At 44.3% G+C, this 138,377-nt stretch overlaps 2 protein-coding genes and 1 long non-coding RNA gene across 3 annotated transcripts; 2 read left to right on the top strand and 1 right to left on the bottom strand.

Moving 5' to 3' along the window:
* The first annotated feature begins 56,679 nt into the window (after positions 1-56,679).
* On the top strand, positions 56,680-71,676 carry MRPS22 (mitochondrial ribosomal protein S22). The gene is made up of 8 exons (XM_007518851.3): positions 56,680-56,890; positions 61,741-61,904; positions 63,210-63,374; positions 65,317-65,460; positions 66,279-66,362; positions 67,980-68,125; positions 70,361-70,469; positions 71,482-71,676. Exons 1-8 carry the CDS (start codon positions 56,719-56,721, stop codon positions 71,575-71,577), a joined length of 1,080 nt encoding a protein of 359 aa, XP_007518913.1. The 5' UTR covers positions 56,680-56,718; the 3' UTR covers positions 71,578-71,676.
* A 339-nt stretch (positions 71,677-72,015) lies between these two features.
* On the bottom strand, positions 72,016-101,920 carry COPB2 (COPI coat complex subunit beta 2). Its single transcript, XM_016186310.2, has 22 exons — positions 101,776-101,920; positions 97,550-97,687; positions 93,175-93,261; positions 92,879-93,005; positions 91,956-92,104; positions 90,960-91,106; positions 89,873-89,972; positions 88,753-88,895; positions 88,310-88,509; positions 86,155-86,265; positions 83,819-83,907; positions 83,600-83,706; positions 82,498-82,641; positions 80,447-80,577; positions 79,583-79,790; positions 76,543-76,653; positions 75,460-75,674; positions 73,615-73,707; positions 73,335-73,515; positions 73,125-73,193; positions 72,686-72,754; positions 72,016-72,520 (listed from the first exon to the last, which is right to left on the bottom strand). Exons 1-22 carry the CDS (start codon positions 101,776-101,778, stop codon positions 72,425-72,427), a joined length of 2,718 nt encoding a protein of 905 aa, XP_016041796.1. The 5' UTR covers positions 101,779-101,920; the 3' UTR covers positions 72,016-72,424.
* Positions 101,921-101,999: 79 nt separating this feature from the next.
* LOC132542020 (uncharacterized) lies at positions 102,000-102,830 on the top strand. Its single transcript, XR_009553151.1, has 2 exons — positions 102,000-102,403; positions 102,489-102,830. It is a non-coding gene; the product is annotated as an uncharacterized LOC132542020 (long non-coding RNA).
* Positions 102,831-138,377: the final 35,547 nt, after the last annotated feature.

The following is a 138,377-nucleotide window of genomic DNA, read 5'->3' on the forward strand; positions in this document are numbered from 1 at the left end:
TCTGGATAGAACCTCCTGTACCTGTTAGAACATGAAGAAATCCAGAGGTCCATTTCTCTCTGAGCTTAGAAAGTGGTTTGGGCATCCTGAATGCCTGTAACCCCACAGAGACTGCTGAGGGTGCTTATACCCCCTGTCCCCTTGAAGCCTCTCTATCTGACAGTCAGTGCTACTAGGACCATGTCACTGCATCACTCCCCAGCTGGGTGACTGATATACTGGATAAAAGCCCTGGTATATGAAGAGTGCTTAACTGAGTGCTCCCTGTCATCTGAAGTAGCAGCACCTCGTGCAGAGAGCTCTCTCCTCAAAACCCAGACTTTATGGGCATGGCCTGATGAGGATGCCCACAAAATGGAGAGGGCCACCCAGGATAGACAGGATGGACCCGGAGCCTTGACTCACCTCTGCTAACTGAACCAGTTTGAATTTGGGGGGGTTGAGGGATTCACTGCTTCTTTGGCTTTTTCTCAGTCTGCACAAATGAGACCATTGGTCCTTTCCCACATCTACTCTCCCCTTCCTCTTAGAGGAAAGACAATTCACCCTTGGAAGGAGAGTTGCATTTCACAATTTCTGTGTGGCAACATAAAGCCATGTTACCTCCTTTGGTCACTGAAATCCAAGACAGCCAAACAAGATAATTTCATAGGCTGCATACAGGTTGGATTTCCCCCGCCCTTGGAATAGAACCTCAGATCCTCAGTGATGCTTCTGCCTTTATCTTCTAGAATACACCTTTTGCCACATAAGGGAGCCTGGACTACAGCATCAGGAGCAATCACATGGACAGCTAGATGATTGCCAGTGGGGGACACCGACCTCTAGACACTTCAGGAAAATTTTCATGGGTCATCTAATTCCAGTAGCCCATCCCAACTGAGTTTGGCCCTTATCCCCTGACTAAAGAAACAGAGAAAGGGCCAAGCAAATATTTCACCCTGTTGGAATATCAGTGTGCAGGGCTAATGGCCCCAAAGCTACAGATTCATCAGTGACCCTCACCCCCTCACCTCCAGAGGTGGGAGCCAGAGGCTAGTAGAGCTGGTGAGAACTGGCGGTGAGGGGAGAGCATGCAGTGTGGTCTTCCAAAGAACTATCTGGAACCACCCCCACAAGCTCTGTGCTGGCAGGCTTGGTCACAACTAATATACTGACATGCAAGGTCCCATGGGGGTTTCTGGGTGGAGATGTTCAATATGACCCCCCCACCAGGAACAACACACAGCTTAGTAACTCTGGCCCATCTTAAATCCTTTGGGTACTAGGGTACATAAACTACACAGCTGGTGTTCCCAAGAGAGCCATCACTTTGCAGTCTACCCTGGGAGCAATGGAATGGGAAGAAATTCTTGACTGATGGCACTCTGGAAATGAAAACCAGTGTTACCCATGCAGTGCAACTCTATACCTCCCAGGAGCCTTTCAAATGTCAATGTTTAGGGAGATTTTAAGATGCATCCTGATGGAAGACATAGTAGGTATGACATTGTGGGAGAAGGAGGAGTATGGGAGATAGAGGAGTGTGGGAGATAGAGGAGTGTGGGGCATAGGGAGTGTGGGAGATGGGGAGTGTGTGACTTCTAGGGACATGTACAAGGTAAGAAGTAGTATGAAAGATGAAGGGAATTGGGAGATTTGAGGGGTGGGGTGAGATACAAGGAGATACCAGAACAAACTCTTATTGTGGCAGCTTGGCAGTGAGCAACCCTAGTGCTTATGAGGGAATTGACTTCTCCCAAGAGCCTCCAGCTATTTCCATATTCTGAGATTTGGGGCTGGCCCCACCCATCCTGCTGTCTGCTCTGCCATGGAGTGACCCTGTTGCTGGAGAGAGTCAAGGGGTTCTGATGGGGGAGGCTGAGAAGCCACATCCTCTAGGGAAGGAGTCCTTCATTCTTGACCTTGTTTGTGGGACAAAGAGGTCTGTAATAGTTAGAGTGATTACTCTGCACAGAGTACTATGCAGAGTCCTTTGAGGGAGGTGTGGTTATCATTCTGAACAAGTGAGAATCCAAATGCCAGTGAGGATCTCTTATCCAGATCCATACCTAACAGAATGATTTATTTTATGTTTGCACTAAGACCTTGTGATGTGTGATTCTCTGCCCCATCAGAGAGTTATTATAATTATTATTATTATTGCTATTGTTATTATTATTATACAGGGAGATAAAAAGAGAGGCCACAGCACTGCTCTACCATTCGTGGAATTCATGGAGCTCCCTGGTGCTGTGCACGATGCTGCCATGTGATGCTGGGGTTCAAACCAAGCAATCTTGCTACAGTGTGTGTTCTATGAGGTGAGCCATCTCCCAGTTCTTAAAATCTGTCTTTGTTTTGTTTTTGCTACCAGGAATATTGCAGGGGCTCAGTGCCTACACAATGAATATGCCACTCCTCTTTCGATAACCACTTCCTCTTTTATTTCCATTCTTTATTTTTATTTAATAGGACAAAGAGAAACTAAGAGAGGAGAGTGAAATAGAGAGAAAAAGGGAAAGAGAGACACGTGCAGCATCACTTCACCATTCATGAAGCAGGTGGGGAGCCAGGGCTTGAACATGTACACTCAACCAGGAATATTACTTACTGCCCAGCCCTCTAAAATCTATCTTTTCATCACTCCATAGTCTTACCTTTCTGGCCAGGAAGTCAGAAAATAACTGTTCTTCCCAGATCATTCTACATAAGAACAACCAGAAAGCCTTTTTTTTTTTTTTTTTTTTTTTTTTTTTTTTTTTTTTTTTTGCCAGAGCACTACTCAGGTCTGGCTTATCGTGGTGTGGGGGATTGAACCTGGAACTTGAGAGGCTCAGGCATGAAAGTTTCTTTGCATAACCATTATGCTATACCCCCACCTATCAGAAAGCCTTTTTTAATGCAGTTCTTGGAATAAGTTCATGTACTCACGTATGCTAGGAACTGCTAAACACAGTGACACTTTCCTTAACTAAGAAACAGATATATCTGTGTGGCTGGATAAACCTCAGAGGACCCCAGAGGGGTTGTAGGTATGCAGAAGTAACTGATAGTAGGGCAGGCAAATGGGAAGACATTCTGCCTCAGGGACTTCGGCTGACACAGGCACTTGGGGATGAGAAGCCCACTGTGGACAGAGGCAGGTAGACTAAGACTAGAACCAGGGGCACCCAGGTCAAATAATAGGGCTGGAAAGGGGCTGCCAGGGAGAGAGGCAGGGGACTTGCCATCCAACATTAGTAAGTTCCATCTCCCCTGAGGACAAAGGATGGAAAGGGGAGGGACAAGTGTCAGGTGAACTGGGCTGATCTGTGGTGACTCTCTGCAGCCTTGAACAAATGCAGGAGTTCAGTGAGCTTGGGACAGGTGGATTTGGATTTGTGTCCTGATGGTTCAGGTCCCCTTCTGCTGTGGGCCTGGCTCCTGTCCCTCAAGCAGGTCTCCTCACCTGCTGCAGAGGGAATCTGAGGTATGGGGTGGGTTAGCAGGGCAGAGGGGAGAATCAGCTCGCCCAAGGCCACAGCGGGTGCATCCCAGCCAGGTCTAGAACTGCAACCCCAGAAGACAGATCTCAGAGCCCAGAGATGAACCTGCTCCCTAGCTGCTCAGCACCACAACCTGTGGACAGAGCCAGCAAGAGTTGGCAAGGCAGGGGACATCCCTGGACTCCCAGGGCATGTATGCAGTGAGACCTACAAAGCACTGAACCTTCTAGCTAATTTTGGAGTCTGCTCAGGGGCCTGTGGCAGAACCCTCAGCCCAGGCTGTGATCCCAAGACCTGGAGACAGGGTGGAGGGACCATGATGAGCCCATTAGGGAAGATGATGCATATCCTCCAGTCTTTGGCACAGATGCCCCCCTGGCCCACGGAGCCCACCTCCAGATGTGGCACCCTCTAAAAATAGCAGGTGGAGTCATCCCACCCAACTAAATCATTCTGAGTCGTCCTCCTGTGCCATCTGGAAGTGAGTCTCTTCAATGTACCAGGACGTTGCCACAATTATCTCCACCACCACAGCTCTTCAACACCAGGCCCACAACAGAGAGGCGGCAGCTGTCTCTCCAGAAGCTCCTGGCTCCATGGAGCATCCTGTACCCTGCTCCCTATGGGCACTGCAGGGGAGGCCCCACCCCACCCCAGGAAAAGGGCCTGGGAGCCTCTGGGAGGCGAGGTTCCGGCAGAGCCAGGCAATTTCCCTCTCCTGGTTCACAGGAAGGAATTAGCGTGGGTGAGGACTGGGGTGGCTTTCTCTCTCTTTCTTCACTGAGGGGGGGGGTGGATGTGGCCAGGTCACGTTACCCACAGCTGCTGTGCTCTAAGAGCCACGTCAGCTCCAGATGCACTGCATGCCCCGCCCCCCCAGCACCTCTGGCAGCCAGGATGGGAGATGTATGTGAAGTCCAGCAATCCTCTGCTTGGGGGTGTTTTCAGAGGGTCCCTGTGGCAGGCAGGTCAGGGAAAAACATCTGTGCCCCCAAACATATGTTCACCTGCCAGGGTAAACTTAATTTGAATTGAGATGCTGCCTCCTCTTGCCATCCCAGGCTCCCAGCAAAGGTAGCATGAGGCTGGAGAGAGTCAAGGCAGCTCCAGGGTCCTGGGAGACTGGGCTGGGACCAGGGAACTGGAGACAGGCAGGAAGAAGTCTTCTGGTTGGTTCACACTGTCATTTTATATGGCCCAGGGATAAGCCTGTGAAGAAGCTGACCCAGCACTTCCTTTCCTGCCCAACCTGCCCAACCTCCAAAGATTCAGTGGACAGTGTCTATGCTGATGCTAAATTCTTTCCAAAAAGTGCTAAGAGCAGAGAAAAAGCAGTAGGAAAACACTGCATGGTATGAAATGTTTCTGGTTTTTTTGTTTGTTTGTTTTTGTTTTAGTTTTGCCTCCAGGGTTATTGCTGGGGCTCCATGCCTGCACTACAAATCCACTGCTCCTGGTGGCCATCTTTTCCATTTTATTTGATATTACAGAGATAAACTGAGAGGGAGGGGGAGATAGAAAGAAAGACACCTGCAGGCCTGCTTCAATACTTGTGAAGTGACCCCTCTGCAGGTAGGGATCCAAGGGCTCAAACTGGGATCCTTGTACGGGTCCTTGTGCTTCATACTATGTGTGCTTAACCAGGTGCACCACCAACCAACCCCCTGAAATGTTTTTGTTCATTCATTTCTTTTTTAAAAAAAATTCTTTATTGGGGGATTAATGTTTACATTTGACAGTAAACACAATAGTTTGTACATGCATAACATTTCCCAGTTTTCCACATAACAATACAACCCCCACTAGGTCTTCTGTCATCCTTTTTGGACCTGTACTCTCCCACCCACCCCCCATTCATTTCTTTTTATTCCCACCAGGGCTATTGCTGGGGCCCAGTGCCTGCATGATTCCACCACTCCCAGCAGTGATTTTTCACTATTTACCCCCAGGATAATGGGTTAAAGAGAGAGGGGGAGGGAGAGGGGGAGGGAGAGGGGGAAGGAGAGGGGGAGGGAGAGGGAGAGGGGAAGGGAGAGGGAGAGGGGAAAAGAAAGGGAGAGGGGAAGGGAGAGGGGGAGGGAGAGGGGGGAAGAGGAGGGAGAGGTGGAGGGGAAGGGAGAAGGGGAGGGGGAGGGAGAAGGGTAGAAGGAGGGAGAGGGGGAGAAGGAGGGAGAGGAGGAGGGAGAGGGGGAGGGAGAGGGGGAAGGAGAGGGGGAGAGAGACATGACAGCACAGTTCCACCACTTATGAAGTTTGCCTTCTGCATATGCTCCCATGTGGTGGCCCAGGACTCAAACCCAGGTCCTTGTGCATAGTGCTGTGTTCAGTCTAATGGGTGAGTCACCCACTGGATGACATAACAACCTGTCCTCACTGACTCCTCTTGCACGTGATGGTCACACTGGGTGATCTAGCACCCAGGGCTTCTGAGTGTTATCAAGGACAGTGTGGGCACACCAAGGATTCAGGCAGAGTAGACTTCCTGCCACTAAACCAGACCACAGCAGAGGCTATGGGGGCACAAAGGCCTTGGGGGCTTTCATTCCCAACACTGCCCCCACTTTTTTATTTTGCCACCAGGATTGTCATTCAGGCTTGATGCACACATGGCTCTACTGCTCCTGGTGACTTTTTTTTTTTTCCTGTTTGGTAGAGGGTAACAGAAAGAGGGAAAGAGAAAGGGAAGGGGGGAGGGGAGACACCTGCTGCACTGATCCACCATTTGTGAAACTTCCCTTGCAGGTGGAGACCAGGGGCTTGAACTTGTGTCCTCGTACATGGCGATCTGTGAACTCTACTGGATGGGCCACTACCCAGGCCCTTTGCCCACTTTTTGGACATGGATCCACTTAGCCTCTTGCCTCTTGGAGCAAGATGCAAAGCTATAGCTACCTTAAAGGAAGACTGAGAGTGGACAAGATAATAGATGTGAACATGCTTGCTGCACAGTGACCTCAGTGCCTTCCTATGCTCCAGCTCTGTCCCTCTGAGATGACACCAGCACAACCTTATCCCTCTTGGGGGCCCCTCAGTCCCAGAGTCCAAGACAAGATCACCAGCACTGCCATGTAGGCTGGCTTTAGGAGTCAGTCTTTGCACACTGTTCTCCCATGCCACATATATAGTTCCCCTGCCCTAGTGGAGAATGAACACTCAGCCCTTCACCCCACTCATGTACTCCTGAGGGGCACTCCTGTGCCACAAAGGGGAATGGCGCTCAGGAGGACAGTGCACCGGACCTTGGGGTGCTCAGGAAAGGTGTGTGCAGACTGTGCGTGAGCCCAGGAGGGCAGGGACAGTGCAGGCAGCTCGGTGCCCTGGAGATGGACAGCAGCCCTTGCATCAGCCAGACACCTGGGGCCCACCTGGGCTCTGTGCTGCTCTCTCCTGACTAGGGGTATCCCCTGGCTCTGACCCTATGTTTCCACTGAGAGATAACGCAGAGGGTCAGGATTGAACACAGTTGTCCACACTCATGAGGGAAGGGAGGAACCAGCAGAGACCAGGGCTCCCCTCACCCACCCCTTTCCCCAGCTCAACTACAGGCTGCCTGTGGATAAAGCACTGGACACTTAGGCTCCTCCAGAAACACTTGTGGGACAAACCCCAACCCCCTTGTCCTCCCAGAGCTCTGAGCAGCCTCCCCCCACACATGCTTTCTGGCCAGATTGTTCTGGGTTTATCTCTGACCTCCACTGCAGACCAGGCTTACTCTGACAAGGCTTTGAAGTCAAGCGCCTGAGTCTCCCCCTCTGGGCCTGGGCCCAAGCCCAGCCCAGCTGGACACAGGCTGAGCACAGGCAGGGGTCAGGGTGCATGTGGCTGGAGGCCTCTACAGGCAGGCTGAGGAGGTGGGTGGGGAAGGGCAGGAGTTGGCGCAGGCAGATGAGTACAGGGGTGGTAGCCAGGGGGGCCACCTCCCTGGGGGTTGTGAACACCAGCCTGACTCCCTGCTCAGCTCAAAGTCTGTCTACTGGGGATTTCTAGACAGCAGCCATGAAAGTGGAGCACCAGGTGTGGGATCGCTGGCCAGTGAAACAGCTCACCTGGATAGCGTGCTGCTTAGCCATGTGTGTGACCTACATTTAAGCCCAGCTCCCATTGTATTGCAGGAAGCTTTGATGCTGCAGTATTCACTTTCTCTCTCTTTGAAAAAAAAGTGTGGGGTCTTGTGGGGTCTTCTGCCTAAGTGGGGTGTACTGCCTTCCAGGGGTTCTCACAATTGGTTATAAAACACCTGGTGGGTTTGTTCACATACACATTGCGCCCCACACGGAGAATCAGATTGAGAGTATCTAAGTGGGGTGGGCCCTGGAATTCACTGCTCTGCTCAGTTCTCAGATGTTGCTGTTGGTGATCTGGGGAGCACTGTCCAGAGCCTCTTCCTGAAGCCTCCTTCACTCTCTGGAAGGAGGGGGCAGAGAGAGTCAAGCTGTATCATTGGAAGAAGCAAAGGGGGCCTGGAAATTCACCTAATGGGGCTGCTCTTCTGTGGAGCTTCTATTACTCCCTCCATACCTAGTCACTTCACCTACCTTGGCCAAGGCCAGAGCAAATGGATTCGGCACTTCCGTTTTAAAGATAGGAACAGAGCTGGTTGAGTACACACATTACTGTACACAAGGACCCAGGTTCAAATCCCTGGTGCCCACCTGCAATGAAGCAGCTTTAGAAGCAGTGCTGCAGATATCTCTCTGTCTCCCACTCTCTCTCCCCTCTCCCTCTCAGTTTCACTCTGTCTCTATCTAAAATACATAAATATAGAAATAAAATTAAAAGAAATAAAAATAAAGTTGGATACACAGCAGCCTGGGAGGTAGCACAGTAGCTCTCAAGCATGCCATTCCATTCCAAGTTCAACTCCCAGCACTGCATGTACCAGAGTGCTACTCTGGTTCATAAATAAACCAACCTTTAAAAAATTAATTGAAAAAAAAATAAGGATAGATGCACAGGGCCAGCAAAATAGCTCACCTGGATAGTGCACCAGCTCCATCATGTGTTGGAAGAAAACTTCAGTGCTGTGCTCTGTCTATCTGTCTGTCTATCTGTCTATAAAAGTCCTCTTTTTTAATATTTATTTATTTCCTTTTGTTGCCCTTGTTATTTTATTGTTGTAGTGATTGTTGTTGTTATTGATGTCATTGTTGCTGGATAGGACAGAGAGAAATGGAGAGAGGAGGGGAAGACCGAGAGGGGGAGAAAGATAGACACCTGCAAAACTGCTTCACCGCTTGTGAAGCGACTCCCCTGCAGGTGGGGAGCCGGGGGCTCGAACAGGATCCTTACACCGGTCCTTGCGCTTTGTACCATGTACGTTTTTCCCACTGCGCTGCTGCCCGACTCCCAAAAGTCTTCTTTTATAAAAGGGTGAATCCTCAGTGAGGACACTACCAACAACAAAAGGTAGACAAACAGACTCCCAAATTTGCACACACACACACACCCCCCCCAACTAGCCAGCAAAAGAAGCAGGATGGAAAGGCATCATTCTGGCTCAGGGTCCTCATGCCCTACAATACTCTGGCTCCTCAGCACAGACAGGTGCTGAGTGTCCTGCCCCAAGAGGAGGACAGAGCCTGGGGTGGGGGGTGCCCTGCAAGGAGAGGGCTGGAGACTGTAGGTGACGTCTACCTCTCTGCTGCTGGCCCAGGCCAGGGCTCCCCAAGGCAGTTGAACTGGGGTGAATGATGGGGAAGAAGAGCAGAGAGAATGAGAACATTGGAGCCTGGGTTACCTTCCTCACCTACCTCAGCACATGTGAAAGAAAGGCCTGGAGGGGAAGCATAGCACCCTGAATCAGGGAAAGGTTCAGGTCCCCCATAGGCCTCCTGCAAAATCTGGGGGGCTAGGGTGTCCCATGCCTCCCTGGGAAGACCACTGTCCTCTCACAGTGTGCCCTCTGCACCCCTGGGGGGGGCTGCCAGGCCAGAGAGCCATTTATGCCCAGAGTACCCACACACACAACCCCCTCCCCCAGCCTCAGGAGCATGGCTGAGCCCTGATGCTAGCTCAGCCTTGGTCAATAGCAGCAGAGCTCAGAGATGCTGGCTTGGGGCCGAGACCTTCCCCCTCCCCCCCCCCAAAGCTGGCTTTGGACCTCCTTCACCTATATTTTATCCCCCAGCTGGAAGCCCTCCTCCTGTCTCCCCCATCTGTTTGGCTGCCTGAGTTCCAGACTGAGCATGTTAATAGCTCAGTGCTGTGGGTGCCCATCTGTGGATGTCTGAGTATTTGGGGGTGGGGGTTGCAAAATAGCTCACATGGACTTTTCCAGGAGCACCACTCAGATTCTAATTCATCCCCCACAACACTGAAGGAAGCTTCCATGTTCTGATGTCTTTCTCCTTCTCCCTCTCCCTCTCCTTCTGCCTCTCTGTTTCTTACAGAAAGAGGAAATAGCTCACTTGAATAGTGTACTGCTTTGCCATGTGCATGATGATCCAGGTCTGAGCACTATTCCCATTGCACAGAAGGATGCTTTGATCCTGTGCTCTCTTTCACTCTATCTCTGTCTCTGTTTCTATCCAAAAAAAGTATGTGCAGGGAACTGGGCAGGGCTGTGTCTGCAGATGTGTGTGCATAGGTGTGTGTGTGAGAGAGAGCATGTGTGTGCATGGGTGTGTGTGTGTGTGTGTGTGTGTGTGTGTGTGTGTGTGTGTGTGTGTGTGTGTGTGAAAGCATTTGTGTGCATGGGTGTGTGTGTGAGCACACAAGCCCATCTGTGCACACACACAAAAACACACTCGGGGGTGGGCACTGAGCCCTCATTGTGAACACATGTGCTCAAAGGCCCAGGCTTGGAACTGGGGGCTCCAGAACAGCCTGGAGCACTTTGCCCCAGCAGAGGAGCACCTCGGCCTTGCCACTGTTCTCCCAGCCTGTGGGGGAGACAAGGCCACCAAGGCAGGATGTTTATCAGGCCCTTTGAAATGGTTTGGGAGCTGCAAGCCAGGCCATGAGGGGAGTGGCATTGCTGAGTTTGCTTCTGTGCTCCTCCCCTGAGGTCTGGGGCATCCTGACAGTGGATGGGCCTAAGAAGGCTCTCTCCTCCTCCTCCTCTTCCTCCTCTTCCTCCTCTTTGCATTGTTTCCCAAACCTGGCGGGGGGCGGGGTGCAGAGAAAGAAGGAAAAGACAAGGAAAAGCCCAAGAGACAAGTGAGTCTTACAAGAAGAGAGAAGGGGAGAGAGAGAAAAAAAGAGAGAGAGAGAGCACAGCAGGTGCTGGTGTGAAGAGGGGGAGCTGCACCCCAAGCCTCCCAGCTCCTAGCTCCCCCACTGGCAGTCACCCCACCCCCATGGCCAACAGGCCTGATCTCTGCTTTCCCTCCCGATGGGAGCCACTTGGTTGTCCAGGGGGAGGGATTCTTTTATGGAGGGAAGAGGCTCCGATGCAACTTTAGGGTAGAGTGGAGTGTGGAGTGGAGCACCAGGGACCGAGTGATGCCTGATGCCAGAGTACAGGGGTCAGGCAGGAGGGCTCCCTGGAGGTGGTGGATTCTGCTGGTAGAGTCAGCCATCTTGGGCTGCCACGGCTGCCAACTCACATTAGACTCCCCGGGGGCGGGGGGCATTGTGTGGAGCAGGGAAATTAGCAGCAATCAGTGCAATTTCAAGGCAGCACTCCTTCCCAGCAGCCTGTAGCCACGCCTATTAGCCAGCCCGCAGCCCCACTGGCCCCACACCGCAGCGAATGGCCCCTAATGGGGACCAGACCACCTCCACCAGCCTGCCCACCCACCCTCCAGGCCTAGTGCCTGTGTACTGAGCTGGGAATGCCCTTGGGCCCTGGAGAGCCTGCAACCCCAAGGCTCCCTTGTCCATGCCAGGTTGGGAGGGGGTGACAAGGACAGACTGGGGACCCTATAGGTAGCCCTTGCTCTGTAGGGGTGCTCTGGCATGGGATGGGCTTCACCCCAGGTTTCTGCAGGTAGATCTTCCGGTCAACCCAAACTCCCACATTTTCCTCCCACTTCCAAGACGAGAGTTCTTGATTTGCGCTGGTTGCTACAGGAGAGAATCCATAGTGTGTGTTTGTTGCTCCTCCTCTGAAGCTGTTTCTCTAACCTGGGTTTGAGGCTCTACTGCACCCTACCTGGGACTCTTGGACTAGTCCTAGGGCTCTTCCAGCTCCCAGACCCTCCCCTTGGCCTCCGTCCAGAGCTTTGAGATCATGTGCAGTGGTGCCACTTCTCTGTTCTTCATCCTTGGTGGCTCCCTCTGTCTTTAGGGTGAATAGCAACATTCTGAGCTGAGGGAGTCACCCCTGGGGCCCTGTGCAGCCATGTCCCAGCCTCCCCTCTTAAATGAGCCTGACCCAGGGCAGGCAGGGTGAAGCTTGCAACTAGAACACAAAATTTAAGGGGGTAGCCAAAATCTCAGTCATCGGGACCAAGAATGGGTTTGTTTTGGGCTTCTTTTGTATGAATGGGAAAGAGACCAAAGCCAAGTTCTGCCATTCATTCTGTTTGAAGCATCTGCATCCTTTATAGTTGCTGTGTTGCTGGGGATTGAACCTGGGGTCTTGTGTATACGAGGCATATACTCAAGTGTAATGACGAGATCCTGAATTTGATTCATTGATCCCCAGCATCCTATGTGCCAGAGTGATGCTCTGGTTCTATCAACTCTTGTTAATAGATACATAAGTCTTAAAAAAAGGAAAGGAAGTGGAAAAAGAAAAGAATGCCCCGAAATTGTGGTAAATAAAATACCAGACAATGTACTGAAGACCTGTACCTATAAGGCCAGCGTTTGCATATGGAAGAGGGGTGAGCCTTGAAAGTATTGAGTCAGACTCCCCTCGCCAGTCTCCCCTTTGTATCAGCTACTCCCCACCACCCAGATAAACCCCAGAAACTGCTGAAACTCCTCCTAGAGCCCCAGATCTTGGCAGAGTTACTGTCCTGCCTCCTGCTCTGCTCTTCACTTGGGTCCTTACAAACATCTCTAAATTTCGGCTCTGGCAGCCGCAGCCCTCCTCCTAGGCCAGAATAGTAGCTCCCTTTGTGCCACACCAGCAGCTGCACTCTGACCCTGAACTCTGTGTTGTTTAAGCCCATTGAGGAGCAGCTGGGGCTTGAAGCAAAGACAAACGAAATCGTGGCAAGGTCATTGCACTAAAACTCTATTTATTTATTATTTAATTTATTAATTTATTCATTTATTTATTTTTAAATAGAGAATAAAAGAGATCACAGCACTGAAGTTTCCTTCAACGTGGTGGTGGCCAGACTCAAAATCTGGGTCATCTACAGAGCAAAGCAGCATGCTGCCCAGGTGAGCTGTTTCTCTAGCCCTGCATTAGAACTGGAGCTCTGATTCCCCAGAGCCCCACCCCACTAGGGAAAGAGAGAGGCAGCCTGGGTGTATGGACAACCTGTCAATGCCCATGTTCAACGAGGAAGCAATTACAGAAGCCAGACCTTCCACCTTCTGCATCCCACAATGACCTTAGGTCCATACTCCCAGGGGGTTGAAGAAGAGGAAAGCTCTATAGTGGAAATGTGAGGTTCCTGCTGTCTTAGGGTTCAAGAAGACAATAGATAGTTATTATTATAATCACATTGTTTGGTAATTGGGTTAACTTTGAAAAATACCTTTGTTAGGATTTGCTGTATAATACCCCAAATCACCCTAATTTATGTCCTTTGACATTATTTTTATATAGCTGTGCCACTGGTTGCTTCTGTTCTCCCTGGTCTAAGCTTTTGAGAGAGTCAACATATCAAAACTCAGCCTATGTATTAAAAAGACTCAGTCTGTGCTTTAAAAAGTTTGAGACATACAATCAATTTTTCCCCTCTCATATGAATTAAACAGAGATTTATATGACTAAAACTTAATAGGAGTGTACATAAACACCATTCCCACCACCAAAAGACTAGATCCCATCCCATCCCCCCATCACCCCCCCACATCCCCCACCACCCTGGGAAGCCGAATATCCACCCTCATCCTCACCCCAGGATTTTTACTTTGGTGCCCTACTCCAGATTTAGTAAAATCCTGCTTTTAGTTTCCCTTTCTGTTCTTCTTAAAAAAAAAATAGGAAAGCTATCAAGGGAGGGGATGGGATACAGAGTTCTGGTGGTGGTAATTGTGTGGAGTTGTACCCCTCTTATCCTACAGTTCTGTCAGTATTTCCTTTTCATAGATAAATTAATTAATTAACTAATTAATTAATTTTTAAAAAGAACTTGCATCACCAATGCAAAGTAATCTCCCTCCGCCAAGATGGACCTGCGGAACCCCCAGCCCCACAGGATGAACATGCAGCATCCCAGCTAGACAAAGAGAGGCCACGGTGTCTGCAGGCTGGGCGGCCCAACCTGAACTGAGCTTTTCAATAAACACTCTCTCCTCTTCCATAATTCGAACTCTTCGACATTTCCAGAAAGATAATGCAGAGTGAGCTAATGTGGACAAACCAGGCTTCTCCAAATAAGGACAAACCCCTCTTTGCTTTCTGTTGATCGCCAAGCTCCCTGCCTTGAAGGACTGGTTTCATGCACCAGCCATGCAGCCACCACCAGCTTCCAGAAAAATTTCAACAACTCATAAAGAGCTTCGTGTGCGTGAAAGAATCAGTGACCACATGGCGGGGAGAGGCTCCCCAAGACAGAGTCTGAAACCGGAGTTGGGGATCCAGTTGCTCTGACAGCTTCCCATGTGTCCCCCTCCCCAGGCAAGCCCCATTTTTGCCAGGCTGGCACAGCCTACCTTCTCAACCTTCTGGAAGCTTCCATTTCACTTTTTTGTTTGATGGACATGGCATGGGCTCATCCTTGAAAAGTCACATTTCCTGGAAAATCTGACTGAAGACTTAAAAAAAAAAAAAAGCAGCTGGCAGTTATATCCTGGAGACCCATGGTGGGCCACACCAGGACCAGAGCTCTGGGGGGCACAGCATGGAACATGCCATCCCAGTCTGCAAAAGTGCACTACAGCCCCGAGCCACCTATAATAAAGCGCTTCCTTGGTCTAGCCAGGGGCTCTTGGGGTCTGCTGAATCATCTGGAAAACAGGGCCAAAGTCAGAGTGAGCCCAGCCCTGCAGAGCTGGGGGCTGGCTGCCTTGCCATCTCTGTCTCCCCTGAAGATTTTAGGATATCCTCTTGTCCTTCCTGCGACAGCCTGGTCTCTGTCCTCAGCTCCCTTCACATTCAGCTAAGAGCAGTCTGGCTTGTTTTTTGTTGCTTTCTCTCCTGCCTTTGTCAGGTTGCTCATGTCTGTCCTTTGCAAGGATACTCAGACCACCCCTGGCCTGTCTTTCGTCACTCTGCCTCTGCATGGGAGGGTACACTTTACACAGGAGCAGAAGCCTGGTTCTTGGCGGATGAAGACTTTGTCCACCTGGGTTGGGGTGGAAGCGAAGCGGACAAGTAGGCCTGGGTGTCCCTAATGACCTGCAGACAGAGCAGGCCTCAGCAGGGCTGGGCAGATGTGCACAGCTGTTAACGGAGAAGCCCCTCTGGGCACTGGGAGCAGCCCAGACAAATGGATACCCCCGAATGCTTCCTTGGTTCGGGTGAAGGCATTTTTTTGTTGTGGAGCGTGCCTTTGAACTCAGGTCATTTAAGTATACAACAGATGTTCCTTGGAGAGAAACAGACTTATAAAGTCGGGAACACAGAAGAGACCTAGTGCTATCCTTGTGGGGGGAGGGGGCACACCATTCCTCGCTCACTGTCTAACTCCTTCCAGCCTTAGGCCAAACAATGACGCAAGGCTGTGCACAATAAAAGCCTGTCAAAACACTCACCCCAGGCAGTGGAGGTCCTCTCCATCATTCTCCTTCCAAAGTGACACCAAGGCCACAAGTGACAGGCACTGCCGCCGGCCCCATGGGCTGGAAGTCATCAGTGGGGCAGCCTCAGCCACTCAAGCCTGAGTCACTGGGATGGGGGAAGAAACAGGGGAGTGGGCATAAGAGGAAAAGACCAAAAAATGCATGCTCCAGGCCAGAGACATCACAGGCCTAGATGGTGCACTGCTGTGCCATGAGGACAACCCAGGTTCGAGCCTGGCCCCCAGAACACTGGAGCAAGCTTTGATGCTGTAATCTCTTTTGCTCTTTCTCTCTCTGCCTTCCTTAAAAAAAAAAAAAAGAGACAACATGAGAGAAAGAAAAAAGAAAAGAGAGGGATGGAGAGATAGAAGAGAGAGAGCACGCACTCTGTCTGGCTGACTGGCCGGCCGGGCTTGCCTCTCACAGGGGACCCAGGAGGAGAGACGAGTGAGGAGCTGAGCAACCCCATGACCCCTTTATCCCCTCCACCACTTGCCTTCAGGCCAGAAGTAACTCTGAGCATGTCCTCATGTCAGGTGCACCCACTGGGGTGCAGCCTGGCATCCTTTGGGGCCCTGTGTGGAAATGTGACTCTCCCTGGAGCAAGGTGGAAGAGGACTAGGGCCGAGTCCAGGCAGAGTGGAGTCTGATTAAGCCCTGGCTTTTACTAGCGCGTTGTGTATAGACAAGCCACTTCACCCCTCAGAACCTTCATTTCCCCATTTCTAAATGGAAGTGGTGGCACTCATAATTATCATGTCTGAGTGGAGAGTAAAAGGTTAAGTCCTAACATGGCTTCTGGAATAAATATGTGTTCTTTCTCCTTTCCTTTTCAGGCAAGATGGTCACAGCTGCAGCCCAGTCTCTGGGGAGCTTACAGCCTAGCTGGGCAGAGTGGCTAACTCCCTGTGCACGAAAGACATGTGATTTCCCTGCGTATGTTAACGTGATTACTAGCTGAGGCCAGGTAGACCACATAGTTACCATGTGTGAGAATCTGAGTTCAAGCCCCCAGTCCTTACCAGCAGGGGAGAAGCTTCACATGTGGTGCAGCAGTGCTATAAGTGTCTCTCCTCTCTGCTTCTCTCTCTCTCTCTCTCTCTCTCTATGAGAGAGAGGCAGTTGGAAATGGTGGAACCATGCAGGCACTGAGCCCTAGCAATGATCCTGGCAGCAAAAAGAAAAAGAAAGAAAAAGAAAAGAAGGCAGGGGAGGGGAGGCTAAAAGACTAAAATAAATAAATAAGTAAATAAATAAATAAAAGGAGTAACTAACGCAAAACACAAACTATAGGAGCAATGAGAGCAGGTTACAAGACTAAGTTGACAAACTCACCCCCTGGGGTGAGTCCTAAGAACTAGTAGCCAAGTTCTCCTAGACAGCTGATCATCCTTGGGGTAGGGAGGTAACCCAATCATTCAGGCAGAACCCAAGGTATAAAGCTGGGACTACTGATGACACTTTGTGGCCCATACATAGTGAGGTGTAAGGCTCGTTTAAGTGTAGGCTTCAGGAGGTGACTGGTGTGAAGTAAGTGGATGGAGAATGAGGGGCAGGTGTGTAAAGGGTCTTAAACATCAGGCTTAGCTTTTTTCTTGGGGCAGTGGAAACCACCTTAGCTCCTTAAATATTGAACGGTGACAATATCTTTTTGTTTTGTTTTGTTATCACTGTGCCTTAGTGCCTGTACAATGACTCCACTGCTCCCAAGAGCTATTTTGTTTTCCTTTTTCTCTGATACAGGGTGTGAAACAGCAGAGATAGTGAAGGAAAGGTGGGCAGGAGAGGGAGAAAGGGACACATGCTGTACTGCTCCACCACTCATGAAGCTTCCCCTCTGCAGGTTAACACCAAGGGTTGAACCCAGGTCCTCACACAGTAAGGAAGGGGAAGAGACTGGAACCCCTCCCCATACCCACAGCAGATATTGCCAAGCTTGGAAGCTTGCTCATGGTAGAATAGTCTATGCAGGAGGGCACAAGGTGCTCTGTGTGAGTCTGTTCAATTCCTCAAGAGTATGTATCTCTCTATTTTTAAATATATATATATATATATATATATTGTTTATTTATTGAGAAAAATAAGAGGAGAGAGAGAAAGAACCAGACATCTCTCTGGTACATGTGCTGCTGGGGACTGAACTCAGGACCTCATGCTTGAGAGTCCGATGCTTTTTTTTTTAAGTTTTTTTATATCTTTTAAAATATGTATTTATTCATTTATTCCCTTTTGTTGCCCTGTTGTCTTATTGTTGTTGTTGTTACTGATGTCATTGTTGTTGGATAGCGTAGAGAGAAATGGAGAGAGGAAGGGAAGACAGAGAGGGAGGAGAAAAAGAGACACCTGCAGACCTGCTTCACCACTTGTGAAGACACTCCCCTGCAGGTGGGGAGCCAGGGGTTGGAACCGGGACCTTCCGCCGGTCCTTACGCTTTGCGTCATATGCACTTAACCTGCTGCGCTACTGCCCAACTCCCCGATGCTTTTTTTTTTTTAAAGACAGGTGGAGAGAAATAAAACAGTTCTGTATGCTGTTTCTGGGACCAGCTTCTAGGTCTAGAACAGTTTTCTGCTTCTGAGACTCTGAGCTTGCTGTCCCAAGCAGTCTCTGCTGCCCTCTATTGGAGTCCAGATGCACATCTGACAGCTGCAGCTAGAGTCCAGCCCCCAGGCCAGTAGGCCATGGGGAGAGGCAACTGGCCCCCTGGTCCTGGGTCCCAGTGAAGCAGTGATTTCTCACCCTCCAACCCTCTTAGGCAGCAATGTACAACTGAAATGCCTGGGTAGGAGGACTTCTTTGCGTCTTCCTAGAGAAAAATAATTCATTAGTACTAATTTAGCATTGCTTTACAAAATCATTGAGCTCTCAGTGTGTGTGTGTGTGTGTGTGTGTGTGTGTGTGTGTGTACTCACTGCACCCCCCACCAAAGTTCTGTACCTCATCTACCTTCTGAAAACACCATAATTCTCACAGAGCTCAAGAAACTGTTCAGTTGCTTTTTTTTCTCAAGTTCCTTCACCCTAGTTAGTGATATTCAGCATATGAGCGAAACCATCCAGTGGTCTTCTTTCACCTCTTCACTTATTTCACTCAGCATAACCACCTCCAGTTCCATCCAGTTTGTCACAGAGGATACAATATCACCTTCTTTTTCATTGCAGAGTATTATTCTATTGAATATATATCCCACCATGGTTATCACTGGGGCTCAGCGTCTACACAAATTCTCCATTCCTGGCAGACATATTTCTTTCTTTCCTCTGGCTAGAGGGTGAGAGACAGAGAGAAGGAGAGACAACACACCCTGCAGAGGCTCTCATGTGGTAGCCTGGGGCTTGGGCCCCATATGCATTCTCCCAGATGAGCCACCTGTGGCCCCCTGAACCTGGTTTTAGATGGCTGTCACCCCCGTCCCTGGCTGAGATCTGTATGCTGCTTAAGGTCACTTCCTCATGTTGTCCTTGAACTGGAGGTCTTATGAGTATGGTGAGAAGGACTTCCCACTAACTGAAACCATATCCCCCTTCCTCATGACAGCTTGGGAAGCCCTAGGACCAGCCACCTCTCAATGCTGGGGGGGGGGTGTGTGTGTTCCTGACTAAGCCCTAAAATGAGCCCCTGGGCTAGGGATTAGCCTCTGACCTTGGAATCCATTTCTGACGGTGACCCCTTTCTCTCCATACTCAGTCCAAGGAGCAGATTCTTCCCTGACTTTCCCAACCCACCCCCAGCACCCCAAGCTCTGCATCTGGCTCCCCAGGTACAGGCCTTCTCGATGGCTGCATCTGCTTATCAGAGAGAGCCGTCCTTGCTCCCCAGCCAGCAAGTTCAGACAATCTCCCCGCAGATTAGTTTCCCAAGCCTTTCTGGCTGCCCCAGCTTTGATAACCACCTGCTGGAGTAGCCTTCACCCCTTTCCCCAGGGAGCAACCTGCTTGCCTGCCAAGAGGGGGACTGCCCCCACCACCGAGCTGTACCATGGGGATCTAGTCACTGTCCTGCCAGGAAGAGGTGGAGGCAGCTGCTAGAGAAGCCAAGACATGGTTCCCTGAGCAGGTCCTTCCTCTACCCAGCATTTGTGTCCACCTGCTAGAACCCTTGAGGGGGTGCTGACACTGCCACACCTGTGACCCAGCACACACCTGTGACAGCATTCCACTGTGGCGCAACCACTCAGCGCCAGGCATGGTGCCAACATGCATCAACAGGGGCTGGGTGGTGGCACCTAGTGGAGTTCACAAGGACCAGAGTTCAAGTCCCCCAGTCCCTATCTATAGGGGGAAACTTCATGAGCAGTGGAGCTGTGTTTTAGCTGTCTCTCTTTCTCTCTGTCCCTCTCTTTATCACTCTGTCTCTTGCCCTCTGTCAAAAAGGAAGTAATAAAGGCCACCAAAAATAGTGAAATTATGCAGGCACTGAGTCACAGCCATAACCCTGGTGGTGCAATAGGTGGTAGGTATTGGACTCTCAAGATGAGGTCCCTGGCACTGTATGTACAGAGTGATCCTCTGGCGTGCTCTCTCTCTCTCTTCATTAAATAAATCGATGTTTTAAAAATAAAATTCATCAAGAGATAATCCCAAGATTATTAACAGAGGGGTTGGAGGAGGTGAAGAGATCCTTGAAACCCTGGTGCCTGATGGTGGAAAGGGCCTTTAGCCTAAAAGGACGTAAGTTGGGGGAGAGAGTGTTTTGTAGACATCTTCCACAGGAAGATGAGAAATTGTACCCATGTGTCAACAACTGTAAAACAAACCCCCGCCTCAATAAAGTGGAAAGAAAAAAAATACAGAGAATATCATTCATCACAACTCAACAGGAAACCAAATATCCTTCATTCCCATGTAACCAATTATAAGGATGAGTCTTAGGCCTGTAACTTGCTCAAGATCTTGCTTCTGGAAGAAGCAAAGCAGAGATATGAGCTGAGAAAACTGGACATGCCAGTCTGGATCCCCCACTCCTGGTCTACAAGAAGCACCACAGGCTAGGAATCTGGGGCAGGGGATATCCAGTCTAAGCACCCCACTTCTCTTCAGCAGTGAAATTCCCCAGGGCTGTGTTTATCCTGCTCGTCAGAGCAGTTCTGGAACCTGCCCTCTCATCCCCTGTGCCCAGAGCTCATTCCAAAGATGTTGGGAGTGTTTACTCTTGTGTGGAAGGCAGCCTTTGAGGACAAGGGAGCAGACTGTCTGGCACTGGGCAACCTCAGAACTGATAGTGGTGGTAGAGATCTGGGCCAGAGCAGCAAGGTCTGTGGTCAGGGTGCTTCCGTCACTAGCAGGGAGCAGCATGTAGAGTCTCCAGTTCTCCATGGGCAACTAGGCAACAGAGACCCACAGCCCCCAGACTCATATCACTCCCAGCCACCTGTCCCAGAGAATATTCTGGAATGCAAGTCAGGCTTTCCATGCCATTACTTCTTCAAGACCACACAACACAGGAGCCACACTGAAGAAGACTCTGTACCATCTGCTTCAGTCCCACTAGGGAGGCCTAGCAGCCTCGAAAAATGGTGTTTGCAGAGTTTGACTAAGAGGAGAAATCCTGCTCACTGGATGGCTGAACCCAAAGGAGCAGGGGCTGGATAGAGAATGGCAGACTCAGAAAAACTTCAGAATCACAGTTATATTTATTTTGTTTTGTTATGTTTTATTTTTTTACAAATGGAGGTGGGGGGGGGGGGACCGGGCAGTGACATACCCAGTAGAGCACACTTCACTGTGCACTAGGATCCAGCTTCAAATTCCCAGTTCCTACCCAGAAGCTTCATGAGTTGTGAAGCAGTGCTGCAGGTATCTCTCCTTTCTCTCTCAACCTCTTTCTATCTTTTGCTCTCTTTTAAAATGTTTTATTTAGGGAGTGGGGCAGTAGCGCAGCTGGTTAAGCGCACGTGGCATGAAGCGCAGGGACCAGCATAAGGATGCCGGTTCGAGCCCCCAGCTCCCCACCTGCAGGGGAGTTACTTCACAGGAGATGAAGCAGGTCTGCAAGTGTCTATCCTTCTCTCCCCCTCTCTGTCTTCCCCTCATCTCTCCATTTCTCTCTGTCCTATTTAACAACAACGACAATAATAACTACAACAATAATAAAAACAACAACAAGGGCAACAAAAGGGAAAATAAATAAATAATATTTTTAAATATTTTATTTATTTATTTATTGGATAAAGACAAAGAGAAAGGGGTTGGATAGTGACATATTGAGTTGAGTGTACATGTTACAATGTTCAGGGACTCAGGTTCGAGCCCTCAGTCCCCATCTGTACAGGGAAATCTTTGTGAGTGGCGAAGCAGTGTTGCAGGTGTCTCTCTGTCTCTGTCTCTCTATCAATGCTTCCCCTCTTGATTTCTGGCTATCTCTATCCAATAAATAAATAGAGATAATAATTTTAAGTCAGATAGAAAAAGAGAAACATCTGCAGCACTGCTTCACCACTTGTGAAACTTTCCCGCTGCAGGTAGGGACCAAGGGCTTGAACCTCGGTCCTTGTGCACTATAACATGTATGTTGTACCAGGAGCACTACCACCCAGACCCACTGTTTTTCACTCTCTATCAAAAAATAATAACAAATTGGTACTAGGAATGATGGAGTTGTGCAAGCACTAGGGTCAGATCTAAATGGTAAGCAGTTAATTGTATTTACTTATTTTCTTCAAAATATATTCTCTGCCCTGATCCAGCTTTCTAGTCCTATTCGCAATTCTGACACCATCTTCTCAGACAGTATTTTTAGAAAACTTCCATGTTAGCTATCAAGCTGAACCAAAGATTACCAAAGTCATGTACCCCTAGGAACATACCTAAAATAAACTTCCTAGGGTCGCCAAGCAGTAGCTCAGCTGGTTAAGCACACATGGCAAGCTGCCAGGCTAGCGCCACCCGAGAGAGAGAGACTCTGGAACATGTGGCTGAGTGGGAACACAATGCAATTCTCCCTTTTTTTTTTTAAATTTCTTTATTGGGGAATTAATGTTTTGCATTCAATAGTAAATACAATAGTTTGTACATGCATAACATTCCCCAGTTTCCCATATAACAATACAACCCCCACTAGGTCCTCTGTCCTCCTTCTTGGACCTGTATTCTCCCCACCCACCCACCCCAGAGTTTTTTACTTTGGTGCGATATGCCAATTCCATTTCAGGTTCTACTTGTGTTTTCTTTTCTGATTTTGTTTTTCAACTTCTGCCTGAGAGTAAGATCATCCCATATTCATCCTTCTGTTTCTGACTTATTTCACTTAACATAAAATTTTCAAGGACCATCCAAGATTGGCTGAAAATGGTGAAGTCACCATTTTTTTTACAGCTGAGTAGTATTCCATTATTCAATTCTCCCTTTATTGATCAGAAAAGAACTGCCTTTATACCTTCTGGAGCACAAGTGGCAGGCTGGGAAAGGAAATGGGTAGGATAGGGGGTGGAGAGGAAAAAAAGAGCACGAAAGTAGCAAGTTTCCATCTAACCTGTGGGGAATAAACCAATGCCCTGCAGGCAGGGCAGGTCTCAGACAAAACAATGATTATTTAAATAGACCACAGTGTTAAGCAATGCAGGGGAACCTGGCATGATGACCAACACAGATAGAAACAGAAGGGGTCTTTAGAAGCAGAATTAGCCAAAGGAGAAATGATAACAAACAGCAAGCAACACAAGAACCTACGTAAGGATCTTGGTTCAAGCCTCCCCACCTGCAGGGGATTCACTTCACAAGTGGTGAAGCAGGTCTGCAGGTGTCTGTCTTTCCCCCTCTCTGTCTTCTCCTCCTCTCTACATTTTTCTTTGTCCTATGCAGCAGCAACAACAGCAATGGCAACATTAAAAATAACAACAACAAGGGCCACAAAAATGGGGCAACATAGGACCTTGCCCTCAACTTGGATCAACAACGGCAGAGAATGTTCCATCCTCCGAAGGGAGGATGGACAACTTACTCTATGCTACACCTGAGGAAGATGGGTAGATACTGGGGCAGCTTGGAATGTTCCTACTCATGACCACAGAATGTGAGCTCAGATCTACAGGGTTGCAGAGGTCACATAGGCTCCTAAGCTGAATATGGGCCCCAAACCAAATCAAATTGATGGGGCTTATAGTCAACAATATTTATACCCCTTTCCCGTATTAGGGAACTACTCTCTTCCCTAATCCAGCTTTCTGTCCCTTTTCCAGCCATGACATCATCTCCCCAGACAATAACTTGGATCCACCTGCATATCAGATTTCAGGCTCAGGGAAAAAAAAAACTAGTATAGCCACAGGCCCTTTGGAATATAACTAAAACATGCTTACTAGCTATCTACAAAATGGAGGACCCCCCCCCCACACTCTTTATCTGCACTATTCCAGCCTTTAGGTACATGATTGTTCAACAATTTGTTTGGCTTTGTATGTTAACTCTCTTTTCAGCCACCAGGTTCCAGATGCCGGCATGATGCCAACCAGACTTCCCTGGACAGACAACCCCACCAATGTGTCCTGGAGCTCCGCTTCCTCAAAGCCCACTCCACTAGGGAAAGAGAGAGGCAGGCTGGGAGTATGGATTGACCAATTAACGCCCATGTTCATCGAGGAAGTAATTACAGAAGCCAGATCTTCCACCTTCTGCATCCCACAATGACCGTGGGTCCATACTCCCAGAGGGATAAAGAACAGGAATGCTATCAGGGGAAGGGATGGGATATGGAGAGCTGGTGGTGGGAATTGTGTGGTGTTGTACCTCTCTTATCCTATCATTTTGTCAATGTCTCCTTTTTATAAATAAAAAAAAATGGGGAAAATAGCCTCCAGGAGCAGTAGATTCGTAGTGCAGGCACCAAGCCCCAACAACAACACTTGAGGCAATGAAATAAAATAAAATAGACTTCCTAGCTAACTTTTCACCATAAAATCCCTATTCTCATTGGCTCTATTCCTATTTTTGGTTCCTGTTTATTAAACATTTTGTCCTGCTTATATCGTACCACCTTTCAGCAACAAAGTTGCAGATACTATTATGACTTCATGCTGAACTCCCTGAACAGACCACCTCACCAATGTGTTCCAGAACCTCGCCTCTCCAGAGCCCTACCCCACTAGGGAAACATAGAAACAGGCTGGGGCTGTGGAGGGAACTGGCAATGCCCATGTCCAGCAGAGAAGCAATTACACAAGCCAGACTTTCCAACTTCTGCACCCCTAAAAGAATTCTTGTCCATACTCCTATAGGGGGAGAAATGATAGGGGAAGATGACCAGAGGGTTCTAAACTCTAACTCCATCAGAACCCAGAGAGAGAAGAGGAAAAAGGGAAGGATATTCAAAAGTCATAATAAATATAGGTGCAACTTAGAGAGGAAGTGAATAGTCCCGAACTCCTGCTGGGGTCACCACACAGTGTCAGGAGTCTCTCATTTTCTTCTCTCCTCACTCCTCTCTCTCTCTTAAAAATGAATAAACAAATGTCTGCTGCTATTTTTTTTTTTAATCAAAGCACTAATTATCTCTGGTTTATAGTGGATTTACCACACTTGCCTGTTCAGTGGGGAGCTCCCATTGAGCTCAGGACAGGAGGGCATGGAGTGTGGGCTGTGCGGTAGCCTCTAGTCTATAAGTACATTTTGGTTTGGGTCCCTGTACTGCATGGCTGTGTGTGCTGCTGGGGGGTCTGTGGCTGAGGTCGATGTGTGTCCCCTCCCACCTCCATACCCACTTGTGCTGTGTGAAGATGCCGCCACTGGGCCAAGAGCCAGGCTGGAGCTGAGTACCATGGGCTCTGCCGTGCGAGTCCTCCTGGGAGTCTTCCCAGTCCCTAGGGAGCCTCTTAAACCCCTGTTCTGTGGTTTGCTGCAGCTTCCACCAGGGTTGGGTCCTGTGCCTGCAGGAGGCCCCGCCCCTCTGGGCTCCAAACTGCTGGTAAGGAACAGATTAGAATTCCTGGGCAGGCTGCATCTGCAACCAACTTGAGCAAGATGACTATGGAGTGAGTTGAAAGAGAGAAAAAAACTCAGCGAGGAGTTTCGATCTTGCCAGCCAGCCGTGTCATTTGATTAGCCTAATCTAAATCCTCAGAGCCCAATTCAGTCACCTCCCAAGCCAAGCCACCGGAGGCCTCCCCCACCACCCGTGGGGCTCCCTGACTCCCCCCTGTAAAGGACCCCCTCAGAGATGACCCAAAGCCTAAGGACACTGTGTGGGGTTCCAGCTGCCCGAGGGGCCTGGCTTTGTTTTGTTTTGTTATTTTGTTTTTATTTATTTTGGGGCTCAGTGCCAGCACTACAAATTTACTGCTCCTGGCAGTCTTTTTTTTTTTTTTTTCATTTTGTTAGGTAAGACAGAGAGAAATTTAGAGAGAAGGGGGAGAGAGAGGGAGAGAGAGAGACACCTGCAGACCTGCTTGGCTGCTTGTAAAACACTCTCACTGCAAGTGGGGAGCATGGGCTCAAACCTGGATCCTTATGCAGTTCCTTGCACTTAGTACTGTGTGTGCTTAACTGGGTGCACCACCACTAGGACCTGGCTTTGCTGGAGGAAGCCTGGTTCTCCTTGCCTGGCCCAGCAACCCCCCCCCCCCCCCAGAGCTGTCACAAACATCATCCAGGAGGGTCCGGGTGTCAAGTAATACTAGAATTCCTCCCCAGTTGCCTCCTTGGGGCTGTACCCTATTGACACTGAGCAGTGGATGAACGGGAGAAAGTGTAAAAGAGGAGGAACTTGAGAGTTAGCTCACCTATTAGGGCATCTGCCTTGTAGGGCCCCTGGCACACACTGCATGGCAGTGCCACAGCCCCAGAGGAAGTTTTGGTGCTCTGGTGGCCCTGTCTCTATCTCTGTATGAAAAGAAGTTGACCTAGGGCAGTGAAATCACACATTCACAAGGCATTGGCAATGCATGAAAATAGGAAAGGAAACAAGAAAAAAAGGGAGGAAAAAAGGAGTGGGGAGGGACGGAGGGAGGGAGAGAAGGAGGGAGGGAGGGAGGGAGGGAGGGAGGGAGGGAGGGAGGGAGGGAGGGAGGGAGGGAAAGAAGAAACAGAATGAAATGAGAGCCTGGTAGAAAACATGTTTCCATGTGCAAGGACCAGTTTCACGTGAGCCTCAGGACAGCACAGGGGAGGAAGCTTCATGAGCGGTGGAGCAGGGCTGAGGTGCCTCTCCTTCTCTCCCTCTTTCTGGGGGGGGGGGGGAGTTAATCCCTGCTGCAGAATCCAGCTCCATAAAACTGCTGTGACTCATTCATTCCTTTACCTAGACAGACACTTCACAATCTTTTATTCCTTTTAGCTTACCTTTTTTTTTTTTTTTTTTTTTAGCACTGCTCAGTTCTGCCATATAATGGTGTCAGGGATTGAACCTGAGACTTCTAAGGCCTCAGGTATGAAAATAATTTGCAGAACCTCTGTGCTGTCTCCCTGGCCCCTTCATTTTATTTTCTTGGACCCCTACTCCTCCATTCTCTCTGATACATCCATTCATTCACTAACCCTTCCTCCCCTCCTCTAGGGCAAGACCCTTAGGGTCCCTGCTTCCCTCTCTTAGTTTCCCCCACCCATACTTTTGGGAAATATCTGGTAGATTCTCAACTAGCTGCTGCCCTAGCCTATGATCAGTGGCCAGGTCAGCCTGTGCAGCCTCTCTCTCTCTCTCTCTCTCTCTCTCTCTCCTCTTGCTCTGGCTCCCATTGTCCCCTGGCCAAAGCACGCCCCCCCCCCCCCTGCTCCTTTCCCTGGGAGGGTGTCTGGGAGCTGAAGGTGGGCTGGGTGTACCAGGGGAGGGAAGGTGCTGAACTGACCTGATAAATGAACCAGCAGGGCTGTGTGGCAGAGACCCCCTCTGCTTTGATCAAAAGCCTCTGAACCCGCGATGACATCCCATGGCGCACTCCTCTATTAATCAGAAAAGTCTTGACAGATGTAAGCAATTTGTCTCCCGAGGAGACGGAGGGGGTGCAGGGAGGGAGCCCCAGCCCCAGAGCAGAGGCTGAGGCTGAGACTGGAGATGAGGGCTGAATTCATGCATACTAAGGAAGCTGAAGCTGGGGCACATCAGAAAGAGAAGCGGGTTCATTTCAAAGCATATTTCTTCCTTGATTGAATCCCAGTCCCCACTACCACCAACAAACCAGGGGTGCTGGCATAAGGCTGGGAGCCAGGGGTTAATCTCACCCAGGCCCCGCAGGGCTTAGATGCTGGAAGCACAGCATTAGAAAGTTCAGGTTCAAATGCTCAGACAAAGCAGCCGTCAACACACTCAGAGCCCCAAGGAGGCTGAGGCTTCTGCTTAAGAACCCCAAACATGGTGCTGGGAGGTGGCTCAGCCAGTAGCACCCACACCTTTCCTTGAGCAAGGACCTGGGTTCAAGCCCCAGACCACCACATGAAAGAATCCTGCAAAGAGGGAACTCTCTGAGCTATAGAGCAGTGATGCAGTGTCTCTCTTAGTCTCTGTCTCTCCCTCTGTTTCTTACTATGTGTCTAGAAGAAAAAGAAAAATGGCCACCAGGAGCAGTGGAGTCATGCTGGCACTGAGCCCCATCGATAGCTCTAGTGGCAAAAATAGATAAAAATGAAAACCACCAAGCACCTCACAGACATGCTATGCTGTAACAGACAAATACCTGAGAAACCGAGAGGAAATAACAGCTACTCTCCAGACCCCCAGCCTAGATCACCTTGACTTGGGAAGGGGGTGGGGGCAGCTCCTCATCTCAGATGAAGTGATGTGAACTAAGTCTTCAGGGAGCAAGTAGCTGAGCTCTCGTGAGAATTTTTCAGCAGCTTGGAGAACTCCTACTCAGCCCTTAACACCCAGCTTGGGCTCCCTGCTCTGTCACTCTCTTCTCTAAATTCCAGAGGTCAGAAATGGGTTCTGCTCAGTGCACTCTGCTAGTGCTAGCCCAGAGCCTGGCACTGAGTGACAACAGATGCTCACTAAAGTGAATGGAACAGAGTTGGAGCCAGAGGGACCAACAGGAACGGAGGCCTGGAAGCAGGCATGAGCCATCCTGTGTGTGCTTACGTGTTGGTATGCTTCTAAATCCTGCTTATAAGACCTTCTGTTTTGATCATCACATTAAGTTCGCTTGTGTTACTTACGATGATGTGTTCTGTTTACATAGCCACTGTTGACTGAAAACTCCCCTGCCTCTGGGACACTGGTTTAATCCTCACTGGCTTGCGCTTTTCCCTTCTCCCCTCCCCCTATCCTACATACTTCCTTGCCCCTGACTCTTACACCTCAGGAGAGAGGCAGGACAGAATTGTGTTGTGATTAGAAGAGATTAGATTGTTGAACCGCATCCCCACTCGTCAATAAAGAGATACTGCTTCCCAGCTCAGCCATGAGTCCCTGGTTGTCTCTCTCTCCCGCCCGCGAGGCTATTCCGGCACTTACGGAACTGTAGCCCGTGTTTGTGACCTAGGCCCTGGTGTCCCGTGTCAACAGGAAGATGGAAAACTCAATTGCTCTTCTCAATTTTCACTGGGATTTGTTTTTTAATTTTATGTATTTATTATGGGATGGGAACAGAGAGAAATGGAGAGGGGAGGGGAGATAGAGAGGGAAAGAGACAGACACCTGCAGCTCTATTTCACCACTCAAAAAGCTTTCCCCCTGCAGGTGAGGCCCAAGGGCTTGAACCAGGGTCCTTGTGCACTGTAATGGGTATGCTTAACCAGATCCACCACTGCCTGCCCCCCTCATTGGGTTTTGAAAAACTGTTTTAATTATTTATTTATTGGACAGAGACAAAGAGAAGTTTAAAGGGAAGTAGGAGAGACACCTGCAGCTCTGCTTCATTGCTCGTGAAGCTTCCCCCCTGCAGATGGGTTAGCTGACATTTCTGGAAGCATACAAAGGTGGCCCAGAGACAAGTCTGCAGCCGACAGGTATTACGCAATCTTATTCTCATTGGAGTTTAAAAGAGAAAAATAAGAGGGACTGGCAGGTGGCTCACACATACCATTTGTAAGGAGCCAAGTTCAAGCCCTGGGCCACCTCACGGGACTGCCTCTGGGAGGGGGAGGGCTAATTTACCAAGTGGTGGAGCAGTGTTTTGGTGTCTCTCTCTGTCCCTCATACTAATCTGGAGGACAGAATAAAAAAAGTCACTGGTAATAATGGATTTGTGCAGGCACAAAGCCCCAGTGGTAATAAATAACCTTTGTGGCAGAGAGAGAGAGAAAGAAATTGACTGACATTTAGGTCTGTTCAGATGCTTTAAACACAGACTTTAAAATTTCCTCTTGCAAATTTCCAAGCCATGGCCAGTAGATCCTCCACCACCTGTCGAACTTCAGGAAGCAAGTCTGTGCTGTGTGAGCTTTCTGTGGTGGGGAGTCATAGACTGGTGACTCCCCCCAACATGAAAAGATGTGGCTTGGGAGAAATATGTAGGAGGGAGGGATGAGAGAGGTCAGAGCTGGGCCAGCAGGCCAGACTCCCACAGCTTTTCCTAATAAACACGCTGCTGCGTCCTTGCAGTCTTCCCACAGAGCAGGGGAGTGGGGCCAACCTCAGGGTCCCCATGGATGTGGGGCTGCAGAGCCCATGAGACCTGGGCCAGAGCTGCACTTCTCCAGATGGAGCACCTACTGTTTACACATCCAGTAGACTTGCCTCATGCTGGGAGCAGGGGTGAAAGCTGGAATGTGGGTTCCCAGGCCCCTGGGGAGACCTCCCTGTGGTTTCACCAGCTTTCGTTCTTGCCATGGGGATGTGACTTAAACTGTCACTACCTGTCCTGAAGGCCTGGCAGTCTCCAGAGAGCCTGTTCACAGATGTTAAGTAACAGAGTTTGGGGCAAGAGATTGGTTTGGCCACCAGTGCCTGCACAGCTCCACCGTTCGTTCCTAGTGGCTTTTTTCTTTTTGTCTTTGTTTTTAATTTTTTTAAGTTATTTGTTTACTTATGAGAAACAGGGAAGGAGACAGAGAACCAGAGGATCACTCTGGCATATGTGATGTTGGGAATCAAACTTAGAACCTCATTATGATAAGGCCAGCATCCTAGTCAGTGTGCCACCTCCTGAGCTTTGTTTTTTTTTCCTTTCTGTGTGTGTGTGTGTGTGTGTGTGTGTGTGTGTGTGTCTCAGAGAGCACTGCTCAGCTCTGGTTTATGGTGGTGCTGGAGACTGAACCTGGGAACCTAGAGCCTCAGGCATGAGATTCTTTTTTGCAGGTCCACTTTGCTATTTCTCCAAAACTTTCTTTCATTTTAATAGAGGGTGAGATAGAGTAGAAGAGATACCTGCCACACTGCATCATTGCCCCTGAAGCTTCCTCCCCACTGGTGGGGACTGGGGGCTTGAACCCAGGTCCTTGCACGTGATAACATTCACACTCAACCAGATGTGCCACCAGCTGGCCCCATAAAGGCCACATTCTAGAGGGCTTCTAGTCCTTGTCCTTTACCACTTTGCTTAGTTCACTTATGACAGTTACCTTCAGCTCCATCCTTTCCATTCCAGATTATTCCATCTTGTCAGTCTTCCTTCCTTCCACCCATCCTTTCTTTCTTTCTTTCTCTCTTTCTTTTCTTTATTTGATAGGACAGAGAGAAACTTAGAAGGTAGGGGGAAAAGACATCAGTATTACTTGCTTCACCGCTCATGAAACTTCCCACTGCAGGTGGGGAGTGGGGGCTCAAACCCAGATCCTTGTGTATGGTGATGTGTGCACTTAACCTGGTATGCCACCATCCAACCCCTCCAGCTCATCATTTTTTGATAGTAGAATTAATTAAAATTCAGTACTCCACTGAGTATTACACAACTTCCATATCCAGTCATCTGTCCATAGCCCTTCCCCTGAATGTGTCCAACTTTTTAAAATATATATTTTATTGTATGTAATGTATTTATTTGAGAGAGAAATCAAGAGAGGAGAAAGAGAAAGAAAGAGAGAGAGAGAGAGAAAGAGAGATACACCTGCAGTACTGCTTAACTATCAGTGACGCTTCACCTCCCCCCTCCCCAGCTGGGGACTGAGGCTTAAAGCAGGGTCCCTATAGATTGTAACATCTGTGCTCAGCCAGAAATACCGATCACCATGGATTCCAAAAAAGCAATGGTGACAGCGTTTCTCAGGAGTCCTACCTGCCTAGTGAGGCCAATCTGTTGAGGCTCAGGGTCCTCAGTATGGTGGGCCTGAAGGCAGGGAATGGAAGTGCCTGTAGAACAGGCTGCAGTGAGGCTTGGGCTCCAGGGAACTATGGGAAGGGGACAGTAGAGAAGGGGGAGGCGGGGAACGGGTTGCACTGAGCCATCCAACTTTCCCTATGAAGCCCTCCTTGCAAAACCCTAGAAAGATGTGCTGTAAACAGGGCGTGATTCCATTGTGGGGCTTATTCCTGTCTCCGATGGAAGGACTCATGTTAAGTGAGATCAACCTCAAGGAGATGGACAAATATCAGCTAATCTCATTCACAGGTGCAACTTAAGAAACAAGGACAGAAAGGGAAAACACAAGCTGAAACCTGGACTGGGGGGTGTATTACAGCAAAGCACAAGACTCCAATGAAGGAGGGGAGGGGAGAGGAGAGGGTGGAGGGGTGTCAGGGCCCTGGTGGAAAAAAAAAACTTACAGAAAACAGTTTGGAGCATACTGAAATTGACATGGACACACCCTACAATCTAGCAATACCACTCCTAGGCATGCATGTAAAGGACGTAGAAGCACTAAGCTGAAAGAATATCTGAGCCCCTGTGCTCATAGCTGCACTGTTTACAACAACTAAAGTATGGACACAAGCTGACTGCCAACAACAACTGACTGGATAAAGAGATTGTGAGATATGTATACAATGCAGCACTACTCTGCCAAAAAAGTCGAGTTTGTTGTTTAGGACAGCATGGAGGGAACTGGACGTGAGTATGTTAAGTGAAGTAAGTAAAGAAGTGGAGGAGGACAATTAAATGTTTTTGCTCACATGTGGAATGTAGAGGACTAACATAAGGACATGCAAAAAAAAGTAACTAAACTGTGTCTTGGACTTCATGAGAACTAGGTTATTGGCAGGGGGGACGGGGGGCACATATAATTTTGGTAAAGGGTATGTGGCTCACATGAACTATGCATAGGTATGAAAATACACTTGACAGAAGCCAGGCAGTACCACAGTGGGTTAAGGACACATGGGTTGAAGCACGAGGACCAGCGGAAGAATCCTGGTTCAAGCCCCTGGCTCCCCACCTGCAGGGGGGTAGATTCACTGACGGTGAAGCAGGTCTGCAGGCGTCTGTCTTTCTCTCCCCCTCTCTGTCTCTCCTCCTCTTTCGATTTCTTTCTGTCCTATCCAACAACAACAGCAATGGCAATGACAATAATAACGACAACAACAAGAGCAACAAAATGGGGGAAATGGCCTCCAGAAGCAGTGGATTCATAATGCAGGCACAGAGCCCCAGCAATAACGCTGAAGGCAAAAATAAATAAATAAATAAATTAATTAAATACACTTGACATTTTATTATTTTTTTCTTTTAAAAAATATTTTCATTGATTGATTACTGGATAGAGACAAAGAGAAAGTGAAAGGGGAGAAGGACACAGAGATGGAGAGAGAGAGAGACACCTGCAGCCCTGCTTCACCACTCGTGAAACTTCCTTCCTGCAGGTGGGGACCAGGGACTTGAACCTGGGTCTTTGTGCACTGTAATGTGAGCACTAAACCAGGTCCGCCACTGCCTGGCCCCTATTACTTTTTTCTTTATTGGGGGATTAATGGTTTAGAGTCGGCAATAAAATATAGTAGTTACTACATGTGTCACATTTCTCGGTTTTTCACATAACACTAACCCCCCACCTAGGTCCTCCTCCCGCTATCACGTTCCAGGACCTGAACACTTCCCTCCACCCCACCCCAGAGTTCTTTACACCAAGACATTTATTTTATAATTCTATATGGTATGGTTAAATCACAAATAACAATATAATGCAAGGTTAAGGATGGGGAGGGACAGGAAGGTAGGGGAAGGGAAGGGCTTAGCCTAAATAGGAGGTGTGAATGCGTTTTGCAGATTCCTATCATACGGAGATAAGAAGTTTACCCTTATATCAGCAACTGTCCTGTAAACCATTATTACCTGCCCCCATGAAAAAATCAAATCAAATCAGGAAGTTCTGCCTCTTAGAATCACTAGTCCCTTCCTCCAGCTTGGAGGTGAAAAGGAGGGAAGAGGGCTGAGTTAATTCCAGGACTCCATACTCCTCTCTGTGATGCACAAGAACAAAGCACGTGTAGGGAATAAAGCAGTCTTGATGTGAGAAATCAGCCTGGTGTGTGACAGGTAAACGTGTCCGCTGTGAAGGAAGATTAATTGGGTCTTCAAAATAGCTCACTTGGGGGATCGGGCCATAGCACAGTGGGTTAAGCACATATGGTGTGAAGCGGAAGGACCCCAGTTCGAGCCCCCAGCTCCCCACCTGCAGGGGGGGTCTATTCATAAGTGAAACAGGTCTGCAGGTGTCTGTCTTTCTCTCCTCTTCTCTGTCTCCCCTCTCCTCTTGATTTCTCTCTGTCCTATCCAACAACAACATCAATGGCAACAATAACACGAATGACAACAACAAGGGCAAAACAAGGGCAAGAAAATGGGAAGAAATGACCTCCAAGAGCAGTGGATTCACAGTGCAGGCACCCAGCTCCATCAATAACCCTGGAGGCAAAATAAATAAATAAATCTCACCTGGGCAGTGCACCGCTCCACCATGTTCACAACCCAGGTTCAAGCCCAACCCTAACTATACTGGAGGAAACTTTGGTGCTGTTGTTTCCATCTCCTTCTCCCCCTCCCCTCCTCCTCTCCTCCCCCTCCCCTTCTCCTTCTCTGTCTTTAGCTAAAAAGAAAAAAGGGAAGGGAAGGGAAGGGAAGGGAAGGGGAGGAGAGGAAAAGATAAAGGAATAAAATTATTCAAGATTTATATTGCTGGTATATAGAAAACTGGGAAATGTTATGCATGTACAAACTGTATTTACTGTTGAATGTAAAACATTAATTCCCCAATAAAGAAATTTAAAGAAAAGATTTATATTGCTGGGTTTGTATCTCACATGTGAAATATCTTCTCTCTCAGATCGTTTGCCATTTATGATTTGAAATCATTTTACTTTTTCTTTTCCTTTTCTTTTTTCTTTTTTTTGTTTGTTTGTTTTTGTTTTTTGCCACTGGAGTTACTTCTGGGGCTTGGTGCCTGCATAGCTCCACCATTCTCAGAAGCCATTTTTCTATTGCTTTTTCTGCCTACCATTCATCCATCCTCCCTCCCTCCCTTCCTCTCTCCCTCCCTTCCTCCCTCCCTCCCTCCCTTCCTTCCTTCCTTCCTTCCTTCCTTCCTTCCTTCCTTCCTTCCTTCCTTCTGTTTTATAGAGACAGAGAGAAGTAGGGAGGAAGGGAGACAGAGAGGAGAGACACCTGCAGCATTGCTCCTCTCACTAGTGAAGCCTCCCCCTGCAGACAGGACGCAGGTCCTCTCCGTGATGATGTGTGTGCTCAGTGTACAGAACCCTCCAGCCCCTATCATGTATAATTTCAAATGCTTAGGAAGCTCATCCGGCTTTCAAGGCAGCTCTCCTCCACTCAGCATGGTTTCAAATGGGAAAGCACCTTATTCTTCCATTGCAGGGCTGTCTACTACTGCTCTTCCCACCACCCACCCAAGATGCTTCTGTGCTTCCAGGGAAGTGAGGTGAGAGAGCAGGGGTGGGCCCAGGTTAGCTGCTGTCCTTCAGGGAGGGGAAGAGCAGCTGGAATGCAGATTGCTGTGATGAACACCAGATCTGAGCTTTGTAAACAGCAGAAACCACATTTACTATTTCAGTATTTGGACTTTAGTAGCGACTGTATGACTTAGAAAACATCAAGTAGTTGTCTTTCACCTCTTTACTTATTGAATTAAGCAGAATCACCTCCAGTTCCATCCATCTGGTCCCAAAGGACACAATATCTTTTTTGATTGCAGAATATGATTTCACAAAGTGTATGTACTATAACTTCTTTTTTCTTTTAAGTATTTTGTTCTTTCCTGCCCCGTTATTTTAAAAAAATATTTTATTTATTTATTTAGGTAGAGACAGGGAGAGATCGAGAGGAGAGTAGGGAGATAGGGAGAGAGACCAAGAGACACCTGCAGCACAGCCTCACCACTTCTGAAGCTTTCCTCCCCCACAGGTGAGGATGGGGACTTGAACTCAGGTCCTTGTGCATTGTAGCATGCACACTCAACCAGGTGCAACACCACCACCTGGCCCTCAGTGGGCATTTAGACACTTCCACTCTGGCTACTGTGAATAAAGCAGCTAAGAACATAGGGTGCATGTGTCACTTTGAATTAGCATTTGAGTGTCCTTTGGATAAAGCTGCAAACCTTCTCATACCTGCCTATGACAATGAGCAGTCATCAGGTAGCAGTGTTGACAGTCATTCTCTTTACTTTTGGGGACCTGCACCCCAGAAGGGAAGTGGAGTCCAGAGGCATCTTGCCACCCCACACAGACAAGTGAGCTTGGGAGACAGCATCTCTCCACTCTAGGAGAGGTCTCTCTGGGTTGGGGCATGAAGCTGTGGCCATCAACATCCACAGGCTGCCCCCTCCCCACCTCCTACCCCCTGTGAGAGCTGATAGGTAGCAGACACGTGCTGGGATGACCTCCATGAACAGCTCCCCCGCCTCAGCCTGCCAGCTGGGGGTCTCCCACCCTGCAAGGTGCTCTGCAGATCTCCATACGCAGCCGTCGCCCTAATCAGAGCTGACTTGAGGCAAAATCAAACACAGAAGGCTCTGTCCCACCTTTCAGGAAGCCAGCTTGCCTGGCAGCTGAGAGCAGTGACCCCATGGTGGCAGCTGTGTCTCAATGACATGCTCCTTGGGGACAGGGGAACAAACTGCAGAGGCAGCCTGAAAGGCCAGGACCCTCAGCTGAGAACGTCTGGTGTCTTGTCTTCTGGTGCCCACTTCTCTGCAGTGCCAGTGGAGCACTAGCTAAGTCTTCCCAGGTGAGTCAGTCACCAAGTACATGACTCCCCTCTGGGACTGCAAGGAATGCAGATTCTGATTCAGAGGGGCTGCTAGGAGGTCTGGGGATGGGGTTCAGGAGACTGAGCCCCCAGGCTGGGACCTCGATCCACTGGCACTATTTGTCCCAATGACTCTAGAGCCATGTTGTACCTGCCTACTGGGCCTGGGGTGACAGAACCTGGGGGCTGCTTCTTGTACCTGGTTTGTCCAGAGACCCCCTTGAAGGTAGCCATGGGCCCCCTCAGAACCACCCCCCAACACTCAAGGATTGAAAGCATATACGCAACTGAGGCTGTCAAAACATATCATGGGGAAGGCCCGTTGCTGACAGCGGGGGTGCAGCCCTGTTGGCCCTGGAGGGAGGGAGTTGGCTATACTGTAAGCCCACTAGGCAGGCACCCAGGGGGCCCTATGCCTGAGTGTTTGGGGAGGCCATGGGAAAGCTGTTCAAAGCCATCTCCTGACAACTCAGGGACCCTAACTGGCAGAGTTGGCTAGAGCAGGACTGTGGAGGACAGAGTAAGCCTGCCAGGTGAAGGAGGACCCTGGGGAATACAGACAGGCTATGTCCCAGGAGCCTTCCAGTTGAGGGCAGCTCTGATCACAGCAGCCTCCTTGTCTGAGCACCACCCACAGACCACCTCCTGACTAGTCCTAGAGGGGGGCATCTCAGAGGATGGGCACAGGAAACACAGAGAGGCTGTGTGCTATGCCCAGCCTCACACAGCAGTCTTGAGGCAGAGGTAGCATGTGAGCCCACAGCTGTGGAAGCCTAACATTGTGACCCCTAATTCCTGGGTCTTCTCAGACTAGATCAGACACAGCTTCATGGTAAAGAGGAGAGTTGGTGCTGGGAAGCCCAAGAATTGGGGTACAGTTCCCCCAGTTTGAAGAGAAAGAGGTGCAAAACAGATGAGGGGGGTCCTGCTGGTGACTCCTCTGACTTAACAGGGTTCTGGAAAGAGCACCCTGCCCTCTCTGACTCAGAGCTCCACCCAATGTTTTTTCAGTCTGGAGAGTGACCCCATTCTCTGGAAGCCTCCTAGAAAAAGGAAGCCCTGGGGCCAGGTGGTGGCACACCTGGTTCAATGCACACATAACCATGATCATGGGTCCAGGCTCAAGGCCCGGGTCTCCAGGTGCAGAGGGGATGCTTCATAAGCAGCGGGTTGCAAGTGTCCCTATCACCTCCTCCCCTCTCAAGTTCTTTGTTCTATTTAATAAAAGAAGAAAAAGAAAGAGAGGAAGAAAGAAAGAAAGATGGTAACTATGAGCAGTGAATGCTGGGAAGTACCTCTGTGCTGCACGAGGTGCCAGAAGGCCTGCCCAGCCCACATGGAGGGTGCTGGCCTCTCCATTCAGTTCTGGTTCTAAAGTCTCGACAGGCTCAGTCAGTGAAGGGACAGTTGTGGAGCTCCTAGCTGTCAGAACATACACCCTTCTGAGGCAAAACCCTGCTTCCCAGCACCCCAGCTTTGTCTGTAACAGAAGCAGGTTCAGTGCACTTGCAAGCAGAGCTGAGTGTTCTTCCACAGAGCCAGCAGCCCCTGCACAGACCTACAGCCCAGCTGCCCCACCCCCAGGTCTCCCTCTTCACCCCTTCTTATGGTCTCTCTATGGCTGGCATCCAGAGTTTTTACTTCCAGGGAACACTTTTCCAAGGCTGCCAACAATGACCAGAGCTGGACAGGATGGCATTTCAGAAAGGAAGACAAAGGAAAGAGGTGTAAGGTAACCTCTTTATTCCCCCTCCCAACTAGAAAGAGCCCCCAGCCCAGACAGAGCCAGTCAACACCCAGCCGAGGGCCAATGTTGGTTTCCCGGCTGGGTATCAAGGTGTAGTGAGCAAGGAGTTGTGGAAGGAGTCCTCTGCACTAAATGGAAGGGCTCAGGACTAAGCACACTGTCCTTGTCATGTGGCCCTGTGATTTATATGGCTTGTCCCTCCAAGTGGAGGTGGCCCTGTCCTTCACACATGTCACTCCTCATGTGTGTGTGTATGTACTGGGGTGCAGTATCCATGGGTTCTCCCAGCCAACCCCCAAAAACAGCTCAGACAGCCCTCAGCTGGGATCCCTGTTCTTCTGTGAAGCAGGAGGTACCCCCACAGAGACAAGTGTGTGCAAGGACACCTTTGGGCCACCTGTCAGGAGGTATCATCTGCAGCCCTGCCCTCCAGAGAAGCAACAGCTCTCAGACTGAGAGTCTCAGCTCTCCAACACCTATTCCACCAGTGACCAGGAAAAGTGAAGAGGGACAGCATCCAAGGGAAACCCTGAACAGCTAGAGAGACCCACCCTGTTCTTTTTTCTTTTCAGGGGACCCATCCCACTGACCCCCCACTTTCCAGTCTCCGTGGCCCTGTAAGCTCACTCACCCCTGATGTAGACCCCCCGGCCAAGGCCATCTGTCCTTCTGACCTCACCCACACACATTAAGTAACCAGAGGTGCCCAGAGCCTCCCAGCACAGCGGTCTCACAGCACCACCTAGTGCCGCCCCGGCAAATAGCTGGAAAGCACTAGAAAGGAGCTGCTTTGACACTTACATGGCTGGATGGCCTTGTCCTGTCCTGATTCCGCCCACCAGCAGAAAGGAACAGTTTGGGCAGGAGAGGGTGATCCCTCAAACACCCTGGGTGCCAGCCCCTGCCTCTCCTCTTCTGCCCAGTTGTTTTGGCAGATAGGTGAAAAGGCTAGTGCCTTGCACGATACCAACTCAGTGCCACATGCTGGCTACTTGTTTTGTGCCAGGGTATCCACTGTTTTACAGCTTTTTAAAATTCATTTATTTATTTCTAACCAGAGACCTGCTCAGCTCTGGCTTATGGTGGTGCTAGTGATTGAACATGGGACATCAGAGCCTCAGGCAAAAACTCTATTGCAGAACCTTGTGCATCATCCTGCCCTGGTTTGTTTCTTGATTGTTGCCATGTGAGTTCTTGTACTTGCCAGCTGACCTCCCCATCTTTTTTTTTTTTCTTCAAGTAGAGCAGTTTGACTTATTTCTCAACACTTAGCACCATGTCAAGAGCAGCCGATGTCCCCTGTAACTAGCTGCAGGGAACCTTAAGGGCACAGTGCCCAAGTCACCTGTTTGCAGGATGGAAATCACGAGGGCAGCTTTCATCATGATGGATGCAAATGCTGATGGCCATTTCCCCTCCAGTAACTAAAATGACACCTGCTACATGTTGAGTGCTCGTTGGGAAGCATATATTCAAAAATCACATTTGCTTTTGGACAGACTTATGTTCAAGATTTGACTCTATTGGGGTTAGGCCATGTGTGGAGAGGAGGCTTCATGCTGCAGCGCTCTCTCTCACTCTCTCGCTCTCTTCTCAATTCTCCTCTGTCTCTATCCAAAAATAAAGAAAAAAATGACTAGAGCGGTAGAGTTGTACAGGCACCAAGCCCCAAGGACAACCCTGATAGCAAAAAAAAAAAAAAAAAAAAAATTAAAGGTTTGACCCTGCCTTTGCTTACCATTCCAATGCCTGATTTTGGTGTACACACACACACTCCCCTGCCTAAGGACATGAGAGTCAGGCAGATCTCTGCTTGAACTTGGAAACTTTGCAAACTTATACATGAAGGTCTTACAAATTTTTAACCACAAATTCATTTTTAAAAATCAGTCTTTAATGAAAAAAATTAAAAATCAATCTTTTCTACAGCGATTTCTTAAGACTGGCAATCTATATCAGGAACTAACCTAACTTTTTTTTTTCGTAACAAGGAAAAGAAACCAAGAAAACTGGTTTTAAGTCTTCTGACCACATTCAGTTTTTTCTTTCTTCATAGTTTAAATGAGAATAGACATCACTAGTCCAGGGAGAAAGCAGTGGCTATGCAAGCACTAGTCAAGCCTGAGACTCTGAGGGCCCAGGTTCAATCCCAGGTACCACCATGACCCAGAGCTTAGCAGTGATCTGGTTTTAAAAAAAGATATTATTATTGTCATCACTATCATCAACAGCAGCAGCATGTATTCTACAAATACATATGAACCTTTCCCCTAGACTCTACAAATGATCCTTTAAAAGTGAAGGCTGAGAAATAAAAACTGAGGGAATTTTTTGCCAGTCAGCCTGCCTTGTAAGAAACATTAAAAGGGGGAGTCGGGCAGTAGCTTGGTGGATTAAGTGCACGTGGTACAAAGCACAAGGACCGGCATAAGGATCCTGATTCGAGCCCCCGGCTCCCCACCTGTAGAGGAGTCACTTCACACGTGGTGAAGCAGGTCTGCAGGTGTCTATCTTTCTCTCCCCTTCTCTGTCTTCCCCTCCTCTCTCCATTTCTCTCTGTCCTGTCTAACAATGACGATATCAGTAACAATGACAATAATAGCTACAACAATTAAAAAGGGCAACAAAACGGAAAATAAATAAATAAATAAATAAATATTTTTTAAAAATTTTAATTAAAAGAAGTTCTGGGGGTCGAGCGGTAACGCAGCAGGTTAAGCACACGTGGCACAAAGCTTAAGGACTCGTGTAAGGATCCTGGTTCGAGCCCCAGACTCCCCACCTGCAGGGGAGTCGCTTCACAGGCGGTGAAGCAGGTCTGTAGGTGTCTATCTTTCTCTCCCCCTCTCTGTCTTCCCCTCCCCTCTCCATTTCTCTCTGTCCTATCCAACAACAATGACATCAACAACAACAATAATAACCACAACAAGACTACAACAACAAGGGCAACAAAAGGGGAATAAAAAATGGCCTCCAGGAGCAGTGGATTCATGGTGCAGGCACCAAGTCCCAGCAATAATACTGAAGGCAAAAAAAAAAAAACAAGTTCTACAAAAAGAGATATGATATAGGCGAAAGACTGAGAAGCACACAAAGAAAATTAGAGTTTTAGAGGAGTAAATGAAGGAAAGAAAAAGACTTGTTTTTTTTTAATTTAGTTATATTTTTATTTCATTTTAGATTATGGTAGACTATGAGAGAAGCAGGGAGAGAGGCCAGGTGGTGTACCTGATTAAGTACACACATTACACAGTGTGCAAGGACCCAGGTTCAATTCCAGTCCCCACCTGTAGGGGGAAAGCTTCATGTGAGGTAAAGTGGTGCTGCAGGTGTCTCTGTCTCTGTTTCTCTCTATCCAATAAATAATAAAATAAATTTTTAAGTGAGAGAGAGAATCAGGGAGAGAGATGGGAAGACAGGAAGACAGAAAGACAACTGCAGCCTGCTTCCCCTGCAGGTGGGAACTGGGGGCTTGAGACCAAGTCCTTGAGCATAGTCACTTGTGTACTTTACCACCCAGCCCCAGACTTGTTTTTTCTTATTCTTAATTGATTTAGCAAATGTGTTCAAAATAATAATGCTAACCACATACTATTTGTGTAAGATTAATTATGTCATTACATGTGCTTTCTATAAGTGGAATGAGTAATAGCAATGATACAGGGACCAGAAATATATCAAGGAAATAGGACTATTTCCTTTATATAAGAGGCAGCATTACTCATGAAATGGCATAGTATTATCTAAAATAAATGTAGACACGGGTGGCCCAGAAATATGGTACTATGGATAAATTCTTGGGTCCTCAAGCATGAGTTCCTGAGTTTGATTCCCCAGTAATGCATATGCTAGAGTGATGCCCCCTCTCTTCTCTTTCTCTCTTTTGCTTTTTCTTTATTAATAAATAGGTCTTTCAGAAAGAAAGATCATAAAAATGGACATGAATTAGTTTTAAGTCTATATTGCAAACTCTAAATTGAATGAAGAACCATAACTAATAAGCTAAGAAAGGAAAGAAAGTGGCACCATAGTAAATACTCAATTCAACCACAAGAGACAAAATAAAATCAAATATAGTTAGGTGACAAAAATAAATGGAAAAATAGAGACAATAAAGAGAAAGGTGTAACAAATATGATGGATATAAATACAACTATACCAATAATTGCCTTAAGTGGTGATGGAATAGGACTGAGGAAATAGCATAATGATTCTAGAAAAAGACTTTCATGCCTGAGGTACTAAGGGTCTCAGTTTCGATCCCCCATACCACCATAAACAAGAACTAAACAGTATTATGGTTTAAAAAATAGATTAATAATAATAATTATAATAACAACAATAGTATGGGAGCATGAATTGACCTGCCAATGCCCATGTTAAGCAGGGAAGCAATTACAGAAGCCAGACCTCCCACCTTCTGCATCCCATAATGATCCTGGGTCCACATTTTCAAGGGAGAGGATGGAATACAGAGGTCTGGTGGTGGGAATTATGTGGAATTGTACCCCTTTTATCCTATGGTCTTGTCTCCATTTTATAAATTGAAAAAAATTATAAAAGGGCTTTTGCATTATAGCAGAGGGGTTAATTCTTCAAAAACCTGGATCACAATCCTTACTGGGTATGTACATAACAATAGAGCACTGAGCTATGTGAGGCAAAAACTCACACACCTTCAGGGTGATATAAATGAATGCACTATTATAGTTGGAGATGTCAGCATCCTTCTACCAAAAGGGCAAGCAGATTCATCAGGCAGGAAATCAGTAAGGAAACAGTTGAACGTGGCATCTCTATCGGTCAACCAGATATAAATAACACCTATTAACCAACAACAGCAGGATACACATCCTTTTCAAGTTCATGTGGACATTCACCAACCTTAATATTATTCTATACAAATTCTTATTCTGGGCCATAAAATACACCTTAACAAATGTAAAGAAGACATATTACCCAAGATTCCCCCTTAAATTACAGTGGGATGGATTAACGTAAATAGATAAATTCCTTGAAAGGAACAAACTACCAAAGCTCACTCGAAACACTAAAAATCAAATAAAATAGACCTATCTCTACTAAAGAAAATCAACTTGTAGTAAAAATAACTTCCCACAGCAAAAACTTCAGATCACGTAGCTTTATTGATGAATGCTACCAAACATTTAAGGAAGAAAAATATCCATTCTATACAAATTCTTTTTAAAAAATTTATTTTGAAGAGAATAAAAGACTTCCAACCTCTACAGAGCCATCATTTGAGCCTGTGGCCCAAACCAGAGAAAGAATACCAGGGAGTTGGGCGGTAGCTCAGTGGGTTAAGTACAGGTGGCGCAAAGTGCAAGGACAGGCATAAGGATCCCAGTTTGAGCCCCCGCCTCCCCACCTGCAGGGAAGTTGCTTCACAGTCGGTGAAGCAGGTCTGCAGGTGTCTCTCTTTCTCTCCCCCTCTCTGTCTTCCCCTCCTCTCTCCATTTCTCTCTGTCATATCCAACAAAAACAAATCAATAACAACAACAATAATAACTACAACAATAAAACAAGGACAACAAAAGGGAATAAATAAATAAATATTAAAAAAGAAAAAAGATAACTAGAAAAGATAACCTATTGCCTTCATGGACATAAAGTAAAAATGATAAAATCAATTTTGTATCATATCAATCTGACTATATATTGTAAAGTATGATCTATCCCCCAGAAAGTTTGATTTTTTCCAGGAAGCAGTTGTCTTAACATTAAAAAAAAATCAGAGTAGAGTGGTGAAACAGAGCTGCAGGTCTCTCTCTCTCTCTCTCCCTCTCTCTCTCTCTCTCTCTCTCACCTCCATCCCTCTTAATTTCTCTTTGTTTTATTCAATAAATAAATAAAAATATTTTGATAGACATTTAAAAATCAATATATATCATCATGTCAACAAATTATACAGAAAGCCTCTAGGATGATATCAACAGATTCTAAAAAGACATTTGGTAGTAATCCAACACACATTATTTAAGCTAACATCATTCTTATTATGAAGGAGTAAATATTTTCAAATTCAGCAGCAAGATAAGGTTGTCTGTTCTCGTCACTGCTACCCAACATTATACCGAAAGTTTTAGAAATTATAACCAGGCAAGAAAATGAAAACCATTAAGCAGACTGAATTTTTAAAAAAGCCATCTTCACTCACAATGTGCTTTTTATGTATAGTAGCCATGGAATCTACAAAGAAGCTACTAGAACTAAAAAGTTCATTTAGTCAGTCTGCAGAATGTAAGATAACATACAAAAATCAATTGTGGGGGGGGGGCGGTTGGCAGTGCTGCTGGTAGAGTACGTTAGCATGTACAAGGACCAAGGTTCAAGTTTCCTACCCCCAGCTGCATGAGGTGAAGCAGAGCTGCAGTGTCTGTCTCTCGCCCTCTGAACTTCCCCCTCCCTCTCAATTTCTCTGTCTCTAGCAGATAAATTCAATATATATTTTAAAGTATACACTAATTTAGGCTGGGGAGACAGTGTAATGGTTATACAAATGACTTTGAAGCTTGAGGCTCAGCGCTCTCAGGTTTAATCTTCATTCAGCACCACCATAAGTCACAGCTGAGTGGTACTCTGGTCAAGTAAATAAGTAAATAAATAAATGTTTGTGGGGGAGATAGCAAAGTGGTTATGCAAAAAAAAAAAAATGTTTATGCTCCAAAGTCCCAGGTTCAATCCCCATACTACCATAAGCCAAAGCTGAGCAGTGCTCAGGTGCTTGTTCTCTCTCTCTAAAAAGCAATCGACTGTAGATGGGGGGAAACAGCATTGTGGTTATTCAAAAAGAATTTCATGCTGGGGGCTTCCAAATCGTAGGTTTAATCCCCTGCACCACCATAAACCAGAGCTAAGCAATGCTCTGGTCTTTTTCTCTCTGTATCTTTCTTTCTCTCTCTCTCTCTCCCTCTCTCTTTCTCCCTCTCTCTCTCTCTCATTGAAAAAAAAATTGTATGCAGACTTCTGGAGGCGTGGCTATGAAATAGCAGCAGTAACATTTTTCTCTCCCCAATCAACTAGGAAAAGCATCAAAACTCACCTGGAAACTCAACAAAATACAACCAGGATTTCTTCAGAAACTCACCAAGCCACAGGTGAGTATAGACATGTGTAGCTCATGGACAGAAAAGGAGTGAGGAAGAGATTCCGGGGACTAAAAGGCACCAAAAGCTGTCAGGGATAGGTGGCGCCAAACTGGGAGATTGGTAGCTGAGACACAGCACTTCCTGGTTCAAATTAAAGAAAAAACTAGAAGGGGGGGAGAAGGAGGAGAAAAAGAAAATCACCTAAGGTACAGGTGAGTACAGACATGTGTGGCTTGTGGACAGAAAGGGGGTAAGGGAGCCATGCCCAGGATTAAAAAGCAGTGCTCAGGGACTGTTGGCACCAAATTGAGATACTAGTGTCTGAGGCACACCACTTCTGGGTCCAACTTTAAGCAACAAAGTACTATTAAAAAAGAAAAAATCGCCTAAAAACTCACCAATTTACAACTGTGACTTCTTGAGTATCCAAAGCTGTTGCTCCACAGAGGCTGGAACAGCAGCAGTGAGACATCAAGGACCCTACACTGACATCAGGGACATTAACCCAGCCTGGTGACTCAGGATAAAATCTCCCACCCCCCATCAAGATATTAAAACCCGGGAAGTAGAACAGCTTAGCCACAGCACCTCCTCCTGGCACAAAAGCAAAAGAACACAAAATGAGGAAACAGAAATAGCACAGACAGCAATGACAAACAGCAAATAGCCAGACAGACATAGATCTAGAAAAACTGACAAGAGAGAGAATTCAGAAAACTCATTATGAAATCAATTCGAGAAACAAGTTAAGATTCAAGAACTCAGTGATCATTTTACCAAAGAATTACAAAAATACAGAAGAAGAAGAAGAAGAAGAAAAAAAAAAAGAATCCAAACAGCTGTTCTATTTCCCCTGTCTAAAGGACACTTTGAATGTAGTTCAGGTAGAGGAGTAGACCGCAGAAGTGGAATTAATTAGGCAGAGGAGAGAATATCACCACACTCTGTGAATTTAAAACTCTTAGAAAAGAAAGGTTTAGGAAAAATGAAGCACTTCTTTGTGCAATAGCAGACTCCATCAGAAAGACGAACATCAAAGTTATTGGGATCCCTGAGGGACAAGAGAGGGAAAGAGTAGATAACATATTCAAAAAGTTCTACACAGAAATTTCCATACCTGAGCAATGTTCAAAATATAGAAATCCAAGAATGTGAACACACAGCTAAATGTTTGAATCCAAAATGACACACACCAAGATGCATCATTGCAAATTTATCCAAAAAGGGAAAAATATTTCAGGCTGTCCAGGAAAGGAAGGAAGTCACATACAAAGGCAGAACCATCAGGCTTTTATCAGATTTCTCATCACAAACCTTAGAGGCAAAGAGGGAGTGAGATGGCATATTCAAAGTACTAAAAGATAAGAATTGCCAGCCATGAACTCTGTATCCTACTAAATTATCCTTCAGATATGAGGGAGAAATAAAGACCTTTTCAAACACTGAGAAACAGCAAATTTGCCAAACCTGCTCTGCAAGAATTACTGAGAGAAGTCCCACGTGAACAGAAGAAGCAAAAGAATTCCAACTTTTAATGAGATGATAACTATTAGAACAGATCCAGAAACAGAACAACAGTAGGGGAAACCAGATACAGGAAAGGGGAGCGCAAAATAGTCAAAGCATCAGAGTCCAATGTTGGCGAACCAAGGCCAACTTAAACAGACTCTTGTAGATATTATAAGCTACACACAATATCCATGATAACCACAAAACAAAATATAGCACAAAGACAAATAGAAAACATACATACAGTAGACAAGACCATTATAGAAAACCATCCACGTAAAACAACAAACAGAAACAAACAAACAAACAAAAAGGAGTGAACAAGAACATAAAACAACCTTGAAGTAAAAACCAGAATGGCTATAAGCAAACTACACTTCTCAATAATAACCTAAATGTGAATGGCTTAAATTCACCAGTCAAAATATTCAGAGTAACTGAATGGATTAAAAAGCAAGAGCTGGGGGCTGGGTGATGGTGCACTCCATTAAGCACATGTATCACCTTATGCAATGATTCAGGTTTGAGCCCTGGCTTCCCACCTGCAGCGGGGTCACTTCATGAGCAGTGAAGCAGGTCTGCAGGTGTCTGTCTTTCTATCTCCCTCTCTATGTACCCTTCCCTCTCACTTTCTCTGTCCTGTCAAATAAAAATTAAATTAAATTAAATAGAAAAAAATGGCCGCCAGGAGCCATGGATTCGTAGTGCTGGCACTGAGCCCCAACAATAACCCTGGTAGCAGTATTTATTATTTATTTAAAATAAAAAGCAAGACCCTGGGGTGGGGGTGGGGGTGGGGAGTGTTCAGGTCCTGGAACATGATGGTGGAGGAGGACCTAGATAGGGTTTAGAATGTCATGCAGAAAACTGAGAAATGTTACACATGTACCAACTACTGTATTTTACTGTCAGTGGTCAACCATTAATCCCCCCCATAAAGAAAAAAAATCAAGACCCATCTATTCTGTGTCTCCACGCCATACACATCCAAAAGAAAGACATTTTTTTTTTGCCCGCAGGGTTATCACTGAGGTTCAGTACCTATACACTGATTCTACTGTTCTAGGTGGTCTTTTCTTTACACAGTTTTTGAATATAAAGGCGGAGATAAAGGTAGAAAATCTGGGAATGCAGAGAAACGGAGACACCTGTAGCACCATTCCATAACTCCTGAATCTTCTCCCCTGCAAGTGAGGACAAGATGGCTTGAACCCAGGTCTTCTCCATGATCCCATGTGTGCTCTACTCCATACACCATTGCCTGGTCCTACATTTCTTGTTCTCTGAGGAAATCACAAAAGCAGAAACTAAACATGCTCACAAAAGGGGATATACAGTCCTTAAATATGACTGGAACATTACATTGTATATCTCCCTCTGGGGAGCAATTTACCCAGTAGACATACAGCATTTCTATCTGAGATAGAGTGTGTTGTTAAAAATGATGTCTCTGTGAATCTGAAGTCAGAACTTGTTCCAGATGACACAAAGATGCCAATAAAATGTCATTTCCAGAGAGATTCATTAAGAAAATCAGTAACTGAAGAAGACTTCTAAATTAGTACTGGTTTTGCAGTACAAACCATTACTCAAAATTTAAAAATGTAATTCACTAAGAATTATGATATATAGCCAAGATATATAATAAATCAAATAGATTTAGAGTTGGAGTTTATATGTTATATAATGAGTATATAATGTGTTCAGTTAAATACTAGAGTCCTATCTCATCAAAAGGTCACATCATTTTGGTATGTTATTATGAACTGTGTTTGGGCTTTATTTAATTGCTAATTTAAATTAATTCACTGACTGTTAATCTCATTGCTACAGATAACTAGTTTTTCCCTATCTACCCTTTTTTTTTTTTTTTTTTTGGCTCCAGGGTAATTGCTGGAGCTCAGTGCCTACACTACAAATCCTCTGCTCCTGAAGTCCATTTTTTCCACTTTTGTTGCCTTTGTTGCCATTGTTATTGTTAATTGTTATTATTGCTGTTGTTGTTGTTGGATAGGACATAAAGAAATTGGGGGGGGGTCGGGCAGTAGCACAGCTGTTTAAGCACACATGGTGCAAAGTGCAAGGACTGGCATAAGGATTCCAGTTCAAGCCCCCGACTCCCAACCTACAGGGGGTTGCTGTACAAGCGGTGAAGCAGGCCTGCAAGTGTCTATCTTTCTCTCCCCCTCTCTGTCTACCCCACCACTCTCCATTTCTCTCTGTCCTACCTGACAACATTAATAGCAACAATAATAATAACCACAACAATGATAAAACAACAAGGGCAACAAAATGGGAAAAAAATAGCCTCCAGGAGAAGTGGATTCATGGTGCAGGCACTAAGCCCCAGCAATAACCCTGGAGGCAAAAAAAAAAAAAAGAAAGAAAGAAAGAAAGAAAGAAATTGAGAGAGGAGGGGAAGACAGAGAGAAGGAGAGAAAGACAGACTCCTGCAGACCTGCTTCACTGCTTGTGAAGCAACTCCCCTGCAGGTGGGGAGTTGGCGGCTTGAACCAGGATCCTTATGCCAGTCCTTGTGCTTTGCACCATGTGCACTTAACCTGGTGCATTACTGCCTGATCCCTCTATCTATCCAATCTTACATTCACTGTAACTCTAGCTCTTTTTAAAACTTTCTTTAAAAGAAAAGACAAAGATCTCAGCTATGAGGTTCTGAGAAGCGCATGTGCCAGAGTGAATCTATGCTCCTCTTTCTTCTCTTTTCTCTCTCTTGTTAGAAAATAAACTTTCAAGAGGAAGAAGAAGAAGAGCAAGAGAAAGAAGAGGAGGAGGAAGAACAGGAGGAGGGATTAACACTATCCTATCCACCATCTGACCCACAATGAATCTGTGCTGGAGTCAGCTTTAGGTGTGTTCCCCTTAACAAATCATGTAGCTAGAATTGCATCTTTCTATTTGATTCCAAAGCTCTTGCCTTTATAGACCTGCCTCCACCCCTATAGGCCACTATATGCACTTGCCTATAAACGCCTGTGGACCCATAAGACCTCATAACATGCTCGCCACATAAGAACAGGTGTACACACACCTTAACACATGTGCATCTTCACATTGTGGTCCAGCCATACACAAAAGTGCATGTGCATGAGTCCCATGGAGACACACACAGCATTCTGAATATGTGTGACACAGTCCAACATGGGCAAGATGGCATGTGCACACACCCACACACATACTCAGGACAGCCTGAGAACAACAGAATCTCTCATTTTACTGTTCTCTCTTCCCGGGAACCAGGACCTGTGGCCAGCCAGGACCCTGGCCCTGTGTCTAAAGTAAAATCAGATCCTGAAACCTCCCCACTCTCTCTCTTTCATCTGAAAACCTGTGCTCAAGAAGGACTTCCTGAGCCCGGATGAAACTGAAGCATAACCTCATGACCCAGCTCTGCATCTATGGGAAGCGCTTCCAAGCCCTCAGACAGAATGTTCCACACACCAGCCCGAAGGCGGCCAGCTCTGGGAAGCAAGGGAGCCAGGGGATGTCTATATCAGATCCTGCCCACATGGCCTGATGGGGGGTGATGGTTTGGTGGCTCGAGCTCTGCGTCACTGTGTGGCGTCTGGGCTGGCAAGAGGGAGACCGCCTGGTGGCCTATGACATTTATGTCCCTGTGCAATGAGTCGGAAAGGCCACTGCACAGCTAAGGCCTTGGTCTCTGGGGATTACAGCCCAGTCAGAAGCAAAAAGGCCAAATGTCATGCAGAAAATCAGAGATAAACTGATAACTCCAGGGCTGGAGGAACTGACTCATCCACCCCCATGGTCACATGGTGGAGGACAGCCTCCCTGCCTGCTTCAGGGCCAGCCCTGGACTCAAAAGAGAGCCTAGATTACTTCTGCAGGCCTCCAATGTGTCCTTGGAGAATAGTTTTACAACAGGGAAGCCATCAGGAAGCTCAGGGCTCGGCTTTTCAGTTACCTTGAACAAGCTGGTTGCTCCAGAAACAGGCCTTGGCTTTCCATTGCTCAGATAATTGAGGCGTAGAGGCAGAAGACTCTCTGAACTTCTCTTCGAAATCCAGTCACACAGATTGGAGACGTAGCATCATGGTTCTACAAAGAGTTTTTCATACCTGAGGCTCCAAGGTCCCAGGTTCAACCTCGAGCACCAACATAAGCCAGAGCTGAGCAGTGCTCTGCTCTCTATCTATCTATCTATCTATCTATCTATCTATCTATCTCTGTCTCTGTCTCTCTCCCTCACTAAAATAAATCATACCAGAAGAAGAGGAGGAGGAATAAATAAATAAATAAATAAACACAGCCACATGCTACTTACTGTCCTTTGACTCCTTGGTTCCTGGTACAAAGTTCCTTCCTGACAGATGGCTCCTATTCCCACCTAGGAAGCCCATTCCTGCACCTTCCGTGGGAGCACCCTATTACCATTTGCCCTTCCCTACTTCATGCTTTTTCCAGCTGGGGGTCTCCACTCCACATAGAACAGGTGCTGGGCACAGGATCTGGTTCAGAGCATGGGGGATGAGGTGGATTCTGAACAAATGCAAAAGGGGAAATGCTCTAGGTCAGGACAAAAAAAAAAAAAAAAAAAGAACAGATATGGTACCTTGGAAAAACTTCTAAGGTCAGGTTTTGAGCACTATATGTTGATATGAGAGTCTTGCTAAGAACTGAAAGTGTTCTTGACTTGTGTACACTGTCTCTCTTCTCCATCAGGCTCTGTCTCCTCTCTCTCCATTCCCTTAATGACATCTTTCTACAACATCATCTTAAAGAATACTAAAAGTTTAAGAGTTTCTTAGTCCCTTTAAGGAAGTAATCCAGATGCTGTAACTTCACCATAGTTTTATTTACTTGATTTTTCTTAGGCTTGGGAATGAACCCAGGGTCTCCCACATAGGGAATGTCAATTGTTGAATGACTTAGCTAGACCAGTAATCTCATTCTTCATTTCAGAAATGCGGGGAGGAACAGAGAGCGAGAGGCACCACACCACCACTCATATACACAGAGTTCCTTTGGAGCAAATTATGTTGCTTCCATGTGGTTTGGGGCTCACACCCAAGTCTTCACATATGGCAATATGTGTGCTCTGCCCAGTGAGCCATATCTTACCTGCTCTACTTTAAAACAATTTTTTAAATTTTATTTTTATTAGTGATTTAATATTAACTTACAAAATTATAAGAAAATAGGGGTGTAATTCCACACCGTTCCCACCACCAGAGTTCTGTGTCCCCATCCCCTTCATTGGAAACTGTAATAGTTCTCCCAAGGCCACAGGTAGGGATTGACTTTATATCTATCACTATCTATATCTATAATCTTTTTGCCTGTTTTTTCTATCACCTTGCCTTCACCTCCTTTCTAAGTCACACCTACACTTACATTACTCCCAAGCATCCTTCCTTTTTACCTCTTCTCTCTCAGATAAGAGAAACTGTTCCTGGACTCCTCTGGTGTTTTCCAGATTTGCCTTCCTTTTAGTGATGATATAAAAACAAGATTCCTGGTGACAGATGCTTAGGGTCCTGGTGTAATTGGGGTTCAGAGCCTTTTTGACCTGCTTACCCTTACTCCCCAGAGTGGCTAGTAATCCACTATTTGTGATCTGTTGAGTCCCTCTGCCAGATGCCAACCCTGCCCATTTTCCAGGGGTAAACAGGACCTCACCCAGACTAGTGAGTGTCTCTCTCCAGGCCATTGAACTTGGTGGACAGTATATTGTTGTAGCCAAGTCATTCCAATAGCAGCCTCCTCAGGATAATTCATTTGTGACCCCTCTTGGTGGGTCCTGGCACCTCCATCTTTCAAGTCTTTCCTGAGACCTATGTGAGGACAGTCAGTGTCCTCCTGCCACTGATCCCTCTGCTTACACAGGAGAGATATATACCAGTTGCAACCTGAGTGTCTTTACACACACACACACACACACACACTCTAAGTTCTTTCTTTGAGGGACTTCATGAAGTCATTACTTGTAGCAAGAAGTCACTACTTGTAGCAACATGTGACCTTCTTACACCCCCTTTATGAAATGCCAGGCATCCAACCCTAAGAGTACCTGATTCTCTAAATATGCTTGGTGCACACTATCTTCACACCCACTTAAAAGATGGCTGTGGGCTCGGCAGCTGCGCAGTGGGTTAAGCACACATGGCACAAACTGCAAGGGCCGGAGTAAGGATCCCGGTTCGAGCCTCCAGCTCCCCACCTGCAGGGTGTCACTTTGCAAATAGTGAAGCAGGTTTGCGGGTGTCTATCTTTCTCTCCTCCTCTCTGTCTTCCCCTCCTCTCTTGATTTCTCTCTGTCCTATCCAACAGCAACAACAACTATGACAACAATAACAATAAAAACTACAATGAAATACAACAACAGGAGAAACAAAATGGGAAAAATAGCCTCCAGGAGCAGTGGATTTGTAGTGCAGGCACCGAGCCTCAGCAATAACCCTGGAGGCAACATAAAAATAAAAATAAGAGAGCTAACGAGACCCTGTCATGTGTGGGAATATTGTCATTGTTAGAGCCAGAACCAGGACTCTTGGTGACTCTGCACCTGTGGAACTCAGCATAGCCCAAATAGAGGAGGTGAACAAAAGCAAAGGTCTCTAACAGTCTGACAGAAACAACACTCTCCCACTTAAACCATAGACTTTTCCATTTTTTCTTCTGTTCCATTTTCCTGCCTTGCTCACTGCTTGGTCCTCAGACTTTTCTCTGTTTCTTCATCATTGCTGGAAAATGCTGCTCAGAACCTCACTCTAGACAGTAATGATCTTCAAGCTTCTACCATCAGATACAATCTATCTATCTATCTATCTATCTATCTATCTATCTATCTATCTCTCTATCTCTATCTCTCCCCCCTCTCTTTTAGATAGGAACAGAAAGGGAGAAAAGCAGAGGGTAAGAATGAAACTGACCACAACCTGGACACTTCCTTCAAAGCAGCAGGGACTAGGCTCAAATCTGGGTCGTGCACATGGCAAAGCAGCATATTATTCAGGTGACGTATGGCCCTGGGCCTATATTTTCTGTGGCTGAATTGTTATTATAATGGCCAGGTGATAGAATAGCTGGTAGAGTGCATGTTACTGTGAACAAGGGTCCAGGTTCAGGGCCCAGTTCCCACCTGCAGGGGAAAGCTTCATGAGTGATGAACCATTTCTATTTCTCCCTCTCAATCTCCCCTACCCTCTCAATTTCTCTGTTTGTATCCAGAATAAATAAATAAAATATAAAAATGAAAGAAATATTGTTATAAAACTTAGTTGATGGTTGATTGGACAGTTGGGGTAAACTGAAAGAAATTTCCTCTTTCCCCAAACGATTTCTGCTTCATAACCTTAGGAACCTGTGATTGTTACCTTACATTAAAAGAAAGTCTGAGTGTACAAAGACCCAGGTTCAAGCTCCTGGTCCCCACCTGCAGGGAGAAAGCTTCCCAAATGGTGAAACAGGGCACAGGTGTCTCTCTGCCTCTTTCCCTCTCTATCTCCTGTTCCTTCTCAACTCTTCTCTGTCTCTATCCAAGAATAGATTAATGAAAATATTTTAGTACATGTGCTGCCAAAGTGAGCACATAAATGAAAATATTTTAAACAGAGAGTCTTTGTGTAAGTGATCAAAGATCTCAGTGCCCCCTAAATACAGTCAGGTGTTCTCATCAGAGAGAGGCAGAGGGAGGCAGGGAAAGACAGAAAGAAGGTGACACCAAAATGGAGGCCAAGGTTGGAGTGGTGCAATCACAAGTCAAGAAGCCCTTTCCCTTACATGAAGCTGGAAGCAACAAGGGATGTACTGTCCCCAGGAGCTGCTAAAGGGAGCTCAAAAGTGCTGACAGCAAGATACTGATCTTGGGCTATTAGCACTTAGAAATGTGAGGGAATTTTTTTTTTTTCCTCCAGGGTCATTGCTGGGCTCCGTGCCTGCACCATGAATCCATCTCTCCTGGAGGCCATTTTTCCCCCTTTTGTTGCCCTTGTTGTTGTATCCTCATTGTGGTTATTATTATTGCCATTGTTGATGTTGTTCGTTGTTGGATAGGAGAGAGAGAAATGGAGAGAGGAGGGGAAGATAGAGAGGGGGAGAGAAAGATAGACACCTGCAGACCTGCTTCACCGCATGTGAAGCGAATCCCCTGCAGGTGGGAAGCCGGGGGCTCGAACTGGGATCCTTATGCCGGTCCTTGCGCCGGTCCTTGCACTTTGCGCCACATGCGCTTAACCCACTGTGCTGCTGCCCGACCCCCAAGCGAATGTTTTAAGCCACCAAATTTGTGGTGATTTTTTAGACTACTGGGAACTAACACAAAATCCAATGAATCCATTCCTTTTGTGTTAGGTGTCTACTCATCTAAGGTAAATAGGAAAAACATGGCCGATGGGGCCAGTCCTCCTCTCAGCAGTGATGACAAGAAAGTCGTATGTGGTCAACACTTAAGAGAAAGGGCCAGGGCAGGGGGAAACAAGGCTACCCATTGACACCTGTCAAAGCTTGTCAGGTAGGTGTGAGTCTGTGTGTGTGTTGGGGGGCACCAAACCTCACTCTGTCTCTACCCCAGCTCTGTCTGCACTGCAATAGGGGACAAGTTCATAAACAGAGCCTTTACTGAGCAGTGGGGAAAAGAGGAGGGGCTGACAAAGTAGCTAACCTGTAACAATGTGCTTGCATTGCCATTGAGAGACCATGGTTTGAGCCTGGACCCCACAACACTGGAGGAAGCTTCGGTGCTATCCAATAATAGATTAATAAAAATATTTTGGTATATGTGCTGCCAAAGCGAGCACATAAATGAAAATACTTTAAACAGAGAGCCTTTGCATAAGTGATCAAAGATCTCAATGCCTCCTAAATACAGTTATAAGTGTTGTCTTCCCTTCTCTTTCACTGAATGCCCCACCACCACTTTCTCTCTCTCCCTGAAAAAAAAAAAAAATTCACCCACAACAGTGAAATCCCAGCAATAACCTAAGGAAAAAAATAAAGAGGTGAAGAAAGAAGATGAGTCTACCTACCCAGATCATTCAAACAAGTGCTTACTGAACACCCTTGTTTAGGTAACCCTCAGCGTAATAATATTTTAGCACAGATACCACCTACAGTTTAGTGAAAGAGAACACCTGCATGTTTGGGACAGCTGCGGGGGGGGGGAACAGCAGTACTTAATCTCATTCATCCATGTATTCAATAAATGCTTCCTGAGTATCGGGATAGGTAACATTCTACTAGAACACAGAGTTAGTGTCTTCATGAGGTGTGAAAAATAAATAAGCAGATAAATGAGCCAAGTTACCATAGGTTGAGACAAGGGTGATGAAAGAAAGGAGGAAGATCCTGAACAGAATAAGGTGTCTGAGTTGGTGGGGGGAAATAATGGTGGTGGTGGTGGTAATAGGGGTTGAGACCAAGAGTTATACTGGTGTGGGGTTGGGTGGGGGTGGGATGGGGTTTTGAGTGAAGTTAGGCTGCTAAATTTAAAACTGGCGCATGGAGAGGAGGGGAAGACAGCATAATGGTTATGCAAAAAGATTTTCATGTCTGAAGTTCTGAGGTTCTAGGGTCAATCCCCAGCACCACCATAAGCCAGGGCTGTGCAGTGCTCTGGTAATAAATAAATAAATAAATAAATAAATAAATAAATAAATGGAAGTGGAAAAAACATTTGTGCAGGAAAGAACTTTTTAAAAGACCTCTTATGAGAGAGGAAGAGGGAGAGGGAGAGGGAGACAGAGACAGAACCAGCGCATCACTGACAGATGGGGTGCCTGGGATCAAACTCAGTACCCCATGCATATGAATTCAAGTCAAGCGTTTTCCACTATGCCAACTCCCCGGGAACATATGGATACTTAGCTAGTTCGGAAGAATGAGGTCAGGTTAAAAAAAAAAAAAAAGACAGGGGTAATGGCAATCGCGTCCCTTTAACCCAGGGCACAGGAAAGAGCACAACACCTGCTCTAGGAGTGAACAAAGCTGCGCTGGCTTCTGGTTGTTTCCTCCGCCCCGACCAGACTACACTTCCCAGAATCCCACACGATCCCTCGAGACCCGGAATAGCTACGCTACTTCCTGCTCAGGTGACTCCCCCTCGCCCCCACCCCCTAGCCATCATGGCGGCACTCAGAGCGTCCGCATCTCTATGGAACCTCCTGGGCGGTTCTGTGGGTGCTGAGCCGATCTGTTTCCAGGTCCGAGCACGGCTCCAGGCCGCCGCCCAGTTCCAGCCGCTGCCGGGTCCCTGTGTGGCGGGAACGCCATGCCGTCGGCTCTGCTCCGAGACTGGTAAGTGACCTGCGAGGCGTCCTCTGGGGGTAGATACGGGGTTGGCTTCTGGCTCGTGGGAGTGCTGTGAGCACCCGCCCAGGCTCTTCCTGCCGCGCGCCCTCAGCCCCGCGGGGGCTCCCTTCCGTCGCCCTTTGCTTCACTAGCTGGGCAGCTCCCGGGCCCAGGGACGCCGCAGACATCGGGAATGGCCGCGATGGGGAGTGCCCGGCAGAGCGGCTGCAAAGAGCGCAAGAGGGCGCCGGGGAGCAGGGCCGACGCGCGGACCTGCCCGGGAGAAAGCGAGCATCTTCGGGTGGCTCTGGCAGGCAGAAGCTCCCCCCAGTCTTTGTGCCCCAAACCAACTTTAAAGACCTTACTCTCTCCCGCCCCAAATCCCTAGATCTTCGCCCCAGTCTCTGCTGTATTTAGAGCCCGACTTCAGAGGCGAAACTCCTCCCCCCAAAATCTCTTCTTTTGGCACCCAACTCTTCTAAGCAGCTATCACTAGGGTGAACCTCGAGTAAAACAGTGGAGTCAGGATGAGGTGACCTGGAGGGAGCCACAATGGATGATGACGCTATGGACTCTCAAACATGAGGTCCCGCGTTCGAGTCCCGGCTTTGCATGTGCCGGAGGGATGCCCTGGCTCGAATTCTCCTCTGTGCCCATCACGAATAAATACATTTTTTTTACAAAAATCCTTTAAACAAACAAAAATCATAAGTTTTCCAGGCACTGGAAACAACCTGAGCAGAGATCCAATAATGAGACCAAGCTAATGTAGTCCGGGAACCCATTTTGGATGTTCAGATTGCTGAGATTTGGTTGTATCTTTGGATCTAGGTTTATGAAGATAACAGTTACTTCTCATTTTTCTGGCCTAAGCGATTGATTTTAGAGTAGTTCCCACTTACTCCAAGATGGAGAGTAATTGTAGAAACGGTTTCAACCCCTCCTCTGCCTTCCCATACTTTCCTCTCTGAGGAAAAGAAGTCAAGGTGTGTTTTGGACATCTTACTTAGGAAGTGCTTTTGAGAGGCCAGTGCAGTTTCCATGTATGGACTAGGTGCTGGTTGAGAATTCTTGGGGCAAAAGTGGTAGCAGCCTAGAAGAAAGGGGAAATTATCTAAGGAAAATAGTGCTGAGCATCTGTGTGTCCCTGGCCCTATCAGGCTCCCTGGCTGCCAGAGATTAGTACAAAGTTTTGTCTATTGACAGTATCACTGTTTTGACTCCTAATAACTTTATAGTGTAGTTTGAAATAGGAAAGTATGCTGCTGCCGCTTCTACTTTTTTTCCCCCCCTTTTCCAGAATCCTTTAGTTGTGATTTCATATAAATTTTAGGGCTATTTCTTTTTCTATTTCTGTTAAAAAGAAAGAGAGAGGAAAAAAAGGAGTCTAGGTTGCGATTGCGTTGGAATTTTCAGAATATTTATTCTTGGGGCTAGATGGTGGTGCACCAGGTTCAGCACACTTGTTACCATATACAAGAACCCAGGTTCAAGCCCCCAATGCTTCACTAGCAGTGGAGCAGTGATGCAGATGTCTCTATCCCCCCCCCCCAACTTCTTGATATCTTAGCAAATTTAAACAATACTAAATATTAAAAACAACACACACACTGTGAATATTCATTCTTGGGGCCAGTGCGCTTAGCTGACCAGGTAGGGTGTATATTGGCCATATGGTATCCTCTTTCCTAAGTTCAGGCCTCGGAGTCACACTGTGAGGTCATAGCACTGGGGTCTCCCTCTCCAAATGAAAGAAGCTTTCCCGAGAGTAGCAAAATTGAACATGCTCAGGGCCTCACTGTTTATTTTACTATTTTTTTTTTCCTTTCCCTTTACTAGAGCATTACTCTGCTCTGGCTTGTGGTGGCTCAGGGAGATTGAACTTGGAGCCTCTCATGCCTCAAGCATGAAAGTTTTTTGCATAACCATTATGCTATCTCCCTCAACCTGGGAGCTTCACTCTTTTTTTAATTTTTTAAAAATTTTCTTATTATATTTATTTTGTTTGATAGAAACAGCCAGAAATCAAGAGAGAACGAGGTGATAGAAGAGAGAGGCAGAGAGACACCTGCAACACTATTTCACCACTTGCAAAGCTTTCCCCCTGTAGGTGGGGACTAGGGACTTGAATCTGGGTCCTTATGCACTGCAGTGTGCGCTTAACCAGGTATGCCACCTGGCCCCAGGAGCTTCACTCTTAAAAACAAAAACTTAATTGTTCTATTCTGTGGACATGTAACATCTTTAATGTTTTTTGTTTTGTTTTTGTGAACGCCCTATTGCTTTCAGTCTAGAGATCTTTCATTTTCTTGGTTAAATGTATTTCTAAATATTTTATTGTTTTGATGTTACTGCAGATGGAATAATTTAATTTGTTGTAGTATACAGGAAATAACCACTCGTGCATGTTAATTTTGGTTTTTTCAGATTTTTATTTATTTTTTAATTTAATTTTATTTTTTATTTATGAAAAAGAAACATTGACAAAACCATAGGATAAGAGGGGTACAACTCCACACAATTCCCACCATCAGAACTCCGTATCCCATTCCCTCCCCTGATAGCTTTCCTGTATAAGTGCCACGTGCTAATCGGTTGCGCCACTGGAGCTCCGATAGCTTTCTTATTCTTTATCCCTCTGGGAGTATGGACCCAGGATCATTATGGGGTGCAGAAGGTGGAAGGTCTGGCTTTTGTAATTGTTTCCCTGCTGAATATGGGCGTTGGCAGGTCGATCCATACTCCCAGCCTGCCTCTCTCTTTCCCTAGTGGGGCAGGGTTCTGGGGAAGCCGAGCTCCAGGACATATTGGTGGGGTTGTCTGTCCAAGGAAGGCTGGTTGGCATCATGCTAGCATCTGGTGTATGTTCATTTTGAATTCTAAGTTTTGCAGACTTAGTTGATCAAGTACTGGGCTTTTCCTCATTTGAAGAAAATTGCTTACTGATAGGACCTTCTTTCTACTAGGGATTGATCTTTCCACATTTTCTATTTCTTCCAATTCAGATTGTTAAATTGTATTGAAAAGTTTCCCCATTCTTTTTAGGGTGTTAACTTTGTTGGCTCATGTTTGTATTTCTGTCTTATCAGCTGTTGCTCTTTTTTTTTTTTTTTCACTTGCCTCTTTTTTCACTTAACAGTTCTGCTGATGGAGGCTGCCTTTGGTTAGTCAAGCTAAGGGGTCTTCAATTAGTTTTTCTTTTTGAAAAACAAACAAGTACAACTAACAGCTCTTAGTTTTGCCAATCTGTTGTTGTTTTGATCACCTTTTAAGGAGTTACTCTAGTTCTATGGAGAAGAGCTTAGAGTGGGGGGTGGGTGGGGTGTGGATGGAGGCTGGAGAGAGCTTTGTGAGGTGTAACAGGCAGTGTGCTCTGTGTAAGTGTCCTTTTAGGTTAAACTAGGGATAACCATAGCATACAGGATTGTGGGCTTACATGTCTTGGGTATGCAAAATACCTGGCCCCCTAACTGCATTAACAGATGCCAGCAGGAAGCAGTGTTACTGTTGCGACTTACTGACTAGATCTGAGGATGAAAGAGGAGTCAGGGATGGTTTCTAGCCGATGTCACTGGTTGTGTGGTGCTGAGATTCAGGACAGCAGGGAAAGTGGGCTTGGCACAGGAGAACGTTGATAGGTTTTGTTGTGGCCATTTTGAGTTCATGTAGGAGCACTGTATTGTAGAGTTGGGGGAAGATGATCTTGGTTTGATACTGAGATTAATGCAAGTTAGAGGAGTCTAGGAAGTCATCGGCAGGCTTGTGGGAAGAAGAAGGTGTGCCTCAACATCCTGAGGGCGCTAGCTTGTGCAGAGGACCAGGTGCCTGGGAAGGAGCTTTTTGTTTAAGTAAAAATGAACATAATGGTTAGACCAAGGGACAGGCAAGTGCCCTTCTCCTCAGAGTGCTCCTACACCACTACGCCGTCTCTTCAGTGTCATCTCTAGTGACCCAGGCTTTTTTTTTTTCCTCCCTTAGGGCAACCCACAGTCTAGAGCCCCCACTGCTCACCCCCACACCTTCCTTCATTTATTTATGTATTTATTTCTCTATCATCTCTGGCTCTGGGAAACCTGTGACCCTACTGAGCTCTTCTCTACTCTCAGTTCCTTCCTTTAGAGTCCCCCGTCCTGTCCACCCTCCCCTTCCCCTCACCCCAGGCCTCTCTCATGGAGCTCTCAGACTGAGGACACCGTGCTAGAACTGAGTTGGTCTGGGATCTAACATCAGATCAATCAGCCTTGTTTTATTTATTTATTTACTTACTGGAGAAATTGAGAGGAAAGGGGGAAACAGAGAAACACCTGCAGCCCTGCTTCACCACTTGTGAACTTTTCACACTGCAGGTAGGGACCAGGGGCTTGAACCCGGGTACTTGCACAATGTAACATGTGCGCTCAAACAGGTGCACCACCAACTGGCCCCCCTTTGTTTTAAATAGTGGCTCTGCAGTTCAGCACTTGCTGACCATTGTTTTGGGCTCCAGCCACTCATCAGCATCACCACCTGTGCCTGTCTTCTGGGTGGCTGGCAGCATTCCTGAACATGTATGTAGTGCTTGGCATGTAGGGGTGAATCTGTAAATGAAAGCGACCCCTCCTCTTGTTAGTGCTATGATGACATTATCTTTCCTTCACTTTTTCCCCCACTAGGCTCTGAGTGCCTTTCTACATAAACTGAATCCTCATTATAGTGAGTACTTAGTGATTCTTGGGTGACTGACTGAATCCTGCAGATGTTAATGTCACTCACACTGAGGTAGACATACTCATCATTTTTGTTAACAGTTCTATTTTGACGTCTTACTGGCTTGTCATTTTTGTCATCTTTGTCCTTATTCAAATTCATTTTAACAGGATCTGGCAGCCCAGCGATCAAGAAACCTACATTTATGGATGAGGAAGTCCAAAACATACTCATCAAGATGACAGGTTTGAATTTGCAGAAGGTTTTTAAGCCAGCTCTCCAGCAGCTAAAGCCACCAAAATACAAGCTGATGACCCAGGCCCAGCTGGAAGAGGTAGCTGAATGCAGGGGTATGGGTATCCTGTATTTCTTGGGTTAAACTGCCGCCCAGGCCCCTCCCAAGGCCCATAGCTGCTTTTCCACAGCACCAGTGAAGGGAGCTGTAACGCTCATAAAGGAATCTGATCAGGTAGGCAGAGAGAAGTAGGGACATGACAACAGTCACACTGTTCATCATGAGATTTGGGTGTCCAGCAGACACCCTCTGCTCCCAGAGCAGCCTGTGTGTCCTTCCTCTGCTCTGAGGCTATGGCACTTCAGTGGCGACATCCTCTCCAACAGCATCCTCCAGGCACTGCTGACTCTGTGTTGTGGGTCTCCATTGCTTGGGGAAGACACTTTCATATGTGAATATGTTAGGCACTATTGCTCTTCTTGTTAACTCAAAAAAAAAAAAAAGTCTGTTGGCAGAGCGAAAATTCCAGAGCTTGCATAGAAGATAACAAGATGAGTGACAGTCCCCTTTCACGTCAGAGGTGATCACCACGAGGAGGGCAGTGTGGCTAGTGTTGGAGAATGAACTGTGGAGTTGAGCAGCCTAGGTTCAAATCCCATGCAGTATCCTTCCACTAAACTACAGCAGGTCCTCAAGTAATGCCACTTTCTCCAGCATCACTTCATTATAATAAGAAAAGCCAATTCACATTAAACAAAACTTTCTCTCCTTCCTTCCTTCCTGATTTCCTTATGAGGAGAGGGAGAGAAGGGACATGCACATACACATCGGAGGATCACTGTGGCATGTGCAGTGCTGGGGGTCAAACCCAGGAGCTCAAGTCTCTCAGTCCACTATCCCACCCCTAGGGCTGTCAGAATGTTATCTAAGAACCTGCATTCGTGATCTGCACCATTCAGTCAAAATTACAGTTTCTAGGAACCTACCGATGACATTAACATCACTGAGTACTTAACATTTGTGTGACTGTATTTTCTGTCCCATGTAATTACAGTACTGGCTTGTAAGGTAGTGAGGGCACTAAAGGAGTCAAGTGCAATCAGAGTACCTGAACCCCCAAGAAGTAAGATCCTTTACTTGATTTCAAGCAGCATTTAGGGCCTGGTTCTACCCTGGGACATTCCTCTGCTGATCTGAGAATAGTTGAACCCATACCTGGTACCCCTTGCTACACTAACAGAGTGAAACACAATGCTCAGGAGCCTGGATTTGACCTTCACGCTGGTTTGTGGCTACGTGCAGCTTCTTTTTATAACCCTTAGTTTGTTTTTAATCAGGTTCTGCTTTTGCCAACTGTGGCTTTTAACCTTGTGACTTTCCTTAAGAAATATTTTCCTCCATTAGGCTACAAGGCGAGCAATTGAGGCAGCTAAAGTACGGTTAAAGATGCCGCCAGTTCTGGAAGAGCGAACACCCATAAATGACGTGCTAGCCGAAGATAAGATTTTGGAAGGAACAGAAACTGCCAAATACGTGTTTACTGATATTTCATACAGCTTGCCACACCGGGTGAGTGTGTATGTCTGATCACAAAACTGTATTTGAAGCAGTACATGGAGGTGAGCCTGGGGGACAAAGGGTAGCTATCTCTGGTGCTTTGAAATTAGACGTTCTGTGATGGGTGAGACCCTCTGGAAGACTGAGCACAGAGAAGAATAGAAATGCAGACCAGCCCTAAATCATGTTACCATTTCTACAGATCACAGGATTAAACACTGTATTTGTACTCTACAGTGACTTCTAAGAGTCAGATGTGCTCAGATGCAGGCAGGTTTATAGCCACAGATTCTTTCTTTTTTATTTCCTTATTGGGGAATGATGTTTTACATTCAACAGTAAATACAATAGTTTGTACATGTATAACATTTCCCAGTTTTCCATATAACAATACAACCCCCACTAGGTCCTCTGTCATCCTTTTTGGACCTGTATTCTCCCCACCCACCCACCCCAGAGTCTTTTACTTTGGTGCAATATGCCATGTAGTTTTTTTTTTTTTAATTATCTTCATTTATTTATTGGATAGAGGCAGCCAGAAAATGAAAGGGAGAGGGACACAAAGAGGGAGAGAGACACTTGCAGCACTGCTTCATCATCTGTGAAGCTTTCCTCCTGCAGGTGGGGACTGGGGGCTTGAACCCAGGTTTTTGTGCACTGTAACATGTGTGGTCAACAAGGTGCACCGCCACCCAGCCCTTAGATTTTATTCTCTTTCTCCTTGTTCCTTGATTGCAAGTTAGAAAAGAACACTCAGACAGCTTTAAAAGACATGTTTTGTGTTGGAGTGAGTAATTTACATTTCAGACCGCCGAGAGCAGTAGCACGGTACTAGGATGGGGAGAAGGGCCACTTCCTGTTGATCTTTCTTTCTTATCTGTGATTACTGCTAGAAGACATGATCTAATTAATGCCCATGCCTGCGTATCAACCACCTATAGACCTGGATATTGATAGGGATATAGAATTTCACTGATGGGAAATGTTTGCTTTGGGTATACTTGAATGCATGTTTGCTGTGCTGTGAAAGCTGGTGGTAGGAGCATTCTATAACCTAAAACAGAGTGGCGGAGGGAAGCTAGGAATTAAAATGACTAAAATCCTTTTGTTGAACATTGTGTTATTTTGACATAGACCACTTTCTTCTTAATGAAATATATAATATCTGCAGAACACAGAGGCCTATATGTCTGGAAAGTTGGGTCAGTACCACCTGACTAATTTAAACAGTCAGATCTGTATTGGTTGTCTACTTTGTGCAAAGCTTTATGGAAATCAGCTGTAGCTGTTGCAAAGTATCATGACCCACAGTTCTTACCCTTTTCCAAACTGTATTTGAAAAGTGTCAAGAATCTTGCACGTAACAGATAAATAGCTGGCTGAATGCTATAAACCATTGCAATTTGCAGTCTGAGATTTGGCATTTAGAAGATGAGGCCAGTGGGCCAGTCAGTGGCTGACATGTTGCTCTCATGCCAGTATGAGAAAACACAAAGGCACAGAATTAAGACTCCACATTCTTGGATTTGATCCTTTTATCTCAGGAACTTTAAACTTAGATTATAAAGTAACACAGTCTATTTTGATGAGACTTTCAGATGGGGAAAAGAAATAATTTGTAAAGTTCTCCTAACAGTTGTTTCCTATGACATATATTTAGATGAATCTCATTAGCTTTTTTTAGTTGCACCATTTTATGTATTGAATCTACTTTAGACCATAATTAGTACTTAGCAAATTCTTTCCTTTCAGATTTCTGATTATCAGAGGCACAGCAGTGATTAGTGAAGGAAGCATCACATCTTGCAGGTTTAAAATTATCATTAAAATCATACATGATTATATTTTGTTTCCTAATCTCATGTTGTTGATTGCAGATTTTCTCATAACTGCTTATTGGAACTTGAACTAAAAATATTCTCACAAACTCATCTTTGATTGTTTTCTATCTTAGGAGCGTTTTATTGTTGTCAGAGAACCAAGTGGCACATTACGCAAAGCCACTTGGGAAGAACGGGACCGGATGATACAAATCTATTTTCCCAAAGAAGGTCGCAGAATTTTAACACCAGTAATTTTCAAGGAAGAAAATCTCAAAGTAAGGTGTCTTAGGTTTCACAAGAGTGAGTGTTGTTTTCTTTTTTGAACCAGTTGGTTCTGGTGCTAGTCGACATTTTAATTTGATAAAGCAGATAATCATTTCTGTTCCTGTCTCTTTATTCTTTTTTTTTTAATTTAATTATTTATTTATTTATTTTGTTGCCCTTGTTGTTTTGTTGTTGTAGTTATTATTGATGTCATTGTTGTTGGATAGGACAGAGAGAAGTGGAGAAAGGAGGGGAAGACAGAGAGGGGGAGAGAAAGACAGACACCTGCAGACCTACTTCACCACCTGTGACTCCCTGCAGGTGGGGAGCCGGGGGCTTGAACCGGGATCCTTCCGCTGGTCCTTGTGCTTAGCGCCACCTGTGCTTAACCCGCTGCGCTACTGCCCGACTCCCTGTTCCTGTCTCTTTAGACTGATTAGGTTTGTCTTGTAATTGGCTTAACTATAAGTTATTTTTAAAAAAATATTTATTCCCTTTTTGTTGCCCTTGTTTTATTATTGTAGTTATTATTGTTGTCTTTCTTCATTGTTGGATAGGACAGAGAGAAGTGGAGAGAGGAGGGGAAGGCAGAGAGGGGGAGAGAAAGACAGACACCTGCAGACCTGCTTCACCACTTGTGAAGTGACTCCCCTGCAGGTGGGGAGCCGGGGGCTCGAACCGGGATCTTTACATCAGTCCTTGCGCTTTGCGCCACGTGTGCTTAACCCGCTGCGCTACTGCCCTACTCCCAACTATAAGTTATTAAAGCTTGTTACATAGAGCAAGTGTTGAGCTTTCATCTTCTAACTCCACTTCTGTTTTGTTCTAGACCATGTACAGTCAAGACCGACACGCAGATGTCCTTAATCTCTGTGTTGCCCAGTTTGAGCCAGATTCTGCTGAATATATCAAAGTGAGTGTATTTTATAGCTCCAAGATATGGATTTAAGTATAATTATGAGGATTTTTTTTTCCCCAGAGCTAGGCCTTACATGTATATGATTTCAGTATGTCTGTACTGACCATTTTATTCAGATAGAGAACACAGCACTGCAGCTTGCTTTATTGCCATAGTACTCCCCATTTCATGTCAGGGTTTGGGCCTGGGTCACCTGCATGGCAAGATAGGTGCCCTGTCTACTGAGCTGTCTTAGCCACGTGAGCAAGATTCTTAATCCTGCATGGTGAGTTTGGGTTAAAGCTTTGATGTGGGAGAAGGGGAAGGAAAATATGAATGCCTATGGAGAACCTGAGGCTTACCAGATAGTTTGTCCTAACAAAAATTCCAAAGTTAAAGAGAGAATTAAAGCTTAGAGTTGAGTAGCTTGATGAAAGTTGCACAGCTAGTAACTGGCAGTTACGAACCAAACTGGATGATAAAGCCTATTTTCATTTTATCATACAGAAAAAAGTTATGTACTGAAATTTTCTGAAAAGTGTCTTATAATCAGTTTAATAAGTAATCATTTGTTATTGATTTTGTTTTACCAGAGCACTGCTTAGCTCTGGCTTATTGTGGTGCAAGGGATTGAAGCTGGGATCTCTGATGCCTCAGGCTTTTGCAAGGCTTTTTGCATAACCCTCCCTTATGCTGTCTCTCCAGCCCTAGGTGTAATTTGTTATTATGGGAAGTATAAGCAATAGCATGAACAATAAGCTGTGCTGTGTTCAAAGCTTGCAGTTCAGAAGTAACTGGGGAAGGGTGCTGGGTAATTACTCAGTTAACTACAATTTACATATAAGATGTTAGGTGCTGAGGAGATAGCATAATGGTGATGCAGAAGACTTACATGCTTGAGGCCCTGGTCCTAGGTTCTATCCCCAGCACCACAAGCCAGAGCTGAGTGATGCTTTGGTCTCTCTCATTAAAATATAGGATAAAAAGCAAAATCCAAAAAGTTTAGGAGACCTTGAAATATTAGGTGCTAAAAGAGTACAAAGTATTCTCAGGTAAAGGTTCACAAGTGCCTCGAAGGGCAGGAGCTGTGGCAAGTGGAGCTGAGTGAGGAGAGGTTGTGTAATATAAACAGGAGGCAGAAAACACCCGTTTTGAGAAATGGTATGTCATTGGTTTGCTTGTGTGCAGAGTATGTATGTGGCTTGATGGGGCCATATTGCAGGTGACTTCAGATGAATTTCAACCAGCAGGCCTTTCAAAGCCTCTTGAACACAGGAATGTCCTCATCAAAGAAAGATAAATCTGGAAGGAAAACTGAAAAATGGGATGTAGTAGTTGACTGGATGGGGTAGGAAGGGAGAAGACTGAAAGGAAACTCTTGGTTTCTTTTTTCCCATGGCAATCATGTAGGTTCTTGTTAGCAGTGGTCTCAAATGGTGTTTGGCAAACTCAGTCCAGGCCAGTCTTTCTACATGGAGGGCTGGTCTGTTAGTAAATGAGACTGGAGGTAGGTGTAAATAGATCAGGCTTTACTGCACTTTCTTGGGCAGCACTCATGCTAATAAATGTATTCAGTGATGTTGCTCACATTTCATTTTCATGTTTCTGAAAAATTGCATTTTATGTGACTAGGTTCATCATCAGACTTATGAAGATGTAGATAAACATGAAAAGTATGACCTCTTACGTTCAACACGGCACTTTGGTGGGATGGCTTGGTATTTTGTAAATAAAAAAAAGATTGATGGTTTACTGATTGACCAGATTCAGAGAGATTTGTAAGTATAACTTTAGTAAGTAAAATGATTCTTGTTGCTGTCATAGTAAATTGTATTTTAAGCTAGGTTATTTTTCCAATGTTAACACTGTGTTGTGTCATGCTAGCTTTTACTTAGCTCAGTTTATAGCCTTCTTCCATCCAAACTTACACATAGGGCTACATTCTTTGAAAGGGTGAGTATCTGATTTATATTGTAATGTCCCAGCTAACACTTCTGGGCTTCACCAATGCGCGTGAGTACCAGTGTGCTTTCCTTCCAACTGCTCAGGGGATTAAACAGGAAAGGCAAAAGAAGAGATACAAGCTCTAGTGGGTGTTTGTTTTCTGGTAGGACTGTTTCCCTGGCCTTTACAGTAAAAGTCACTTATGAAAATACTATTGGTTTTGGAATTCCTTTGTTTTGCACTATTATTAAGGTGTCATGAATTTTTCAAAGTCAATTTGAAACAAAGGCTATTGCATTTTTATCTTGGAAAATTACTGAGAAAGTGTTGGGAGAGAGAAAACCAGAGTATCACTCTAGCATATCCAGTGCTAGGGATCAAACTCAGGACCTCATGCTTGAGAGTCCAACACTATCCACTGCACCACCTCCCAGACCCCACTTGTTTTATGTCAGCATGCTAACTCATGTGTCCCTAGGCTGTAGTTGAAGTGACGGTGTATGTTACAATTTGTGACAGAATTGTAGGGGAAATCATTGTTGAGCATCATTTTATTGCTTGGGTTAGAAAGACCAAAATGACAAGAAAAAAGAAAGCATGACTGTAAGAAGTCAACTCTCTGGAGCTGGGTGTGTGGCTCAGCACCTCCCATGTCTCATAGTAGTTCAGAGGGCAGAATCCTGCCTTCCTCCCATTCGCAGGGGCTGGCCGGTGGTCAGGGTGCTCAGATTGGCTTGCCTTTATAAGTGCATTAGCAGTGCTAAGCCCTGGGAATTGATTTCTTTGTAACCTTTTAAATCTAACCATTCTGAAATTATTACAGTATTCCATAAAATGTTAAGAGGAACACAAAAATGTGCGGCTTTGAAAATTACGTTAGATGTACTAGTATGATTTATATAGCAGTACTCATCATCATACATATAGTTTGAATACTGAGAGGGAGGTCTGAATACTTTTCCTACTCTGTAGAAGTCAAGCCTTTCCTTGGGAATTCTGAATATTCTGAATTGCTGCAACCTCCAGCCAGTAGAGGGCGTGTGTGACCACTGGCTGGAGCCCAGGCCTGAACTGGGATTCTCTACCTATTAATTTCACTCCCAAGCCCCACTATTGATTTAGAATTGAGAACCTCTTTAAAATATTTTCAGACATTACATTTATTTGCTCCTAATTTTCAAATATGGGTTGGGCAGAGGCTAAACTATAAGGCACAGACATTATTCTTTAACATGAAAACAATGAAACCTTTCGTATAATCCTAATATACACACAGCTTTGTAGTAGGCCGATGTGTCTGAGCTACACATGGATTTTTTTTTTTAAATTTTTATTCCCTTTTGTTTCCCTTGTTTTATTGTTGTTATTGATGTCGTTGTTGTTGGATAGGACAGAGAGAAAATCGAGAGAAGGGGAAGACAGAGGGGGAGTGACAGATTTGAAAGACACCTGCTTCACCACTTGTGAAGCGACTCCCCTGCAGGTGGGGAGCTGGGGGCTCGAACCAGGATTCTTAACGCTGGTCCTTGCAAATTTTTGCGCCATGTGTGCTTAACCCACTGCGCTACTGCCTGGCTCCCTAGGGAATTCTTTAATTTGGGAGAGATGATGGCCATTAAGGTAAACCCAGAACTTCTAAGGACACCATTGCTTGAGAAACTCTCATAGTTCCAGTGTGGCATCACCACAGTGAAGGAACATTTCTGCCGTCTGGGTTTGAGCTATATTATTTGCTGGTGGGGTGGGCTGACCTGGAAATGGAATGCAGTCTCTTTAAGAAGTGATGGTCTGTTTCCTCGAGAGTATAGCCACTCGGATTATACTGATGTCCATGAATTGGGCAATGCCCATAGTGACCCCTGCCCTACGACCTCGGGGTTGGCATGAAGCTTCCAATTCTCTGATTTTATTAAGAAGACTTTTAAAGAAATAAAGTCAAAGACTTTGAACAGATGCTATGCTGGCCTGAGGAAAACTGCAAAATGTAGGTTAGTTTGAAGCTGGCACGTATGTCACAGTGTGAAGCAAGTGGAGCAAGCCCCCTGTTAACAGTGAGCCTTTCCCCCTAGAACTGAGGACGCCACCAGCCTGGTGCAGCTGTACCACCTCCTCCATCCAGATGGCCGGTCAGCACAGGAGGCCAGAGCACAAGCTGCTGAAGGGCTGCAGCTAATCAAGGTAAAGGGCCTTTCACTGAGGCTGTTGTGCGGTGCTGGTGAGTGGGGCGGAGTCCTGCGGTGGGTTCTGTGAATGGGAAGATTTGTGAACATGGGACTCTTGTGCTCTTGAAACCAGAGGGGGCTAGAGTCCCTGTGTTTTTTCATTCTGGAAAAGTAGGGACAGAAGGGGAAAAGGAGGGTAGGGAGCACACAGACTAGACAGTGAGCAGCAGGCAGCCTTGTCTCTGGGAGTGCCAGCATCTGAACAGTTAGTCACTAATTAGCAGACAACAAGGTGGCACACGCCCCCGTGGCCACACTTCTGTCCAGAAGGGGCTAAGTGGCAGCTGTGCACGATGGTGAGCCTTAGCTTCTTCACCTGATGGCATCAAGTGCACTTATCAAGTTGCACAGGGAGGCCTGGCTGCAGACCTTTATTATTCCGGATGCATGTACCTCTTTAAAATCTATTACAGAGTTCTCAGTAAATTTTAAGAGTTGAAATGATTTTTGTTTTCTAGGAAGGGGAAGAGCTGCATTGTTTTTTTCTCTTTCTTTGCTTTCTTTCTCCTAATGTCCATAATAAACATTTTTGTGGTCTATTCTTAGGCATACAAATGATGAAAATGACCACTGATGACAACTTAGGAGAAGACAGAAAATACTGTACTAGTTCTCATTTTTCTGTGATAAGGCTTTTAGTGAAAATATAAAGTGAAAAATCAGTTTGCTGGTTCTCATCCTCCACTCCTGTCTTTAACCCTGATTATTTTCAGTTTGATCTAGCAGATAGTGTAATGCCAGGTTTTACTAATATATATATTTTTTTTGAAAACAGGCTAAAATACTGGTAGCCATATTAGGATGCTTCTGGTATCAACATTGCTTGAACTGTTGCTCTCTAATCAGCAAAAAGCACTATGAAACTTGAGACTTTTTAACTGAAACTTACTACTTCATAAACGTTGATGTTTCAAACTCAGTTACATAAAATTGTATGTTTCTATGAATTATTTTTTTTGTTTAAACAGGTCTTTGCAAAAACAGAAGCACAGAAGGGAGCATATATAGAATTAGCACTGCAAACATTTCAAGAAACATTCATCAGCCATTCTGTAGCTTCTTAAAAATAAGTAAATTTCATTTTATAAAATGCTAAAACTTGTGTTTCTCTCCTAATGAACTGAATGTGTAAAAATGTCAACATTAAAAGGTGCTGATTTGCAGTGTGTGTGTATGTGTGTGTGTGTGTGTGTGTCCCACCAAAATAGTGGTCCTAAAAGAAACACACACACCCTACCTTGTTACTTTTCCCACAATAGAAAGAAATGGGTCTGGTTATAATCTCCTCTTTCTACTATAGACAATTGGGGGGGGGGGGGAGCTGCCTTTCATGTTTACAAAGTAAACAGTTGCTGAACAGAGCTACCTAATGAGGTCAGAGGAGCTAGAGATTCAGACTGATGCTAGAAATGGGTCTCTCTAAACAAAGGCAAAGAGCCCAGGCTACACAGAAGGGAGATAACACAAGGAGATCAAGAAATAGGGCTTAGACAATGACAATATAGCATGGGCATTCTTTTTTTTTTTTAATGTGACTGCTGACATTTAAAAATATGATTTAGTTATGTAAAGAGGATGTGGAACACTGGAAGCAGTGTTGTTTCAGCTACTTAAAACCCTGAAGTCTTTTTTCATTATTCAAAAAGGGAAAACTTTGAAGTGTCTTCACTAATTCAAAATATTTAATGACATACGGTCTTAATGGAGTATGAAAACAAAGATCTGAGCCTATGTGGAAATACAGTGATCTAGGTGCTGCACAGTGACTGCCAAGGGGAGGACAGCACTGTGTTCCCAGCAGCCCATAGCATTTCCATACAAAATCCAAAGTCCAGAGCGCTGTGGTTAGGGTGATTCAATACCTGTCCATAATAATGATCTGTTTAGCTGGGTAAATGGGAAACATGATTTTCAGTCATCCAAAATATCTTCGTCCAGGTTGATATCTGTTGTGTCAATATCTTCTAATTCCAGATTATCCAAATCGACTTCAAGTTCGAGTAAATTCTGCAAAGAAACATTATAGATTATCTCTGCTTCATGGATCTAAGAAGGGAAGGTCCACTTCCTAGTTCTCACTCTGAAACCAACCACTCTACTTAGGTGGAGGCCTGTGCATCCAGAAGATATGGGGGGACGGGACTGGAGCCCCAATGGGTCTGGTCTGTGTACCTTTTCTTCTTTGTTGGCTGTGTGGGGGCCGCTGCCTGGAGTGGGAGAAGCAGACTTCTCGTCAAGTTCCTGAAAAATCCAAGTATAGATACATATAAAGACAGAGAACTGTGTTTAGGAGTTGTTAGTCTTCCCCCCAAAGTAATCAAGACCAGGAAGTTTAGGGTATTTAAATTTTTTATATATTTTTAAGTATTTATTTATGAGATAGAGACAGAAATTGAGAGGGGAGGAGGGGGGATAGAGGAGGAGAGAAACAGATACTTGCAGCCCTGCTTCGCCTCTTGTGAAGCTTTCCCCCCTGCAGGTGGGGACCAGGGGCTTAAACCTGGGTCCTTGTGCACTGTAATGTGTGCACTCAACCAGGTGTGCCACCGCCTGGCCCTAGGGTATTTAAATTTAACAATCAGAACCAGGTTCCCTCATAGAGTCTACTGACCTGTTGCACTGCAGGTCTGGAGGACTGAAAGCCCTTGGCCTCTTCCATGACATTCCTTTCTTCATTTGGCTATCAAGACAGTAAAACATTGATGAGACAAAATAAGCTGAAGTCATAATTCATCTCTAAATTTAGTGTGAATCCCAGATGCTAGCTCTCAGCCCAACAGTAAGGGATGCAGTGCAGCTCAGAAACTTCGGTCTTGCTCACCGTCACGAGCGGGTACTGCTTGGCAGGCTGCAAATCCGCATGTGTTTCTTTCACCCATTCCTCCACAACAAAGGCTTCTTTTAATCCAGGAAAAAGGTTTTCATATTCTGTTGGGTCAGCAAGGGATTCGGCTGCTTTCTGATTAACTTTCGAGAGACTTTCTCTCCAGAGTTTGACCACCCTGTTGTGTCATGAAAAAGAATGATCATAACTAGAACCATAACTTAATGTGCCTCTATGTTTGTATGAACTATTTCTTCTTAAAATGAAAAGCCTGTACCTTGAAACCTGACTGGGTAAATAAGTCCGGGCAAGGAAGGCAGCTTCTGGCAATCGTCCTGTTCTAATCAAGAGCTCCAGACAAGCATCAAGCCTGAAGGTGAAGAGAAGAGGCACTTTTATCAAGAATAAATGCTTTGCTAATAGCACTTAACACGTTGAAGAAATGGAGATTTAGTTCTGCCAAGTCAGTATTTCAACTCCCACACATAAATCATGCTGAACTATTAACTTGTCATCACTGTGTTTCATAATCAAAATGAGAGAAAAGACAGCTTTTGTGACCATTTGCAATCTCAGTCTTTTACCAACCTGAGAAGCTAAAGTGGTTTTTCAAGGCAAGTTGAAGAGCACACTGCCTCAGCATCAAAATTAAAGCACTTGCAACAATGATACTTTTCTAAATGCGATTAAAAAAAAAAAAAAAAAAGTGGTAAAAAAGAAGCAACCAATCATAAGACTTCAGAGTTAAGATCAGGTTTAGCCATCAAAGAAGTTTTAAAAAAAAAGTTTTCCAGAAGATTTCTAGATCTTTGAATTACGAATAGTATTCTTCCAGGTAATCTATAAACACATATATTAGGTATACATTCAAAGACTGAAAGTGGAGGGATTAGACGTATGCAGGATCTAGGCAGTGGCAAACCTGGTAGAGCACACACATTACAGTGTGCAAGGACCCAGGTTCAAGCCCCCAGTCCCCAACTGTAAGGGAGTTTTCACAAGCAAAAGTACCTTTAGACTAAAAGGTATTACAGCTGTCTCCCTTCTCAATTTGTCTCTATCCAAAATAAATACAAATATATCTTTGAAAGTATGTAGGATCAACACTTATGTGGGTTTTTTTTTTTTTTTTTTTTTAAATAATAGAGCCAGCTAATGTTTAAATGATTTGGAATTTCCATGAACTTATAGACTTAGTTCTGGGTTTGGTTCCCAATACCACATGTAGTGCTCTGGCTCATCTTTCTCTGTCTCGTGAAACACACACCCACTACATTCTCTTGTATATATGTACAGTAGGTCTAGCGGCCTGGATGGTGGCAAACCCAGATAAGCATACATTATCATGCACAAGGACCCAGATTCAAGTCCCTGCTCCCTACCTGCAAAGTGGTAAATAAAACATGAGCAGTAAAGCAAGTACTGCAGGTGTCTCTCTCAATTTGTCTCTGTTCTATCATAAAATAGAGGGGGGAAAGGGGAAAATAAAGTTTTTTTTTGTTGTTCTTTTTTTTTATTGGATAGAAACAGAAAAACTGGGAGGAAAGGAGCACTGCTCAATCTGGTTTATGGTGTAAGGGGACTGAACCTGGGACTTTGGAGCCTCAGGCATGAAAGTCTCTTTGCATAACCATCATGCTATCTACCCCCAGAAAGGTGTAAATAGTAAATGATATAGACACACCTGTAGCACTAATTGCAAAGCTTCCCCCCTTCAGGTGAGGACCAGGGGCTTTTAAGTCTAGAAAACAATATAAAAATAACTGGCATGTTCATCTCTGTTTTCCTGCCACAGACAGATCAGAATTACCCAATGTGGGTAAAATCACTTGCCATTCAGGTACCAACTAGAACAGCACAATAAGCCTGCTATGAAACAAACCGCCTTGCCCACTGAGTGCTAGTGGAGGCTCCCTGAAGAGCACATGTGCCTCACATTCAGACTAGTATGCTAAGGTCAGCCCCTGCTGAAGTGAGTGCCATTGGGCACTGTCCTGACTGCCCCGTGGGCAAGAGCACTGAGCAGAGAGCAGGCCCCTCCCAGAGCTCACTACACAGCCCTCTCCAAAAGCAACCACCAGTCAGTGAGAAGTCAGTCTCCCAGAGTTGGATTAATACTTACTTGCCCTGTAAAAAGTAGCTCATGAAGGCCACATTATTTTTGCCGTCCTTCTCTGCACCCTCAGCCAACTTGTTCACCATGGCAGCATTGCCAGAAGCGGTGGCCAGAAGCAGTAGTCCACCATAGTCCTGTGCGTGGTGCAGGCACTCCTGGGCCAGGCTAAACTGACATTTGCTGATGGCAAGTTCAGCCAGTTGCTTCCACTTCTGTTCTGACTGTACGAGGTTCCCAGTTAGTATATCATAGTTATAGATAATCTGAACTGCCAACATCAGCATCATTTTGTATACCTGAGAGCACTACGATGCCAGCAGTGGCAGACTATATGCATTTGCTTAAGTTAGTTCTATCCATGAAATTAAGACTGGAATGGCAATGTATAATGGGAAGTGGAAATTGTTCACATCAAAGTAATCCAAACACAAATCAATTTTAATGATGCATGCATAATCATCACCTACTACATTTTTATTTTATAATTACACAGCGAAACTAAAACCATGCAATGGAGTTCTAAGGTAATTAGATTGCAATTACTTTAATGTGATCTTAGTTCCATTTTTTGAAAGCGCTGAAAACTATCCTTATATATCTAACAATAGTAATTATCTGTTACTTGTAGATTCTCAGAAATAAAAGTGCCAGCATTTGGATGATCTTAACATAGCTAAGTTTATTTTGCATATTTAAAATAAATCTACCAGTAAATGCTAGACTTAAAACTCCAATTGAAGCCTTCAATACACAAAGGTCCATAAAAAATGCCATCAGACTACCTTTTAGGGTATCAGAACCCTATATCACCACCATCTTGCTTGCTGGTTTGGGATACTGATAAATTACTACTATGTACAGCTTCTACACAAGTCTGTATGTTCTCATACATCTTATCTTCCAAATACTTTCATAAAATACTAAGAGTATCTCCATTATAAACAATTTAATTCCTGCAAGGGTTAGCAATGCAGTTTCAGAAAACAAAAAAGCAATAGCCTCACAAAATGAGTGATTAATTTGCATTTCAGAAAACTTGCAGGAAACACATAGAAACATTTTTATCAGGAAAAGTTAAGTAGTACTTACCTCTGCCTCCACTGCTAACTGGTATGCAATTTTCAGTTCTCTCAGCTGAAGAGCCAGTTCAAAGCGATGTTCAGGATCTGTGGATACTGTAAGAGCTTGCTGCTTGAAGCCCTAGTAAAATAAATAGATACACTTAGATATATGTTTTTGTGTGTACAGAAATGTGAATCTATACATAGGAATAGTCCACACACATGCACAAAGTAAATCACCCATCTCCTCTCAAACTAAAAATACCCTGTTGACATAAAAATATCATTAAGCAAAAGCATTAACAAAATATTTCTTAATGAGAAGACAAAAAAATAGATAAGAACAAGCCCACTAAATTTAGTCACTATGACTGCTATTTTCTAAGCATTGGAAGCTGTCCAGAACATCAGTAAAGCAACAGCTAAGGAAATAAAAACTGTACCAGTAAAAAGAACTGTCAAAAGGAAAAGAAGTTTGGAAGGTTGACTGAACAAGAAGTACTTGGTAAAAACTGCAGGTGCATTGGTATAAACCTAGCTGTTTGTAATTTACTAAGCTGTACTTTGGTAATAAAAGATTTGCTAATTTTTCAATTATCTATAGGTCATCCAGCAGACATTTTGCTTTCAAATTCTGACTCTGATCAAGAGTTTGATCTGTGCCTTTACTATTGGCCTCATGTGAAGTTTATGGATTAGCAAATGCTCCAGAGCTCAGGAGATCTGTCTTGCCTTGCTCCACTCCATCATTAGAAGCAGACTTTTACACTATCATAATTTCTAAGTTAGTGACTCCTCCAACACAAGCAGTACTAGTGGCAAGTTCTTCAGTGTATTAAGAGACTGCATCAGACTGGGGTGATGCTTACTTACAGGATGTCCAGGGTGGGGAGCTGGGCAGTTTTCTAAGTTCTGCCTGACAGTGTATTCAGAAGGGTCCATCACTGTGTTTAAGAGATTTTTAACCTAACCAAGGTACCCCATCCCCAACCGCATGTGGGAACTGTGTGAATAAAGCCTGCTGGAAATTCTGCATTGCTCCTTTTCTTCTCTAGCACACAGATAATAAAACCCATGGAAGATGCAAGGTCTAAGGAACCAGTCAAATATAGGCATGGGCAAAGAAGTGAAATGAGATGGAACAGACACAACTACATTTGTTTTCTTCCTAATCCTCATTAAGCAACATTAAATGATTCAGGGTAGAGGGCAGGGCATACAATTCTCAAGGGCGCACCCAGTAAGAGACATTAGAGATAAGATCCTAGAAGGAAAGTGGAAAGCTAGTGGAAGAATACACATTTGGTTAGAGGCTAGGCAGTGGTACACCAGCTGAGTGCACATGTTTGTTACTACGTACAAGGGATCCAGGTTCAAGCCCCCAGTGTTACAGTTTTCCCACCTGCAAAGGGAAAGTTTCATGAGCAATGAAGCAGTGCTGTACAAGTCTCCCATTTCCCTCCTGATGTCTCTACCCCTACCCAATAAATTAACAACAAACTCATCTATACATTTAAGACATATTTAAAAAATTTTTGTATTGTCTTTATTTATTGGATAGAGACAGAAATCAAGAAGGGGGAGATAAGAGAGACACCTACAGCCCTGCTTTACCACTGGCAAAGCTTTCCCTCTGCAGGTGGGAGCCAGGGGCTCAAACCCAGGTCCTTGTGCATTGCAACATGTGCACTCAACCAGGTGTGCCACCACCCGCCCCCTAAACTTTAAGACATTTTGATCTGCTCTCAGACCTTGCTCTTATATGAGTGCCTAAGGATTATCAGATAACTGAGAAAACTCTTTAATAGGAAACTAAACCAGCTAGTCACAACTCTGTGGAAGCATACCATTCAATATCCTGAAAATAGTCATATCAGAGGAATATTTTTCATGCATAAATAAGAAAAGTATTTTAAGGTTAAAATAGACAACTCCAACTCAGAAAACCAGTAGAGTAGGTCCAACATGTAACAGTTCCACAGAGAACACATAATTCAGAGGAAGGAAATCATCAGAGAAATGAGTCAAAACAATCAAAAATGAAAGACGTGCATTTCCAATTAAAGGAACTCATCTAATAATAATAATAAAGAATAATTGGTCCCTAAAAAGGACAACCATCATGATAACATTTCACAATAGCAGGCACAAGATGCAAGGAGCTTTCAGAGAGAGAAAAGTCAAATATCAAGTTTTCAGAATACTTAAGGCTCTAGAATTCAACAATAACTCGAAGTTAGATGGCAGTGAACCAATGCTCTCAAAAAAAATTTTTTTAATATTTATTTATTCCCTTTTGTTGCCCTTGTTGTTGTAGTTATTACTGTTGTTATTGATGTTGTCATTGTTGGGTATGACAGAGAAAAACAGAGAGAGGAGGGGAAAACAGAGGGGGAGAGAAAGATAGACACCTGCAGACCCGCTTCACTGCCTGTGAAGTGACCCCCCCCCTGCAAGTGGGGAGCCAGGGGCTAGAACCAGGATCCTTAGGTCAGTCCTTGTGTTTTGCACCACGTGTGCTTAACCTGCTGCGCTACCTACCACCTGACTCCCAATGCTCTCAAAATTGAGAGAAAACTACCTCCAGCCTAGAATTCTATATCCTATGGTCAAGTATGTTTTAGAGTAGAATGGTACAACACTTCCAGAAAATTAAGGTCATAGAACAAAGGAAAAAAAAAACCACTTATTTTCCATTAATACTCTTTTTCTCTGAAAAATACTAAAGAACATGCTCCAGAAAAATGGGGAGTAAGTCAGAAAAGAATAAGGGAGATAGAGGAAATATGGGAGCCAACTCCAGAGAGGCAAAGGTGAGGGATGGATAGCCATGACCAGAGTGCAAAAACCTGCTCAGACTGACAATCATTTCCAACATGTAAAAGGAGTACTGAGGTCAGAGGATGGAACAGTAATGATATAACAAGCAACTTAAATTCACACAGAAATTCCAATGCCATAAGCAAATCAACAGACATTACAGCTTTTCAAAGTAATATACTAAAATTCATTTACATTGCTGTTTTTAAAAACATACCAAAAATAAAACAAACAGAACAACCTCATACCTGCTTTTCCAGAAAGTGTGCCACCCTGGTCCTCTGCTCTTTTGGAATAGTAGGAAGGACCTTATCGGCCATGCCAAAGTCCCTCCGCATGACAGCTGTCTGGTACTCCAGCACTGACACCAACAGGGAGTAGCTAACAATGTTCAGTTCCTTGTCCCCCAGATAGAGCCTGTTGTCTTTAGGAATGTAGCCCAAGAGATACATTGTCCTGTAACAGAAGCAGAAGCTCACTGAGAATCAGTAGACACACAGAGACAGACAGACAGACAGACAGACAGACACACACACACACACACACACACACACTACCCCCCGACTCTTCTCCTCAAAATCTTTCCATTTAATTGATAGAAGCAGCTCACTAAGAATCAGTAGACACACAGACACACACACTCCCCCCACACACACTCTTCTACTCAAAATCTTTCCATTTAGTTGACATGATTTGGTTAGCCATTGTGAACCTACTAAAACTTGGGACACTGGGGAGTGAGGCGGTAGTGCAGCGGGTTAAGTGCACATGGCGCAAAGTGCAAGGACTAGAGAAAGAATCCCAGTTCGAGCCCCCGGCTCCCCACCTGCAGAGGAGTCATTTAACAAGCGGTGAAGCAGGTCTGCAGGTGTCTATCTTTCTCTCCCCTTCTCTGTCTTCCGCTCCTCTCTCCATTTCTCTCTGTCCTAACAACAATGACATCAATAACAGCAACAATAACTACAGCAACAAGACAAAGGCAACAAAAGGGAAAATAAATTTTAAAAAAAATTGGACACTGAAAAATGTTTTGAAAACAAAACCACTAAGAGACTTTGTTTCAAAAGTATATTTAAAGCATTTGAAACCAAAGAGAAATGATACTCAAATACCTGTCCAAGTGGGCGATGGTGACTATTTCTCCTCCAACGTAATAATTTAGTCTGTTCACGGAGCTTGTGTAAATGAAGCAGTCACCTACCCACAACCCTGTTTTCACAATTTCCTGAATCTCACCAAGAACCTGAAGAAAGAAAAGTCTATTCATTATCTTATTCAGCATTAGAAATTATATCAATAACAAGAAGAGTGGTTATAATTGAGAGGGGTGATAAGGTAGAATGAAAGAATGCAAAGTAAAATCTAATTCTAATTATTTATGTATTTATTTTGGTTGTCACTGGGGCTCTACTACTCCAAGCTGACTTTTTGAAATAGAAACACAGGAACAGAGAAACAACAACACTTCTGCACTGAAACATTCTTCAGTGTGGTGGAGGGAAGGGGTCAGGCTCGAGTCTGGCTATGCCCATGACAAAGCAAACACAGTACTCTGTCAGTTACCTTGCCAGCCTTCTAATTTAATTTCAAGAAAGAAAGTCTTTCCTTGGAAGTTCTTATTTTTTCCATTAATGAACAGATTCCTGGATGGATATTTGCAAAGTAAAACTCTCCTAACACAACATAAAAAATAGTATAAGAAGTCTCATAACAGCCATCCAAGACCAGGTCAGATTGATGGGGTAAACAGTTAATTGTATTTTTTTTTATTTTATTTATTTATTTATTCCCCTTTTGTTGCCCTTGTTGTTTTATTGTTGTAGTTATTATCGATGTCATTGTTGTTGGATAGGACAGAGAGAAATGCAGAAAGGAGGGGAAGACAGAGAAGAGGAAAGAAAGACAGACACCTGCAGACCTGCTTCACTGCCTGTGAAGCGACTCCCCTGCAGGTGGGGAGCCGGGGGCTCAAACCTGGATTCTTTTGCCAGTCCTTAAGTTTTGCGCCACCTGTGCTTAACCTGCTGCGCTACCGCCCGACTCCCCCAGTTAATTGTATTTATATATTTTCTTAAAGTCTGGAAGCTACTCTTTGCCCTCATCCAGCTTTCTAGTCCTAGTCTCAACTCTACCACCATTTTGCCAGACAATATTTTAGTCCACCTGCATGTTAGCTATCAAGCTCATACAAAAATTACTACAGTCATGGGCCCCTAGGAACATACCTAAAATAGACTTCCTAGCTTCTCTCCACCCTAAGATCCATATTCCTATCTGCTCTAGTCCTACTTTTTGATCCCTATTTATTAAACATCTTTGTCCTGCTTTATATTACTTTCAGCCACCAAGTTGCAAATGCTACTATGATTCCATCCTGACCTCCTTGGGCAAAAGACTTCACCAATGTGCCCCAGAACCTCACTTCTCCAGAACCCTACCCAACTAGGGAAAGATAGAAATAGACTGGGGGTATGGATTGACCTGTCAACACCCATGTTCAGTGGAGAAGCAATGATAAAAGTCAGATCTTCCACCTTCTGTGTCCCATAAAGGATTTGTTTGTAGGTGGGGATATTGCATAATGGTTATGCAAAGAGACTTTCATGCCTAAGGCTCTCAAGTCCCAAGTTCAATCCCCCACACCACCATAAGCCAGAGCTGAGCAGTGCTCTGGTTAAAAAAAAAAAAAAAAAAAGAATTTTTGTTTTTACTTCCAGAGGGGGAGAAATGTTAGGGGAAGATGAGCAAAGGGTGCTGAAACATTTCTTTTTTTAATTTTATTTATTCCCCTTTTGTTGCCCTTGTTTTTTATTGTTGTATTTATTATTGATGATGTTGTTGGATAGGACAGAGGAAAATGGGAGAGAGATGGAGAAGACAGAGAGGGAGAAAGATAGACACCTACAGACCTGCTTCACCACTTGTGAATCGACTCCCTGCAGGTAGGGAGCTAGAGGCTTGAACTGGGATCCTTTTGCTGGTCCTTGAGTTTTGCGCCATGTGCGCTTAACCCACTGTACTACCGCCCAACTCCCAAAACATTTCAATACAACTGTTAATTGTTTAGTTTCTCCAAATGTAGCTTATAATAAAATGATAAAGTCAGTTCTATGTGTATATAAGTCATTCAGAAACAGTGCTAAAGAGGAGCTGATGGAACTACCTCAAAAGCATCTTCAATGCCATCTTCAGTCACGCCCTCATGAGTTTCCTGTGCAGCCAAGACTTTTTCCGAAAGATACTTCAGGATGAAAAATGACTCCTCAGTGGCGATACAGACTAGCTCTCCAGAGTCAGACCAGAAAATCTGCAAGGTGACAAACAAAAACACTAAGAAATGATTCTAGATTCCTGGATTTGGAGTAAGAAAAGCTGTATAGACATGTTTTCAAGATTAGTCTTCTTACATACTACAATGCTAAGTGTCACGTCACAACATGCAGTGTTTGTCTCAATAGGTGGGGAGCGTGGGTGAGGGTGAGGCAGTGCTGTTCTACTTAGTCTAGAAATGAAAAGACCCAGGGAGACAAGAGGAGAGTCAGGAAACACTGGATGTGTTGTGATTTAGCACAGACACCTACTAGTGACTGTTCTCACCTCTTTTGTATTATGCATCCCTATCCCTATCAGACCGTCTTCCCTACTCACCTTCCCCTATAAATTTTAATAACAGATACTCCATTATTATGACTATACAAACATGCATGGCACACATATATGACATGTGCATACATACTTTATATATGTTTTTATAGACATATATTTATAAAGTATACTTTTACTCCCACTTGCCAACTATTTTTTGCCCCCTTGGGGACACTCTGACCTGCTGAGAACACACTCTAGAAAATAGAACTGGGAAACTAAGAGAGAGAGGGGAGGAGAGGTCTGTCTGAAGAACATCTCCTGACAAAGCTGGCAAAGAAACAGGCAGTTCTAAAGAGGAAACTTTGCACAAGAAATGGTTACCTAACATTTAAATAGTCACTATAAGTCAAGAGTATGAAAAGCCTGCCTGAACTGAAGGAGCTGCTCAGCCCTAAGAGTTTCTCACTTCTTGTCTTCAAAGCACGCTTTTCCATATTTTATCAGATACACACTTGCAGCTACCAAGATTCTGACATCTTAAGCAATTCTGAGGCAAATGGCACTGTGTGTAATTCAGTGGAACAAGAACAAAGCAGGTTTAAGAACATATCCTAGTCTCAGGGGCAGAGAGACATCACAAAGATGCAGTTCCAAAATCAGTGATGGAGAGAACTCACATGCTTGGGCTGGATTTCAATTCTGCGTATGAGCTCTGTATTATCCCAATCATAGAAAGCTAAGCCATTTACAGATCGGACTCCTAGTAAGAAGCCTCCATAGATACCTACAGGGGAAAAAAAATACCAATTCATGTTTTTAAATGGTCACAAAGCTTCTAAACAAACACACACACACACACACACACACACACACACACACACACACACACAACTCACTTTCAGCTCCAAAATCTGGTTTAAAGGATTTTTTTTCCTTGAAGTTCTTAAATATCTTGACAACACTGTTGCTCTCTCTAATTGCATACCTGGAGGGAAAGGAAGGCAGAGTATATTATGCACTAAACCATACTTCCACCAAATGTTATAAATACTTAAAATATTTCCAAATACATTTGAGTAGTGAATAGGTGAAGACATAAAAATTAAGTTGAAGACTCAACTAATAATTTTCTAACAGATCATGATCTTATAGTTGGAAAAAATGAGTCTTACACTATTATATAAGTTACAAAACTATTTTAGCAACTGAAGACCTCCATATGCACCAGAAGGTGAATGATTAACCCACTGGGACCCAATTACTAATCCATGCAGCATGAATGAATCTCAGGAACCTGGTGCAGGGCAAGAAGCCAAACACAAATGTATACACCATATACTTCCACTCATGTGAAACTCTAAAGAAGCTAATCTTCAGTGGCAAAAAACAGATCTGCATTTGCCTGAGGCAATAAGACCTGGACAATTACCAAACCAGTAAGACCATCAGAGGACACTAGAGGGGTTTTCTCAAATGATGGTCATGTGGTCTATATCCTGATTATGCAGGTGGTTACTGACTGTATAAATTTATCCAAATTTACTTAATGTGTACAATTAAAACAGTGCATTTCACTCTGTATTAAAAAAACAAAACCCTGGGGCTAGGCAGTGGTGCACCTGCTTGAGCACACATTACACTATGCAAGGGCCCAGGTTCAAGCTCCTACTCCCCACCTGCAGGCCAAGTGGTGAACACAAGACAAAAGTTAAAAAAAAAAAAATTAATGAAAATAACTGAAGCAAGACAAAACAAAAGACACAAAATAAATATAAATAAATATTTAAAAAAGAACTAAAAAAATACATGGGGATAACAAAACCACAAAAACCATAAAGATGTAATTCAGTGCGTGATCTGATAAAAACAAAAAGTAAAGCTCTAATGTTTAGTAAATGCACTACACAGGAACCAAAAAGGAATCAGTGGCAGGTATCTTCCTCTTATCACTCTAGGAGTTTAACTTTTGTGTATTCTTAGAATGAACATCATTCTAAAAAAAACTTTGTTTTTTTCATTTTCAACAGAGAAAGGGGAGAAAGAGAGAGAGACAGAGAGAGAGAAACACACTGAAGTTTTTTTTTTAGTGCAGGGGAGGCCAAGCTTGAACCTGGATCACACATGGCAAAGCAATGCACTATCCAAGTGAGCTATTTCACTGGCCCTGTATCTACTTTAAAAAACTGAAAATTTTTTTTTAAAAAGCCAAATCCTTAAGAAATTTCTATATTTGCATACATTAAAAAAAAATCACACTTCATCTCACTGAGTAGACCAGGCACTTTCTCCAGTATTTATTACCTTTCCTACGGTTTTTTACTTGCCACTTGTTAGATACATTGTAGATATACCCTTATATTTTTCTGTTCTACACTAAATTCAACTGTGTTAAAAGAAATGCAATGCTGAAATTAAGGGGGCAAATCTGAGTTAAATAATTTTTCCTGTTTTTAATGAGAATATTTTGTGAACATTCTGAATTCAGACAGAATTTGTTTTATTAAGAATGGGGACTTGACAAGATCTCAGAAAACAGGTTTTAAAAAAAGATTCCATGACAATCTCATCAAGTGGCCTTCAGAGGCCAGGAGATGGCTACCCAGTAGAGCACACACTTTATCATACATGAGGACCCAGGTTGACTTTAAGCCACCAGAAACCACATGGGAGCACCTACATGGGGGAAGTTTCATTGAGTGGTATCTCCTCTGTCTCTTATTCTATCTTAAAAAGAAAAAGAAGAAAGAAAAAAAAAAAGAGGAAAGTCACTCTGTGAAGGTATGCAAATATGGAGCTTCAGCAATAACCCTGGTGGCAAAGAAAAAAAAAAAAAAAAGCCTTCAGACTATAGCATCTCTCCCAAACAGGCCATAAAGGAGCAGCAGTACCTCCAAAGTCAGGCCACAGGGTCTGCCCTATGAAGCGTCTGCCAAGGCTTGACACGGGGACTACAATGAATACACTGTCATTCCTTCATCAAGGAAATGTGTTTTGGGTCCCCAGTTTAATGGAATGACAAGATCTGCTTGAGAATAAATGTAAAAGGGCAACAGCAGCTCAGCCTGCACAGCTGCCTCTGACTCTAACCGTCCACAGGCAGCCGTGATGAAAAATTATCTTTAACAGGGAAGAGCAATGCCCACCCACAGAGGCTTGAGAGCCTGTCAATACAACTGCACACACACACATATATGCAGTTAGGACCAGCAGTTACCACAGCAGCAAAACTTACTCTGAAGAATCATGGGCCCATGCAAACTCCTGGGCAGACCCAAAGCTCTTGTTTCTCAGAGCCATTGCTGTATAGATGATATACTCGCCATCACCACATACCACAACAAACCTACAATCAAAGCCAGGGAAGAAAGTATATTAAACCAATGTCATGAACACAGTAAACAATGATTCATCTTTATGGAAAATATTCCTTCCTCCCTCCCTCTCTTTTCTTCATTCCTCTCTCTTTTGTTTTAATTTATTAATGAGGAGAACCAGCAATGCCAGATATCAAACTCAGGACCTCATACTTAAAAGAGTCCAGCCACACCCTGGGCTATTATGGTAAAATACTGGGCTGTCAGGAATGTCATGACACATTTTTTACATAAAAAAATACATCGTGACTCTTCCAACAACCCAGTATTTCTAACATTTCAAGAAATGTTATTTCACCTTGATATTAGAGCTGGAAATAAATCTCTAATACCTTGCTCTGAACATGGAGCAGGACATAATATTTTACCCAACAAGCCCAAAACAAATTGTGAAGATAGGTTGTTGCTGAAAATGTTACTGCAATAACCTTTTATAAACAAAGAAGGCAGGGCGAGGATGATGATAATGGCTTTAGAAACATGACCTCACTAAGTATTTGTTAAGAACCAAGGTATCTAGTACTTTGTCCACTAAATCTACAAGGCTATCTTCATCATAAACTCATCACATGTGGGGGTCAAGCAGTGGTGCACCCAGCTGAGTGTGCACGCATACCATGCGCAAAGACTTGGGTTCAGGCCCCCACTCACCACTTTTAGCAAGGATGCTTCACAAATAGTGAAGCAAGTCTGCAGGTGTCTCTCTCTCCCTCTCCTCTCCATCCTATGAAATAAGATGTTTTAAAAAAGGAAAAAATGGCCACCAAGGGTGATGGAGTCATAATGCTGGCATTGAGCCCCAGCTATAACCCTGGTGGAAAAAGAAAAAGAAAGGGGGGGGGGGGGAAACGCCTCATCAAATGAGTAAAAAAAAATATATTATTTTTTAAAGCCAGAGCACTGCTCAATTCTGGCTTAGTGCTGGGGGATTGAACCTGAGACTTTGGAGCCTCAGCATGAAAATCTTTTGCATAAGCATTATGCTGTTCCCTTGCTCCACTTTTTAATGACTGTTTTCATATAAAATAAGGAATAGGGAGCCGGGTAGTAGCACAGTGGGTTAAGCACACATGGCACAAAGCGCAAGGACCGGCCTAAGGATCCCGGTTCGAGCCCCCAGCTCCCCACCTGCAGGGGAGTTGCTTCAAAGGCGGTGAAGCAGGTCTTCTCTCCCCCTGTCTTTCCTTCCTCTCTCCATTTCTCTCTGTCCTGTCCAACAACAACATCAATAATAACTATAACAATAAGACAACAAGGGCAACAAAAGGAAATAAATATAAAAAAATTTAAAAAATAAGGAATAAAACTCAAATTGGTACATAGTCAAAATAACACTATATTAGCTGTCATTAGACCGCCCAAGGCAAAATGGAAAATATATAGTAAAAATGTTTTTGTAAATTGTGGCAAAAATGTAGTTTGCTCAGTCTTCACAAGTAAACTGTAAATTATGTATACTACTTTACAGAACAAGGCAGCATACCTGGGTTAATACTCTGTCTTTTTCAGTACCCAGGACCATATTGTGCGAGTCCTACATCAACAGCATAATGACTTTTAAAGCTCAACCACAGGCTTAAGCTCAGTGTGTGTGAAATTCTTCTCACACACAGGTGTTTGGTGCTTCCTAAATCTTAAGGGAGAAGCTTCAATGAACAGTTTGAATTACAGATAAGAAGCAGAATTATTATCAGTCCCAAAGGACAAGTACTTCAGAAGCAGTTTCACATGTCTATTCATGATGTGAGAAACGATCCAATCTTTGCCCTCAAAGGAGCACAAGGACACAACCTAACACAGTTGAAATAAGAGTAAACATAAAACTTATCTAGACACTCAGAATTCTTAACTGAGCATGCCAACTGGCTTGGTTGCCAGCAGTAGAATGGAGAAGGAACGTGAGCCAAGGCAGAAGAAGCTCAAGAAGAATGGGGATGCCACTGTGTGGGGGCAGTAAAAACTGCAAACCCTAAAACACACACAGTTCAGACAGAGCTTTTGATGCTGACTCACCGTCCATTAGGATTGTGCTGAATAGTCTGGGGGTATATTTCACAACTGCCCATATCCTTGACCGCCAGTGGCAATCTTTCCCCGTCTTTAATTTCAGCATCACCCATTGCTTTCAGGTTGGCCTGCTGAACTTCTGAATGTTTGGCCCAAATTATCTTCCCATTGGCATCCATGGACATGGCAGGTTCCTCCCGACCAAGCTAGAAGAAGGAAAACTGGCACTCAGAAATGACAAGAAAAGCAGAATGAACATTTTGTTTTTAGTTTATAGAAGGCTTTTTTCCTTCTACCATAACTCACCAGTGCTTAATACACTAGTGTTTAATGAAAAAAGTGCCAATTTATTAAATTTATTAAAAGTGGTGACTTGGAAGCAACCTGAATAAACATATAGAGACAATGCCTTCATCATATCAATCAATTCAGAAAGTATAAGAGGTTACCTTAACTATGATGCTTCCCTCATCATAGCCCAGAGCAACATTGTTGGACCCTCTCAGACTGGCCACACACCACACCCTCTCCATTCCATAATTCAAAGTGCTCTCAAGACGATAGGTACTCGAATGCCAAATACGCACAGTTCCTACAAAGAACAATGTGAACATTCCCTTTGGATTTGAATAATGAACTGAGTCAGATGCAACAGCCACATAGCAATGTTTACAGTCAAACAAAAAGCACTTCCTTTTTATATACTATCCAAGTGACTAAATAAGGCAACTTTTAAATAATACAACATTCATAGGAAGATAAACTAAGGGGGCTGGGTGGTGGCCCACTTGGTTGAGTGCACATGTTACAATGCATATGGACCCGGGTTTAAAGCCCAGGTCCCCATCTGCAGGAGAGGTAGCTTCATAAATGGTGAAGCAATGTTGCAGGTATCTCTCTGTCTCTCTCCCTCTCTAACACTGTCTTCCCTCTTGATTTTTGGCTGTCTTTAGTCTCTATCAAATAAACAGAGATAATTTAAAAAATTTTTAATTAATAATTGTCATTTTAACGTGAAATCATGACAATACTTCCTGGGAACAGTGCCTACTATGTGCCAGCTGCTTTGTACATGTGACCTCTCAAACTTTCATTAATCCTAATTTCTGCTTTATAATATGACCAAACCAAACATCCATGAAACAGCAGAGCCAAGAATTAATCCTGGGTTTTATTTATTTATTTATTTTTAAAGGTTTACTTTCATGAGCACTTGAGAGAAGCCAGCCAGAGCACTGTGTGTGCCTGGGACGGGTCCCCGGGGCCCACACACTAGGAAAACAAACTGGCAGAGCAGCTATCTCCCTATTTGCTAGTCCCAGGTTTAGACTCCAAAGCACAGGCTTTCCCAGATTTTCTCTAGAACTTCTGACTGTCCTACCTATGGAGTAAGACACACTGGGATGATGATGATGATAATCTTCTTTCCCTCTTTTACAGCTTAAGTAGCCTACTCTTACAAAAGTATCATAATCTTTGAAGGCTCCAGTTACAAAGCAGGTAGTCCCCTGGCTTAAAAGCCCACTTAGTAATTATAAACATAGGACTAAACACCTGTGTCTAACTTACCATCTTCTGAGCCTGTTATGATGATTGGCAACTCAGGATGAAAACTGGCACAAGACACATTTTGGGCATGTCCCTCCAGTGTCTGCACACATGTCTTATTCTGTATTCAAGACACAGAAAGCATTCTCATTATAGTGAAAAACAAGTGAACCGTCCTCAATTTTCCATGCAGAAATATAATGGCATTTGTTATAATTCAAAGTAGTATCCAATGTGGAAACTTTTCAAATACAATTACCTGTGTATTTTCACAAATTATTTGACAGTGCATGTGAAGGGGTATGTAATTCATAACTAAAGAAAATAACAGACACACATCTCAGAAAGTGTTTCTCTTCCAAATTCTTTGGATACTATATTTTTATTTTTAATATCTTCTATTTTATTTTAGTAAGTGGCACAGATACAGACACACACACACACACACACACACACACACACACACACACACACACATAGAGAGAGAGATCAGAGTACTACTGATTAGCACTAGCTTATAGTGGTGTGGGGTAATGAACCTGGGTGTTTGATGCCTCAAGCATGAAAGTCTTTTTGCAGCACCATTATGCTATCTCCCTCACCTAGATAGTGTCTTTAATATTTTTAATCTGCACTTAAATATAAATTTGAAGAAGTTTTAAAGCAAACAGATTTTCTAGGCCTCATTTTATAAACTGACCATGGAAATTTTGATGTGCTATCAGAAAACAGAAAATTGGGAAAACCTTACAGCTGAAAAGCATAATCATGAAATTCACCAACTAGCTTTATAAGAATCTCGTGGCAAACAGTTGCACTGTGACAGCATCAGGTCACTGATCACTTGCTAGTACTGAAATGTAAATGGAAGTTTGCCAATGGGCAGGTTCAATGTAAGAATTCATCTAGTAAAAAGATTACAATTTCTAATTTCTACTGCTAGATAAAATATTTTTTAAAATTTGAAGCCTTAATAGACATTTGTTATTATTTTTATGGAGAATTCTGGGATCGGAGTTTAGATAAAAAATACTTAATGTGCTTTAAATAGAGTTCAAGAAGCAGTAAGCAGCCTGTACATCAACAAATGTTATGAAAAAGATTATACCTGATAGTCCCATATTTTTACGAGACGGTCATCTGCACCTGAAATGAGGTATGGCTTGTCCCCACCACTGTAGTAGTCAATGCAGTTCACACCTTTCTCATGTCCCTCCAGGGTGAAGTTTGGAGATGAGGAGCCCAGCTGCCACACCTGCAAAGAAAGACAGCACTTGTGAAAAAAGACAGCTCCTCTGCAATGCTGACATCCGAAGTAAAAAGCCAAAGTCCAGGACAGCGACACTAGTGAACACATACTCTCTTCACCCGCTTGTTTCTGTGCTCAATGTACCTGAGTTTCTAAGGGAAAAGGCCTGATGGCTTTTTCTGAAAATGAAAATTTCCATGTTTCATCCCTAGGGAAGAGTCAGGGGTTCTAAATGAAACACAAAAGATTTCCATTTTAACACAAACCCCAGGGTGGCCCACAGGCCAGACTTAGTGAAAACTCTGAAATAAGTAATCATTATAAATATCAAAATATTAATGGAAACTTAATGAAAACAAGATCAGTAAGATGAAAGGAGAAAAGTAGTCTGGCATTATTATAGTACTGCTATGGCACTTTATTTCCAAAGATATTTACTGAGGGCCCACTCAGTTCTATTTGTATTTCTTCCCCTCTCCTTAAAGATTTACTACCATCATTTTATTTTTGCCAAGATGGGGCCTCACAGAGGCATGATATCACTGTTCCAACCTGCTTTTTTACTCAGGTAAGGCACTGAGAAAGGCACCACAAGCACCAGAGCTTCCTCTGGAGCGATAGCGAGCTTGCATGTGAGGTTCTGGGGTTAATAACAATCTGCATAACACAATAGGTGTGTCCTTCAAATACCTGTAAGCAAGACATTTTTTTTATCCCAGTCCCACAATTTAATATGTCATCTAGGACAAAAGGGCACCGTGCAGAGTAAGGCATGAACTTTACCCAATAAGCTCTCTCTTGCAAAAACCATCATATTTCATCAGCAATCAGTGACACTAACAGTGGATACCTTACCTTGATGGTTCTGTCCAAAGATGCACTGGCAAACTGATTGTTATCTTTGGGGTTAATAACAATCTGCATAACATAATGGGTGTGTCCTTCAAATACTTGTGAGCAAGACCATTTTTTATCCCAGTCCCACAACTTAATAAGCATGTCATCTAGGACAAAAGGAAAATAGCAAGTTAGCCACAATTTCTGGTCTTTCCATTTGAAACTAAGATGCAGAGTTCCTATCTTTTAAGGCAGCAAATCTAACATGGCCCACATGTTTCATGACTTATGAACTGATTCTTTGAAACCCTAATGTATTATCCTAAGTCTTAACTCTCTACAGAAGACCAGAAATAAAAGAGAACTAATTAATACAAATATAAATGTCTGGGGGGGGAAATAAGATTTAGTAGACTTTACAGAATGGCAAACGAGTAACACAAGTTTGATTAGAGCCCATGACTGAATAGTATCGGCAATGACTATTTAGGGGATTTTCTCTCATAACACAGGACTGGTTATAAAAAGTTTTGAATTACTTCTCATTTTTAATTTAAAATGTTTCATGGAGCTATTACTAATTCAGTATACATAACACCAGGGAGCAACCTGGTCTGGGTATAATGATCTTACTAAAGTGGATGGCGATCTGCCAAAACATCTCACTCATCAGCATGAAAATGAACATTCTGCTCAGCAGAGGCTAAAGTATCTCCATCTTCAGTTCTTGCTCGACAAGAATCAAAGCAATTGATGTATCAACCCTAAGTGGAGTTGATATTTCATTAAAATACAAAAGCAAGTGGTATCAGTAGCCCATTACTGGATTCAAATAGTTGAAAGGATGCGTGGAATTGGAGCTGTACGTGAGCAGCAGTGGAAGAATTGCCTGTCTCACTGAATCACTCAGACGCACGTGACCAGAAGGAGCCATCTCTTACCACTACTGGTTAGAATGAAAGGCTGGGTCGGATGAACAGCAATACAGCGAATGTAGTCAGAGTGTGCTTCAAACATGTGAACTCTTTCCAATGTGTTGTAATTGAACACTCGAATCTGCATGTCATCCTAGAAACAGAGATTCAAAAACCATCATTACTGTAAATTGCTTATCAAACTATGTTACAGGCTCCAGGTAGAAAACCCAACACTGCACTAATAGGATAAATCAAGAGTCAAAATCTTGCTATTCCTTTGCATAATTTACTGACCAGAAACGAGAAATTCAGTTACTTACTGCTCCAGTCACAACCCAGTTCTTCCTAGCAACAAACTTTGCAGCACGAACAGGAAGATCACATACTTCAAATGTTTTCACCAGTGTCTAAAATTTAACAAGAATATACACTGAGTTATGAAAAAGTAACTAAAGAACCTATTCTGTCATACACACACACACACACACACACACACACACACACACACACACGACATCCAATTATTTAGATCACTTCTAGCTTGGGAACATTCTCAGGCAAAAATATGAAAGCTTATCAATCAAATAAAAGAAAAACATTATTTTTCCTTAACTGATTCAAAAGAAAACAAGGATAATGGGTACAAGATGAAAGTCCAATTCTGTATGCTCTGGAACCACATGGGAGGGCCACTCCACTACCATAAGGCTGTGCTATCTCTCCTTAAAAAGTCAGACTTTGGGAGTCAGGTGGTAGCACAGCGGGTTAAGTGCATGTGGCGCAAAGCACAAGGACTGCTGGCATAAGGGTCTTGGTTCGAGCCCCCGGCTCCCCACCTGCAGGGGAGTTGCTTCACAGGCGGTGAAACAGGTCTGTGGGTATCTATCTTTCTCTCCCCCTCTTCATCTTGTCTTCCCCTCCTCTTTCCATTTCTCTGTCCTATCCAACAATGACATCATCATCAACAACAACAATAATAAACAAGGGCAACAAAAGGGAAAATAAATAAAATTAAATTAAAAAATCAGGCTGAGGGGGTAAAATCATACATGTGCAGAAAGGGAGAAAGGGAAAAGGGGGAGGAAAGGGGAGAAAATAAAATGAGAAGAGACAAGATGACTAAGCCTACTTTGACTTTCCAAGCAAGACCAAAGATCAATTCTTCAAAGATTGAACAAATGGCCCAACTCACACAACTGTTCTCACTTGATCATCATACAGACACTGAGAGAAGCAAGACATAAAAACCTCAGGGCCAGGTGGTGGTGCACCTGCTTAATGCACAGAGATGCTCCCACCTGAAGCAGGGAAGCTGTGAAGCAAGTGCTGCAGTTACCTCTCTGTCTCTCTCGCAATCTCTCCTTCCCCTCTCAATTTCTCTCTGTCCTATCAAATTAAAAAAAAAAAGGTCACTGAGAATAGTAGATTCATGCAGGTATGAAGCCACAGTGATAACCCTAGTAGCAAAAAATAAAGTAATAAAGACATACAACCTCTAAGGAAAGCAAAGTCAACAAATCTAGACATGTGCTGAGCCCTCAAAATAAAGCCAAAGTGGAACACAGTTCAGGGTCATGCTATGTGCCATGACCAATACAAATGATGTAACAAATGGTCTCCAAACTCTAGAAGCTGAACAATCCATAGAGCAGGAAAAATAACAACTTGCATGCTGGCTTATAGGTTTCATACCCAATCCTGTCCAATCTAATTGTATCTCTTTAAGAATCCTGTGACTGGGGGCTAGGAGGAAGAGGCAATAATATCATCTTCATCTTGGATAAGTAAACAATATGGCTAAAAAGCCTGCAAACATCATACAATTAACATGATGGTTTCAAATTTTAACATCTGATTTTTTTTCTCTACCTTTGTACCTACAACTTTGAAGAGAATATATGAAACTCCTCATTTCAAATTCAAAACTTACTTCCATAAACCTCTAGCTCATTTCAGAACTTTATTCTCAATATACATGAGTGGCAAGTGAATCCTGCTGGTAATAGAAGACAAAAAGGGAACTGATACAGATCAAACATTTGACGTCTATAGTAAGCCTGACTGCTAGGCACATACTCAGAAAAACAGAATGTAAGACTAGGATAATCTCTGTCCTTACAGCACCTCTACTCTTGAATGAAATTAACAAGAAATTACCTAGAAAGCTGCGGTACAAATATACAATGGAATACTATTCAACTATTAAGAATGATGAAGTTACTTTCTTCACCTTATCTTGGATGGAGCTTAAAGGAATCATGTTAAGTGAGATAAGCCAGAAAGAGAAGGATGAATATTGGATGATCTCACTCATGGGCAGAGCTTAAGAAAACAAGAACAGAAAGGAAGAACACAAAGTAAAATTTGGATTGGTTTGCTGTACTGCACCAAAGCAAAGTATTCTGAAGAAGGGAAGAAGGAGGGAGGGGACTTTCAGGTCCTAGTACATGATGAGAGACCTAATTCAGGGGTGATAGTTATTTTGTAGACACCTATCTTGGTGAGATGAGAAATTGTTCCAATGTGCTAGCAACTTTACTTTAAAGCATTAACCTCCCAATAAAAAAAGAAAAAAGGAGAAAGAAAAGAAAGAAAGAAGGAAGGAAGGAGATAAGTATAAAAGGGGAAGCAAGCAGCACATGGAGGTGGGGTCACAGAAAGACAGGTGAGGGAGTGGGGCTGTAGCGCAGTGGGTTAAGCGCAGGTGGCACAAAGCACAAGGACCGGCATAAGGATCCCGGTTCGAACCCCGGCTCCCCACCTGCAGGGGAGTCGCTTCACAGGCGGTGAAGCAGGTCTGCAGATGTCTATCTTTCTCTCCTCCTCTCTGTCTTCCCCTCCTCTCTCCATTTCTCTCTGTCCTATCCAACAACGACAACAATAACTACAACAATAAAACAACAAGGGCAACAAAAGGGAATAAATAAATTAAATAAATATTTAAAAAAAAAAAAAGAAAGACAGGTGAGTGGGTGACCCACAAAAAGTAGTAGTTATGTCAACATAAAATCTAAAGAAGCATTTGAATCTAAGGGAGAACGAAAGAGAGACAACTGTTGACCTGTTTCACTGAAGCGTCCCCACTGCAGTTGGGGAACGAGGGCTCAAACCCAGGTCCCTGTACATGTTAATATTGTATGCCACTGCCCAGAACCCCCCTCCCCCAAGATTAAGTTTCTAAAACCAAATACACTTTGATTTGTGGAATTTCAGATGGCAAAAACAGGGTTAGGGAGGAAAGTTGAGAATAACCTTAAAACCACGTTCCATGCATATTAATGCTTTGTTTTCTGCCACATCCCTGTGTCTACTGCATCTCCTGACACACATAGTAAATGCTCAGTGGTTATTTATTGAACGAGTGAGCAGTCAGCATTCTGCTTATCACTCAATCACTGTTTCAGAATTTCTGGCTATCTCCCTCTTGTCTTTCAATTTCTCTCTATCCTATCAAATATAATAGAAACAGGAAAAAAGGGAAAAGATGGCTGCCGAGATTGGTGCATTCGTAGTGCCAGCACTAAGCCCCAGAAATAACCCTAGTAGCAAAAACAAATAGATTCATTAATTAATCCTGAACACTGATAAATATTGCATAAATAAGTAAATACATAACTATATGATATAGTGCTGACTATGTGGCCTGTATTTTAAAAGAAAAAAATTTAAGCATGGTTGAGAAAGACTGGAAAGGATGAAGTATTTACTCAGATGAAAGAGGAACAGACAAGCACTTTAGGCAGATAATCAGGGAAATATATATTCTACATGTATAATAAAAGCTGACTACAAATGTTTCTCAGAGATAAGCTGAGAGTCATGTGTATATAATAATACTGAGCACATAAGAAAAACATAAATAAGTAGAGGACTCTCAGGAAGGAAGGGATGAGAAAAGGCAGAGAGGGTGTTCGAGGTCATGGTGCACGGTGATAGAAAAGGACCTACGGTGGGGTGAGAGTGTTTTGCAGACACCCATCACGGGGAGATGAGAAATAACACCCGTGTGTGTCAATAACTGTACTGTAAACCATTAACCTCCCAATAAGATGATTTAAAAAAAATATATAAAAATTCCCATTGTTTAAATGGTTAGAATAGTAACTTAACTGAAAATTAATTACTATCCAATATTTTATAGCAAGTTATCTGATATTGGTGACAGTTCCCTTGATTTCAAAGACTTCTACCTACATCAAAATCAAACATTTAAATACTGCATATACATAATAAACCCAGAAGTTTCTCCCCCAAATTGTATCCTCAGAAATATTTGTTCCTCTTCACCGAAAACACTGCACCACCATATCCAAAAAAACTGTCTGGGGCACCAGGTGGTGATGCACTCAATTAAGCACACATACTACCAAATGCAAGGACCCGGGTTCAAGACCCTGCTCCCCACTTGTAGGGCGTCTGCTTCATGAGCGGCAAAGCAGGCCTGCAGGTGTCTTACCTCTCTTTCTCCCTTGTTCTACCTCCCCCTCCTCTCTAATAAAAATTAAGGGAAAAAAATGGCTGCTAGGAGAGGTGGATTCACAGTGCCGGCGCTGAGCCCCAGCAATAATCCTAGTAGCAATTAAAAAACAAAAATTAAAAAAACTGCACAGCACTACTGGGCACAACTAGTTCTCTTTCAGCACAAGCACAGATATAACAAGGAGCACTTCTGATAAAGTTCTTCAAAGTTCCTACCTGTGTTTCATGATTCCAAACGCATACACTGCCATTGTAAAGACTTGCCAACATCCATGGCTCTGTAGGATGCAAATCTACACTTTTAACTCGATCAGATCGAGCAGTTAGCTTTCTCTTGATATCAAGTCGCAGAGGCTAGAGGAAAATATTAAAAAAGAAAAGAACATATGATTGCTATGCTAAATAAAGTATCTTTAAAATCTTCACTGTAAATAGTATTTACAAGCCTATAAAACAATTCAAGCTTTAATTTGCTGAACAAAAGTAGTTTCAAGCACTTAATTCTTACTTGATCTATATATGGAGTATGTGAGCATTTAAAACATTGAAATCTACAGCCAACAGTTTTTTTTTTGTTGTTGTTGTTTGTATTTTCTCTTCTTTCACCATCCCATTATAATCTTGAAAATATCCTGGGGAATCTAGAGGGTTTTAGGGTCCTGAAGCTATAGTACTGACATCCACACTACATTAAAAAGACTATTTAAAATTACATACTAATTTATTTTCAAATAAAAATAAATCTATTGCATAGTGACTTAAATTACACTTATGAAAAACAACTATTTCTAAAGGTAATTTAGTAAGACTAGTGATAGTATTCTCTATCTTTTGCAAAACTCTTTAAAGCAGTACAAGATGGCTGGTTTCTGCTCTGACTGCAACATACAATAATTCTGTTTTCTTTGATGCATAAAAAACCTAGACTCACAGAGCTATGTAGTTGGAAGGAGGAATATTTTAAATATTTTTTCAAATAATTATTGATACACTACTTTGATACCAACCAAACCTTGACAAGTAGCACAGTTTCTTCAAGGTTACAATGTGAACTTTGAACCCATAAAAATAAACATTTAATCTTTGTTCCATTAGAACTCACTGATCTATTTTGTATTTTGAATGATCTTTCGAGTCACTTGTAACATGATATACTGGTCATTTGGAAAATGTTGGTTTCACTGAGGTATGTGTGCTTTCCAAATGTTGACACATTCCATTACACTGGACTCTGAAATCATATACACTAACATAACCACCTGTAGCAACGATTAAGTTTTCAAGTATTAAATGTCTATCAGGGAAGCTCGAAAAAATAGCTCACCTGGATAGTGCCCCTGCTTTACCATGTATGCAAGCCAGATCTGAACCCATCTCACCTCACTGAAGGAAGCTTTGTTCTGAGCCCCTTCATCCTCACCCCCACACCATTTCGGCCACTATCTGAAAAAGTCCACAGCAGAATGGCGAAAACACACACACACACACCTATAGAGAACAGAAAGACAGCCCACCAAGTTAGGCATAAGCCGTGGCATATGCATAACCCAGGTTTGAGCCCTGGCACCACACAAAAGATGCTTGGGCACTGGAAGAAGCTCTAGCAATGCCTCTCCTCTCTGTCTCTGACAGTGTGAATGAGAAAGTGGCCTGAAGCCATGAAATTACACAAGGAGCAGGTCCACAAAGTGAAAACAGAACAACAGTTATCCTCCTACCCATTTTCAATTATTTTTTACTGAATAAAACTGATGATTTAGAAAGACAGACCAAAGAAATCAACAACCCCAGATCACCTTTACAAATTTCAAATACATGAATCTTAGTTTGTTAATAAGTAAAGGCGAGGCCAGCAAGACAGCTCACTTCAAAAGGCGCCTACTTTGCTTTGCATGTGACCCATCTTCGAGTTCCCAGTGTGAGCACTAGTGGAAGTTTTGGTGCTGTAGGATCTTCCCCTCACTATCTGAAAGAAGTCAGACCCAAGTGTTGAAGCCTTGGTTACAATAATAATAACAATAATAATAAACTATATGTAATAAAAATGTCTCATAAAACATCAATCGTGTGTGTGTGTGTGTGTGTGTGTATGTGTGTGTAGTGCAGTTACGGACATAGTTCATCACACAGAGCACATTCCTTGCATGAGTGAGACCTCAGTTGGATCCCTGGGCATTACCTATGAAGGAATTTTGCTCCGGTCTGTACTTTTTCTAGCTCACAAATAATAATAATAACAATAAATCCAAAAAGTAAAGGCAAGAGCGCTTTTATATTTCTCCCAAAAGCTAGGTAGCTAGTTTGAATGAGCCCCTACACTAGGTGCCCTGCTATATAAAGACAAGTAAAATGGTCACACTAACCCTTAACTCTCAATGTCTCCATCTTATAAAAGCTAGATACATTTAGGACCCAGCTTAAATGCTACTGTCACCAAAGGATCTTTCTGAGGACCCAAGTTAGAGACAATCCTTTCCTAGGGGGATTCTCCAGGCTTTGGATTTAACCATTCATGGTACCTACATGTCTATGTCTTGCCATTTTCTAGAACAGAGACTGTTTATGTCTGTTTCCACAGAACCTTAGATATTTGGGATAGAGTGTAGGGAAAGACAGAATAGATAACAAATAACAATGTAGGATTCAAATTTCAGTTCTACCACTCACTTCAAACTGCAACAGGGAGCAGGTTTACTTGCAAAAGAATGACAACACTATTTCCCATCTCTGGAGTATTATTAGAGTTAAGATCATGTTAAACAGTTACAACTGAATAGTACTTGGCCCACAATAGCCACTCCATAAACATTATTTTCAACTTTCTCTCTGCCAGCTGCTTCCAGATTAGGAGGCAAATGGTTAGCTACATGCAGGGCACAGATAGGCACTACTGAAAGTGAATGAATGACTACAATGTTCGTTCTGTACTGTCTACAAAAGATCTTAAATGTGGGGCCAGGTGGTGGCACATTCAGTTGAGTGCATACTTTGTACATGTAAAGGCCCGAGTTCATGTGGTTAAGCAAGGTGGGGGGTGTCTCTCTTTTCTCACCCTCTACAGCTCTCCCTTCCATCGCAATTTTCTTGTCTCTAGCCAATATATATATACACACACACACATATATATATATATATATATATATCGAAATAAAAAGCTCTTAAATATTTTAAAGCACAGGGAAAAATCATTGTGAAAATACTCTTAAATGTAAAAACTGGGGGAAAAAAAACTTCCCTACTCAAATCTTCTTTCAAAAATGTCATTACTGAAGTACAGCAAACCTCAAACAGAGCAGGCTGTGGGTAACAGGAGGTGACATAACCAGGACACTTGCAGCCTTGTTTGGGGGCTCTCAACCAAGAGGTCTGACAAAGGTCCCGGATGAAGCTGAGATCCTGGGGGAACCTACCAAAATTCCACACACAGTATGTTTTCTCTATGCATCTGGTGGGGGTGAGGGTGGGTATTCATACTGACCACCAGTTACCCGGGGAATCCAGCTCTATTGCAGTTCCAACTCTGCTGCAATCGGCTTTCTGAAAACGTTAAGGCATTTATTTATTTATTTATTTATTTATTTATTTTATTACAAGATGAGGGACCGGATTTATTCATTCAGAGATATATTAAACTTCAAACTTATGCTTCCTAACAGCAGCCGCAACAGCAACCACCACAAAAGCCAAGACAGGGAAGTATGCAAGTATAACTGATTTTTGCGCAGGTTTTCTACATACACACACACAATCTTCTCAGACGACTGTCTTTTTTGCTTATAATCCTAACACTGGTGTGCAAAAGGTGTGTGTGTGTGTGTGTGTGTGTGTGTGTGTGTTTAAGGACACTTTCGCGGTGGGGGATGGTTATTTTAAAAGTGCTGCCAGTGGCTGCCATTCATACCAGCCGTGATGCTGGTCAAAGCCTTAAGAGCACATCCATCTGCTTTGCCAGCTGGTCCCCAACTCTCCTCTCCCCCCTCAAAACCGAAGCGATGGGGGACCACCTGAAACCCCACCGTTCAGCACAGATGCAGCCGCCCCTGGGGCCGGTGGTCGGCGCACCCGGGGGCCAGCAGATGCCGCCCCCGGCCAAAGGGCAGAGCCGGGCGGGGCGTCCACAGACCCCCCTCCCCCAATGTTCACCTGGTTAGTAGCAGGGTCCCCTCGAGCAGCCTACTACAGGACGCAGGAACCTTGCAGCGGCCCAGGCGCCACCCGGATCAGAGACGCCTCCGGTCCAGGCTGCGCCCCGCCGCCACGCCCGAGCTCGGGTCTCCGCGCTCAGAACTGGACCCGGACCGGACCCGTACCCCGCAGGCCAGAGGCGGCGGCTGCGGCGGAGCCCGGGTTGCAGCCTCCCACTACCCTCCCCCCGGCCCGGAACACTAGGATCTGGCCCCAGTAGGAGGGCGTCAGCTCTCTCCTGCAGCGTCCAGACCTACCATGGTTCCGTTGGTCCGGGTGCCAGCGCCCTCACTCTCCGGGTAACGTAGCCCCTGTACCCACTGACCCGCCGACTGACTGACGTGGAACTTCCGGGAGGTGATTCTCGCGATAGCTGAACCATGGGTCCCGAGCGCTGGCGTGGTCCCGAAAAGCCGGCGCAGGTGTGACGTATGCTAAGCTCCGCCTCCTGTCTCCTAGGCAACGCGGCCTTCCCTGGGCTCACTTGGCTAGGCTGCGGAGGGCTGGGCTGGGCTGGGCGGGACTGTGGCTGTTGGGGCTGATGGGCTGCGGTGTGTTCTGAAATCCCGGAGAGGGAAAAATTGGGCAGTTGGGAAGTTCAGTCCGTTGTGGACCAGACTAGCAGAGGAGTTTGTGGAGACGAGCTCGGTCTCCTCTGGGTCCGCGGAGAGGAAGGAAGAGCCCGGGCCTCGGGGCGGGCAGAGCTTGGGGATCTGGGGCTCCCCGGGAGCTGGGACTGTACCCCCACCCAGGACCTCCCTCTCGGCTGCATCACTCATAGTTCTCTATCTTGGACTGAGTGCCGGATGAGGTTCGTTCCTCCCAAATGCTCACAGCAAACCTGAATGATCTCAGAGAAATGGCCTGGCCGGGAACGCTTCATAAGTGGTAAAGTCAGCATTTGATCCCAGATCAGTGTGTCTGCTGCAGTGACCTGTGTGCAGTTTTTTTCCTTACTGGCTAGAGAGAGAGAGAAGCAAGAGGGAAAAGAAGAAGACTAAGAGGAGGAAAGAGACCCCTGCAGCCCTGCTTCACCATTTGTGAAGCTTTTTCCCTGCAGGTGGGGCCTGGGGACTTGAACCTGGGTCTTGGCACGTTGTTATATGTGCACTCGGCCAGGTGCAGCCCCACCCTTCACCCCCATGCACTCTTTCTAGGACAGTAAACTTTGTGGTTGAATTCTCGAACCAGGAGCTGTGCCACAGGAATCGTCTATATACATCCTTCAGTCTCCAGCAGTCCCGCTTTTACTTGTGTTCAGAAACAACGTGGGCCGAATAAAACCAGTCTTCTAGCTACAGATATGCATGTACCTCTGACTGGAAAGTATCTTTAATAGTTTTTTTGCATTTTTTAAAAGCTTTCTGTTGATTTATTTTTTGCCTAGTCAGGCCTCTCTTAAAGCATCATTTCACTGCTCTTGGCAGCCTTCTCATACAGACAGACAAGACAGACAGACAGACATAGCAGAAGTGCTACTATGCTTCACCATCCTCCTGTGAGAGGAGGAGGTTTAGCTCAAGTCCTTGTGCATGGTAACCTGTCCTCCCAATATATATGATTCTCGGATACTCTTGAATTTGAGAGAGTTATCTTCAGGCTTAGCACAATACCAAGTAATAACAAGAACTTAGCTGTGGGATTTGAAATCCTGTGTACCACTGAGCAGCTAAGGTTTTATCTAGTGTTGGTGAGGAACTGAGCCGCCAAGTGTCACATTCCCTTTCACTGTACCTTTTCTCTTTTTTTCCACTGCAGTTAGTGTCAAGTGTCTTCAGTTGTGCCCTATAAGTTCGTTCTTTCAGCCACTGCATAATGAATTTGTACTATATCCAAAGGACTATATGAAGTGCTACCTGAAAATTGTATCTATACAATTTTAGTCTTAGATTTTGGTTGAAAGCAATTTCACTTTATTTTACTTTTATAAATTTTATTTTAATAAGAGAGATACAGAGGGAGAGAGAAAGCACAGGAGCAAGAGCGTTGCTCAGCTCTGGCTGATGGTGGTGCTGGGGATTGAACCTGGGATCTTAGAGCCTCAGGCATGAAAGTTTTTTGCAAAATCATAATACTGTCTCCCCAGAATAACATTTTCATTGTATATATATATATATATTTATATATTTTAATTGCCACCTGGGTTATCTCTGGGGCTTTGTGGCAGCACTACAAATCCACTGCTCCTAATGGTCATTTTTTTCCTCTCCCCCCCCCCCCGTTTTATTTGATAGGACAGAAAAATTGAGAGGAGAGGGGGAGACACTGAGAGAGAGAGAGAGAGAGAGAGGGAGAGAGAGACACCTGTAGACCTGTTTCACCACTTGTGAAACTTCTCCACTGCAGGTGGGGAGCTGGGGCTTGAATCTGGGTCCTTACACTTGGTATTGTGTGTGCGCTCAGCCCAATGCACTACCGTACAGACCCCAACAATTTCATTTTAAAGAAAGAAGATTCTCAAATATGAACTTGTACTTAAGAAAACATTAAATATATGAGTGTATTCCCATATGTTCCTCTGTGAGCTTAAAACAAAATCTTTTGTTTGCTCTTTGGTTTGGAGGAGACTGGGAGGTTAGGAATATAGCTCTAGGGAAGAAAAGAAATATGGACAAGCTTAGCAGATTGGTAAAGGGTTTCCCAAGAGGTTGATTGCAATTGATCAATAGATCTTAGAATCTTACCTGGTCAATTTCTAGTATGACTATCTCAACCCTGCCGTTTTGCTGCTGGGAGAATGCCAAGTGGGAATACACTGACCGGTAACTCTTACCAGTTCCCTTTCTGCGTTCTTTCCTTCTCATTCTCTCCGCACCTCTTCAAAGAATGTTGAGGAGGTAGAGTTCATTCCTTGAGGAAAAGCTCAATGGTGTTTTTTAAATAATAGTAATAATAGCCACAACTGTAGCTGCTGTTGGTCAGGAAGATGGCAGCAAGCAGAGCACATGCTTTACCATGCGGAGGATCTAGGCTGAGCCCTGGCCATGTAACAGTACCATGTATGGCACCAAGGGAAGAGCCATAGGCTGTGGAACGGAGCTGTGATGTGTGTCCCCCTCCCTCTATCTGAATATATTAAAAAAGTGACAGTCACCTCAGGAGCAGCAAAGTGGTAAACAGGAGCATGAAGAAAAACCCATTTTCTCTCTCTATGGGAGTTACAATCTATGAGCAGAAATAACTCAAACCAGAGAGTATGAGTACTCTGAGAGTGAATTACCAGTAAAAATTCTTTGAGGATGAGCACAGAGGACTGTGTAAAGAAGCTGTGGGATACATATATCACTCTGCAATTAAAAAATGCATCATTTGAAACAAAATGGAAGGAACTGAAGATGATTGTGCTAAATGAAATAAACAGGTGAAAGAAAACTACCAGATGGTTTAGCTCAAACATAGAATATAGATTATAGACTAAAGCACACAATAATCCCAAACTAACGATAATGAACCTGTCTTGAACTTCTTGAGAACTGTGATGGTTGGGGTGGGGGTGAGGGGAGCGCAGAAGGTTGGTGGAGGGTGTGATCACTTGTATCTTGTCTGGAGTGTGAAACTATATAACTCGATTCTTAAAAATTTGTAAAAGACTGTTAAATCACCAACAAAAAAAATTAAAAGAAAACAAAGTGCAAGAAAATATTTTGAGGAGATTAGGGAGAGAGCATAGTGCTTATGCAGAAAGGCCTTTGTGACTGAGGAGCCAGAGGTCCCAAGAGTCAATCCCCAGCAGTACCAGAAACCAGAGTTTAGCAGAATCCTGGCAAGAGTGGTAGGTTCCTTTGTCACCACAACCTCTCCAGCATTTGTTGCTGCTACCTTTCTAAGTACCTGCTATATACCCAGAACTGGGATGTGCATTTTGTGTACTAAAATTCATATTATAATAATAATTATATATAAAGATTATTTTGTCCAATTTATGAGTTTGAAACAGGTTGCTGGGCAGTGGCCCAGCTGGTAGAGTGCACACAGTATCACGTACCAGGACTCAGGTTCAAGCCCCCATCTGTCTGGAAGGAACTTCAGGAGTGGTGGAGCAGTGCTGCAGGTTTCTGTCTCTCCCTATCTCTGCCTTCTCACTCACTATCAAAAACAAGGCAAAATGAGTAAGAAACTGAATCCCTTAGCTCCAAATAGGCTAAGCCACCTGTTGCACACTTTATTGTCAAGAATGAGTGACAGACTTGAGCTCTGAACTGAACCTAGTGCTCTTTTCTCCCCTCAAATCGTTTCCTTCAAATCATTTCCCATCAAATCATAGTTTATAGGATAGTTGTTGACAGGTACAATTTCTTATCTCCCCAGGATAGATATCAGCACACAGCTCTCACCACCCACTGTAGTTCCTCTTCACCATCATGCACTGGGTCCCTAATGCTCTCTCTCCCCCCTCTATCTTTCCCCCAACAAACTCAAGTCCTTTGTTGCAATACATCACCCCCAGTCCGTGTTCATCCTAAGTTTCCCTTTTCTCTCCTTGTTCTGATTTTTCCCCAACACTCTCCAGGATACACCAATGATTTGATTTTGTTATAAGTTAAGGATTTGGGAGGCATTCTAATGCTAATGTTTTCAATCTAATGAAAAACCTGGAGGAATAGCTATAATTAGAGGAAGAAGTGGGGCAAATAGACGACAGAGAAGGAACTAGCAAGACAACTAGAAAGCTATATGTGGGAGTCCGGTGGTAGCACAGCAGGTTAAGTGCATGTGGCGCATAGCACAAGGATTGCCGTGAGGACCCCGGTTCTGGCCCCAGCTCCCCACTTGCAGGGGACTCAGGGGACTCCCCACTTCACAGGCAGTGAAGCAGGTTTCAGGTGTCTATCTTCCTCTCCCCTCTCTCTGTCTTCCCCTCATTTCCATTTGTCTTTGTCCTATCCAACAATGACAACAATAATAACTACAACAATAAAACAACAAGGGCAACAAAAGGGAATAAATAAATATTTAAAAATTTTTTAAAAAAAGCTATATGTATGCTGGGTGGGGGAGACAGCATAGTGATTATGCAAAGAGACTCTCATGCCTGAGGCTCCAAAGTCCTAGGCTCACAGGTTCAATCCCCCACACTACCATAGGCCAGAGCTTAGCAGTGCTCTGTAAAAAGAAAAAAAAAAGAAAGAAAAAAAAAGTTGCATGCCATAAAGAGAAAAAGCCACATTATTAGGTGACTAGGAACCAGCATGACTCTAATGAACTTAAGAAAACTGGGGGTGGGGTGTTTTCAATAGATTAAATGGTTATGGGGATGCTAGTAGCCTTCAAATAAGCATCTTCAGTAAAGATAAGAGAAGCAGGCTTGCAGGGAGTTAATGAATGAATGATGAACTGATGAAAGGTCTATATTTTTCTCTGGTAGAATGCATTCATGTTTCACTGCTTTGGACCACTCTTTCCATTCAGAGACAAGAGACAGAGAAACAGACACCACAGCACTGAAGCTTCTTCTGTTGCTATAGTACCTCCCGCATGTGCTAGGACTTAAACCTGGGGCCTAGTGCATGACAAGGCACGTGCTCTGCTGGGTAAACTATCTCCTTGTCCCCAACATAGATTTAACTGGCTAAGGACTAGTGATGAAAAGACAAATGTTGATGTTCCACTGAGAATAGAAATTGTTCTTTATAAAAGATTCTTTTTTTTTTTTTTAAGTTTCTTTATTGGGAAGTTAATGTTTTACATTCGACAGTAAATACAATAGTTTGTACATGCATAACATTTCTCAGTTTTCCATATAACAATACAACACCCACTAGGTCCTCTGAAGGACCTGTATTCCCCCGCACCCCCACCCAGAGTCTTTTACTTTGGTGCAATACATCAATTCCAGTTCAGGTTCTACTTGTGTTTTCTCTTCTGATCTTGTTCTTCAACTTCTGCCTGAGAGTGAGATCATCACATATTCATCCTTCTGTTTCTGACTTATTTCACTTAACATGAATTTTTCAAGGTCCATCCAAGATTGGCTGAAAACGGTGAAGTCACCGTTTCTAATAGCTGAGTAGTATTCTATTGTGTATATATATATATACCACAACTTGCTCAGCCACTCATCTGTTGTTGGACACCTGGGTTGCTTCCAGGTTTTGGCTATTACAAATTGTGCTGCCAAGAACATATGTGTACACAGATCTTTTTGGATGGGTGTGTTGGGTTCCTTAGGATATATCCCCAGGAGAGGAATTGCAAGATCATAGGGTAAGTCTGTTTCTAGATTTCTGAGAGTTCTCCAGACTGTTCTCCACAGAAGTTGGACCAATTTACATTCCCACCAGCAGTGCAGAAGGGTTCCTTTGACCCCACACCCTCTCCAGCATTTGCTGCTGTTACCTTTTCTTATATATGACATTCTCACAGGACTGAAGTGGTTATTTAATTGTTGTCTTTATTTGCATTTCTCTGACAATCAAAGACTTGGGGCATTTTTTCATGTGTTTCTCGGCCTTTTGGATCTCTTCCATGGTGAATATTCTGTCCATGTCCTTTCCCCATTTTTGAATGGGGTCATTTGGTTTTTTTGTTGTTGAGATTTGCAACTTCTTTATATTCTGGTTATTAAACTCTTGTCTGATGTATGGCATGTAAAGATCTTCTCTCATTCTCTGAGGTGTCTCTTGGTTTGGGTAGTGGTTTATTTTGCTGTGAAGAAGCTTTTTAATTTGATGTAGTCCCATAGGTTTATACTTGCCTTAGTCTTCTTTGTAATTGTATTCATTTCATTGAAGATGTCTTTAAAATTGATGCAGAAAAGAGTTCTGCCAATATTTTCCTCTAAGCATCTGATAGTTTCTGGTCTAATATTTAAATCCTTGATCCACTTGGAATTTACTTTTGTATTTGGTGAAATATAGTGGTTCAGTTTCATTCTTCTGCATGTTTCAACCCATTGTTTCCAACACCGTTTGTTGAAGAGACTCTGCTTTCCCCATTGAATAGGCTGGGCCCCTTTGTCAAAGATTAGATGTCCATAGGTGTGGGGGCTTACTTCTGGGCTCTCAGTTCTATTCCACTGGTCAGTGTGTCTATTCATGTTCCAGTACCAAGCAGTTATAATACAATAATATAATATAATACAATTTGAGATCTGGGAGTGTGATGTCTCCGGTTCTGTTCTTTATTCTCAAGATTGTTTTGGCAATTCTAGGTCTTTTCTGGTTCCAGATAAACATTTGTAGCATTTGTTCTAGTCTCCTAAAAAATGTGGTTGGTATCGTGATGGGGATAGCATTAAATTTGTATATGGCTCTGGGTAGTATATTCATTTTGATGATGTTAATTCTTCCAACCCATAAACATGGAATATCTTTCCACTTCTTTGTGTCTTTTTCAATTTCCTTGAGTAGTGGCTCAAAATTTTCAGTATACAAGTCTTTCACTTCTTTGGTTAGGTTTATTCCTAGATATTTTTTTTACATTCTTTTTTTTTAATATTTATTTTATTTATTTATTCCCTTTTGTTGCCCTTGTTGTTTTATTGTTGTAGTTATTATTGTTGTTGTCGTTGTTGGATAGGACAGAGAGAAATGGAGAGAGGAGGGGAAGACAGAGAGGAGGAGAGAAAGATAGACACCTGCAGACCTGCTTCACCGCCTGTGAAGCGACTCCCCTGCAGGTGGGGAGCTGGGGTTCGAACCAGGATCCTTATACCGGTCCTTGTGTTTTGCACCACCTGCGCTTAACCCGCTGCGCTACAGCCCAACTCCCCTATTCCTAGATATTTTATTGTTTTAGTTGCTATAGTAAAAGGAATTGATTTCTGGATTTCATCTTCTTCTAACTTAGTGTTTGCATAGAAGACTGCCTCTCACTTTTGAATGTTAAATTGGTAGGCTGATACCTTACTGTATTGCCTGATGATTTCCGAAAGCTTCTTGCTGGATTCCTTAGATTTTTCTATGTATACTATCATGTCATCTGCAATTAGCATAATGCCAGAGATGATGATCGTAGTGTGGAAGCGCTTGCGCCCCATGAGGAGCTGGCCAGTCTTGCAATGATGTTATTCCTCGCGCCCACCTTTGCTGCAGTTTTTATGAGATGTTTGTGAAATGACAGAGTGCGATCGAGAGTAACGCCAAGATAGACTGGCTGGGCTTCATGCCGGATTCTCATGTCACCAAGCTGCACATTAAGCTCACGCGAGGCTGAGGCATGGTGTAGATGGAAAATAGATGATACCGTTTTTGCAGTGCTAGGGATTAGTCACCATTTTTTACAGTAATCAGATATCAGAGACATGTCATTCGTGAGTGTTTCCTCAAGTATGTCGAATTTTGATGCCTGAGTTGCACAGCAGATGTCATCGGCATAGATGAACTTCCTTGAAGTTTCTGGGAGGTCATTAATGTAAAGATTAAATAGCATAGGAGCCAGAACAGAGCCCTGGGGGAGGCCACTTGAGACAAGTCTCCATCTGCTAGACTTATCACCCAGAATCTTCTGTTTTGGAGAAGAAACGATATAGTGTTGGCCACCCATGGAGGCAGGCATCTTGAGATCTTGATTAGGAGACCATGGTGCCAGACCGTGTCATAGGCTGCTGTGAGATCAACAAAGACAGCACCCGTCTTTAAATTCTTCTGGAATCCATTTTCAATGTAAGTTGAGAGGGCCAGGGCTTGTTCGCAGGTAGATAGATCTTCCTGGGCGGAAACCAGCTTGGGCGGGTGATAGAAATTTCTCTGTAAGATGAGAAATACGTGACAGAAGCAGCCTCTCAAGGAGTTTGTAACACACGGAGAGGAGAGAAAATCTATAGCTGGCGGCCAGTGTTGGGTCTTTCTTTGGTTTCAAAACCACTATTATTTTCTCATGACGCCAAACTTTGGGCATAGACTCAGATTCCAAGATGTGGGACAGGAATGAAGCGAGCCACTTCTTTGCCGTGGGACCCAGGTTAAGAATGAGTTCTGGGGTGGTGTTATCATAGCCAGCAGCTGTTCCCGGTTTAACCCTCTTCAAAGTGTCTTCCAGTTCAGACAGTGTAAAGGGAGAGAGTTTTGTAGATGGACAAGATAACCAGAAGTGGGATGACCACTCATGGGAAATTTCTCTTTTCCAGACTGGGTTGATCTTAGCACGTCCAACTTGAGTTAGGTGACTGGCCACTGAGTTTGGAGATACAGGAGGATGGGAGATGGGAGGGGGTTGGCTACCGGCACCCAGTCTGTGAAGAAGCTTCCAGGCCTTCCTACTTGAGTGGGTGAAGTTCAGACTTTCCGTGAGTTGTTGCCAGCGGGCTTGGCGTGCTGCATCCAGGGAGGCAATGAGATGGTCAGCCACATCTGGGTCGCCCGACTCATCATACTGCTTTAGTAGTTGCTCGCATTCAGCATCAAGACAAGGCGTATAGTTAGCACGTCTCCCACGAGGAATGGCTTGGGAAGCTGCTTTGAAGATGGCTTGGTGGAAGCACCTGTAGGAATCTTCAGAGGGGATAGAGTTAATTGGAATTGAGGGGATAGATTTGTTGGTAAGATCACTGAACAGACGCCAGTTTGCTTTCCGAAAGTTCCATCTTAGTTTCTCTGAGCACAGAATCAGTGGGAGCTGGAGACCAATGTGGATGATAGCTGGGCGGTGATGACTGTGTGGGAAGATCTTGAGAACTTGTCTCGTAGCGGGAAAGGCTTGGCCGTTGACTGTGCTAATCCAGCACAGGTCGGGTGACGAGTCTTTATTCCATCTAGCACTGTGAAAAGAGCCTGGCTGTTTGGGATCGTATAATAGGGAGAGGTCATTCGCTGAAGCCCAGTAGGCTAAGATAGAGCCGTCAGCACGAGTGGAGGAATATCCCCAGTCTTGGTGATGACTATTAAAGTCTCCAACGTAAACGGCTGGGTGATTCGGTCTAGGCAGGACCTCATTATCCCATGAGGCACTGGGAGGCTTATATACGTTGATGAGCTGAATAGTTCCAATAGTAATGGAGTCGTTGAAGGTCGAAGAGGCCGTATGGTAAACGTCCGCAAGACACGATTTGGCGTAGATGGCTCGGCCGTGTTTAGGATGGAGATTATAGCATATTAAATCGAATCCACTGATGGTGAGTCGAGCAGCTTCATCGACTGCTATATGTGTTTCTTGTAGGCAGATAACATCTGCCTGATGCTGTATCGCCAATTGACCAATAAGAATGCGTTTGGCAAAGGACAGCCCCTCAACATTAAGTTGGAGGACTAGAAGAGCAGGACCAACAGCTTGAAAGCTGTCAGGAGCTGCTTGTTGCTGGCTTTGAAAGTGACTGGGATCCATGTGGATTCAGTCGGCTAGGAAGGGTCGTCAGTTTCCCCAATGAATGGGTACTCACGAGATGCACCACGGGATCCAATGCATCCCAGTATGGTTCCGTAGCCCCCATGTCCACTTGGTCGATTCCAAATTATATTCCTCCATGAAGATAATTTCTGGAACCATCCATTCCACCCCGGTTCCATGGCTGCCAGTTCTTAGCAACATCGCCCCGCCAGATATTCGTCCGGATGTGGCATCATCTAAGTTCATTTCCCACGTCTACACTCGACCGGACCTGCCAATATACGTGGATATCTTCGCCCACCCTGTCCAACGCTTGATGTCTCGTCACCCAATCTGGTCCCCTATGCCTACACTGAACTTCTCTGTTCCAGTCTCTTGGAAACAGAGTTGGCAGTCAGCTGAGGTCAAGAACAAACACCTCATCACAGACCCCTGCAAGCGTCAACCCGGCTTTGACCTAGCACGTTATGATTGGGCCCTCCTCAATCGCTATCGAACAGGCCATGGCCGGTGCGCCACTATGTTCCATCGCTGGGGAGCCAGAGATGACCCGAACTGCCCCTGCGGCTACAGACAGACTATGACCCATATAGTCAACGACTGCCACCTCTCCAGATTCAAAGGAGGTCTCGAAACTTTACATCAGGCTCAACCTGACGCTGTTGACTGGCTACGGAAGAAGGGCAAACGCTAGAAGAAGAAGAATCTGCAAATAGGGAGAGTTTGACTTCTTCTCTTCCAATCTGTATGCCTTTAATTCCTTGCTCCTGCCTGATTGCTATGGCAAGAACTTCCAACACTATGTTGAACAGTAATGGTGATAGTGGGCTGCCCTGTCTAGTACCTGATCTGAAGGGAAAAGTTTCCAGTTTTTCACCATTGAGTATGATGCTGGCTGTAGGTCTGCTATATATATACTCCACTATCTTGAGGAATTTTCCATCTATTCCCATTTTTTGTAGTGTTTTGATCATAAAGGGATGTTGTATTTTGTCAAAGGCTTTCTCTGCATCTATTGATATGACCATGTGGTTTTTGTTCTTGCTTTTATTGATGTGGTGGATCATGTTGATTGATTTACGTATATTAAACCAACCTTATATGCCTGGGATAAACCCCACTTGGTCATGATGAACAATCTTTTTAATATACTGCTATATCCAGTTGGCTAGAATTTTGTTCAGTATTTTAGCATCTATGTTCATCAGAGATATTGGCCTGTAGTTTCTTCTTTGGGTGTGTCCCTGTCTGCTTTTGGTATCAAAGTGATGTTGGCTTCATAGAAGCTGGAAGGGAGTATTCCAGTGTCTTCAATCTTCTCGAAGACTTTTAGAAGTAGAGGTATTAGTTCTTCTTTGAAGGTTTTGTAGAATTCACTTGTAAAACCATCTGGTCCAGGATGGTTTTACTTTTGGGAAAGTTTTTGATAACTGTTTCAATTTCATTAGCTGTGATGGGCCTGTTCATGTTATCTAGTTCCTCTTTACTTAATTTTAGAAGTTCATAGGTATCTAGGAAATCGTCCATTTATTCCAGGTTTTCTAGCTTGGTGGCATATAGTTGTTCATAGAAGCCTCGCATGATATGTTGAATTTCTGCAGTCTCTGTTGTGATATCTCCTCTTTCATTTATGATCTGATTTATTTGAGTCTTCTCCCCTTTTTGTTTTGTGAGTCTGGCTAAAGCTTTGTCAATTTTGTTCACGCTTTCAAAGAACCAACATTTGCTTTCGTTGATCTTTTGTATGGTTTTCTTATTTTAAATGTTATTTATTTCTGCCCTAAATTTAGTGATTTCTGTCCTTCTGGTTGCCTTAGGGTTCCTTTGTTCTTCTTCTTCTAGGTCTTTAAGATGTGCAATCAGGTTGTTTATTTGTGCTTTTTCTTGTTTGCTAATGTGTGCTTGTATGGCTATGAACGTCCCTCTCAGTACTGCCTTAGCTATGTCCCAAATATTTTCATAGCTTGTGTCTTCATTTTCACTGAACTCTCGAAACATTTTGATTTCTTCCTTTTTTTCTTCTTTGACCCATTGTTGTTAAATAGTGTACTGTTGAGCTTCCACAGTTTGGGACTATTACTAATCTTTTGTTGATTGTTAAGTGTTAGTTTAATTACACTGTGGTCTGAGAAGATGCTTGGGTGATTTCAATGCTCTTGAATTTGCTGATGCTGTCTTTGTGGCCTAACATATGGTCTGTCCTTGAGAATGACCCATCTGGACTTGAGTAAAATGTGTATTCCAGTTTCTTAGGATGAATGACTCTGAAAATGTCCAATAGTTCTAGTTTATCTATCTCCTCATTTAGCTCCCTCATGTCTTTATTGATTTTCTGCCTGGATGATCTGTCAAGTTGAAAGAGTGGGGTGTTGAAGTCCCCTACTATGACTGTGTTGCTGTTAATATGTTGCTGTAGCTCTCTCAGTAGATGTTTGATGTATTTAGATGGCTTCTCATTGGATGCATAGATGTTAATAATTGTTAAGTCCTCTTGATTGACTGATCCACTGAGCATTAAGTAGTGTCCATCCCTATCTTTTAAAATTTTATTTATTTTAAAGTCTATCGTATCAGATATGAGAATAGCTGTTCCTGCCCTTTTTGTGTGAGCCATTGGCTTGTATGATAGTCCTTTCACTTTGAGTCTGTGTTTGTCTTGTTGAGTTAGGTGGGTTTCCTGTAGATAGCATATTGTTGCATTGTGTTTTCTGATCCATCTTCCTACAAGTACTGTGCCTTTTAATAGGTCAATTCAGGTCATTGACATTTACTGATATCAAAGTTTGAAGATATTTTAATGCTATTCTTGTAGATTTTTAGAGTGTTCTGATAGATGGCATATTTATGGTTGTCTGACTGTTTATAGGAGACTTTTCAGAACTTCTTTCAGGGCAGGCTTGGTGATAGCTGATTGTTTCAATTGTTGCTTGTCTGAGAAGGTTTTGATGCCTCCATCTTGTCTGAATGAAAGTCTAGCAGGATACAGTAGTCTTGGTTGAAAGCCTTTGTCATTGAGCACTTGATAAATATCTTACCATTCTCTTCTGGCCTGTAGTGTTTGTGTAGAGAAGTCTGCTGCTAATCTTACAGGTTTTCCTCTGTAGGTGAGTGTTTTTCTTTTACAGCCTTCAGGATCCTTTCTTTATCCTTATTCCTTTCCATTTTAAATATGATGTGTCTTGCTGTCTTTAAGTCTAGGTTAATTCTGTTTGGGACCCTCTAGGCTTCCTGAACCTTTATGTCTTTGATGTTGTCTAGACTAGAGAAGTCCTCAGCTATTATGTCCTGAAGAATGCTTTCTTGCCCTTCCTCTCTTTCTTCCTCTGTTAAGTCAATAATGCATATATTGTTTCTTTTGAAGCCATCCTATAAGTTTCTGTTGTTGTTTTCAGTATCTCTTAATCTCTTTTTGAGACCTCTCACTTCTTTTTTAGTTGTCTCTAATTCATCCTTGATCTTGGTAATTCTGTCTTCAGCCTCATTGATTCTATTCTCTCTCCCCTCTACTGTTTTCTGGAGTTCATCTATTTTGTTACCCTGTCCGATTCTGTTTTAGCTTGTTCAGCTAATTGTGTTCTTAGCTCAGCTATTTCAGCTTTCAGCTCTCTAATAACCTTGAGATAATTAGTGTTTTCTTCCAGAGTCTCATTTGTTGTTTCTGTATTTCTGATGACAATTCTTTCAAACTCTTTACTCACTCCTGCGATTATTTCCTTAACTAGTGTTTGGATGTTGACCTCATTATTTTGTGCTTCACCCTTTGGGGGGCTTTATCTGGACTCTTGTCCTGGTTCATTTCTCCAGTATTTCTTCTTGTTGGTTTAACCATTTTATATAGTATGTTATGAGGTCCTTCTCTCAGTACTTTTCAAATTATTGATCACTCTTGCCTGCATTGACTTGTGTCTAAGTAAGGTAATTAAAGGGTTCACAGTTGTGGAAATTTCCAGTTGTTTCAATTGTATTTTAATTCCTGAGTTGGAGCTCAGTGGCTTAAAAGCCTCTTTTGTTCTTTTTCTTCCCTGTGGGCTATGGGAGCCTTAGGGCTTTTAAACTGTAAGTAGGCTTCTTAGCTTAATCACTGACTCCTGACCAAGAGATAAAACAGGGTGTGGCAGAGATAATCCAGTGGTTATGCAAAGAGACTTTCACAGCCCTACTGCTAGGCCACAGAGGTATAAATCTTCTCCTGAGTTTCCTGGTTAGTTCTCTGTCCCCTGGTGTCAGCACAGGGTCTCCACGCCACTGCTCTAGATTCTGAGGGCAGTAGCAGTGGAGACTCACAGTTGCATTTGGTGAGTCTCAGGGGAGTTCTCTCCTCCCTTCAGCCGTCTTTGTTGGTGAAACAGGCTGGAGGTGGTGTCTCAACTGGTAAACTACCAGACTGTTACCAGCCACTTAATCTCTCCCTAGGCTCCTCTCTGTCCTTGAGCCACATGTGTTTGCACTCACTGGTGATTTGGTGGGTTCCTGAAGTTGTTCTAGTCCTGTCTTGTTGCGGTCCCCCGATTTTATTATTTATTGAATAGAGAGAGAAACTGAAAGGGCGGGGCGGTGTGGTGGCGTACCTGGTTGAGTGCACATGTTCTAGTGCACAAGGACCCTGGTTCAAGCCCTCGGTCCCCACCTGCAGGGGGAAAGCTTCACAAGTGGTAGAGTGGTGCTGCAGGTGTCTCTCTGTCTCTCTCCCTCTCTTCCCCCCCTTCTTTCTCAGTTTCTGGCTGTTTCTATGCAAAAAAAAAATAAAGATAATAAAAAAAATTTAAAAAAAAGAAATTGAGAGGGCAGGGAATATAGGGAGAGAGATAGATAAATAGATAGACAAACTTGCTGCACTGCTTCACCACTCATGAAGCTTACTTCCTACAGATAGGAACCATGGGCTTGAACCAGGGTCCTTGTGCATGGTAATGTGTGCACTTAACCAGGTGCACCACCACCCAGCCCTGATATTGCTCTTGTATTTGGAGTATAATCAACATTGAATTCTTCATGCTAGTTCTCCAAATGCATGAATGCAACCAGGTAGACCTTTCATATAGAAAAACTCAACAGAGAAAATGAAGTGTCAAGAGGCGATGTATATGTAGGGCATTCTAAACTGTGGGAAGTGAGACTTCTAAAAGTACTTCAGTGTTCTGAACCCCCAAGTAGGGGAGGGGGATAATGGAGAAGTGGAACAAGAAAGATAGACAATGATAAGAGCCATGAGTGCCAAGTGGAAGTGTCTGGACTTTCTACCCAAGGCTCTCGAGAACCACAGGAGAATGTTAAGTCAGATCTTCACGGTCCATTATTGATTCATCATTGGATGTCAGCCACTTTCTCTGCTGAAGGAAGTGTTAAGGCTCTCAGCCAGGTTTCTGTGTGAAGTGAGTGGAAGTGAGAGCTCTGACCACATAATCATACACCAACCATTGGCAGGCTAAATTGAGTGGTGAGCCAGTGAGCTGTTTCCCAAGTGGAATGATGTCTGAGGTTACCTGATACTTATAGGCAGATTTTTGACAGCTTGCAGAGGCAATGATTGATTAACTACACTATCCATGCTCTTCATGTGATGATTTGATAAGAACTTACAACTCATTAGCGACAAATTTACTCCATATGACTTAATAGGGCAGGATGGGGGGAGGTGTTAGATTGGGATGGAGTGAGTGTGCGCCTTGCCTTACTTGAAAGATCTAGGTTGCTTATCATACTTTGTGTATGAGTATCATTTATCTTTAAAAAATAATGGCATCAACTTCATGTCTATTTAATTAAAAAAATAGGGGAGCTAGGTGGTGGTGCACCTGGTAGAGTGTACATGTTACCATGTGCAAGGATCTGCATTCAGAGCTCACCTTCAGGGGGAAGGTGAGTGATGAAACAGATCTGCAGGTTCTCTCTCTCTCTCCCTATCCCCCCTCCCCTTTTACCATCTATCTCTTATCCAATAAATAATAAATATATAAAAATATTAAAAACAGGGTGGGGTAGATGGCATAATGGTTAGTCAAAGGGACTGTCATGTCTGAGGTTCCAGAGTCTCAGGTTCAGTCCCCCACACTACCACAAAGCCAGAGCTGAGCAGTTTTCTGGTAAAATAAATAAATAAAATTAAAAAGAAAACTTTAATTATTTATTTATATTGCCACCTGCACAACAAATCCACTACTCCTAGAAGGCAATTTTTCCTTTTTGTTTTTCCTTTCTAATTTATTTTTTTTTATCAGAGAGAAATTGATAACCGTGGGGGGAAAAGAGAGGGAGAGAGAAAGACAGACACCCAGAGATCTGTTTCACTGCTTGTGAAGTGTCCTCCTTGCAGGTGGGGCACAGGGCCTCAAATCCAGGTACTTGTGCATGGTAATGTGTGCTCTGCTGGGTTAGCCACAGCCCTGTCTGTCCCTTCGAAGGGGCCATTATTTATAGCTCATCTGAGAGGGTTCTTGCCTTGCTATGTATGCCCTTGACGCAGGTTTGAGCTCCCAGCATACCACAAGAGAGTATTGTAGCACTGGTGTGGGGGGAAGCTTTGTTACTGACATCTGTCTCTCTCTGAAAGAGTTGGCCTGATCCAACCCAGTGCCTCATGAACAGGAATCCCTTGCTTAACCCATGGCTGCACCTCCTGGGTTGCTTCCTTAAGTTTCTAACGACTCTTGAGTCTGTGACACTCTGTTCCTGTGCAGTGAGGTGGTGAGGGCAGTGCCTGCAGCACAGATGAAACAGACCCTGTTCCTTCTTAACCCATGTTGGTGCTGCAACTCTGACATGTTGGCAAAGTTCTGTATAAATAAGTTGATAGTTTTCGAGCAATTTCATTTCCTTAAGAGTCGTGCCCTTGTAAATGACAGGCCTGCCTATAAATAAATGAATAATAATGACAAATAGCCCAGCTAGCAGGCACAGAGTAGTTGCCTTTAAATTAATCGCAAGCAATTTAGTGTCAAAGTGAAATATCTGGAGTGACAAGGCCCTGTGCAGCACCATTCCCAGGCAACAGCTTCACTCCACTTGCTTCTTAAGAATTTGTCAGCTCAAGTTGATTCAAGGGCTTGGCTAAATTTGAATTCAAAAGTTACCTAAGTCCCAAGACATAAAAAAGGAGGAGGAAGAGGAGGGACCTTGAGCCTTGGAACTTAGTTTTTTTTGTTTTTGTTTTTTTTGTTTTTTTTCTGAGAGAGAGACAGGGAAACAGAGAAGCACCAAAGTACTGAAGCTTCCTTCAGTGTGGTAAGGGCCGGACTCGAACCTGGGTAATGCACATGACAGGGCAGCACACTGTCCAAGTGAGCTATCCCAGCCCTGTATATGTTCACGATGATCCCAATCATATTGAGATGACCTACTGCGGACATTATCAATAGATGTCAGAGCACTGAAATTATCTAAAAGAAGACAATACCTCTCCCGGGAAATATGGCCGAACCCTGGTCTATCTGACAGTGGCAGTAAGTTACAGGCATCACTTTATTCTAAAAACAATGTATGCCTGTCAGGGGGCAGGGAGGGCAGACGGTGGCACAGCTGGTTGAGCACACACATCACCATGCTCAAGGACCTGGGTTCAAGCCCCTGCTTCCACCTAAGCATCTCAAGTGGCGAAGCCTGTCTGAAGAGGGTGTTCATCTGTCTGTCTGTCTGTCTCTCTACCTCCCCCTCCCCTCTCAGTTTCTCTGTCCTGTCAAAATAAAATAAATAAAAGTAGAAAGAAAACATTGAAACTCTGCTTGGGATAGAGTGGTGCCACGCTTGGTTTAGCCACACACATTACCATGGTCAGGGACCTGAACTCAAGCTTCTGTTACACACTTGTGCGGGGAAGCTTCATGGGTGGTGAAGCAGGCCTGCAAGTCTCTGCAAGTCTCTCTTTCTCTCTTACCCATCCCTCTCTATTTCTCTCTGTCTCTATCAAATAAAAGAAAAAGGGGGAAAGGGAGGGGTGGATAGTCACTGGAAGCAGTAGACATCGTATAGGCACTGAGCTTTGGATACAACCCTGAAGGCAAAAATGGAATAAAATAAAAGCAAAATGTGGTCTACACATAATATGAGTATAAGTTAGGTGAACCATATAAACACACACACACACACACACACACAATATCTGAGATTATAAAGAATTCTACATGTTTTCCTTTTTTATTTACTTTTGTACCCTATACTGTATACTAAATATAAGTACTTATAAGCAGAAGTTGAATGTAACAAAGGGACATGACATGTGAAAGAAATCCATACTGAATCTGATATGAAGCACACATTTTCTGCAAGAATCTGGATTTTCCTTGTATAATGAAATCACTCATGCTACAAAACAAAATAATGATACAGCCCTATCAAGATTATGAACAGGCTTGTCAAAAGACAGTATGCAAAGCCTGTTTGAGTGTATGGGGACATGAAGAAGTGGAGTGTGAGAAAGGAAGTCTCCCTATGAGGTTTGTCAACTGTATATCCTACTAGAATACAACTAGGGGACAACTTTATTGGAGGCTTTAAGCTGCAAGGATGACAGGGTAGAGGGCCAGTAGGAAGCAGGGGAAAGCTGAGAGCTGTTTCCCTTGGGGCTGGGCCACAGGCAGAATCTGATTCAACCCGTGGCTTGTCTTGGTACCACAAACGTGTGTTGAAATAAGAAAACGGGGCTCAGTGCCTGCATGGTTCCTCCACCATTCCAGGACACACACACACACACACACACACACACACACACACACACACACACACACATTTTTTTGTTCTTTTCAACTGAGGATGAGAAACAGTGAAGGAGGGGGGAAAGAGAGAAGAGAGGAGAGACACCTGCAGCACTGCTTTACCACTTGGAAAGCCTTCTCCCTGCAGGTGGTTCAAGCACCTGCATAGTAACGTGCCACCACATGGCCCTGCCTGTCCATATTTTTTGTGGGGGACAATAGACTTTAAGAAGAGAGACCCAATTCATATCGAAGTGATTTTTGTTGTTGTAGGTGGAATTTTAGGCTAAAACTTATCTAGTACTAATAACACCAGAGCACCAGAATCGTACCCGGCCTGTGACCTCTCACATGTGATGTCACGGCTCAAACCTGGGCCACATGCATGACAAGACATGTGCCCTACCCAGTGAGCTACCTTTACTACTCTGAAGAGCATCTTTTAAGGATATATTTTATGTGTTTTATTTTAATGAAAGAAATACAGAGAGGAAGAAAGAAAGGGAGGAATGAAGGAAGGAAAGAAGGAAGGGAGGAAGGAAGGAAATAAATAAAAGTAGGTACTAGAGTACTGCTCAGCTCTGGCTGATGGTGGTGCTGGGGATTGAACTTAGTACCTCAGAGGCTCAGGCATGTAAGTCTTTTGCAGAGCCATTATGCTGTCTCCCCTGTCCTAAAGAGAAACTTTTGTCTTTTGATGGCTTTCAAGTTTCCTCTATGCATTGCTTTCCCACAATTACATTGTGAGTTATCTATGGGTGGGCTTCTTTTTTTTTTCTGTTTGAATCTACTGAATCTATTTGATTTGAAAATTGATATCTTTTATCAATTCTGAAAAATTCCCAAGTTTCTGAGTGTCTTGTCTCTCTTGTTGCTTTCTGGTGTAATAATGTTAGAACTTTGTACCATTTGGGTCAGATAGTAGCTCACCCAGTTGAGCACACATACTACCATGCATAATGCCCCAGCTTCAAGCCTTTCAGCTCCCACCTGCATTGGCGAAGCTCCATGAGGTTGGAGCAGTGTTGCAGGTGTTTTTCCTTTCTATCTCTCACCCGCTATTGAAAGAAAAAGATAAAAATGGCCATGAGGAACTTTGGAGTCCTGCAGGAACTATGTCATAGATATCCCTGGTGGCATGTGTGTGTTTCCTTTTTCCTCCCAGTTCTGCATTCTGTATAATGTCTTCTTCTAGGCCTCTGAATACCTTGTGTCTCTCTTTTATTGTCAATAAGTCACAAATAAGTCATTATCTTTATTTTCAGTGTGGTTCTCTTTTTTTCCAGATGTAGTGTGCTTTTTATAGTCATTTTCAAGGTTGATATTGATTTCTACAAACATGTCCTTGGTTTGCCTGTCTGCTAAGATTAACCACTGTGGACTCTGGGCCTTGGCTTAGGTATTGAGGGCCTCAGTTGCCTGGCAGTGTGGACTGGACAGTCATTAGTGAGTCTGTTCATCCCATAACAGTCTCTTTACTATTTCCCATAGGCTTCCTCCCAGGTAGTGAGCTGGAAGCTTTTTACTGTGTCCAAAGACCTTTGAATATTTTAAGGTAGTGAGTGCTGGTTGGAATCTATTTTAACGGGATTTTTGTCACTGTTTTCAGCAAGACTGCTGTTTCAAGAACCTAGTCTCCTGGTACCAGAAACCAGCAGCCTCTAGGGAGGTTATAATTGCATACTAATAAAGACATTTTGAGCACGAAATACAGCAATGGTGCTAGGTTATTCTGACTTCGGCTGGAGGAGAGAGATTTGAGCTATTGGCAAGGAGTTGGGTGGCAGAATAGTAGAGTGGACCAGAGCTGTAATTGTAATGGGGTGGAGGCAGTAACCCCAGGGTCTCATGCATGCAGATTATTACTGAGCTACCTCCCTAGCCCACTGTTTCTTGTATATTAATGAGACACAGAATTTGCATGAGGGAGTGAGAGAAGGACACTAAAGCTTGGCTCAACATTCATGGAGTTCCCTTGGCGATTTCCATGATGATGTCCTCTGGAGCTGGAACCCAGGCCCTCACCATGGTAAGACAGAGAAAGCATGCTCTTTGTTGCTGAGCCATCTCCAGACCCCCAAGGCTGCATTTGTAATGAAGGCAAGAGAGAACCCTTCCCAGTGTCCCTGGAAGTAGAATATCATTGTGAACTACTTGGCAAGAACTTCCCCCATGTTCCTTCCTAACCTGCTTTGTCCCGGTATCTCTCAGCCTTAACTCTCCCAAAGTCTCTGCTGGTCTGTCTGCCTGAGACTCTCCCTCCACTTCTCCACTGTTGCCACCCTCACCTACAGCAGGACTAGGGGAATGCTTCAACACATTCCCCACTTAAAGCAGGATCTTCCCTCAGAGCAAGAGCTCATATTCATAAACTGACTTTTTTTTATTAGTGATTTAATAATTATCAACAATATTGTGGGATAAGAGGGCTACAGTTCCATACAGCTCCCACCACCAAAGTTCTGTAACCCCTCTCCTCCATTGGAAGTTTCCCTATTCTTTATCCTTCTGGAAGTATGGACCCAGGATATGGTGTGCAGAAAGTGGAAGATCTGGTTTCTCTGCTGGACCTGGGCCTTGACAGGTTGATCCATACTCCCAGCCTGTTTCTGTCTTTCCCTAGTGGGGTAGGAATCTGGGGAGTTGGGGTTCCAGGACCTCACATTGGTGAGGTCATCTTCCCAGGGAAGTCAGGGTGGTGTCATGATAGCATCTTCAATTTGGTGGCTGAAAAGCATTAAGATATAAAACAGAGTAAATAGTTTAATAATTAGGAACCTAAAGTTAAGAACATAGTTGAATATAGAATATAGATGATATTCGGGGTCTTCATGTTTAAGACTTCATGGAATCTATATGGCAAAACACAGCAAACTGGACAACCTAGGTGAAACAGCCACCTTCCTAGGACCATACAGCCTGCCAAGCTTGACCCAGGAGGGAACAGGTCACTTGAGCAGGCCAATCACTCCTACAGGAACTCAAGAAGTATGATTTTGTAAATCACTGTCAAATCACTAATAAAAATATTTTAAAAATAAATTATGGGATATATATATATATATATATCCCATGGAATACTACTCTGCAATAAAAAAATATGACATTGTGTCCTAAAGTGGATGGAAGGAGCTGATTATACTTAGCATAGTAAGAGATGGAAGACAACTACTGGATGGTTTCACTCCTATGTGGAATCAGGAGATCTGGTTCACATGAATTTGAAAAAAGAAGCAAGCAAACTGTTTCTGAGACTCCTGAGAACTATGGTGGTTATTTTGGGGAGGTGGGAAAGGAGGTAGGGACACAGAACTCTGGTGGTGGGTATACATTGTAATCTTAAAATATTGTAACTCACTATTAATCACAAATTTAAAATTAAATTAAAAAAACTGAAGCAGGAATCATCCCAAGAATAAAACAGTCTTCCCAAGAATAAAAGCTCAGGTCCAGGCAGCTATATTAGTGAATTCTATAAGATGTTCAATGAAATAACACTGGACCTTCTCAAGCCCTTCCAAAAAAGCGAAGTGAGGAAAGCACTCTCAGATGGCTTCTATGTGGCTAATTATCTAATTCCCAAAGCAGGGACGGACTCTTTAAAAAAAAAAAAAAAAGACTACAGACCTATATAACCAATGAACATCAACCCAAGATGCTCAACAAAATCTTGGCATATAAAATCCAATAGTAAAGAGAACAATCCAAGACCAAGCTGGTAAGCAGGGTAGTTCAGTAGTAACACATCAATTAGTACAACAGTCTGAGACTAAGTTACAAGTTCAGTCCTCAGCACCCCTATTAGCCAGAGCTGAGCAGTGCTCTGGCAAAAGAAAGAAGGAGGTGGGCAGTGGCACATCTGGTAGAATACAGACATTACAGTGCACAAGGACCCTGGTTCAGTCCCCTGATCAGCACTGGTTGGGGGGGGAGAACTTCACGAGTGGTGGAGCAGAGATGCAGCTCTCTCTCTTTCTCCCTCATGCATGTGGTAAGCGAAACAGCATAATGGTTATGCAAAGAGACTCATATGTCCCAGGTTCAATCTTCCATGCCACCGATAAACCAGAGCTGATCAGTACTCTGATAAAAAAATTAATGATAAGTCAAAGAAGCCCAACCCTTGATTCTATGTGGTTGAGTTGGCTTCTCAGCTCGCTTTTTTTTTTTTCTTATTACCTTTTTGTTTATTTTGCTTCCAGGGTTATTGCTGGGGCCCCCTCGGTTCCTGCACCACAAATCCACTGCTCCTGGAGGCTATTTTCCCCATTTTATTGTCTTTGTTGTTTCCCTTATTGTTGTCATTGCTGCTATTGCTGCTGTTGTTGCCATTGCTGAATAGGACAGAGAAATCGAGAGAGGAGGGGAAGACAGAGGGGGGGGAGATAAAGATAGACACCTGCAGACCTGCTTCACCACTTGTGAAGTGTTGTTTTCACCAGGCTGGCTTCCCAGTAGGGTGGGAACAGGATGCGATGCAGAGAGGGTGGAGAGAAAAGTGACTGGTGAAAATCAGGGTATGACAAGGAGAGGGGGCGGAGCAGGCAAGAATCCTATCACTGAACCACCAATGCCCTGGAGGGAGGGTGGTGCTTGTTAACAGAGGTTATGTAAATAGAATGAAGTGGTTATGTAAATAGAATAGTGTTAAGCAGGGGGGATTAAACTAATGAAACAAAAGGGGTTTTTAGAAGCATACCAACAGTGAAGTGACACCCCTACAGGTGGGGAGCTTAGGGCTCAAACCTGGATCCTTAAGCTAGTCCTTGCGCTTTGTGCCAAGTGCACTTAACCCACTGAGCTACCACCCAATCCCCCCTCAGCTCGCTTTTTATTTTCTCCAAAGCTAGGGCAAGCCATCCGGGCTGAGCACTCATAAAAGTCAGAGTCTGAGCATTTTCTGTAAGGTCAGGGTAATTCACAGGCTGCAGGGAGACACTTCCAGAGATGGGGAATGAGGTACGGAATCTACTCTGTACATGGCTCCTTCAGGTGGGAAGTTTCACCGTCAGCAACTGCTGTTTCTTGTTCAATACCTTGAGGGGTCTCCTCTCCCCAAGTAACAAAGTCTCTTTGATGTCCCTCTGTGAATGGCTAAGCATAGCTGTGGTCAGAATATTGGGTCTGATATCTGCCCTGTGACTGCTCTACTCCCCGGGGACTCCTTGGGCAGTAGTGACCCTGCGTAGTAGAAGGCTTCCCCTGCAGCCACCTGAGCTTGGCTGCTCTGTGCACCTGGTGACCAACCCTAAGGGGAGACACGCCCCTGACAGGCACTAAGTCCTGGCCCTGACTGGCACCCCGTGGATGCCTTTCTTCTCACTCCTGGAGCTTCCTAGCATTGCAGGAATATGTGCCCCCTCCCCATTTCTAGCACTTTGCAACTTGTTTCTAGACCATGCAGAGAACACACTGGCTCCCCTACAGATGCGTGGGGCTGGCAATGAGGTTGGCCAGCTCATGTAGGAGTAGGTGCTGGGTCTTCTGACTAGGTAGTATGACAACTACTCTTTTTTTTTCTTTGCCTTTAGGGTTATCCCTGGGGCTCGATGCCTACTGGACTTCTCTTTTCCCAGTGTTCATTTTCCCTTCCTTCCCTTTCTTTCTGTCATTGGTATAGGGTAAGAGACAGAGAGAGGCAGTGAGGGAGAGAGAGAGGGTGCGAGAGACACCCACAGCACTGCTCCACAGCTAGTAAAGCTTCTCCTCCTGCAGGTGGGGACCAGGGGCTTGAACCCAGGCCCTCAAACATGGTAACATATGCACTCTACCAAGTGCACCACCAGCTGACCCTGTAGGTTGCTTCAATGCATCAAGTTGATAAGATCATGCAGTATGCTGTTATTGGGCTAAACAGTCTTTCTGAGGGCTATAAACGGGGGTGGGGGGTGTTTCCAGAGGCAACTGCCATTTAAATTGGACCAGGTAAAGCAGTTCCTTCCCCAGGGTGGGTGCCTTCCCTAGCCCCCTCAGAGAGGTGGGGGAGTGTTTGCTCCCTGCCTGAGGGACTGAGCATGCTCATCCATAGCCTGCCTTTAGCGCGCCTGGCTGTCAGATATCCAGAGTTACACCACAGGCTCATGAGCTCCATGACTGCATAAACCATGATTGTAATTCAGCATAACACCTCTCTCTCTCTCTCTCTCTCTCTCTCTGTGTGTGTGTGTGTGTGTGTGTGTGTGTGTGTGTTTGTGTGTGTGTGTATACATACATGCATTCTATTTGGTCTGTTTCCTCAGTAGAACCCTGAGTAAGGCAGGCACTGTCTTAACTTCCTAACTTTCTGCTTCCCCACCCATTTAAATTCACTTCCTCCCTTGTTAGATATAAATACTCTTCCAAACACTATATTGAACATTACATCATTCACAGATCCACAGATGTTAGGTTTACTTTTTTTTCTTTATAACTATTCTTTAAAGTTTCCAAATATGGAAGCCTATTGAAGATGGCTTCAACAAATGGAATCAAGTAACCTGGGAGGTGGCATAGTGATTAGAGTATTGGACTTGGGAGCATGAGGTTCTGAGCTTGATTCTCAGCATCACATGTGCCAGAGTGATGCTCTGGTTCCCTCCTCCTCTCTCATATTCATAAACAAATCTTTAACAGTCTGGACTCCATTCCCTAGAGACGGTTGGTCTGCACAGGGAGGAGGTCCCTGTTTGTCAGTCACAGTTACAGCACTTGGATGGCGCCACAAGAGCCATTCCCAGCTCTCACCTCACTGCCATCCACTTAAGCACCAACTATCCTTCCCAGAGCCCTCTGCTATGTGCTTAGCCATGCGGCACAGGCACAGGCATGGTAGCAGCAAGAGGCAAGTACAAATCTGCTTTTTGGAGCTTAGGGGAAAGGCTTGCCTTCCAATATGAGGGAATGATAGAACTTGGTACAGCTATCTCTGGGCCTCAGTGTCTGCATGATTCCATCACTCCCAGGGTTATTTTACCAAAATGAAACACAGCAAACCTTAACATATGTGAACCAAAGAATAGAGGCACAAATGATGGAAGTCTAAAACAATAGAACTGAAAGGAGGAAGAGACGAATCTACAGGTAAAGTCAACCAACTTAACACTACTCTCAGTGACTGAGAAAAACCAACTATACAGAAAGTCAACAAGGACACTGAACTCTACAGACTCAAGGACACCATCAACACACAAATAAACAACAAGAAATATAGCAAACATATACTGGCCGCTCCACAAAACAAGACACAAGATCTCTAAATGCTCACGCGAAATACAGCATAAGAGACCACACAAATATTTGTTAACAGTCTTTTTTAAGTTAAAATGCTTTAAAAATACTAAGATTTTGGGGGTTGGGCACAGCGGGTGAAGCACATGGGGCGCAAAGTGCAAGGACCAGCGTAAGGATCCTGGTTTGTGCCCTGGCTCCCCACCTGTAGGGGAGTCGCTTCACAGGCAGTGAAGCAGGTCTGCAGATGTCTGTCTTTCTCTTCCCCTCTCTGTCTTCCCCTCCTCTCTCCATTTCTCTTTGTCCTATCCAACAACGAACAACATCAATAACAATAATAACTACAACAAGGCTACAACAACAAGGGTAACAAAAGTGGGAAAAAAGGCCTCCAGGAGCAGTGGATTCATGGTGCAGGCACTGAGTCCCAGCAATAACCCTGGAGGCAAAAAAAAAAAAAAATACTAAGACTTTGAAGTACACTTTCCCGGATGACAGTTCCATCCAACTTGAAACCAGAAAGACAATAGGACAATCTCTGAACACTTGAAAACTACACAATAGACAACACAACCATCAATGGATCACAGAGGAAGTCTTAAAGGAAATAAAAATATACATTTAATGGGATGAAAATGAAAATAAAATGTATCAAAATTTGTGGGTCACAGCTGGAGCGCTACTGACAGGGACTTTTTATAGCATTAAATGCCAACATTCGCAAAGAGAAAAAGGCTCAAATCAATATCAAAGCTCCCGCCTCAAAGCCCTAGAAATAGGAGAGCAATATTAACCCCACATAAACAGATGGAAAAGAGCAGAAATCAGTGTGACTAAAAACATAAAACAATAGAGGAAAATTAATGAAATAAAGAGGAGGGCCTTCAAAAATATAATAAAATAGGCCAACCTCTAGCAAGCCTGACAACAAAAAAGGAAACACACGTGACTGACAGCAGACTTTAGCAGATTCTGCAGACTCCAAAAGGTTAATAAATGAGGACTGATGAAATAGCTCACTTGGATAGTGCACTGTTTTGCCGTGTGTGAGGCCCAGGTTCAAACCTGGCTCCAGCCACATTGACGGAAGGTTGGGTGCTATAGTCTCTCTCTCTCTCTACCTCTCATTTAAAACAAACAAAATCACAAATCAACTCAACATAAATATGACTACTTAGATGAGATAGATCCATTTCTAACAGAAACAGAAATGATCCCAACTCACCTAGTGTGAAACAGACTATTTGAGTAGCTTTGTTATCCCAGGGTCCCATTAAGGATCCCTTGGAGGCTGGGCAGTGGCATGCCTGGTCAAGTGCACAAATTACCATGCACAAGGACCTGGCTTTGAACCCCTGCTTTCTACTTGTATGGGGTGTGTATGTGGGGGGGGTGCTCTTCATAAGTGGTGAAGCAGGTCTACAGGTCTGTCTATCTCTCCATTTCCTCTCAGTTTCTCTCTGTCCTATCCAATAAAATAGAAAGAAAAATGGGGGACAGGGAAGGCCACCTGGAGTGGTAGATTCATAATGCCAGCAGCTCCAGCTATAAAACTGGTGGTAGTAATAATAATAATAATAATAATAATAAAGAAGAATAAAAATTTTAATAAAGGATCCCCTATGGGGGCCAGGCGGTGGTGCACCTGGTTTAATGTGCACACTACAGTGTGCAAGGATACCAGTTCAAGCCCCTGGTCCCCACCTGCAGGGGGAAAGCTTCATGAGCGGTACAGTAGAGATGCAGGTGTCACTGTCTCTTCCCCTCTACCACAACATATCTCCCACTCCTCTCTCAATTTCTCTCTATCCAATAATAAGTTTAAAAAACTTATTATTATCATCCCCCCACTGCTTTTCACTCTCATCTTTCCTTGCCCCTATCTTCACTTACCCTTTAGCCTCTTCTCTTTCATGACTGTCACCTCACCCTGGCTTTGTTGATTGTTCCTCATCGAAATCCTTCCTGGTGTTGGCCTGTGAATAGATTGATCTTTTTCACAATGAAGGCATGTGAAAACTTCTAGCTTGGGAACTTTAGCAATGATTTCTGAGACAGAGGGAGAGGGTGGGAAGGACACTCAGCAAATAGACCAGGTCCTATCAAATTAGGTAGTCCCTTTCCTGAGCTGTTCCAGGTGTCCCTTAGGGGAAGACCACACAAGTCCCAAGAGCTGTGCAGATAGAGCCTAAGAAACTTCCCTTACCCGGACAGGCCCCACAGGTAGCATGATAGGAATCCCACTCATTCTGCCCCAAACTTCATATGCAACCCAGCTAGTGGAAGGCACTTCTCACCTGGCTCTATGCCTAGTGGAATAAGGGCTCAGTTTAGAAGTATAGGAGAATAAAGATAGCATTTCTTGGACTCCTCAGTTGGTGGCCTGGGACTCCTCGCCAGTAAGAACTGAACACAAAGGCTGGCCACAAAGGCTGTGAGTAAAGGGTCAGGTCTAGGTAACTACAAAAGTGCAAGTAAGTATGCACATAGAGGGAGGTCTGTGCTGAATAGATGCAGCAGCCCATTTGCAGAGCTAGAGAGAGCAGTGAGCCTGTGTGTTTGAGGACTGCAGACCACCCATGGGCATGTAGACCGGTCAGTTATATTTAGATCCTCATGCTTGAACGCCCAACACCTTACCCATTTCCTTGGTATGTGGTATGTTTTCTGTGTGTGCACAGCACAGGTTTGCATGCAATCTCTTTTATAACACACACACAGATGCGCACGCACATCTCTCATGGTTAGGCAGTGGCACGCCCTGTAGTAGAATGCGTAATTACAGTGCTCAAGGACCTGGGTTCAAATCCTCCAGGTCCCCACCAACAGGGAGGAAGCGTCACAAATGGAGAATCAGTGCTACAGGTGTCTCTTTTCTATCTTCCCCTTACCTCTCAATTCCTGTATCTATCAAAAACAAAGAAAGAAAAGGAAAGAAAGAAACGAAAAAAAGAAGAAAAAGCAGCTTTTTAGGAGTTGTGAGTTTGTAATTCAAGCAATAACTCTGGTGGTAAAAAGAAACCCCCCCCTTCACCCCCCCCACCAAAAAAAAAAAAGCAAACACCCGAAGGGGCAAGCAGGTAATCAGCGCCTTCTCTCCTTGCACTCATACATCGAACCACTAGGTGGCGCCTTGTTTCTTCTCTTCGGTAGCCGGGCCAGCTTGTTCACACCGAGGAGTCGGCTCTGAAAGTCTTTGAGTGAGTCTTTTCTTCCTCAACCCACTGCAGAGTGTGCAAATCATTTTCTTAGCTGATCCCGACGTATTTTGATGTGCCGGGAAACCTGCGCATTCTCTCACCCTGTGGAGATTAATTACCTTGAAATATTCATCGGGCGAGATGTATTTAAACCTTCACTGTTTAAAAGCTCAGCACTGTTTAAAATGCCAGGCATATATATATATAGCATTAAATAATTAAGTTGGTTGCTAGAGAGAGAGGGAAGGGGAAAAAGCGGGAGGATGGGAGAGAGGCAGAAGGAATGAGAGGAGGGGAGCTAGACAAATGTGTGATTTTGCTCAGCTCTCCAGCAGGGGTGAGGTGGATCTGACTCATTTCAGTTGTGATAAGCTCCATTGAGGCCCCGCCTATTTGGAGAATCATGTGGCCTTTCCCAAATGTGTCCCTGCCCTAAGCCTTGGTGTTTCTACCAGTGAAGTGGGAGTGAGAACTCAGCCCCAGGAGAAGCCATGGCCAGCTCCTCCCCACACAGTTGTGCTACCTTAGGGAAATGGCTTAAAGTCTCCCTCCATTTCCCCGCCTGTGAGAGGGGCTGAGAGGAGAGCCTCAGCCCTGGAGGTGTTGCTGGGGCTGAATATGAAAACAGCACCCACCACCCAGTGCCAGCCAGGAGCTGGCTGTCATCCCAGGGTCAGTTCAGGCCTTGTGAGTGTTCACTCTTGGCTGAGCTTCTCACCCAGAGAAGATACTGAGTGGCCTCCCAGCAGCTGTCCTGACTGCCTCAGGCCTACCGGGCCTGGGATCTTCTAGAAGTCTGCAGGCAAATCTGTCTTCCCCTGCTCCCCCCTCTTCTGCTTTACTCACTCAATTGCCTCTCCTCAAGATCCTGCCTTGTGGCCCTGTAATGGGTGGAGCAGACTAGCTCAATTATACTAAGATGCTAAGAACTGCAGAAAAACTCTGGAGTGGGGGGGGGTGGGGCTGTATATTTATTTATTTATTTTATTTTTTAATAGGCCATCAGACTGTTTCATCATTTATGATGCTCTTGTCTTTCTTGGGTTTTTCTTGTCTTTTTTTTATTATTAACAATTTAACAGTTTACAAAAATGTGAAATTTCAGGAGTGTGATTTTATATTCATTCATGGTGTATAGAAGTCACTGCACCCACCTCCAAAGTCCTGCTCTCCCCACCCCACCCCACTCCCCCACCCCCCATAACCACTGTAGTTCTCATAGAGTCTAAGAGACAGCTTGTCTTAATTCTCTATACTTCATATATGAAGGAAATCACCTGGTAGTTGTTCCACTTCCCTACTTCACTGAGCGTAATCACCTCCAGTTCCATCTGTTTTGTTCCAAATTTGTTCACAATGTTTTATAATATATTTTATTTTGAATAGAGACAGAAATTTAAAGGGAAGGAGGCATAGAAATGGAAGAGAGAGAAAGAGAGAGAGAGAGAGAGAGAGAGAGGCTTGAACCCAGGTCTTTGTGCATGACATGCACACTCATCAGGTGCACCATCATTGGGCCCTCTGTTCATATGTTTTGGTTGTAAAGTAGTGATCCCTTTTAATTTAATTTAAATTTTAGATAGAGGCAGAGAGAGAGAGGGAAGGAGGGAGAGAGAGAAAGGGAGAGAGACAGAGAGAGACAGAGAGAGAGAGGAAGAACACACATAGCACCAAACTTCCTTCAGTGCAGTAGGAGTTGGACTCTGAACTGGGCTGTACACATGGCCGAACAGTGCACTACCCAAGTGAGCTGTTTCACTGGCCCCTATTATTCATCTTTTTATAAAAATATTTATTTATTTATTTATTTATTTATTCCCTTTTGTGGCCTTTGTTGTTTTATTGTATTTATTATGATTGTTGTCACTGCTCTCATTGTTGTTGGATAGGACAGAGAGAAATGGAGAGAGGAGGGGAAGACAGAGAGGGGGAGAGAAAGACAGACACCTGCAGACCTGCTTCACGGCCTGTGAAGCGACTCCCCTGCAGGTGGGGAGCCGGGGGCTCGAACCGGGATCCTTATGCTGGTTCTTGTGCTTTGCTCCACCTGCGCTTAACCCGATGCACTACCGCCCGACATTCATCTTTTTTTAAATGCCAGGTTGGTGATAAAACCCAGGGTCTTATGCATGCATGGCATATGTTTTAACACGGAGCCACCTCCCTGGCTTCCAGGTGAACTGTCCTATTCACTACTTATTCCTAATACCAAGCAGGTGCCTGAACACAGAAGATATTTCTGCATCTTTCAGAGCATAAAACTGCAGCCGGAAAAAATGGTTGTTTAATGGTGGGATTTCAAACACTGTCACAGGTTGGAGAGGAAAATATTGAGGGCAAGGTGCTCCTGGCTGTGTTCCCCAGATAATAGTAGCTAAGGGATCTTGACCTTCATGGTAGTAGCCAGTCAGATTAATTTACTTATTTATTTTAATTTTAAAAACAAATTTGACTTACAGAAGAGTTATGAACAGCACCCATTGCTCAGCTTCCCTGAGTTTTTTTTTTAAAACAAAAATTGATTTGATTTTTTTTTTTTTAGAGAGAGAGAGTGAAAGAAATTATAGCACTAAACCTTCTTTTAATGCAGTGAGGGCTGGGTTTGAACCTAGATGGCACACATGGCACAGCAGCACACTACCCAATAAGCTATTTCACTAGCTTTCAGCTTCCTTGAATGTTAATGGTCACATCTTAGGAAGTCAGAGTACAGCGATCAAAACCATGAAATTAACACTGCTACTGTGCATATTACTATGAATGTTATGAATGGCTATTAATTAAACTGCAGGCCTAATTTGAGTTCAGCAGTTTTTTTCCCCCTGCCACAAGTGTGAGTCTTTCTTACATCTCTCTGACTTGCCATGTCTCCTTAGATTCCCCGAGCATCTGACGGCTCCTAAGTCCTTCCACCGAAAGAATACTTGTCAGTTGTCAAGAATACGGGGCAATGGCATTGCAGAGCATCTGTTAATTGGGGTTGATGGGATGTGTTTTTCACTCTTCAGTTAAGGCGATGCCACAGTCTGTACAAAAGTTGACCCAAAATGGGCCACAGACTTTATTTTTTTGATTTGTTATTAATGGTAGGTTACAAGATTACAAGATTACAGTGCATAGTTCCACACCACATTCACCACCAGAGTTCTGTATCCCCACTCTCCCAAAGCTAACCACCAAACAGTTCATGTGAATCAGTTCTAAAGATTCCAATATGTGAGTGAAACCATCTGGTTGTTGTCTTTTTATTTCTTTACTTATTTCATTAAACATAATCACCTCCAGTTCTATCCATTTGTCACAAATGGACACAACATCTTTTTGATTGCAAAGTCGTATTCCATGAATACTTTAGCCAGTCATCTGTTGATGTACATCTAGGCTGCTTCCACTCTTTGGCTATTGTGAATAATGCAGCTGTGAACATAAGGGTGCATACGTCCCTTCTAATTAGTGTCTGAGTGTCCACTGGGTAAATGCCCAAGAGTGGTATTGTTGAATCACAAGATAATTCTGTCTTTATATGTTTAAGAACTGTTCACACAGTCTTCCAAAGGGGCTGCCGCAGTTTGCATTCCCATCAGCAGTGAAGCAGAGCTCCCTTTTCTCCACAACCTCTCCAACACCTGTCATTTCCTCGTTTGTTGATATAAGCCAGTCTCTCAGGTGTGAGATAGTATCTGAGTGTATTTCAAATTTGCACTTCTCTAATGATATGTGAAATGGAGCATTTATTTATGTGTCTGTAGGCCAAACTTTAAAATGCAAGCTCTTGAAACACAGGGTCTTAAATACAAGAGTCAACTGAAAAACCTAAAAAAAAAAATTTTTGAAAAAAGCTTTCATGATCTTGGGTTGGGCAATAATTTCTTCACTAGAACACAAAAAGCATGCATTTCCAAAGCAACAGTGATGAAGCTGGATTTCAACAAAAATGTCTTCAGAAAACACAATTAAGACAATGAAATGGTGACCCCATACCTCCAATGAGCCTGGTAGAAAATGCTTTCAAATCACACACCTAACAGACAACTCACCGCCAGAATCTATGACAGAATCTTCTCAATTCATTTAGGAAGATGGATCATGCAGTGAAGATGGGCTGAGGACTTAGACACTCTTTGAAAAAAAAATTGGATGGGGCAGAGTTAGATAGCATAATGGTTATACAAAGAGACTCTCATGTCTGAGGCTCCAAAGTCCCAGGTTCAATCCCCTGCACTACTATAAGCCAGAGCTGAGCAGTGCTCTAGTAAAGAAAAAAAAAATTAAATCACACACACACACACATGTTCACCATCATGAGTCCCAAATATAGGGGTAGATTACTATACTGATAAGAGGACTTAAAACAAAGATAATGCTGTAAGTCAGGGAGTATACAGAAGGGCTTTCTCCAATGCTATTGGAAATGCAAAATCACCAGAGCCCTTTGGACAAATGCTTTGAGAGCTTTTTATACCGTCAGACATGTACTCACTATGATTCCCAACAAAGCTTTTCCCAAGTGTCAACTCAAGAAAACTTAAAGCCTTTGTCCCTGCAAAGACCTGCATGCAAATGTCTGTGACAGGTCTATTTAACATACCCTCCAAACTGGAAATGATCTCAGTCCTCATCAACTGGCCAGTGGGTGAATAAACTCAGGACTGCCCACACAGTACAATCCAAAAAGAAACAAGATATGCCGAGCTTGGGGCCACTGCAGACAATAAGTGAAGAAGGCAGACACCCAATTACACACTTCTCACACATGCAGGGTGTCCTGGCAACTTTAAGTAGGGTGTTCTGGGAAGAACAGAGTGGCAGTGATATGGGGGTGACCAGATATGCAGTTTCCCCGGGACTTTGTGTCTGTGGGGAGTGTGGTTCTCTCGTCAGGGTTTGACCTTATGAGTCCCTGGGCCAGGGCAATTACAGGGAAGGCCTGAAACTTTTAAGTACTGTGTGGAGACCAGGCATCTCAGCCTGGCTCTACTACTGGTAAGCTGTGGCCTTCTGGGAAAGTTTGGCCTCTATGGACTCCAGTTTATAGCTATTATTATTGTTATTTTATTATTTAGAGAAAGAGACAGTGAAGAGGACCACAGCACCACAGCTTCCTCTAATGCAGTGGGGGCTGGGCTTGAACCTGGGGGGTACACATGGCAAAGCAGCACACTATCCAAGTGAACTATTTCACCGGCTTTCAGCTTCCTTGAATCATCATCTCTGGCATTATGCTATTCCACTGCAGAATACTGTGCCCCAGTATGGTTCCGTAGCCCCCATGTCCACTTGGTCGATTCCAAATTATATTCCTCCATGAGGATAATTTCTGGAACCATCCGTTCCACCCCGGTTCCATGGCTGCCAGTTCTTAGCAACATCGCCCCGCCAGATATTCGTCGGGATGCGGCATCATCTAAGTTCATTTCCCACGTCTACGCTCGACCGGACCTGCCAATATACGCGGATATCTTCGCCCACCCTGTCCAACGCTTGACGTCTCGTCACCCAATCTGGTCCCCTATGCCTACACTGAACTTCTCTGTTCCAGACTCTTGGAAACAGAGTTGGCAGTCAGCTGAGGTCAAGAACAAACACCTCATCACAGACCCCTGCAGGCGTCAACCCGGCTTTGACCTAGCACGTTATGATTGGGCCCTCCTCAATCGCTATCGAACAGGCGATGGCCGGTGCGCCGCTATGTTCTATCGCTGGGGAGCCAGAGACGACCCGAACTGCCCCTGCGGCTCCAGACAGACTATGACCCACATAGTCAATGACTGCCACCTCTCCAGATTCAAAGGAGGTCTCGAAACTTTACATCAGGCTCAACCTGACGCTGTTGACTGGCTACGGAAGAAGGGCAAACGCTAGAAGAAGAAGAAGAAGAAGCTTCCTTGAATATTAATGGGCATATCTTAGGAAGCCAGAGTACAGCGATTTAAACCACAAAATTAACACTGCGACTGTATGATGAAAATCAACTCCCAAAGAGGCTGAGGGAGTAAGTTGGAGGTCTGGGTTGAAGTATCCCACATCCAGAACAGAACATGGAATGATCTCACTCTCAAGCAGAATTTGAAAAACAAAATTAGAAGAGAAAACACAAGTAGAACCTGAACTGGAATTGGTGTATTGCACCAAAGTAAAAAACTTTGGCATGGGTGGAGAATTCTGGAGAATACAGGTCCTTCAGAGGACCTAGTGGGGGTTGTATTGTTATGTGGAAAACTGAGAAATGTTATGCATGTACAAACTATTGTATTTACTGTCGAATGTAAAATATTAACCCTCCCACCCCACCCCCCAAAAATAATATGGTTCTAGGAAGATGAATTCCTGTTCGTCCCTTGCCCGTCCTTGACTGATTCCTCACTGCCCCTCTCCAAACATCGACTGAAGCTGGTATGTGTCCTGCTTGGTGCATCCTGAGCACCAGCCAGTGCTCCCTTCAGTAGGACTGGGCCTTGCACTCCCAGCATGTCTGCTGAGTAGGGAATCTAGCAGGAACTTGACTCCTTGCTGATCTGTATTCCTTGCCCTGTGTGCCACACCTCCTGGGGGATACACTGCCATTGTGGAGGCCTACAGATCCAGACTCCCAAGACACAGCTGGGATCACCTTCCTTGACTTCCTCTTGCCCCCTTGCTGGGGCTGAGAAGCATTATCTGGGCTATATAGTGAGAATTGGGGTGCTGGTCCCCCTATGAGAGACACAGAGGGAGAAAAGGAAAGACACCACATCACTGGAGCTTCCACCAGTGTGGTGGGGGCCAGGCTGGAGCCAGGCCATGCACCTGGCTGTCGGGCTGCGTTGCAGGGGAGAAAGAGAAGGGATTGGAGTGGAGAGGGAACACAAATCTTTATTCACGTGGACACCTCAGAGTTGGGTGAGAGCACAGCGATTCAGGCCACGTGGAGTTAGCAAAATGGCTGCCTCCTGCTATGCGCAGCAACCCTTCTCTGTGTCCGGCCAAGGTGAAAAGGGGCAAAAAGAGAGAGGGGCAGAAGCAGAAGGGCTTTTATGGGAGAAGTTCCGGAAGTGACAAGTCAGGACAGGATTGGCTAGGAAACAAGGCACTCCAGGAATAGGGTTTCTCCTGGGAATTGACAATACCCTGAGGGGACATGGTGGATGTTATTGCATCTGCACAATTTCCCAACACCTGGCAAAGCAGGTGCACAATCCAGGTGAGCTATCTTGCTGGCCCAATGACACGTGTTTTATATAAAGACCATGTAGTCATAGGACTTTTCTTCTAATGTGGTCCCTTCCCCTTCAGATGCACAATGCAGCATCCCTGTGTCTGGCTCTCGCCTCTGTTTATGAGGTTGCTAAACCCACCTGGAAATGTCACAGTGACCAGTACATAAATGAATGTACAGGGGGCAGGGGGCAGCTCCCCCAGTAGAGCACAGCCATCACCAAGCTTGAGAATCCAGGTTCCCATACTGCAGGGGAGGAACTTCACGAGTGATAGAGTGGTGTTGCATGTGTCTTTTCTCCTTCTCTT

The sequence above is a fragment of the Erinaceus europaeus genome, chromosome 1 (genome assembly GCF_950295315.1).
Source record: "Erinaceus europaeus chromosome 1, mEriEur2.1, whole genome shotgun sequence".
Classification (NCBI taxonomy): domain Eukaryota; kingdom Metazoa; phylum Chordata; class Mammalia; order Eulipotyphla; family Erinaceidae; genus Erinaceus; species Erinaceus europaeus.

Excerpts from the sequence above, each read along its gene's own strand:
- MRPS22 (XM_007518851.3), top strand. The coding sequence starts at position 56,719 with ATGGCGGCACTCAGAGCGTCCGCATCTCTATGGAACCTCCTGGGCGGT. Across the intron at positions 63,375-65,316 it reads CATACAGCTTGCCACACCGG|GAGCGTTTTATTGTTGTCAG; the intron begins GTGAGTGTGTAT and ends TTTCTATCTTAG. Across the intron at positions 70,470-71,481 it reads AAGGGCTGCAGCTAATCAAG|GTCTTTGCAAAAACAGAAGC; the intron begins GTAAAGGGCCTT and ends TTGTTTAAACAG.
- COPB2 (XM_016186310.2), bottom strand. Across the intron at positions 82,642-83,599 it reads TTGAAATCCAGCCCAAGCAT|ATTTTCTGGTCTGACTCTGG; the intron begins GTGAGTTCTCTC and ends GTCACCTTGCAG. Across the intron at positions 76,654-79,582 it reads CACACTTTCTGGAAAAGCAG|GGCTTCAAGCAGCAAGCTCT; the intron begins GTATGAGGTTGT and ends TTATTTTACTAG.